We start from the raw sequence: 130,022 nt of genomic DNA, 5'->3' as shown, positions 1-130,022 counted from the left end.
TCACAGGAAATACCGAAGACCAGTGGTTACAGGAATCTCACAGTGCTGGTACATATCTGGGAGTCCTCACTGGAGAGACGTCAGTCAGAGGCACAAATCATGAGTGATTTGTATCATGCAGTTTTATCCCAGGACTTATCAGCTCTTCCATGTGCTCTGGGGAAGAGTGGACAGTCTCTGCTTTTTAAAGAGGATTCACAGACCAGGACTTTAACTGCAAAAACACCCTTGAAAAAGCACATAATTCAGTCTTTCATGTAAGACCGTCACACAAGACTGATCCATAGCACTGTAGTTATAAGGGAGAACTTGCTTTGCTAAAAGTTTATGTTTAAGCAGGTCCCAGCACTGGATTGGCATGTTCCTCATCTCCTTCCCAGACAGTTCTGGTACATTTCTCAAGGCTTAAGCAATGAGTGGTTTTGAGTCTCTAAGAACTAGATTCTGAAAAGTACATGCAAAGTTTTCACACATGCTCCACCCTGACTTCTGAGCATTTAGGAAAACCCTTCCTATGTTCAAAGATGACCAAACCCAATAGTGCAGGTTTGAATGCCCATAAAAGGCAGAAATTCATACTTCAAGAACTTAGAATGTGTTCTAAGAAGACAGAAGATGTGTTCAAAGAAAACAGACCTGCTCTGAGGCTTGAATTGATTCCACAGATATAGGAACTGATCCCAGTAGGTAGATTACTTTTAGGGATAACATGGGTCATTTTGACCATATAAAGAATTGGTCTAAGGTAAAAACTAACTCCTTTACATATCTACCATGTGGGAGATCATGTCAGCTTGTTGGCAAATTAGAGCCAACACCAGTGACTTGAGACATGGATTTAATGACAGTCTATAACAATGACACTGCAAATTATGTCCATAAATTATTCTCATGTTTTCGCTTTTTACTTGACTAAACAAGTGTCACAGGCTATGGATCAAATTTTGTCCTCATGATTACCAGAAATGCTCTCCCACTCCAGACCTCAAAGGAGGAGACCTGTGCTCATAGGTATTGCTTTCAAGCTATTCATGCCTCACCTTAAATACAGAAAGTGCTACACAAGTAAAGAAAGTGCTCCACAGATAAAGACAAAATGCGGAACACCCTATGCAGACAACTCTGAGTTGGTTTCAGGAGGAGTTACAATCAGGCTTCCATGCAGAAGGCAGCTAGTAAGTGTTCCTATGAACATGAAATGGATAATTAAAATAAAACCAATTAGAAAATACAGCAAAATGCACTCTGGTCAAAGAGTGAGAATGGCAGAAATATCTATGCTATTGAAACAGAAGTAAAATCTTTTTCAAACAACAACAATAAAAAAATAAAATAAAGAGCAGTTATGTGATTTGCAGGGTCAGCTCTGTTAATTTATAGCCAGGCCATGGTGCACTGAGTACCCTTTTTGTATTTCTCTAAACACATACTATCATACAGATGCAGCGTCCTGTGTCACATACGCCCAATAATTAAACAACATGGACAACTCCTGTAGTTGTTTGCTACGACCTATTAAAAAGTAACAAAACCCAGCAGGTTTTAGGCTTAATACAAGGTGGGGAAAAACAAGGACTGTATTTTCCCCTTTGGTTAAGGCGAACAAAAGTGGCCATGTATCTTAACACCTGGGAAAAGTCAGGGCATGCACAGCTGGCCGCGAGCTGGTCACACATTCCTGAGGTTACAATTACGGCCAGTGTTCTCAAACCAGGCTCACTGACAAGCAGTTGCAGATGGCCTAAAAGCTTATGTATGGAAATAGCTTTACTCAGCAAAATCTTAGAAAAATAACGTATCAATAGGAACACTTGTATCTGTAGATGTAGCACTTTCTCAGAGATGTTTTCTTCAGTTAGCCCACAGGTCATGTCATACAAACCGAAAACAGGAAAACTTTTGTGTTGCACATCATACGCATCATTTTGTACCAGCATATCACTTTCCCCACGAGTAGAGTCCCAGTGCAGTTAAAGTGGGGAAACTCTATCAGCATGTTCGGTTCTGTTCCCAGATTTGCCAACAGCCAGCCACATGGCCAGCCCTCTTCAACACTCCAGTGTGATGAGGGGACAAAGGGGCATCACAGGACTCATTTGTGTGAAAAACTTCATGCTTCAGACACTTGGATGAACAGCTACCAACAGTGTAAAGCATGATTTTATAATCTCTCTAAGTGATGGGAAAAAAAAATGTACTCATGTTTTCCCTTTTCACTATTGACATTTAAAAAAAAAAAACAAAAAACAAAAACACCTACACGAAAACTTCTCTTAGGCTCACCGAAACAATCAGAATTCCAACATGGTAAAAACTGAATAATGACCTCGTTAGATATGAGAATAGAAGGTTTTAGTTATTTGCAAAACAATCCTGGCAAGATATTTCTTTAAGGGTGGTGTGATCCCATGACTGGGTGACATATTTTATGAAGCTGAAAGCATGGACACTTAATACAAAAGAAATTACAATAGTTAAAATACAGGAGGAAAAATACATTTAAGTGCAACATCTAATATGGTTTTAATTAGCAGATTTCAAACTCCTGAGTGTTTGGGAAAATCTATACTAGAAATCATATAACAAAAATTATTAGACTTCACACCAAACATGGCCAGAGTCAGTGATCAGGGAGGAAAACCAACCAAAATTTGAACTAGAGCACTGATGTCTATTTGCACCATTCAGTAAAAACTTTTTTGTAAGAAAAGAACTTCTATCTTTTCCAAACCAAAATATGCAAAAGTTGCACCAAAGTGTGATTACAAATATCTTAAGTGCAGATTTTTTTCAATTATAAAAACAGAGTAGAAGAACAAATATACAAGAGTTTGTGCCTGCTATTCCCTGAGCAAGAGCCCTTCTACTGTGATTAGTACAGGTCAATAGATGAGCAAGACTAACAGGTTTTCATTTACTATTTGCTATGAAACTCATAACTTCAACTGACTTTGTGCATGTTTCTCAGATATCCCATACACCTTGAAGTCAACAAATCAGAGATTAGATTACAAATCACTCAATGTAAACTTCTACTGGTATTTTTGTCCCAAACCAACTGAGAGTAGACAGAGCTTCTGGCTGTCCATTGCATTGGGCCTTGCACTGTACTCCTTGAGTCAGTGACATCTCCCTCTGTGAAGATCAGGGACAGATCTCTTGTACAGCAGTAACCACAAAGTTCTCTTAAACCTATTAACATTTGCACACAACACAAACTCATTATTAAAAAGATTTGTAAATAAAATAATAAATGCAATACCAAATATTGTAGGTTTCTATTCGTGAAAATGCCCAAGTCTCTTAAAAGAGAATTAGTTGTGAGGTAAACCTGCATATTCCCTTCTGTATATTGATCTTTTCAAAGATTATTTTATTTAGCTTGTAACTACCAGCACAAATGCTGATTCTAAATATATCTGCTGAACTCTAAATGACTTCTGTTTATAGAAATAGGACATAACAAGCTATTAAATCTTCCTTACAACAAACCTCTATGCCAAAATACTTGCTCCAGATTTTTCAGTTACAGTTAAAAGACAGACTGACAACCAGAAGACCGGTAAGACCATTATTGCAGCATATTTTACCATTTAAGCCTTTCCTTAGATGGATTTGATTTCAGTCTTGTTAGTTTTGCATCCATATAGGTTTAAAAATTAAAAAAAAAATCCAGTTGTACTTGAAACCCTCATTACTTTATATGATTAAAGAATTCAACACAACACTTCGTTGCTATGTGGCACCTGAATAAACTCAGAAGAAACAGGACACAACAAAAATGAAAAGCTGCATAACTGCTGATAATTTGGAGTAATACACTCAGAAATTATACAGTCCTGAGGTCTCCACAAGAAGTTCACAATTAGAGAAGAATGAACTGCACACACCCATTAACCATCTGATTCATGTTCATCACAGTAAAAATACAGCAGTGTAAGCTGAATTGCAGAATTGGGGTTCCCCCCCTGTAAACTCTGCATCCAATTCAAGGCTGATTGAACTATTTCTTCAGTTTCTATAATCTACAAGTGGTTGGTCCACTTTCAGGTGGTGTGTTTTCAGGTTCTACAGTAAAGCTCACTAAGAATATAAAATAGTATTTTTCTGAAAGGTCAGTATCCATTTAATTGCTATTATAGTCGATGCATAATCACATTTACTTATCTGCAGACACAGATCAAAACCGAAGTTTCAAGGCCACACTTCCTAAAGGAGTTGGCAGCATTTTCAGTTGCTCAAAGGTCATTGTAAATAAAGCATAGAAGTATGGCTCTCCTAAATGGCAGGCAAATTTGGAGAAGGGCATTTTGAAGCTGAATGTGAAGCTTTATGAAAAGGTTCTGCAACAGAGAAGGCTACCTTGTGGGAGAAGTAACTACATGAATTTCTCTGATGAGGGAACAGTTTTCTGCAGTTTCACTTGTCTTAGTAATTATTAACAGGTTCCTGTTCTAAATCATGCACACCTAAGGTGTCAGGGAATGTCAGGAATGTTAACCCACTAAATAATAGTCCAACTCTGCCTGCTTAAGAACAGCATATTCCTTTGAAATAATCTATTTACTGCTAGTCTGTTTTGCCCAACTCTAACAAGAATCACACCTCGATTCCCTCCTCACAGCTGGAGTTATTTGCCTGTCAAAAACTGTTTTATATGAAAAATTCAAATTATTTCAAAAATTATTTCCCTTCTCTTGAAGTGAGATGACAGGACTCTTGTAAAGATACTTAATGAATACGAGCAGGTTTCTCCCTCCCCTCCTTTTTAAAACACTCTCTTACCTTTCATTGTGAACATCTCTCATTTATCTAACATAAGAAGTAGCAGGCTAAGAAGAACAAAAAAAAGACATAACCTCTTTATTATTTTATATCATATTAGATAGTTTTACCTGACTAAGCATCTTTAAAATCCTCCACAAACCGGCTGCCTGATATTAGAATTAAGACAGGATCTCAGTTCTATCAGTGCAATTTTGTTACTGCATTGACCTGACAAGTGAACACTCACATATAAATGCTTTATAAAGCACTCCTCTGTCAAAATGCTTGGCCCTTGTGAATATTGTAATTTATCAGGCGTTTCAAGAGCTGAAGCAAAGAATATTGGTGATCTAAAATATCTAAAAAATGTAATGATTCAATTAATGCTGAGTTACTCCATGCATGAATGAACAATTTGACCTGGGCTTGAATACAGTATTTTAATAATGCAGCTGCCATATTCACTGGTCTCTACATTTCCTGAAAACTAATCTGCCAAACCAGTTATCCAGTATTAATCTTCTGTGCTTCCGTTCCTGGAGTGTGAGTCAGTAATGCTCCAGAATCGCACGTCACCTCACTGAAATGCTACATGTATTGTAACCTTTACAGATACTCTAATTGTAAAATCAAGACATAAATGTTTTTCAGTTGAAAAACTACCTTTGAGCATCTGAGTGGCAGGTATAGGTTTCTAGAAAGCTTCAGGTTTGTTTAGGCAGTAATTTTTAAATATCTTGAAATACTAGTTTGGTTTTTTTTTCCCCAAGTACACATGGTATTGTATCTGCAGTTTTGAGATTTTTTTTTCCATGAGGTTGTCAGACTCATAGCTGTTCTTTATTTCAAAACCTTGGTAGTACATCACATTTCTCATAAGAAAATAAGTTAATTAAAACTGTTTTCTCACAAAGGAAATCCTGTGCACTAAACAAGAACCTCCTCTGGAGCACCTGATTGGCACTATCCCAATTATCGTGCTTGACCTAACAGAGCATGTTCTGGCAAAGCTTCACCTGTAACCAACTTCATATGGAGTTCATCTAAAATGAATGTTACCCTGGGCCCTCAAGAGCAATTTTTGTTCTCCCCTTAAAAACATAGCTTGTTTCATTTTGGGGTGAAATTACAAATACAAAAACAACCTCTGAGCAAAGCCAAAGTCAGGGTTGCTTTGCTGAGTAATTCAGTCCAATTATATCATCAATAAAATTACTGATGTGCAAAAAGACAGCCTGGGTTGATGAAAGATTACAATAACTTGGGATAAACATTTACAACTTCAGATAAAAGTGTGATTAAAATAATATGTAAATATTCTTTAACTGCAGATGACAGCAGTATTACAGTTAATATTTAATCATGATATTGGGAAATACTAGGTAGTGGAAGACAGGATTAACATATTGCTTTAAAACATTCCATTACTTTCTGCATCTGTTTACTGATAATAAAAGAAACAGCTGTTCTAAATGTAACATTAACAGGTGTAAACCGTTCATCTGAGATTTTAAAACAATAATTCTCCTCCGTTTCCCCCTTTAGCTATTCTGAAGTGACATTACAAACACCCCTCCTATTAGCTTACACAATTAACTCCTATTTGTTCAACCTCTCTGCATGTCCACAAAACGTATACATTTGGAGTTAGCTTCCTTCTCACTCTGGGCAAAAGGCTCTGTTCTCCTACACTGCACATCCTGAACTAATGCACCAGATGTGTCCCATAAAACGGTTGGTCACACTATTCAGCAGCTTTCCTTTAGCAACTGTTCTATATCAAATTTACTGTAAAAAAAGCATTGTAATTATGAAGTAACACTGTATCAAATTCACAGACCTAATATCTCACTATGTTCAGTTAAACTATGAATGATAATTGAGCTTGAAATTGTATATTTACTTTAAATAAGTCCTCCAATTCATCTGCAACAATGTGTGCTTAATTCGAAGCCATTAACAAAAGATTTAACATTTTCACATTTATACTCTCCATAATTTCAGATATGATACTCCATACTTATGGGGGGGGAGGGAAATAAAAGCAAATTCTAGTAGCTTTCCATTTGCAAAATTAAATGGATGTTCCGTAGGTTTTTTGGAATTGTTAACCCAGCCTGCCAAAATGCTGGGTACAAACCAAACAAAACTCTCAAGAATCCTTCCATATTGCTATTGCAGTCAAATAATTAAATCAGAACTGTAAGTTCATTTAACAAAAGAAATCAAACTCCATTACAAAATAAAAACCTGACCTGCTTTATGTAAGATAAAACAAACGCTGAAGACCAAATATTATAACCCTTTCAAAAACCTGAAAACTTACTCGTTGATGCTTATTTTCATAAAAGTAAAACCAGAATGTTTTTAGGAAAAAAAAAAAAAAGCAAAAAAAAAAAAAAAAAAAAAAGGAATGATCCCTTGAGATCAAGAAATATGTGCTTGTGTAACTAAAGAGAGCTTTGCTTATGAGTATTGATTCTAATGCTAGATATTTTATACAGCCCATACCAGAATATGGAAATAGAGAAGAAGAATCTATTTTAACAAATCAGAAATTACATCATATAGATTTTAGTGTTGTCAAAGACTGCTAAGTGCTCCTGAAATAAGTTAAGTATTCCTCTGGTTTTATTGTTATTCTCTGAACTGCTACTACTCATACTAAAGGGAAAAAATAAACAAACAAAAAATACTCCAAATCCCTTTACACACACCATTTCTCAACTGAGAGGAAACAGAAACTTCATTGTTAAGATTCCTACTACATTCAGAAAAGAAACATATAAGAGATGGTACGTCTATTTTATGTTTATACTCATATTTGTGCCTAAAGAAAAATAATTATTTTTTCCAATGAGAAATTCCTGTATTTTTTAAAGAACATTGATATTCAAAGGTTTCCCATTAAGATAATATGCAATAATATGGGCAAGGCAGACACCTGAGCTGCAAACACACCACCAGAAGTGAACCTGCCCAAACCAGCCACACAAACAACCCTCTGAAAAATGCAAAGCTAGATACAACCAAAAGGTTTTGTAACTTTCATAATGCAATCATGCTTTAGTTGGAAAGCTTCCACTTCTCCCCCAGGGAACACTGCTACCTGCAGAAGGCATATTTTAGGAAAGCAAACGTGCTTCCATGAGAAGTATCGTAAGCAATAACACTTCGGCCTGCTGGTGACACAAAGGGAAGAAGGAATGATGCTCGTCCGTGACCAGATTCAGACCTGCCGATCCCCATTTTAGTCAAAATCGTACAAAACTGAAATGCCAGCAGAGGGCAGCGCAAATACGAGAAGTCCCTGAAATGCCCCAGCCCGGCCCCTCCTGGGCAAGCAGCCGCGTGGGCGCACAGCCTGGGGGACAATGAGGTGACTGCCACGCTCATCGCTGGGACATGCACCCACCACGTCCTGCCCTGCTGCTTCTTCCTCTAAGGAAAGAGGTCAACACCAACAATAATCCAAGTCCACCAAGCATTGCACGTTTCAGGTGTTCCTTTCAAACAGCCCATGGAGCTGGGGACGGACTGACGGTGGGAGTGTCTGCAGGGACAGGCAGCCTCTGTGTGAGTTGATGTGCCTTTCTTTCTGAGAAATGTTACAGCAGGTGCACCACTCGACTTAAGCTTGTAAACTGAGAATTGGGGTACTTCTACTGTTTAATCAAGGAACATAAAAGGGATGCATCACTAGAGGCATCAGTGAGAGCACCTCTAGAAACAGAAAGCAACGTTTCCTTTTGTCCACACTGGATAAAGCAAGAAAAGACCCATCATCTCTAAAGCCGTTTCCTCTCACCTGTTTAACTCACAATTTCAGCTTGCACTCCCAACCACATGTACTGCGGTAGGGAAGACACCCTGACCTACCGCTCTTAAGCCGTGCTACAGCACTCACAGCTAGTACCCAGCCACACAACAATCCATCGGATCCCACTGAGACAAAAATAAACTGTATGTGCACCTACCTAAGGGAGAAATCCACAGCAACTCTCCGAGATGAAGGACACCAAATGCACCCAGGAAAGAAGGAAGCAAGAAGACCCACCTCCCAATTGCCTAACCTGGCACACCTGTACCTACTGAAAATCCTGATGCTAATTTGTTTCCATAGCAAACCCACCGTGGCACCTGTGCATGCTCATTTCCCAATCACTTTTTGTCCTCAATCTAGGGCCTGAATACCCATTAAAACAACTTGTCCTCTGCAATGCTACTATTACATGAAAGCACTTGATGTAGACTCAAGTGTTATCAAAGATACTGGCATTTGCTTCAGTATAATTAGGATACATCTATCTTACCTATCTTTTGGAAAAGAACCAGCAATTACTAATCTCCCTAAATGCTACATGTTATATTCCCAATTGACTAGAATTGGCGCACATAGTAATTTAAGTTCCAGCAAAATTAGACTGGAGATAAATTTGACTTCTCTAGCTTGCCTTTGGCTTTTCTCACTGTAATGGCTACTCTCTAAACTCTCACAGTTTATATTCCAACAAGAATAAAAATAAACAAACTATAACCTTCTGTATCCACCGCATGGCTGGGATCCTGTTTCCCCATCAGAGCCAAGAGTCACGTCTCCTTCCTCTGTCTCCATCCACCTTCTCACTTCCATTCTAAAAATTCACATCTTCTGCACTGAGTGACATTTACAGCCAACAAGTGTCCAGTTTGTCAGTGACATTCTCATCTTGTACCTTGCTTACTCTTGAACTATCCTGCTTGTGCCCTTGCTCTTTATAAAAAGGATAAACTTACTCTAATGGCATAAAGACATAATCACAGAATTACAGAATAGTTTGAGTTGGACCTTTTAAAGGTCACCTAATCCAACCCCCCTGCAGTGAGCAGGAACATCTTCAACTAGATCGGGTTGCTCAGAGCCCCATCCAACCTGACCTTGAATATTTCCAGGGATGAGGCATCCACCATCTCTTTGGGCAATCTCTTCCAGTGTTTCACCACCATCACTGTAAAAAGCTACTTTCTTATATCTAATCTGTATCAACCCTCCTGTTTAAAACCATTACCCCTTGTCCTATTGCAACAGGCCCTGCTAAAAAGACAATCATTACCTTTCAGATTAGAATTTTTATGTTGTCATGTACTGCTGCGATGTGATTTCTTAGTTCACCAGCTCAGCAATCCTTGATAAAGAGATCAGTGACTTACTTTTCAGATTGTACATTTGCTCCTCTGGTCCCATACTCCTGTCCACGAAGCAGCTTGAACTTGGGCCTTTCAGCAACCTTCAACCACTTACCCAGCAGCCACAGAAACACTCTAAAAGTCTTACCACCACATTTTCACAGTGCCAAGATATGCTAATGACTGAAAAGCTGGGGATGGACAGGAATTTTCAGGTGAACTTTCCTGAAACTTTTAAAACATACTCCTCCAGAGACACTGCACCTGCTGTACACAGAAGGCCTAACTTTATGAGAGCTTTATGGAAGTAGGTTCCTACTTAAAATAGAGGAGTAAATATTGTGTTCTGAACCAGTTTCCCACAATCAGTATCTCTCTCTATAGCAGAATAAGCCCTAGTTATGCCACATTCTCCCTGAGTGAGGACAGTTTATGTTTCCCACCCCCAAGCAGTTTGTGTGGTGTTTATCACTGAACCAACACACAGCCACGGCATCTGATTTTAGTGCTAACCTGGGCTCCTGTGACTCTGGATCCTTTCAGGTCACTGGCCAGTTTTTGTTGATCTAATGTTTCTAAAGAGTACTATACTTTTAAGAATAACAACTTTTTAAGTGTATAATTTTTGGAGCTTGGACCCTAGGACTTCAATACTTATTTACAAGAGCTAAGAATCTCCAAACAGAAATACAACACCATAGATGTCTAACTATAATGACTGCATATTCCAATGCCACATTTAAATACTTACAGCTATCCGGAATTCCTTTGAAAATTGACATCTGATGCCCTTAGTACAGTAAACTTTGCCATGTTCTGTTGAAAGCAACTTCTAACCACTTCACATCTAAAAAATTTTGACATGCTGGTATTTTCTAAACCTGCAGCAATAAGAAAAGGGTGAAACCAGTTGTGAACATTTCTTTAATAAACTCTTTCTAAAAATAGTGAGGAGTAGTTTCTCTACAGTATTTATTTCCAATTTACAAGGAGCATTTAAATAAAAAAAGTCTCTAGGAGGTGAACATATGACAATGAAAAGTCATTAAAACAAAAGCTTTGCACAAAACATACTGAAATTAGAGTAATGATCAAAATTAAGCAAGAGAAGTATGACCCTAAACAAAATGTTCCATTTACTAAGTAATTTCCACGGAGCTCTGCTTGTCAACTTCTGGAATATCTGTTAAGTGATGAAAAAAAGGACGACCATGAACACAGCCTTTATTTTCCTTTCCAAGCTGTTGCTTCATCCTGTAAATTGTGTTTTGCACATCTTCTTTTGACAAATGTAAGGGCAGCTGCCGAGCTAAACGGACGGCTTCTCCCTGTGGAAAGGAAAAACAAAAACAAAACCCCAAGAGTTTTAAAGCACCACTTTTTAGCACATTAGCCTGGGGCTACCAGAAAGCAGGAATTAAGCACTCACTGTTTAAAGGTCATTCTTTTCTGCTGATAAATACTCTGAATCCCAAAAACCTAAATGTAACTCCAAACATATCTTACTGGTCAGTTGGTGACATTTCTACAATGGAGCCATGCACAGTCAATCTCCTGGTCCTGTTTGCAATCTTTCTCTTTTGGAGTCCACTTTTGCAAGATGCTTTGTGTTTCTAAAGATCTTGTTTCCTGTTGGCATCATTCATTTCTAGGATCAGCTGAAGATGTTTACCAGTTCAGTTAGTTCTCAAGCTTCAGAACTAACTAACATAACAGTCAGTCAGCTAAACAAATTTTGAAAAATACTATAGTGAAACCTTAGATTTATGTTGTATTTACTACTGTCTATTGCATCCAGTTATCTCACAATACTAGAAAGCAGAAGTGACTGTTAAAGCACACACCCTCAAATAAGTAAGCATCTTCAAAAAGAAGTTGTCAGGTTTTTTGTCTCCTCCTTCAAGATGGGCCTTCCTGACATTGCCTTCTCTTCTGTACTTAAGTCACATGGTTTAGATAAAAATGGATGTGGCATAAAATCTCCCTTCATATTGTACAAGATTGAGCAGCAGTCACAGTGATTTAATCTGAATCTTCCCATTTTGTTTGTCTGAGATTCCCCCCTTCTTCCATATGAGAAAAAGATCACTGTGGAATATTCTGTACCCTGGAAGGCTGCTTCTTTAACCATTACCCTATTCTTTCTTCTGCACTGAACAGTGTGGACTTACAAGACTGTTGGTTGTCAGTACGAGCCTTTGGCAACCACAGAAGTTACTGGTGTTAACCAAATACGAGCATGTGCAGAGGTATATGGGGTTCACTGCATATGAGACTTCACTTTTTGCTTCAAAGTCTTAATTCCAGTGACAGCTTGCTTTTCTGGCAAAAGTAATACCCACTTCTGTCTCTCTGCCCTTTCTCTGAATGAATCATAAGAATTTTTCTTCTTTAACTGGAAAAGGTGCACTTTCCAATTTTCACAGTTATGTCTCACTGAGGTTTACATGAAAATTAAGCTTCAATTAACAGCTACTTTTCATAAACTTTTACCTTATATCATTTTATAACTACCTCATGGATTTATTTACATAAGGGATACATTTTGATGATTATTCTGGATTCAACTGCCTTCTAGGCTTGGTAAAGCAATTCTATGTCAGCCCTGTATTCTAACACAGAGAAATGCCTTTCTAGTCTGAAAACTGCCTGTGTGAAGGACCACTCTGTGAGCATCAGCTTTCAGTATGTATTACATCACACTGGATATGTCTAATGGAAGTACTTTGGTAAGCAATGCACAACCCATAAACCTCAGAGAGGATATGACATTCTCCTTTTCAAAAGTAGCTTCTGTTTAGAACACAGTGACATTAATTAAAACAGAAAGCTGAAAAAAGATCTTGAACCTGTTGAACGAATTATACTGTTAAGTATAGCTGGCTAATACTTAAAAGCAAGTTTCTGTCTTACCTCCAAGTAATTTACCACTTTGAGAGGCCTACATTCATATACTTCCTTTGCATTTCCATTAACTACTGCACTCAGGATTTCTTTCAAATCAGAAATACCATAGTATGGAAGACAATTTGCCATCCCTTCTATTTCCAGATGACTTTCTGTAGCTGAAACACCTGAAAATACAAAAACAAAGCAGTAATTCATGCACTGCTTAAACTTCTATTCTGGAGCAATTAATAGAAAATTAAACTGATGCAAAGCCACTTAGTAAACTAGTCTCACAAATTCAATACAATTAGAAAACTTTATTTGCTCCTACCTTGGAATGAAAAGTATTTATTTGTACAATGTTTCATTATGATGATGTGTGCTTATTCACATCACAAATGTCTCAGCTTACACTAATTCAAATCCTAGCTGGCACTGTTTAATGCTTAAAACATTTTGTAGCATTCCCAGTCTTGAGCACAGCTTTAATTAAAGCTTCTGAGACTTTAATTAAACATATATGAAATTAAAGTAGAGAAAAGCAATAAAACACAATTTAGTTTGAAAAACACTGAAACAGAATATTGGTACTATTTCCTATGTAATTGGTTTAAACATCTGTAGAGTTCAAATGTTATCATAACACATTCAGCTTCAACTGAAATAAAAAGCAGGTTTTTCTCCTACCACAGCTGAGGAAAAACCCAAGCCCTAAAGGCTCTGTGACTGACTTCACACAATTATTCATATGGTATCACTGCTGCAGCAGGTACCACTCTGAGTGGGAATGATGAATGAAACATTTAAACAGCCTTCCTAACAAAGTATCTATTCAAGCTTTGAGTATTAAGGGATTTCACTTCACTTTCTTTTTCACATGACTTGCAAAAAAATGGAATAAAGTGCTCCTGTACAGCTGAATATTCTCCCACTCCCAATCAGGAGCAAGTTCTCTGGTGGTCCTTCAGATCCCTCCTCTTATTCACACTGGGTGCACCAATCTCAACCCAACCTTCACAGCCACCTTCCCTTTTCCACTACTGTGAGTCTAAAAAGTAAAAAATTTCACAAGGAGGGCACAGAAAAAGATAATTCATAATGAAAATAAATCCACTCTTGTGTAATGGCCCCAGGTGGGATAAATTACATTCAGCCCAAGTCACAAATGGTTTCTGTAAAGTCAAAAGAGCTGGAAACAAATAGATTGATCCCAGCTGGATTAAACTAACAAACTGTGATAAGGGATAATTCCTGTTCCTAATCCAAACAACAATGTGAAATATTTCAGAAGTGAAAGTATACATGTGACATAAGTCACCACAAGGTACTTTTATTAGCTAGTAGAACAAGGCTGTTATCTATGCCCAGGCACTGGTTTTTTGACAGTCATTAAATAAGAGCAGAGATGAACAGGAAGGCTGTGCAGGTTGAAACTTTTCTTTCGTATGGGTGTGCCACCAGGTAAATAATGTTGTTGGGACTTTCTAAGCTTCGTGGCACGAGATACCTTGACCAGAGTGGGAATTCAATACAGTGAACAACCCCCCAACCCTCCAAAAAAATCATAGAACCTTCTTACAGCTACATATTTAACAGTGCTTTAAATCTGAAACTTTGTTTTTCACCCAGCCTTGAGTTACTTCTCGTTCCCAAGCTGCCTTTCTCTAACCATGGCCAGCAAGCATAGACTTACTTTTATGCACTGCTGTAAACCTGGAATCAGATTCAGCTTAAAGCAAAATGTTAAATTATCTGAAAGGTCAGCAGTTATTAAAGGTGAGATAAGATGATGTACTATGCCAATATTTCCCCACGGGAAAGCCTGCCAGTAAGAGATAGGAGGAAAAGATAAAGTCTTTTTAATTTGCTTCAACTCTTTTCATTTTTGTCTCATTTTTGCTTTAATGAAGGATTAGATTTGAGGAATTGCTCCAGACCATTTGATTATGTTACTTTCTCTCTAAAATTAGAACTCGGTCTACTTGACAGCCTTTCAATAATTACCTCTCTATATGCTACCAAACGTAAGACAGAAAATTTTGTGAAGTTTCAAGTGTTTAGATTTTTGGGTTAAAACCTTGTATTTCCAGTGCTTCCTTTTAAAATTTTATGACAGTGAGGTTCTGGATTTGCAAAACATTTCCTATACATACTCCTCAGTTTCACCAACAGCCATTGTTCCATCTGCAAATTTTGACAGCCAGATTTGGCTTCACCATTCTGCTCATTAATCTGAAAGGCAAAGGGGGCTTTAAGGAGTTTAACATAAGAACAAACAATACAAATCCCAGCTAAGGGAAGTTGTCTTTTTGGTATTTCTGTTTGTGTACCATTCTCCTTTTCTGCTTACAGTCTTTAAACTGCAAAGTAGCCCACTGCATGCTGATTAACAAGTATTTATCTGCAAGCCTTTGCAGGAACTCTGATATTGGCAACATTTGATGATATAAGCAGATGTCCAAGCCTCCATGTAAATTTTTGACAAAATATACATTAAGATTTCTGAGTATTCAAACAGCAGTCCTCAAGCAGTTTCCATGGCAGTTTCTATGAAATACTTTGCAACTTCCAAAGAACATATTTCCATGAACAAATAAACTAGCTTTGAAATGACTAAAAATGTGGATTTCTCATTGCCACAAATTTCCCCTTTCTCTTTCCAAACAAAGCATTTACAATCATCTTTGGATAATTCCTTCTGGATGGCCAGGAAAAACTGTTCCCTTCCAGCTGCCACCTAGATTAGGTGACACTATAACACTGTCTATCTTCCAGTCTATGGTCAAAATCAAACTGAAATTAAGTAGCAGCATGGTTTTCCACTGGTGGGTTACAAGAGCTGAGGCAGCTTTTATTACCAAGAATGATTGGTTATTTACCTTTTATTGCTCTTTGAAGGCTCATAAGCACATTCTTTGTACCTGCAGATGCTGGCTACTCATACTCTATCAGGCAGACAGTTCTACCCTAAAATCCTGCCCCAGAGCATGGCCCAAGGCCCACCATTGTTACAAAAGCAGGTAAGGTGTTCCTTGCTCTTGGTTTCTCTCCAGCCAAGAATTTACAACTCCAGGACTTTCACCAGGGCAGATGGACAGATGTGCAGTGAAGGTACATATAACAAACACATATTAAGAAGAACTGGACAGAAAGTAATGCCTCTTAATGCTTCAAATGCTTCTCTGCACGTAGAGGTCACTGTGAGCAAACAAATGCCTGGCAGATCCCACAACACTGAGCATTAAGTAATTTGCTTTATCAAGTAAAAGCAAACAGACTGCTCTCTCAAAGGTAGCATCGCTTGAAGGCTCAGTAAGGCCAGAACATGAGGGTGTGGGAGGGCAGTGGAAGACAGACTGGAGCTCAGCATCACAGCTTTGCAAATTACAACAACTGGCACATTCCACAAAGAAATCACTGATTTTGCCTAACTGACATACTGACAGAGAGAAGCGTTGTCTGGGCTATTTCACAACATGTTTTTCACCGTCAGCCATCCAGAGAAAAATCTAGTTGAAAACTCCTTAGACTGCTGAGCAATTAATATAAAGAGAAATGGAGAGACAATACAAAAGATCTTAGTCTACCAAAACCATGAAGAAGATAGGGCACTTCTAAAATCTAGGATACTTGGAACAACTTTGGCTGCAATCATATATGGTCTCTGAACAATGTGGAGTAAATGTAAATTACCTTTCTGTCTAATAACAAGAACACATTAAAAGGGCAGACTTATCCTCAAATAAACTAATAGGCAAGTAAGGCCTGGAAGTGCCACACTCTTGTAAAAATAAATATCCAAAGGTGCAATTGTGAAAAAGGAAAACACTGCTTGAAGTTCAAACAGTTTTCCCACCAAAATGACAGCACAAGAACAAAACTCCATGTGGAACTGAGTTCTTTCCAGAAAAAAAAGTGTAATTAGACCTTTCAAAAACCCACTAGGAATAGTGCATCTGGTGCCACGTGGTGCCGTGAGGTTCAGAGCAAGGTATGTCTGTGGTGGGCCTGTGAGGAAGACTCCTGGAAAGTCACTGGAATAACTAACAAACCTCAGAATCACCCCTCTAGCTAAAAGGTCTTGGCCATTCAAGTGTACAGCTGGATTTCTATGAATGAAAAGCACTGTGAGGGAATAGGATTCAATTTTTGAGTATTAATCCCAAGACCTGCCAAATTTAGTTCAAGACTAATGAATTACAATTCTTTTATCCTGTGACTGATGTTGCTCCTTACAGACAAGACATCCAAATAAGGAAAACCCAACATTATGTGGGTGGGGTTTTTTTTCAAGTAAGCAACCCTCAGAATCAAAATCCTTATAAAAAGCCCCTCTGTGCTGAGAGTTGCCGAAAAGTAGGAATTTGCAAAGAATTATCTTCAACAAAGATCAGTGGAGATGCAAGCCCAATGCAACATGGGAATTACCAAAGTCACCTTCCAAATTAAGGTAGCTGCTCAGATTTTCTTGCTATTAAATAAACAGTCAGTTCTGTAAAACACCCCAAAACCAAAAGGAAATAAGGAATGAATATATGGTCTTATATTTCAGCCATTATTTTAATCTAGAAAACTGTCCTAGTGAGGTGCCAAATACCAAAGCAAGGGGTCTGGCATTCCAAATGAGTATCTGAGTATTATGAGTAATTTAATAGTGATAATGGGCAGCAGCTGTCTGGGTCCTTCTCTTCCTTGGGAGAATATGTGTGGAAATTTAAACAAATAACCAGTGTTTATTATTTTGCAAGAGGAAATTATCAGAAATACCACTTTCCCATTTGGATTCAAAGGTAAAGAACAGATCCTTTGCCTGTGACATAAAAGAGGATCTCTCAGAAAAAGGAAACTTTCTACTACAGAAAATGAAACTTTTTGCCCAGGATGTAAAAGGAGCCATGCACCAGTGGCTATTAATAAGAAATCAACCAGCAGTCAGAAAGGAACATTAATGTGACCATGTCAGGGCTGAAGCCCTAAAGGAAAGTACTGACCTTCAAACATACAAGGGACCCTGACAGCAAGAAAGAATTGACAGGTCCGTTGAGAAACAGCAAATACTAGGGCTGATCCAATTAATCAAAAATTTGGGACAAAATGACTTACAAAGGTATATGCACAGAGAACGGGGTTTCAGTGTGCTCCTATGGATGCTGCCAAGGTGAAACTCTCCAGCTGCCATGGGTTAAGTGCACATTTTTATTCTGGACACCCCTCCATAGCAAGCTGTGACTTAATCATTCACCATGCAAAATAGGAACCCCTGGCCCCCAAAATTAACAATATATCCTGAAGAAACAAAATCTTTCTGAAGCAACTTTTAGTTCAACAACATCTGAATGCCCTGCTTTTAGGATGCGTCTGAATTTCAAAAAAAACCACAAAAATAAACACTGAATTCAGGCAGCAAAAAAAAAAAAAAATATAATGCTTCTATAAGGATAGTGAAAAATGTTTTTTGAGACAAACTTGTTCTTTCAAAGTTGAGAAATCCTACAGAATACTCAGGTCTAAGCGGGACAAATCACTCCTGTCTGCAGGCCACTTTCTGTAAGGATTATACAACAAGAATCTATGAACTAAAAAACCTCATATTGTTTAGTGGAATTCCCAAAGAATGACACATATGGAATGTTAATAATTAATACCTGTTTCTAAAAATCAGCTTTAATAAGTATTTGTAGAAGATAGTGTATTTCAGGGACAAAATTAAGAAAATTAAAAAGAGGGACTGATGAAGCATTAATAAAAATCCTTGAGTCAGCTGGAAAAAAAGCTGGGAGAAATTCCATTAGTTTGCTGGTATTTCTACCTTCATCTGCAGTGGTATGGTCTTTTAATAAAAGAGGCTGTAAATGCTATAATGTCATCAGCAGAAGCTTATAAACATGACTGACAAGACTCAGACGTTATTAACCTTTCGCTTGAGTAGTTAAAATAGAAGACTGGGACAAAGAACTGAATTAGATTCCCATTCTTCACTGGGCTATCTGTACAGTACTGATGAAGTCCATGACCATGGTTCATCAACCTGTACAGTGCATACAAAGCACTTTTACTTTTGCTAACTGTAAACCAAACAAGAGCAGTTTCCTCACAAGACTTCCTTAAGTTTACATCTTAGGAACACAGGAGTGGAAGACAGTTACTAATTCCCAGTTACTGTGTCAAGTTCCTTGCTATTACAGTGCACAATTTTGCTCCTAAACTAATCAAGTTGTCTTAAAAGTAGATTCCCATTTGCGCTGGTTTTGGCCAAGACAGTCAATTTTGTTCACAGCAGCCAGTGTGGGGCTGTGCTTTAGATTTGTGCTGGAAACAGTGTTGGTAAAACAGGGATATTTTTGGTATTGCTGAACAAGGCCTGTGCAGTCAAGCCCTCTTTGCTCCTCGCCCCACACCACCAGCAAGAGGGTTGGCAGTGCACGGGGATTTGGTAGGGAACACAGCCAGCCTGCTGACTCCAACTGACTGTAGGGATATCCCACAGCATATGGCATCACACTCGGCACAGAAGGTTGGGGGAAGAAGGACGAGGGGGACATTCAGTGTGATGCTGTTTGTCTTCGCAAATCACTGTTACCTGTGACAGAGCTCAGCTTCCCTGGTGGTGATTGAACACCCATGGGAGGCAGTGAATTAATTCCTTGGCTTGTTTCACTTCTGTAACACAACTTTACTTTACCTGTTTCACTGTCTTTACAGCTCAACCCACGGGTTTGCTCACTTTTACCCCTCCAGTTCTCTCCCCCATCCCACTGTGGGGGCAGTGAGTGAGTGGCTGTGTGGGACTGAGCTGCAGGCTGGGGTTACACCATGAAATATCTCCAGTAGCACCAGACCAGTCAACAACCCTCCTCTGCTGTTGCCTAAAAACTCTCTTCAGATCTTCACATTCAATTTATTCATGCCTGGTTTACATTAATTAGATTTTGAGTAAATTTACTGTATTAGGAGGTAAAAAAAAGCATGTGAGCAAAAATGCTAAGCCACAATCCCTCTCTCCCATATTTGTCTAGGGACACATCACAGACCTCCTCAGCTTCTGATTTGCTAGACTGAATAAAACTTGTAAGACCTGCCTCTTACAGTACACACTTTATTTCCCTAATCATTCACTCTAGGATTATTATCATGAACACCTCTTCCACAAAGGTTTTGCTATTATGTAGAGATTCAGTCAGTCAGAAAGAAGTTTCCTTGGTTTTGCCATGCATGATTCAGTAAGGAAAACAGCTCAGGCTCTGTTCTTCCCAAGAGCCAGCCTCTGAGTGAAGAAGTTGGTCTACATCCCTTTTTTGTACCTATCCTTAAAAGATCCCATATGTTACAGTACATCTGTCATCACTGTACATATGTGGGGATCTGTAACACACGAAGCTATAGCATTTCTAACAGCTCTTATGGTGAATCTTCTCTGTGAGCTGTCAGCTAGGTACCACCCCTTTTCTTGGAATTCTGCTGGAGAATTTGTCATCTGCAGAACCAACACTGGGTGGGTTGCCCTGGGGTTTCCAACATCATCCCTATAAATCGTTCTTCAGGAAAATGCATAAATATTTGAGCTCTCTTGCTAAGGTTAAAGGATCTTACATGAAACACATTTATTTTCTGATCAATGTAGAGGTATTGAAAAGTATGCCCCCTCAAAAACAAGCCCAGATTAAACTCCATGGAAATGTGTGGTGATCCTGAGACCACCTCTCCTTGCTGGCCCCTCTGGGTTCTGTGTCATAACCCCAACAAGAAAGTACATCATTAACCAGATCCAGCTCCTCACTGGACCTCCCCAACTGCTCAACAGCAGAGGAATGGTCAGCTGAAGATGAAGCTTCTGCAAGTAACACCATAGAAGAAGATGCCAGGACTAAGGAATTCTCATCAGTTTAATCAAAATTGTCAGAACGCTAATTAAGGATATGGGCATCGAGCACTTTGAGAAAAGAATTAAAAACAAAAGGGAGGAAATGCAGGATTTAAAAGCATTCTTTGAAATTCTATTAAAACTTTCAGTTCAGTTACCCATTACTCAATGTTCTGTATAGAAGATTACATTCTTTGCCAGGGAATAAAATCTAAATGTTAAGGAAAGCAGGATGCTAGTGCTTGAAAAGACAAAGTGATGTACAATAACATGATCTAAACTAACAATAACTTAAATCATTATAGCATAAGAAACAATCTCAAATATGACTAAAAGATTTTAAAACCATCATACCTTCCATCACTTTTATCTGAAATCCATTTGCTACAAGCCTTGGATCTGATAAATAACCTGATCCATGGAAACTCTGGTAATTCTTCTGCATTTTATAAAGAGCAGCCATGTACTGAGATCCACCAATAAGACTGGAAAAAAAAAATCCCCAAAGTGTTAAAACCAAAATCTTTAATGTGAAAATTAATACTGTGCAAAAAATCCACAGAAAAAGGTAGCAAGTGATAAGGAGGGATCAAGACTTTTTAAAGTATTTTGAAGAAGCAATTTGTTTATAGAAACAAAATCAGAACTATTCACATACCTTAGTGAGTGACCAAGCCTAGGCATACAGTAATAATAATTATATTATCAGCCATTTCCTAACCCCAAAGTCTGTTCCTACAGATAAATGAATGCACAAATAATCATAGAATTAGCAAAGAGGGCCTTGCCAGAGTTTACTGTGAATAATTACCAAATGATACTTCAAATAACATACAACTTTTTGCTCCGTATATATTTGTACAATACCTGTCCGATAACACAATTGGATTGTCCAGTTTCTCTACTGGCAGCTTATGGTTCATAAGTAACCTTTTACATAGCAGGGCTTCTTCCAATCTATATGGATTCAGCAACTTCAGCTTTTTTTCAGTAGCAAATATCCAGACATCAGGACAACTCTGCCGACGGATGAGGAAAAGCTCTTGTTCTCCTGAAACATTTTTCTCCCGTTTCTGAAGGTGACGTCTACAGGAACTCAGAGAAAAAGGCACTGTCACAATTTTCATGGGCTGTTCAAGTTTCCCCTTCTTTTCAATCTGATCATGGAATATCTTGTCAAGCTTCTGCTGGTCAGCTGCAGAACTCTTTAGCTTGGGTTTCTGTTTTCCTGTCTCCTTTGCTGGCCGGTGCCCTGGCTGGGCACTGACTTTCTTGACCTCTCTGTTGTACCGTTCCAGGTCCTTCGCGGCTTTTAGTTCATAACTTAAAAGAGAAAACAAACCAGTAGCAGAATCAGATTAAAAGCCCAAACCCCAACTAACTCCTAACACCCTGAACCGGAAGGCATTTCAACAGCCAGGAACAACGTCCATGGTTCCTTCAAGTATGCTCACCAATATGCTTTCCACCCTGACAGGGATGGAAGGCCATCAGGGACTATGCCTGTATTACATTACACTCTGAAGACAAGCTGGAAATTTTCCTTCATAATGACAGCCAGCAAAACCTGCATTACTGACAGGGGAGGTGCAGACTGCATCATATAAAGATCTACATAAAGCAAGCTGCTTTTCGCCTCACTCCCCTGTTGCAATCAAATATATAGTTTTAGGAGGAGTTTTGTGTCACAGGCACATCCAGCTCAATCCACAGAGTCACTCAAGCTCCTAGAGCTCCACAGACATCCAGGGGACTCCACGTGGCCAGGCAGGAGTTTGGAGCTTGAATAATTTCACAAGCCTCAGGCTTTACTGAATAAAAGTATCAATTGATTTCAAATGGCCTAAAATTAACCACATAAAGTGTAAGAATACAGAATATGTACAATTATCACAGAAGTCTGTGACTAACAAACCTACAGATTTTTCAAAAAGCACTCAATAACAAACTACTCCTAAATGCTGACTAAATGGTTAAAACCTTATTACATATTAAGCCTCTACAACATGAATGGATTCTTAATGAGTTTATAAATGTCAGGGAGATAGCTAAACTTTTATAGATGCCAAGTTTCTGCTTGTCTACAGCATATGAATCTTACTTTTTTGAAAGAAAAAGATGTGATTTGCTGAACTTCTTTTTGCCCTTATTTGATATTCTGAATTCTAGAAGGGAATTCAAACCAGTCTGATCTTAATTAAAAAAAGAAAAAGTAGTGCCATCATATATAAGTATTGGAAATAAGTATTTTAGCTGGTCATACCTATTTATTGCTACTTGCTAGAACAGTTTGATTCAATTATGTGTATGCATGCTGGAAAACTAAGGTCAACAAAAGGGTCACCATTTGCAATTAATTATGATGTGCTAGCATTCACATATGGTACCAATATTTAGTTAACTAAAAAAGTCAGCTTAAATAGTTTCTTGCAATAAATCATGTCCTAGAAAATATGGAGCAAACATTAAGATAAAAAACATCTGCTCCTTTTAAAATGAATGGATGAAATCACTTGAACAGGTTTTTTTTTAAATCTCAAATTCATTTATAGCTTTCACTAGATCAATAAATACTTTTATTTTGAATAGACTCAATTGTAGTGCAGGAAAATATTTAACTGTAGGAGAACTGAGTTTTCAGTGATACACTGATAATCCAAAATGAAAGTACTTCCAAACAAACTCCAACTTGCCTGTCATTTTAGGTTACCATAAAAATTCCAGCCTTACAAACTCTGATTGTGAGGGTCTTGCAAATTCATGCACATCAGTGATTTGCTCAGAATCGAGGAAAAACTGCAGGTTTACAAACTATGAGGGAACACCTTTACGTTTTTCAAAATCCTTCCATAAAGGTAAGTAAAATCAACAAGTGCTACAAGAATAGCTTCTCCATTGCTTTGTGAATTAAGACTGTAAATTCAGGATCCTTTTCTGAAGCTAAAAACCTAAAGCCAAGGAAATTTGCAAAACAGGGTGTAAGGATAGAGTGGAAGACTAGAATGAAGTCTAGTTTCAAAGGTAGGTTTGCTTTTAACAAAAAGAAGGGATCCACAATATGTTCTTTTCCCTTTGCATCTCAAACCCAAACAAAATATTGAGCATATAACAAAACCCTTTTAATATAAAGTGCCTCAGACCTTATAAGACAAATAATCTGAATTTGAGCATTTGGAGCAAACTGACAGCAAAGACCACGCTACCTAAAGCAGTATTTCTCCCAAGGCACAAATATACTCATGAAGAATTACTGCAGAGTGCTGACAAGGCGATTTGTTAGTCCCATGATAAAGTGTGTGTAGCTTTGAACTTTTCCCACACCTTCAGGGTAACTACTCCTGCCACTGTTATGGCATTTGGAGGGATTTCTCCCACTCCTACCTGAGCCTGATGTGCAAGAAACATTAAGGCCAGCTGTATTAAGTAAGAGCAGAGCGAGTGCAAGAAATTAAATCCTGGCTTTGCAAAGGAGGGGGATATGTGATGCTGCCAACATGGACATGCATGGGAGCTTTCCTCTTCTATTATAACCTAAAGACCATAACATTTTACATTCCGGTTGTGTAATAAATGTTGGCTTGTTTTGAAAAGGCCATCCTGTGTCACTATGAGACATCTGTTGCTAGTACTATTCCCAAAAGGCATTTAAATTAATTTAGACCTGCTGGAGGGGCCACAGAGAGAAACAGAGATGCTGAAACCATGCACAAAAGGCATGACTTTATCACAGAAGGATGGAGGGCTGGAGCCCAGGAAATGTGGTGTTGTGCCAGCCAGGATGCATGAAGTTGGAGGTACCGTGTGCTCGGCAGAGCACTGGCATTTGGGCTGCCCTGATGTATAGACATTTGCTGTTACCTCTAGGTGGCCCAATTTATCCAGAGTACCTGGCAGGCAAGACTAATGTTCTCTGCCACAAGTCCTCCTGGATTGCTGCTTTGCAGGAAAAGTTGTCTGCCTGTCTCTTCCTATTTGATATTCCCCAAGGCAATTTTGAGAGATTAAAAGTGGAAAGAAGCTGAAAGAATCAAAGCTGAAACGGACGGATACAACTCGTGGTAAATTTTTCATCTGCTTCAACAATCATTGCATTCAATCTTATGTGTAAGGAAAACATACACAGAGAGACTAAACTACATTCAGTCCTACAGATAAGGAAAACTTCATTACCAGAGAGGTTTCCTTCCTGAACTAATGCAGAGTTAATCTGTAGGCACACTCTTTAACATAACAGTTGTACCAGGAAAGCAACCATGAAATCCCAAAAGCTAAAGCAGAGCAAATGAAAATTTTCTGAAACAGCTGGCAGAACCTTTTGTTTCTTTTCATTAAAAGCATGAATATAATTGGAGTAGATTTCTACTATTAAATTAATATTTCTGCTTTTGCAGAGATGGACAAAATACGTCGTCGCATGTACGGTTTTATGACCATGGTCTGTTACTTGCTTAGTAAGCTTTAAATTAAGTAAATCAGAAGCCAGATAAAAAGGTTTTACTGAGTTCTGATATGGTTGGTATTCAGAACAAAGCAGATGTTTTCAAAGAAAGTCAAGAAGTCAAGGAAAAAGTTATATAACAGTAATTCAACAGATACAGCTTCTGTTTCTTAACATTCTCCTAATCAAATCTCTCACTGGTGTTAAAATTACACTCGTTTAGCTAGTACAGTTTCCTTTTTAATAATGGTCTTTAATTCCCTTCTCCTTCCTGCCACAATATGAAGAAAACATATTTTCACACCACTTCCAATGAGTTTGTTCTTCAGAATCAAATCTTCATCTCCCAAACTTTCTGCTACAAATCATGATACACGTTCAAATCATTACATGCAAAACTACGGAAGAATAACTTCTATTTTTCCTCATTTGTGTGATGCCCTACAGTGTTTTACAGTTTATAAAGTTACAAACAAAATGTTGAAGGCTTTGTGTTTTTTTTTTTTTAATATCTTATAATGTCTCAAAATCTGTTATTAATTCATCTTTTACCATAATGTAAGTTCCATATACAGGACAACATTACCTAATACTTTAACTAACCCAACCTCAACCCCAAATTAGCCTAAAATATTTCCCTTTCCTGTAGAAGGTTTTCAAAAACTCAGTGACAATTTTGTTTTCGAAAAACTATAGAGTTTAACTATTCACACTGTAATGTAGAAAGAGACTTGGTCTTGTTTGAAACAGATTAAAATGCAAATTGGACTGTACTCTCTGAACCAGCACTAGAATAGCTGTTTAGGGGAAAAGGTAATTCCTTCTGTCATTTGACTAGTTTTTACAAATACAATTCTGAGGCAGCCTGGGTTGGGAGTACTAAAGATCCTAAAAAAGAATTCTCACTTTATAGCAATAAAGTTAGAAAACCTCCGGAGGAATTATACATATATATATATATATATATTCGTCACTGTGCTGGTTTTCAAGGACAGATCATCAGGAGTGACAAAGGCAGCCCTCAGAAAACAGAAGTTTGCAGGATTTACACAGTATACTTTACTGCCTGCTATCTCTAAATAACCACTCAGCAAAACTGTCCCTACCCAACTGGTGCACGGCAGAGTGGTAAAATGAGTAATTCAAATCAGCAGTGAACAACTGCACACAGCGAAAGACGACAACTCACAACACTGATGCTGATCTTAAAAAGTCAAAAATCTTTTTCTGTTCTGTTTTTTCATAAATAACTGGAAATTTATAATTTTTTAATTCACTGTGACTCTTTGGTAGCTCCCGTTTATAGAAAGTCACAGCCTGAACACTTACTTCTTTCTTTCCTCTTCACTCAAATTCTTCCACTGCTCTTCAATCTTCAGCAGAATGTCTGCCATGCTGGTCTTTGGATTATCATTTATCAATTTTGGACGACATTCATGAGTGAAAATTTCAAATGCAGACTTCGCTTTCTTTATTATCCTGCTATTAATTAAGTCATAAGCTGTCACATGTCCGAATTTTTCACTTATCACATTTTTTTTCTTTACGCTTTGATTTGAGATCTGTGGATCATTGCTTTGTTCAGCGGTGCATTCTTTTTGTTTACTGATTGTTCCTCCAACTTCAGGAATCAAAATCTTAACAGGTTCCAGTTTGTCTCCTAGACTGTCTTTAAACGCCCTTCCCATACTCCAGCTATCAGCAGAGATTTCAGGTAAGTCTTTAGGGACTGAGGCTTCCTCATTTTTGTCTAGTTGGTCAGTGTTATCAAAACTCAAAAGATGCTCATCGTTGGCTTTTTTAGACTTGGGGTCCGGAGGAACACTGTTCCTTTGAATATCAGTCATATTTTGTCCATTCTGTTCCTCCTGACACAATGAATTTAAGGAACTGCCTGGCAAGGCATCACTCTTAGAAACCTCTCTCTTGTCCAGGCGACTGTGTACGTTATCACCACAAGAAGTCTGATGATTTAAGCAGATCTCTGTGTTTTTTACTGCTTGACAGTTTTGCACATCACTGTTAAGTGAAAGGAATGAAGTATGAGCGTGTAGCTCATCGTTTCCAGATGGTCCCATTTCATTACCAACCACATCTGTTTGTTCTGTTCTATGAACAAACATGTCTGCTGAGGTAACATCTGTTTTATTATTTTCACTAGGGACTGTAGCAGGTAGTGGCCCGTACAGTGATTTCAACACATTTTCAACTGCAAGTAAGACAGATTCCTGGGAAAAAAAAAGAAAAAAGAAACAAAACAGAAAATACACGTGAGTGCACCTGAAAATGTAAGTGACAGATGCTGAGAATATGGAACAATATTAAAAAAGTGATTTTATTCAGATTATTTTTCAGACAAATCTGGATAGATTACTGCATTTCAGTAGTTCACACATGCTCAGAAAGACCCAACTGGATACCTCTAGGCCCAAATATTTTGTGATGGGTATTCTACTTCACTAGTTTACTCTGATATCACAAAATCACTTAATTGCTTTCTTTACAACAGGGTAATGACTGATTAAATCACTATCAGGTCTAATTAATATGGAGTTGGAAGCCTATAGTCAAAACAGGTGCACCAACAACATCCCATTCCATGCAAGTGTGTTTGTGTAGGTGCTTCTATTGTACATGTTTCCAAGACAGCTTTTCACCAAATGATCGAAATTAAGAAGAAAAAAACCACCCAAAACCGTACAAAATAGAAATAAATTATTAAAAAAAAAAAAAAAGAAAAAGGAAAAAATAAAACTCAATCCTTTTTTCAAATGGCAAAGGAGAACTAGATCAAATGTGAGAATGCTGTGTTAATTTTCATACAAGTGGCACTTAACAGGCAGTACATTTTACAAGGTTAACATAGACAAATACAAAAGGTTTTTGTGAACAGGGTTAACATACTGGTGTGACTACCTACATTAACTTCGAATAAGCACCTTATTACCAATGTAGTCTTTCTAATTTCTGTGGCACTTAATTGATGTCATCAATGAACTATACATATAATGGCAAAACAGTGGTTTGATGGGAAATCAGCTCCCCTCCTGCCCACCACCCCTCAATGTATGTGGTGTTTACATAGTGATTACTTAGTGTAGATATGAAGTGTGAGATTTATGTAGGGACACTTATCATGATTCTACTTAGCTTCCCTCACTATAAAGGCATCTGAAAACAAAGTGCTACACAGATATATCTGACAGCACAAGAAGCTGAAATCAACTTGGAAATTAATTTTGAATAATCGTTCACTTAGCCTGTTCAGAACTTTTTTATAAAGATGGTCCTGTGACAAAGGCAAGCTATCAAGTAACTAAAAAAAACCAAAACAAAAAAACCCCGGAGGCACTGTTTACTTTCCAACTTTTTTGTAGTCCCCAAAGCCCTTGTTACGCTTAAATAAGTAAAAAGGTTGACAACTAAAAAACAGGGTAAACCCTTAGTTACCTTATAATGCAGCAAAACTTGAGTTTTATCAGGCGTTACGTTCACATCCACAGCAGAGGCAGGTACAGTAATATTCAAAAAGAAAACAGGATATAAACGAGTACAGTCCTTGTGTGTCATCATACTGTAGTATTGTCGAATTAACTACAGATTGAATTAATACAGAGATGTCAGTAAAGGCAATAAAATAGACAAAAAGGCACAGAAACAAAATCTGACATTACAAAAGCCTAACTGGTTTGTTGGTTTTGTTGGTTTTTTGAAGTTAAAGGAATGCTAAAAAGGTTATATACATGTATGCCAGAAAAATCACCAAAAGGGCAGTTACTGGTGGTTTCCATTTCTTCACAGACAAACTGAAAAAAAAAACCAAAAAGGAACAATTCCAAGATACTAATGGAGGTTCTGAATGAATGCATTGATTGCACCTGGAAGAAAAGATATGGTGTGCCCAATGGATGCAAATGGGATGCAATGCAATGGATGGATGGCAATTTTGATGTTTCTTTCCTCAATCACAACAAATACTGCTAGTTGTTTTTTAAAGAAAATCAACTTATACAGCACACAATCACACTGCTGTCTCTTTCACTCCAAATAAAGTCTGTTTGAGAAAGTAGCACTTGGAATACAGACCTGCTCTTTTCCCAAAACAAGACCAATTTGTTCCTTTTATTAATTCAGTTGTAAATTTACAGCTTTTCTCAAACTCTTCTTGTTCTTTCTATTTTCTCTATAATCCTCCTAAAAACTCCTCCAAAAGACTACAAAAATATTCAGTTGTTTCAGAATTTTGGTGCTGTTAACTATAAGGACCAAATAAAAGATCTTTGCATTCCCCTCTAGTATCTTGGATCCCTCCTCCCACAAGACATACGTAGTGGAGAAAAGAATATGTTAACAAGACAAAAAAACCCTGAAGGTGTAAAAATTGATTAAAATTTAATTTTTCATTCCTAAATATTGTCTAAATAACATTAAATTTATTGAAATATTGCTGAATCCCACCTTGAATCCAAGCTTCTGTGGTCTGGTTAAAGAAACCCTCTCTGTCATGGGATTCAAGCTGAGCTTTGAGCTCCCAGAAGAAACAAGCACATCATACACCGTGTGGAGATGGATTAGCCGCCTTTGGCTCTCAACATACTAACACAGGTTCAGAGTTCACACCTACAAAGCCAACTGAAAATAACTTCATTGTCTCCACCTTAAAAGCTACACAGCCACTTTGGCATGAATGTGATTTTCTTTCCTGGCAATGGCAAGGATTAGGACAGCAAGGCTGCTCCAAGTGAAATACTGCAAGGTTCAGTAGTGACAGAAACCCAAGAGTATCAAATTCTGCCTACACAATGCTTAGCTGTAGCCAATGCTGCTGCACTATCACTTTCATTTCTACCCAGTGCATATACAAATTTAAAGGGAAAGTATGGGTGTTTGCTTGACAAGCCCACAACAGAAGTGGACAAAATAAAAACTTTACAGAAGAATTCTCTTACAGGAAACTGCACAAAGTTCCCTTATGGGAAATTGCACAGATGATTTCTGCAGGCTAATACAAAGAAAGAATCAACTGTTCTGGTCTCTTGCATAGAGCATCTGAAATAATCTTTCTTTTAAACAGCCAAAAATGTAATGTCCAGCTCTGTGATGGGGACTGCAGCAAATGGAATAGAAATGAGGGACCAGCAGCATCAGATTTGTGGAAGGGGGTTCTGTTGTAGATGCCAATACATTCACCTGTAGCTCTCTATTTTATGTGGGAAAAAGGTTGTAGACTGCCTATGTGTCTCTGTCCTCCAAGAAATCACATTTCTGTTCCTTGAATTAAAAGCTATAGATTACCTTCAGTATTTCCTTCTGAAGAACTGGACGATTATTTATAAAAATGAAACTCCTTTCTGAACTTGAAAGACTTGTCAAAGAACTGTCTGACTCAGCTTTTGGGAGAAATCCAGAAAGATTTATCTGCAATGATAAAACAAATACAGTGCAAAAGTCTTTTAGAGAAACCAAAAAGGCTCTTTGAGAGGTGAGATCTTAAAATGCAATTGTACAGGAGTCCAAGCCATTCAAATGCATGCACTTCTTGAAAGCTACAATATAAAAAAATAAACATCCTCAAAGAAAAAAAAAAAGGAGGCTGAGAAAGATGGGTTTGTATTTATTTTCCTCAACCAACTGACTAGGGAATTTCCCATCTGGACAGCCAGCTGCAGCAGGAAGCATCCTGCAGCTGAGAGAGCCAGGCCAGCAGCTTTAGGTTTGCTGGCTGTGGGGTTGCCAACGTAACCCCTGCACAAGCTAAAGGCACACATTGCCCAACCTGGCCCAGGCAGCAGTGAAACCAGACAGGGAAAGCCCAAAACACAATCCCCCTCCTTTCTACACACAGGGCACCTTAAATAGCCTGTCACAGGGCATTTATTCAGGCCACCTAAATTTACCTACACCACCTGTATCCGAATCATCTGACTCTCAAGAGTGCTGAGCACCCACGATTCACAGGCTGCAGCACAACCTGTGAGCACACAGCACTGCCAGGGAACCTTGGAAACAACACATGATTTGTGTACCTAACTTGAACTCTGAGTTTTAAGATTTTTCTGTCCAGATACTTTAACAGGTTTTTTAGGTCAAAATAACTTGTGCTGCCTGTCCCATCACTTCCCCCTCTCCCTCACCATGCAACTCTGGAACTCTTGGATCAATTTCAAATGAATCTGATAAAGAAGCAAAAATCCCAAAGATACCATAGTTCCACAATTCCTGTGATAACTGACAGCTGTTTGGAGAGGACAGCCTCAAGATAATGACCTTACTAAGGAAAAGGCAATTGCAACTTTTCAAAAGCCAGGATCCATCAGCGTGCAAAGAGTGACATGCAGGCCAGCCCTCACTCTGCCCCACACATCACTCCATTGCCACCTGCCCAAACTGATAGTGAAGGACCACTGGGGCATCACGAGGATGGAGATTTTTTTGGAGATATGGGGAAAGTCTGGAGAATGTTCTGGTAGCACAGATACGAGACCTCATTAGCTCTGCTTTTGGCAGCACCCCTTGTATTTACTAAAATCCAAATTATCATGCTTTTGAAACGGAATTTAAACTCCCTGGGATTTGGCCTGTCCTTCCCATTTATCTACGTCACAGCAGCTCTCTGCTCATGTGCTCCCTTTATTCCCTGTTGACCTTGTCCCAAGCATTCTGTGCTAAAGCTGGCATGTTCTGGTCAGCAACGTCACGCAGAACCAAACACCGCTGGTCAAGCTGAAGAGGTCTCAAGTATCTGTTGGGTGATTATCAGAAAACAACACGCAGCACTTCAAGATTTTATTCTGCAGCTTTAGCACATCCTCCCTGAATGCTCCCCCTCCACGCTTCAAGGCTCCTTTTCTTTCTAATTCACAAATATTTGTACAAGTCTTTCACTTGGAACAATATTTTTATATACAGAAAACATTAAAGCAAAACTGAAAATCTCTGAATAACTCATTTAAGAAGGTGCCAGATTTAGAAATGGCTGACTGCTGTTACTATTTAAAGCCATGCAGAGTTATCAGTATGGTTGTTAAAAGTTATGCACAATTTATAAAACTTGTCTCATTAGAATGTTCAATTAAAAAAAATTTACATAATAATCAAAATATATCTGTGATGAGTGGACAGCAAAATGCCTTTCTTTAATTTTTATTTTTTTCCCTGTGGCACATGCATTTGCTAAACTTAACCTTTACAGAAAAAGAAGATACTAGGAAAATTTCCTGTGTGAAAGTTTTCAGCCCAGATAAATCTATCCATTTACAAGACAGGGGATCTGGAAATCATAAATGTTGTTTTGTACATGTAAAAAGTTGTGCCAATTCTTTATTTAGTTTTCTTTTTATTTTACAAGTAGCTCTGGAGTTTGCATGCTTTGGAGTCAACTTGAAATGTGTTCTTGTTTCATTCAGTGCTCATAATAGAAAACTTTTGAAGACCAGTCTTTAAAATCCCTGGATCACTTGTTAGAGAAGTTTTAACTCTGCAGTAAGGTACAGCAAAATTAGTTTTGTTTTCAGAGCAAACTTTGCAACAAAGGAATATGAAGCTACATAATGAACAAGTAGGACTTAAAAGAATGAAAGAGCTGCCCTCTGGTCTGTCTACTGAATGAGGCATGGATCTAAATGGGAAGGAAAGCTATGCCTTGTCCTTAAACACCTATTCCAGTACCTGCATACAAGGGAGAAAAAAACGGTTACACAGGCAACTTAATTCTATCACTCTATAGTGTTTGTCTGCTTAATCTAGAAACGTCCACAGTTTCTGAACATCAATTTGTGCATGAGCATTATGCATGGATCACTTATACACCTATAAATGATGCACGTGGTATTTTACACACTATTTAGAGACAGAGGGAGAGATGGAATGTTCCTCCACTTCTATTCAAGGAATATGGATGCCTCATGATATAGCAGGGAAGTAATGTGAGAACCTGAGTGCCTCCTTCAAGCTAGTCCCTTCTAAATACCCCCATGTCTTCCCTTTGGAGCCCCCTGCACTTGCCCTGCTGCATTCAGGTAGGAACAGCTCTGGATGTTCTGTTCAGATATAAGCAACTAAAACTTTGTCAACTACAAAAAGTGTCTTCTTCTTCCTCATTTCACTGCATTTTTGCTGCGAGCATTTTAACAAACTCAAGATTTAAGTCTGAATAATGCTATTAAACCGTAAACCAAATGTGTAGTCAGACTTATTGAAGTCTGAATAATGCTGTTAAGCACCACGCTGAATGCAGCGTTGCTAAGTTGTGTTTAACAGCCCTCGTGACTTCACAGTGATTCATCTCATCTATGTGACTGGTCAAGATTTATTACTACAAGATACAGAAAAATGCAACTTAGAAGGTTCCATAGTAGCAAGACTCCCCCTTATAAAAGTGTCTTCAACAAAAATGGAAGGAGACTAAAAAATTTTTGAAAACATTAGACAAAGGAGAGTATCATGGGGAATTCCCTCATTTTCAACAGGGGCAAAGGAAGCCAAGTGCACTGAATTTTCTGGAAACCAGCAAGTTATTTACTTCAAATTCATGTTTGGTGGAAATTTTGCAAACTTGCCTTCTAAGTATGTTTTTCTTTTGCTGCTCAGGTTCCTCTCACTGAAATTGAGGGGATATTCTTTAGAGCGCAAGGCTAAGAGGCCACGAAGATGAGAACGATCTAAAAGCTTAGATATTAATCAGTGTACAGCCTTCCTGTGGGCCAGGAATCCCAGCTTGGACAGCTCTGAGCAATCAGCAATTCTGCATTTGTCATCACAACTGTTTTTACTGCCATTTGATCAGTGCCACATGAGTCCTGATGGGATGATTCTTGGAGTGGATTTTCAATCACCAAACCAATTAATTTTACGGAGAGGACAGTAATAGAAGCAAATGCATTAATCAGATGTCAATCTGGGGACACATCCTCTTTTTCAGCCTCCTTCTATTTGAATATTGACTTAGCTCTCTTCATCGACAGGCTTTAAGTTAATTTGGGAGAAGGAAGTTTAAACTCACCTCAGGATATTCACAGCAGTGCTGAAAAGGTACCATACTGCCCATAATGGCTGTTCCCAGAACTGACATACAGGCCATTTTGTGATCTGACACCCTGGTCTTCTGCCAAATAACTGCCTGAAACAAATGGCACAGAGTCAAATTTTTGACATTATATTTGCTGAACTCAAGTCATGTCTATGAACATGCATATGCAACTGCACACACACTGTATATGTAACATTCTGTACTTTGACCCTCTGAAAATCACAACTTTCAGCGTTAACTGACTCAGTACAGTACTTTTTGGCACGTCTTCTCATATTGTATTACTTATTTAGACTCAAAACAATTGGAAAACTAAACAAACCTTGTATTTATGGATGTTACGTGGCTAATCTGGACTTCTGTACCTGAAGCAATTGTTAAACACAAATGAATACAAACACAACTTCTCCTCTTCCATACACAGCAGTAGGCTTTGTGGTTTTTTCTGAGCCCATAAATTGAGGGTTCATGATGTGTCTCTAACATGGTGCTCAACATGTGAAGTTGGGCACTGCAATGCCTGTGTTACTCACTCTACCTATTTTGGTAGAGATCAGGCTATTAGCTGTCCATTCATAGTGCTCACCTGGATACTCTAGGTCTATGACAAGCCTGCTATTCAGAAAGGAAAGCATTTATTTGTCTAATGAAAACTTTGTAATAGAAGGACGAAGGAACAACTGCTCTATTTGCTACATATCTTGGAATACTATTGCAAAGACTTGAAAAGTTCAATAAGGCAAAATGCACTTGAACTTGCAACAGAAGTTACCTGTCAAGTCCACTTATGGATACAAAAAGTATTAGCTACTTTAGAAGGTGAAATTTTGTCTCTCACTAATGACAAGTCCTATACCACACAGTCACAAATCTGCTGATTCAACATTAAAAAACAATTTCATTAGTTGATTTTCTGCTTCTGTGCAACAGACTGTTACATTCAGGTCCCCTTTACTTTTGCCACTGTTAGATGCCTGAGTGCATTTCAATATGCAACCTTCACACACAAAAGAAAAAAAAAACATTCAGCAAGTTGCATTTTAAATCAGATGTTACAGTGCTGCTAAAATTTATGGTTTCAGTAGGTGCTAGGTGTCCAATGAATTCAAAATGAGTTCACAGTACTCTGATACAGGATGTTAACCAAAAGTGTGGTGGGAGAAAAAAATACACAAGCACCCATCTCAAGAAATGCAATACATAGCCTTAAAATTCCACCTGTCCCATGGGATATTTGCTGGCCTTCAGGGTTGAATTCCACAGAAGAACATAGTGTTCCTGTAAAATGATACTCCCCTCCTACAGGACAGGTGGAATTGTGAAGCTTTGAGACTGCTGAGCCTAAACTATTCCCCAAATCTTTAACTTTCCATTTCCACATACACTCTGCAGCATTTGCAAAGTGGGGCTCTGCAGTCCTGCCTGAATCAAGTGTAGCTCTGAGACACCAGCCTGGCAGCCCCTTGCACATGCTGACAGCTTGGTCATCCTACAGCGAGCCTGAACCCCTTAAAACACAAAGCACAATTTACGTCAGGGAGGGCAGTGAATAGACAAGGGGCAGAAGGAGAAGGGAGCAGGCAGAGGCACGGGCTGGGTGTCCACAGCTCTGGCAGGGAGTCCCCACTGTGCTCCAGCAGCAGAGAGGGAAAGGACAGCCCGGGGCTGCCCAAGGCACGCTGCCTCTCAGCCTCTCTCCTCTACACCTGCTCTAAGTCTCCTCAAAGATATTTTGGAGTGATGAAAGAATCTGTCCTCTTCTTTAGAGCTCCTCTTATAAAACATATCCTGTACTGCTTCTATTTTAAAATTGATTACTTAAAATGGAAACACAAAGTGCCAAGCGATTTTTTTCTTTACTGGATATATTTTAAATGAAGCGCATGTGACCAAACTGAGAAAGACACTTGTTATATGACTAATATAAACATCATGCTGTTTATTTTAGGTTATGCTAATGTGAGGCTGCAGGTACAGATATAAATCTTAGCTGCTGATTAATGCAAGGTTATTACACTGCTTGACCTGCTAAATGGCTGATACTCAGAACTGTGAAAAGATCACTTGAGTAAGGTGGAAAATGAGAACTTATTAAATGTAAACTTGCTAAAAGTAGATACTGTAATAAGTTCAGACTGGCTTTTCAACTAGTCATATATTTATCAGATACTAATACTCAGTCCTACACATAATTTTAGAAAATAGTTACCACTGTAGATTAAATTAAAGCTTACATACTAAAGAAGCCAGGCAATTTCCAATTTCTATATTCCTAATTTCTATATTATATGAACACTGAATACAGTGTGTACTCATTTTTAGCCCTGACTGCACATTATGGAGCAATAACACAGGAAGAGCTAGTAATTTAAAGAGAATTATTTTTGTAGAGTCTCCAGATGTAACAACAGGCATTAAAAAATTCACAAAGAAACAATGCCAGTTCCACTTATTTTAGAAAGTGCCTGTTTCTGTGAGGTTCCTGCAATACCCTATTTTTTTAACCTTACTTATACCCTTTAGTTTAGCTAAAAATACACCCCCCACACACCCCCCAAATTTTTTTTCTAGGTCATATAAAGCGGGTGTTGAGGATGAGCCAAGGAAGAATCTGACTCCAGTCAGTATGATGATGCTGCAGAAACAGCCCACTCAAAGATATATTATTACACATGGCCCATCTTGGGTTTTGTAGAGCTAGCCAAATATATCCCACCTCTCTCCTTGTTTCATTGAAGGGGATTGCACGATCTGGATATTACAAAATGTCATAAATCTACTGCACACATACAGAAGATACATAGGTCTGTGTGTACCTATTTCTCTCCACCCCAGGCAGCCCTAGGACATAAGCACACATTTCAACCTACATGATTCTATGACTCCATGCACACATGGAGTGGGTATCCACTGGTTCAGGATGCATATATAGAGCCCAGAAGGATTCCTTGAAAAATGTGTCATGAGTGGAGAAAGATTCCCCCTCTTCCCACTGGGGTCCCTGGTATTACGGCACTCAGGAGAATTAAGAGCTGCTCAGTATTTTTCTCCTCAAAGACACCAAGGAATGACAGAGAAAAAAATGCAGCTACTCCACATCCCTAACTATCCTTCATATTTAGAACTTCTACCAGCAGCTACAGTGATTTTCAATCACAGACAAAAGGAAAATCTTAATTAGAGCTGGGGACTGGATGCTGTTTCCAGCTGCACCTACTTAAGTACAACTATGACACTACAAGTTAAACCAACTCATCCCATTATTACTACTTAATGGCAGTAAGTTAACAAAGTAGACTTCTACTATCCAGAAACCATATATATTCTTAAGTTGCTTTGTGACAGTCATATCCTGTAAAATTTGAAGGTGTAGAAGTCTAGGTGAGCAAGCAGTTGCACATGAACTGCAGGCTGGTAATGTAACTTGGGTTAGCTCTGTAAAAGAGAACTGTATTCCACAGTCTCTCTAATTTTGTTTTTCATGCTTCCCAAACCCTGTTACCCTGGCACCTCACTGCAGATAGTTAACTCTTTGGGCCAGTACATTCCTCAGCCTTCTTGACTTCAAACCTAATAGCTTATTAGGTTTCAAATGAAAGCATCGCTGCCTACCTGTTGAGAGTAAATGAACAGGAACAAAGCCAGGCAGCAATATTTCAAGTTTGAATTCAGCCCAAGGGAAACCAAAAGACATCACACAGCAGTCCATGTACAATGCCTATAATCATTTTAGCTTAATGATGCACAGACACCTAGCTCCCAGGGCTGGTAAATTCTCTGCTGTAAAAGAAAACGTATCGGTTTTCTAAACCTAAGATCAAGAATAGATCAAGTCTTAACCACATGGTTTACAACCCCAGTTTTAAAACCAGTGGTAAGTTACCTCACCAAAAGACAGCCCTTACGTAAAACCTCTCTTGAAAACAGAAATCATAACCATTTTTCAATTTAGCTTGCAGAACAATTATGCAGCTAATCAGAATTACCTTCCCCATACATTTTATACTTGCCCCTAAGGAATCAGTTGTCCCCTCCATTTTGTAAGTGATGGTGGTACAACTATCAGTGAAGATATGCAGTAGAGAAACTCAAGACACCACTTTTCCACTCATCAGATGCAGCTGACATACCTGTCTATCCCATGGGCATCAGATATTACAGCTATCAAGGGGATTTGTTGAAAGACAGTCATGTTCCACAGCTCTGCTTATCCTCCAGATTTCAGTGTATTCCCTACTCAGATTTCTCTTTCGTGATATGAGAGCACCTTCTCCATGAAAAGGCTTTCCTGAGCATGACAGAGTGGAGAAATGCTCAGATTTGAGAGCTGAGAGGTAAGTTAGGAGAGAAGCTAACAGATACTACAAGGAGCCAAGGATCTTCATCTGGTAACACCTGTCTTTAAAGTCTTTCAAGAATTAGAGACTATGGAGAGTTACAAGTTTTTGACTGTTTTAACCACATATGTTCAGCTGTGGGCGTTCAGAGAAGCTGATCTCCTCTTATGACCAGGTGACTCACCTACTGGATGATGGAAAGGCTGTGGATGTTGTGTACCCAGACTTCAGTAAAGCCCTGGACACTGTCTCCCACAGCATCCTCCTGGACAAACTGGCAGTCCATGGCTAGGACAGGTGTACTCTTAGTGGGGTAAAAAACTGTCAGAATGGCTGAACCCAGAGAACAGAGGGGGTGAACAGAGTTAAATCCAGTTGGCAGTCGATCCCCAGTGGTCCCCAGGGATCAGTATTGGGGCCAGCCCTGCTTAATATCTCTATCAATGATCTGAATGTAGAGATCAAGTGCACCCTCAGTCAATTTGCAGGCGACACCAAGTTGGGTGGGAGTGTTGATCTGCAGAGGATTCTGGACAGGCTGGCTGGATGGGCCAAGGCCAATTGTGTGAGGTTCAACACAGGCAAAGTGCTGGGTCCTGCACTTGGGACACAACAACTCCCTGCAGCGCTACAGGCTGGGGAAGAAAAGGCTGTGGGAAAGAGCCTGAAGTTGCTGGTTGACAGCAGCTGAACATGTGCCAGCAGCGTACCCAGGTGGCCAATTAGGCCAATGGCATCTTGCCTTGCAGCAGGAATGATGTGGCCAGCAGGTCCAGGGAAGTGATTGTCCCTCTGTAGTCAGCACTGGTGAGGCACCTCAAGTGCTGTGTCCAGTTCTGGGCCCCTCACTGCAAGAAAGACATTGAGGTGCTGGAGCATGTCCAGAGAAGGACAAAGAACATGGTGGAGAGTCTGGAGCACAAGAGTGATGAGGAGCAGCTGAGAGAGCTGGAGGTGTTTGTCCTGGAGAAAAGGAGGCTCAGGGGTGACCTTATCACTCTCTACAAGGTATCACTATCTACAAGGTACCACTCTCACACGGAGGTCGGCCTCTCCTCCCAGGCAACCAGAGACAGGGCAAGGTGAAACGGCCTCAAGTTGCACCAGGGGAGGTTCAGGTTGGATATTAGGAAAAATACTTTCACTGAAAGGGTGTTTGAGTGTTGGAACAAGCTCCCCTAGGAAGTGATGGAATCACCATCACTGAAGTGTTCAAACACTGAGTAGACATGGCACCTCACAATATAGTTTAGTGGGCATGGTGGTTTTTGGTCAAAGGTTGGACTTGATGATCTTGGAGATCCTTTCCAACCTAAATGATTCTATTGAAAGGTTTTTCACCCAGAAGGTGGTTGGGCACTGGGAAAGGTTCCTCAGGGAAATGGTCACAACACCAAGCCTGAGAGAGTTCAAGAAGCATTTGGACAATGCTCTCAGGTATGTGGAGGGACTCTTGGCACTCTGCTGTGCAGGACCAGGAGTTGAACGTGATGGTCCTTGTGGGTCCTATCTAACTCAGGATATTCTAAGATTCTATTAAAACCCATTTCCATACCAGGAGGAAAAAAAAACCAAAAACAACCTCCCAAACAATTAAACTGCTGCCAAAAAAGAGTTTCCAATCCGAATATGTCATTCAGAGGATGTACAACATCACAGTGAATTCCATTTAAATAATGGGAGGTTTAAAAGCCTTTTGTAAAATAGTAGTTAACAAAAATAACATATGTAACTGTGACTAAGTACATTGCTAAGGAAGAGGGAAAAATTCCCATGCAGTTTTGGAAACATCCTTTTCCCGCTAACCTTTTTTTAAGCGTACAGAGTGAGTGCAAAAGCTTTGCAAAAGCTAAAGGCACATCTCGGATTCTGCAACACACACTGCATATGTGAAACAGTAATTGTTTTGAGATTTCAGACATATACTGGGCTGTCATTTGAAAAAAGTGATGGATGAGAAACTGGAAACCTCAAGGAATTAGTAATAGGATATAAAGCATTTCACCTCTAGGTCACCAGTTCAAATTCAACCAGGTTGGTAGTGACCAAAAGTAGTTACCATCTGGCAGCTGTTCTCTGGCTGATGTAAACTGAGTTGAGGGTCTCAGCGCATTTCCTAGTGGACAGGTGTCCTCAGCACAAAAAACCACCATAATTAACTCTCTGTTTGGCTTTCTCAGCCAAGCCACTAAACAACAAATAGAAGTAAAGACTGAGCTGTATTCCAGGTCAGCATGAAAACTTGTTGGCTGCAGAACACTGCAGATTCTTAATCATAATTCCTCTTTATATTTTAAGACACGCAAATTAGGGAGGGACTTAATTTATCATCATTAAATGGAGTGGCTTTTCCAACTCAAGACAGAGCTCATGTGCTGCTATTTCTGCACAGTACAGATTTATTTTCAACATGCAGCCAAAGCAGAGTTTGGAATCGCAATGAACGAGCGAGAAGTATACTGACATTATTAAAAATGGTAAATTTACCCTAACACACTCACTCTGTCTCAAAAATCCACACTTATTACAGAGAACAAAGACACAATAAAAAACATTGGGTTTGGATTATTTGAAACAAACTACTGGTTAAGATTATGCAACTTTGTAAATAAGAGGAGACTTACTGCAAATTAAACAATGAAGATAGCATCTTCTAAGTCAACACCACCAACAAAAAGTTTGGGGGAAAAATACCATCCCCAGTTATTTATATGAGTTTTTAAATGGACCGTGCATCACAAAGTTCTGACTCCTGCCTCTTTCAAGAAACAAACAATATACAGTTCCAGGCAGAACGATGTGTGACCAAGGCTTCAAAGTGTTATGCATGAAAAACACTGGGAAAAAAATATTCCCTTATGCAGAGTTTTCCTCAACAGGAACTGGAAAATTTACTGAGCCTACTTACAGCCGATCTGTACTTTGCACAAGATATGGGACCAGCTGGGTATGGTATGACCTGCTGATGGGCACCATCTAAACCACCTGCTGCCATATTTTTTTCGCAACAGCCCTGGAACTACTAAAAGCTGTGTTTTACCACCTCAAGTAAAACACAGCCAGAGCTCATGGGTGGCTGGAACACGGCATTTCGGGCTGAAGGGTTTGACGCAGTTTAAGCAGTAGCTGACTTCGAAATGTTCTTAGCACGCCTTCAGATAACATTAACTTTAAATAAACTTGCTGAATACTCATGTAAATTATTTCCATTTGGCTGTCTCATTATTCAATATGCTTTCAAGGAACATGGTGATGAAAGAAGAAAAATACCTCTTTCTAACATAACCATACTGGCAAGAGGATCAACATTATCAGTATTCAAAGAATGTCTTGGCAGGATAAACCTTCATAAAAAGAAGGAGCACTAGCTAATCCAAGTTGTCAAAATAGCAATAGTACTTCAAGGGTTGATCTGCAAAGTGATTCATTATTTATTGCTATTGCAAACAAAACATTCTGAGCAGAAAGAACAACCAATTCCTATCTCGGAAACCCACTGATGGAGAGTACACAATAAATGAACTCTAGGAGGACTGATACAACAATATCTATTTTCTCACTTGCTAAAAAACAACACAAAGGCTGGAAGACCATTGTCTGATTTCTTTTCTGTGAAGAATCACACTTAATGGTAATATTTTCCAAACTAAACACAGATATGAAAACAGAACAAGGACACCTTCCACTACACCAGGTTGCTCAAAGCTCCATCCAATCTTCCATGCTCCTTTAACTTCATATAAAATACAAGACTTTAAAAACTGGGGGGATTTGGGTTTGGTTTTGGGTTTTTTGGGTGGTTTTTTTGTTTGTTTCTTTGGGGGGGTGTGTTTTTGGTTTTGTTTTTTTGGTGTGGCTTTTTTTTTTTTAAGCACTGGGTTTGTAATTTATTGAGAAGATTTCTTTGAAACGCACTTTCATTTACACCTTTTTCACTTACTACCCTTTCTAGTCTTTCAACCCATGTTTCCTTCTGTCGTAGCTAATCTGTATCTTCTTGCTCTTTAAGTCTCAGAACCTGATCATACTCCCAAAGTGTATCTTCTTCCACTGCAACAGAAAGCATTGGCTCAGCCTCAAGAATTTGTGATTCTAAGAACTCCTCTGAATAACTGCATATACAATTTGTCTTTTAAATGAATATGTAATGTATGAGATACACGAAAAATTAACAACCATTCTAAGAAGTTGATTCTTTCTCCTGGTAGATTTTAGACAAAAATATAATGGACACCACCAAAAAAAAAAAAAAAGAAGTCACCCAACAACCCTATTCAACAGAGTATTATTGTAGCACAGATGTGCTGTGGAATCAGTATAGAAAAAACACCTTCTGATTGGAACTAATAACTGTAATGACAATAACAGTTAGCATCTAAAGGAAAAGATAAAGAATATTCATGTTCTGTGATAAGCTAAAACGAATGCACATTGACCTACTGCAACCTGCTATACATTGGAAATTCAGAATTTCAAATTTCCTAAAAGATATGACACAACAGGTAACTTTTTATTTTACAAAGAATGAAAACATCAGTAGAACAACAGGAATTTGCATTCAAATTTTTTAATGTTCAGTTCAGTTTTTAAGTTTCAGACTATTTTAAAGCATCTCAACAGAGACAGACCACACTTTCTGTCTGACTTCTTAAGCCTTTGATTTTCCCATCTCAGCAACAGCTACTGAGCGACCTCTTGTGATGAAACATTTGAGCACTTTTGCACTTGCCTACCTTTTCTTTCTAAATAAATTAAATGAACAAAAGTGCAAAATGAAGAGTCAAAAAATCAGCCCCATCTCTGCCATTACAATGAATGATACTGCCTGAACTGGGTATTGAGGAATGTACTTCTCAAGCCAATAGGACAGGCAGTCAAAACCAAAGTGCAATGGCAACTGTCACACCACTCTTCACATCATTTTTGCAGTAAGTATTGTGAAAAAGACAAGTGATCACCTTTTTGTACATCATTGTCATTGCATTAAAATAAGCAGAGAAAAAAAACCAACAAGATATGTAATAGTCTATTCAAAGGTGATGAAATCAAAATACTATAAAAAAATCATTTGCAACTTTCGAGAGAGGGCAAAACCAAACCACCAACAAAGACAAAATTAGTTTTATTAACCAACACTTAAGACCAATATTGTGAACCACTGCTAGATATGCCAAGGAGCTCAGCACAATATGAGAAGCAGACACCCCTGGAGATCTCTGGTTTCAAACTCTCAGTGCTCCCTATGAAATAAGGCTGCAAGTAGCTACACTTCCTCGCCTTTGAAATACTAATTCTGTAGCCAGCCAAAAGGCTGGCTTTTGTTTTTCACAGTAACTGCACAGCGATATTTAGAAATACACACATAAATATAATCATAGTATGTTAAACAACTCCAGAAAAGGAAGGGTAACCTGTTTTCATTTCAGGAAGGCACACAATGCCATTTCCCACTGAAAAGGAACTGAAGGGAGAATGTTTGGCTGATAACTGATCAAAACTGTTCAGAGAACAGGCTGCATTTCAACAAATAACATTATTTTAGAATAGAAATAGAATTGCTGAAGGATCTGGCCATGAGATGTCACTCTCTGCTTTGTGGCAGCTTGGAAATTGATAAGCACAACTTTCTTCTCTGAGGTGTCAAAAGCCAGAGTGCAGCCAATGAAGTTCACTATGTTAAATCTGGATCAGGTAAAGGCAACTGCTCAACACGCCATTTCTGGGGCTGTGTGTCTAATTTCAGTAGCTGTGCCACACAATTACCATTCAGTATGCTGTGAAATCAAAATAACCTCCAAGTAGCCTCTGAATTAGTTCCCCCACATCTAAATAAAGAACAACTAGCTCAACTAAAGCTCTTTGTTATAAGATATGTTACTGTTCTTATACCCAGGTACCAAATTGTCTTGAATTTTTTAGCCCTTTTAAATAAAATCATTGTTATGTATTGAGCTCTTATGACAAGCTACCTGTATGAGCTATGGTGTCCATCCAGGTAATTGGCTTTGGCTAACCTCTGATCAGCCCCCATGGTCTAGGAGGGTCTTGCTTCCTCGTTTGCAAAAGACCACCACCATCTTTACTAACCACCAGCATGTAAAAATAATTTTTATACTTCACATATCTAGCCAGGCACCTCTTGGAAGTAATCAAAAATATCTGAGCCTGAGTTTTAGAAGCTTAAGATCAAAATCTGTAGCCATTATAAATCCACAACTGTAGCCATTATAAATCCACAACTATGAATGGAAAAAATAAGTGGAAGTCCACAACAAAGCTATGATGCAAGAAAATTCCCAGGAATTAAAGATTTTATGTAAATGCAAGATGAACTGCATAAATTCATCAGAAACTCATCCTTAAGACACCTGATAGAGGAAAAACTCATTATTACCTTATTATGTATTAATGTTACTCTCAGGTCCGGCTTTATGATACCATATGCTGTCAGTAGATCTTGGACTTTTTTTAGTTCTTCCTTACATTTTCTGCTCGTTGAGTAAAACTGTTTTCTTACAGGAAGATTCTTGAACAAATTTAGGACTGTTACTGTGGTACCTGCAAGCAGGTGATAAAGAAATAAGTAGAAATTACACTGAAAGCACATCACGGGATATGGAGAAAACTTTATTTTTACTTAGAGACCCAGTTGTATGCTGCTGCATAAATAACAAACTCAAGTAATGCTAAATTAGGTTATTACTATGACAAGAAATATACCAAATTATCAGTTATCCTACTGAAAAAGGTATCTATAGACCTCAAGAGCTTAGAATTAAGACTGCAGCATTAAGTTTTCTTTCTCACACCCTGACAATTGCGAGACTCGGCCCTGAATAAAGCTGAAGACTCAGTGCATATGAAGTTAGCTTTCATTAGTAAAATGATTTCAGACTAGAATCTAATCACACATATCTGGAGGCAAAAGAACACTGTTCTTCATAAAGGGCCTTCACAAGCATTTGCTTTAGGGTATTTTTCTGAAGAGCCTCTGCTCAAGGTACAGTACACGGAGGGAGGAGGAACATTCACCTACCAACACAATCACATGAATTCCGATCCCACAAGGATATTGCAAAGTGTTAAATATATGTCACAGAATGCAGTCAATCATTCAGCAATTTTGACAAAAGAAAAGGCAATGCAAAATGTAGTATTTTCCACATCTAAATCTTAAAAAGAATCCCTAGTTAAAATTATCTACACACCCTTACTGCAGGTTACAAAGAACTATGATTTTGCCTGGTCCTACAAGCAGGTTGCTCCCAGCAATTCCTTTGTACAGCAGCAGGGCAAGTCTTCCTCCTGTAAGCAAGGATTTTGCTACATACAAAAACATAAGTTTTGTAGTTTGGTCCTGAACAAACCTTTCATACAGACCTGGAGCACTGAATTTTTATAGCTTTTATTTCCACTGTCAGCTTAAAGTGAGTCAAAGAAGGAGAAACTAGTTTATAATTACTATCTAGAACACCTTCCATATTATTTCTTACAATATGACAACACATTCTCAGCTGACAGACATAAGGCAAGAAGTGTTTACAGCTGCAAAGATTTCATACTTGGCCTTCAAGTACAGAACAGGTATTTCAACATCAGAGAAACACAAAATACTCCTGTTACAGTGCAACACCAGAGCAGTGATATCCTACCTTGTCCTAGATGGGAAGGCTTTTTAGAAGTTATGTGCCCGTTGCTATTCAAAGCATACTGAGTGCTGATGTCATCATCAGCTGTCTTGGTTGTGACCAAAACCTGAAGAGAGTGATTTTAAAAAAATGCTGTTAATCAGGGATAGACAAAGTTCAGAATGAGCTTAGACAAGCTTTGCTACCACTCTCACCACTGTGTTACGTTAGTCACCATGATTACATTTAATTAGTTTATAAATTTTTTCTACTACAGGTGTTTCTTACAGGCACAGAAACATTCTGCATTATTTATTATTCACATTTCCATCCATTTAACTAAACCAATACACAAAGAATAGCAATTCCTACTTCCTGCAACACACACTGATCTGTCTTCTATTCTAACACAGGTTAAATAAACAACTAAATCAATCGACAATTTGGCATTTTTAACCTCTGTGAGAGAGAAGGCAGCCTATGACAACTTCTTAAATTTATGCGAGATTCAACAAACTTAATGACTACTCTCAAACGAACAGTGTATTATCTTTCCACACCCAAACATATCTGTCAATCACTCACTGCATGTTTTGTAAGCTATTAAGGTAATACACAGATGGTTTTAGCAAGAGCAGTTGTAAACCAGAGTTCAGGCACCAACATATTGAACAGCAGAACCACTGCACTTGAACCGCCTGAAAAACAAAGCTTATCATATGTACAGTGCTTCGGGGTATTTTGGGTTATTTTAGTGTCTCACATGAACCATTTAGAGTCAAGTCATGCCTCTAGAGAGAAACACAGTAATTGGTTAACTAGAAATGACAATATTACAGACCTACTTAAAGGCCAATAGTAAACACCTCCAAACTGAAACTTCAGGGGGCAGTTTGGGTAGGCAGAATGCAAAGAATGCCAGGAGTGTTTAATTAACATAATTACTGATACAAGGATTGAAGTAATACCTATTAAAGCACTTTATACACTCAGGCCACCTCCCATCTCTTATGAAATATACCATAGAGCTGATGAGAAGCTCAGAACAGATGGCATTCTGCTCTGACAATTTATTGGAAGGAACCAATGATTGAGGTCTGTCATCATCTATCAAAATACCAACACTTTTCAAAGCATCTTTGGAAATCTCTATCCAAACACACAACCCACTTCTGCTTAGTGCACTGTGAATGTAGCCCAAGGCAGCAAGGAGTCAAGCTTTAACATCATTTCTCCTGACCTCAACAGCTGATGGTTCCAATCAGACACAGAGATCAGTATCTTCTTGTAGGATCTAGGATCTTTGGCAGACTCAAGGAATCCAAAACTTGACCTTGGTGCAGTATGAATGCAGAAAGGTAGAGCACAACAGAACTGCCAGATGCTGTGCCTTTAACAGCCTGAACCCTTTTCAGATGGTTTTGAACAAACTTACTTTCAGCCAACAAGTTAAATCATAAGTATTAGTACAGTACCAATCCTCTTAACACAAACACATGGATCAGACTCAGACAGGCCAAGTAGCAGGTTCCTGTTTACTCATAGGGACAAAGTTTGTGCAATTGCAGTCACATACATGTCAAAGAGCAATAAGGAGCCCAGCAAGATCCCATGACTGCTGATCACCCAGATAAGAAGGCAGAAATGGTTACTGGAATGGTAGCTATGTGGGCCATCAGTTCCCTCAAATTATTTCTCCTGGCCACCACCTGCTGCTCCTCACTTTGATTTACCCTAATTCAAATAGCAAATTCAGCCATGCTCTTTGACATTATATTCCCTGATACAAAAGAAAAGAAAATACGACGCAATCTATCTCTGACCTGTTTTGACTGAGGAAAATAAACAGAGCACTGCTGTGACCAGTGTGACAGAAGGGCAGGACTGACACCCACAAGAAATTCCTATGATATGGCTTCTGGGGCTGGGCGGAAAGGCAGCATACACATGCCAAATGGTTTGGAGAGCATATCCCTGGCAGGCTGCTGGAACATTTCAAGTCATTGCACTGATATTTTAATAAAACATACACAGACAAAAGAAATCATAACTCAGAGACTAGATACATTTATAGCATCTGCTCACCTCTGATATGCTGCAAATTGATCCCAAAGCTTCCCCACGGAAACCATACGTTGACAATCTTTCAAGGTCCTCAGAAGAGTTTATTTTTGAGGTGTAGTGTTTAATGGCCATAACTGCAACATCCTCAACCTTGATTCCACTGCCATTGTCTCTTACTTCTATTTTGCTAAACCCATAATTGTCCTGAAAAGAGAACAAAACACAGTGGAGCACTAAAGCAATCAAATTAATTAAGACACAAGTTTGAAGCAGGCAAGGTTACACCTTCCAGCCATCCACATGGAAGCAAGAGTTTTGCTTAGTGGGAGGAACTGAGAAAACATTAAACACCTCTGTTTAAGCTAAAAAAAAAGAAAAATACAACAGGTAGGATAATAGTGATGGTTTCTCTAATTAAATAATGTAATTCATATCTTGTGTTTTGGAAACATCACATTAACATAAATACAGTAAAATTAAAACAGAAATTAAGTAAAGATTTTTTAAAACTATGATGAAATTTGCAAAACCTCAAAAGCTCAAAAAGAGACCTATAGTTGGAAAGCTAAACACTTTTTCATCTCCTTTCACCTCTTTCACTTACTTGGTATCAATTTTTCTGAAATCACTCTAATGCAGCCCTGCACTCACTAAAGTCAATGAGCCCTCACTTAGAACCGTTTTCAATTTCAATCTTGATTTATGCAATTTTGTTACTTCAGTAGATTTCCAGGTTCTATGTTCTGTCTCAATACACAGAAACAAAATTCTAATGGGGGTCAAGGCATGAATGGCAACAATAATAAGCTTGTAAAGAGATATAATACTTTATAGAAAGAAGCAAAGGTTCCTAGAGGCCCTTTAAAAGAGCTTTCAAGGAAGCAAAGCTCAATCGTTGTGATTTACCTTTACATATATGCAATAGATATTTTAATGAATTCCAATTTAGTCATTTCAAGAAGCACCAGCAAGGCCAGGGTAAAACTCTGAAATCCCAGATATTCACAACAGCTAAATGAAAGATGGAATTTGGGTTCTATAACATCTCCAACAGGTGCAGCAAAAAAAATGCTTCCTCCCAGCTACATTATAATGTGCACATGTGCATCGCACCCGAAAGAACCACAAGGCAGGAGGAGAAAGTAATTAGAGCTGCAGGATCACCAACTAAACTGTTACAGAAGTACGACTGGCTCTTTGAAATCAAGATTATGATGCAACACATAGAAAAATGTGCTGTCATGTGTAATACATGTAGGCAGCCTTAAAACTGGTATTGCTTAGAAGAATGGTGGCTTAATGGACAGAGCACGCAATAGTTGATCACTGAAAGCTGACTGATTAAACAGAACAAACTTTGCTGTCTCATCTGGGCCTACACTGGAAAACAGTTCTGAAAAAACATAATGTACTCCCAAGGTTACCTCCTGAAGTAAAAAAAAGATGCAATTAAAAGCAAAAGGAAGGTATCTAAAGATATTATCTGTATTCACAACAGTCTGTTTTAGAAACATCAAAAGCCTCTGAGATGAGCACAGAACCATATATATTTAACTAAGTGATACACAACAGAAATGTGGGTACATTTCACTTGCCGTATTAATGAACAGTGCAAAAGCTGTCTTCAGGTGAAAAAACAATGCTTTTGCTCATCTTTGAGTCAACCTCCTACTGGGAAGCAGAAACGAACCTAAGCAGCACACCTCAACTGAACATAAAAACACAAAGAGATACAGGCAGGAAGCCTTCTACCCTGCTGCTCTATGTGCTAGGGAAGGATTTGAGAATTTTACAATGAGCCACTATTTTCCATTCTAATTTTTACTGCCACACCACTTACCCGCTTAGGAAAAGTGAGATTTATCTTCAACCAAAATGTTACATGAACAATCCTCTATTTCTTTTCTTGCACACATTTTACATAAATATTACAGTGCTCAAACTCCATATTCTGCAACACCTTCCTCATGACCTAAATACTACTGAGGTTGTGATCCCGTAAGACATTTAAGTTGCTCTGCCAGATTACTGATGTCATACAGTATGATTCAATGTTGATACACAGTGCAAAGACACTCAATAACATCACCTATGGGAGTTTGGTCAATCAAGAAGGCAACAACAACAAAACACCAGCCAAAGCTTCCCACTACAGCTGACTACTGCCACGGTTTCTACCTGAGAACCATTCCACCTGCAAGTTAACTCCTGCCTGTCTGTCTCAAAAAAAGTCATTCCTACATTTGTTCAGGCAAATTGGGTGACAAGACCGAAGGAATCAACTAGCCCTCCTAATCCATCTGAAAAAGGTTAAATCAATGAAAATGCTGCAGTTTCGCAAAAGCCATCAAGCTGTAAAATCGAATTTCAAAGTTTCCCTTCTCTGTTATGACTTTGAACTAATCCAGAGTTAACACTGTCATTGACCTCTATTACATGATCAGAATTATTTAAATTTCATGTGAAAGAATACCAGGAAAAAAATCCATTGTTTCCCAGTATTACTGTCTAGAGTTGTACAGAGTGCAAGTTTTTACTTCTCCCCTAGCACCCATAGAAGAACAATCAGCAAATCTCTCACTCACTGACAACCTGTGTAAAGCCAGGTTTGTTTCTTTAGAACTACAGTGATTTGGACTGGGCTGGACTGACAAAGAATGTAACTATGCAGATGACTCAGGCACTGAAAATTGTTGAAAACGTTCTTTTTAATTGATTTGGGACTTATCACTATGAAAACAGGTGATTGCTGCGCCGTGAAAGCCACGCTGATTAGAGAGAGGCTTTCTCCTCCAGCTATCTGCATATCTGTAATAACACACCAGGACAAGAGACAGGGCTTGTTTTAACCATTCTAGAAGGCTCCAAAACCTTCTCTGTTGACTTTTTGCCATTATTGATCAGCTCACAGGATCTGATCCCAACACCCTTACCCCTATAACTGTGCACACACTACTCACTTTGGGCCTACTCCTGAGCAAGATACTATGCAGTCTAAATATTGAGAAGACAGAGGTCATGACACACCAAAGCGAAGACAGAGTAACTTCAGCTCACTTAAGGCAGTAACAAAGGAGCCTGTCCCTCAGCATCTGCGGGAAACCATTCTCAGATGGAAAACACTCGAGACTCATCAAGAAAAAGTAGCAGAGACATGGACAAAGAAACAAGCAGGAATTGAATTGCCCTCCTAATGAAAAGCACTTGTCAATGCTTTTCATCAATTGCTAATTCATTAATGCTTAATTCAATAATATCTTATACAATTATTTGCACCAAAGGAAACTGGATGCAGTTCTGGATACGTCCATTTATCCAGGATGTTACAACACTTTTCTTTTACGAAGCAGGAGACACTGCTACTATACAGCTGTTGACAAAACACAGCAAAAACAGAGATATGACAGCAAGAATAGCCAATCAGTTGGTCATTTTGCCCCATTTGGGAGAAAAACCCACAAATTCTTTACTATAAGTAATATTTTGTTTTGTCAGAAACTATCCTTCAGTGACATGCCAACTTTTTTTAACAACTTATAAAAAGAAAGTGTTAGAAGTAGCCAGAGCTAACCATGCTAATTTAGGGACCATGGGGTAATTTACGTTACAAAAAACTCTAGCAAGGCCATCAATCTTTTCCACTGTTTCCATTTTCACCTTCCTTAAAATATTTTGTAATGAGCATTAAATATGTCAGTCCAGCAGTAAACTTAAGCTCAACACCTTTTAAAACTAGCTATTAGTCATAAAAAGTAAATTTTAAGTAGGAAAAGGAATATTAAGGAAGTTGACAGGTTTTCCCCTAAGATACACTCAGAAGCAGAAATATGCCCTACTGTTTCAGCAGGGCCTCAAAAACATTAACGGAAACTAATTTTGGACCATTTTTACTTGAGGTAAAAATATATATTTATAACTACTATTAATACCTAGCTATTCCCGAAATCACATTAGCCTAAAAAATACATTCGCAGTGGGACAACTTTCCTTGCATCTTACTTTACATCCAACTCTTTGTAAGAGAAAGAAAGAGGATTTACCAGTTTAACATCAATACTTGTGGAATTGGCATCCAAGGAATTTTCTATCAGCTCCTTCACCACACTGACAACTGAAGTAATCACCTGAGAACTTGAAAGGAGACGAATAGTTTCTCCTGGCAGCTGCTTCATAGTGGAATAAGATTCAGAGAAGCTGCGTAGAAAATAACAGAAACAGAGTGTAAAAGGAAGACTACAAATACACATTTCTAAGTAACCATTTCACAGCAACTTGTAAATGTTGACAAAGCACAACATTATGGCTGGAGAGTAAAATTTTCAAGTTATAGTAAGTCCCAGCTTCCTCTGCAGTCAGTAAGTGTCAGGAAAGAAGTGGGCAAGCAACACAGTGGTGCTGAGGGAAAAGTCATATCCAATGGCAATGTGATCTACTGGCAAAAATGAAAACCAAACCAAAAACTTCTTAATTACAACCCTGCCTCTCTGATCTGATGTACTGTGTGTCCTCAGGCAGGTCAGTTTATTTCTGTGTCACTCTATCTCTCACATTATCAACCAGTGGCGATTTCTTTTTTTAATTATTTGAAACACAAAGGGTTATAAAATTCTTGCTGTATTACAGAGACACTAACATAAAGAGATCATAAGTGGGTCTGTGAATTTTTGTATATATTTCTGTTTAAGCACCCAAATCAACAGTTAACCAAGCCTGAGGAAAAACATTTTGTTGATCCTTGTAACCTGGCATAAAGAACTCAGTCAGTTTTTCATGCAGATGAGAAAGGGGTGGGGGGAAGATCATTGCTAGACAGCTCTTTGAACCTCAAGAATGGTCCAAACAGGCTTCATCTCTCCTCTGGGTTATGTTATGTAATGGTATTTACACTGTTATCCTGGCAGTCCTGGCTTCCCCATCGATTCAGTCCAAGGTATATGCTGAAGAACACAGACTGCACACTCAGTACCCATCCCAAGGATATGAGCACACATAGGAGGAATGGAACATACCCAGATTTCCTCCTGACACAGTCAGGACACGGTGAGGGATTGCAGCCAACACCCCTGAGCACCACTACCCTGCAGGGTAGATGCAAGTAATGCAATAATTACAGGACACTTCTCTGCCTCGACATCCTTCTAAAGACTGATGCTCTTCAAACATAAAAGACAAAGCAAAAATGTGGTTACTTAGAGAGGAAAAAAACTCAAACCAGTGTTATGAAGAGGAAACACCATTAAAACCTTTCTAAGAAAAGCTACAAAGAGGTTTTCTCTTTACACTGTTATTTACATTGCAAAAAAAAAAAAAATTACAACATTTCAGATGTTGTAAAAAGATGTAACAAATTGTTCTTCCCCAAACTGGAAAAGGAGCATGAGAAAACGTGTTGTTGAAGATGGACCAATATTAATCATGTACATGTGTTCAGAGAGGCAGGTTTTGAGGCAGGTTCCCTTACACATTCACACATTGTTCAGGACTCCTGTGTCAAAGTGCTTCACGATTTACTCATGGCAAGTGCCAGATGGGAGTTGGATATCTCCATGAAAAGACATCGACTAAGACATGGGAGGGTGTTAAGACAGAAACGCTGCAGATCCCAATGTCAAAATTTCCATTAGGTGTGCCTGATGCAGTCAGTATGAGGAGTGCAACCTGCTCCAGTGACCCCTCCCTTTTCCGGGCCCAAATCGAGGGATGCAGCGCTGGGCACATCTCGGGAACAGCTGTTGGGAGGGAGGGACCACTGGAACCTTCCCACCCACGGGAATGCATCCAACCTCTGATGACTTTTAGCTAAAAGACACACATTTCAGCTCAAGCCACACCGACCAGGCACGTTACGACTGTGCTCCGTGGGCAGGCTCCATATTTTCTGTGTGTGGGCCTCATCACTGATGCAGCCCTTGCACCCCGTTGCACCGAGCGCGACACCCCAGCGACAGCCGCGGTGCTGCACCCCCTCAGGAGAACCGGGAACAAAACCTCCATAAACTCCACGGCTCCCACCCCGCAGACGTCTGGAGCTGCACCCAGACCCCACCTCCCCACATAGCCGCCTTTCTCAGGGGTCCAGCAACTGAGGCAATTCTCTTGTTTATGGCGGGGAGGGGGGTGGGGGGAAGGCAACAAACTGCAGAGAACCCACTCGGTCTCTTGAGTTTACCCCAAAACACACGAGCCATCCGCAGTTCCAGGTTCTCGCTGCGAGAGGCGGGGCCGCTCCCACCCGGCGCTCGCTGCTCTCAGGGCCTGGCGTGGCCTCTGCCCAGGCCCGGCCCGGCCCCTGCCCAGGCCCGGCTCAGGCTCCGGGGAGGCGGCGGAGCTTCCCCACCGTCCCGGGCGGCCCCGCGGCTGCGCCACCTGCGCGCCCGCCCCGCTGCTGCTGCTGTGGGCGGTGCGGGCGGCCCAGCCCGGCCCCTGCGCTGCCCCCGGCCCGCCCTGCCCAGGGCACCGCAAGGTCTACCTGCTCCCGGCGCCCCGCGCTCCGCTCCGGTTCCGCGGGGCTGCGGAGAGGTGGGACCGCCCGGGGGGCGGAGGGACTGACGGGCGGCCGGGGCCGCGGAGAAGGCCACGGGCACGGCCGGGCCGGGGCAGCGGCAGCGGCGGGGCCGGGAGGGGAGCGTTGGCAGGGAAAACAGCCGAGCTGCCCCTCGGATCGGGCGGGAACGGTGAGGGGAAACGGGAAGGGACGGTGGGTCACGCCGGGATGTCTCTCTAGGTACGAGCTCGGCGGACGCTGCATCCCCAGGAGGGAGGAACGGCCTCGCGTCGCCCACCCCAGGTAACGTGTCCCTGCACGGTTTGAATGCCCTGCGACAGGGATTGATTCATGTCGGCACAGCCCCGGCTCGCTTTCGGCTTCATCGCGTCTGGGTTTTTTTTCTACCGCGTTTCATACGGCAAAATACTAGGGTATTTTGTGTTTATTTTATACTCTGTACAGTACTAAGCCAGTTTGTCAGGAACAAACTTCCTACCAAAAGCAAGCTGCTTTTGCTGGTTGTGCGGTGCTTTTGTAGTCTGATTCGGATGAATGTTAAAAAATATCTCTTTCCCAGTTCCATAAATGAATATACATAGTCCCACAGATCACGTGAGGATGAAGTAAGTAATGGTTTGTTGTGTTTTTTTTAATTATCATTACAAATTTTACTACAACAGGATGAGAGTGTCACCATCCCTAAGTTCTGTCAATTTTTTTACTAAATCAGCATATGAAATTGTTCTGTGTATCTCTGCATGTGTCTGTTGCTTAGAAGCTTTTGAACCCGTACTCCACATTTGAAAGATAGAAATGTCTGTCTGAAAAATAACAGATGGGTGAGGGAGGAAAATCTGAAATCTGCACTCTACTGCAAGAAAAATAGGCATGAATTAGTCTTTGGTTGTTCTTTCTAGCAGTAGATGGCTGGGCAACTGGTATATGCAGAATTCTTTACTAACCATTACATGAACAAGAAATAGGAGGAAAATTGATATGAAAAGTGGAGAAGAACTCTGAATATTGTCATGGATGGAGAAACTAATTCAGAAGATAAAAGTTATGAGCTTGGTTTCTTGCAGGTTTGCAACTTCAGCCTCTAATAGCACAGCTTACTAATTTTTTTAAATGTTCCTTCTGTAACAGGCTTTTAAGTTTTATTTGTTTCCTCTTTTTTTGAACAAACAGTTCCTAACTACCCCTTTGCATTGACTTCTGTACGAACCATAGTTTGAAGATCTTGAGGTACATCTTGGTTTATGCACTGTGTTCTTTTCCAGATCTGCTTATTTAAAACAGCCTTTTCCCACATTTGAAAATGGCCTATGTTAAGTTCTCTGTAACAGTAGTCTCAGTCTTCAAAAAGATCTGTTTTATAGGGAAAAAATGAATGTAGGAGTTGCCCACAGCGAGGTAAATCCAAACACACGGGTGATGAACAGTCGTGGAATGTGGCTGACATACGCGCTCGGAGTCGGCATGCTGCACATTGTCCTGCTCAGCATTCCCTTCTTTAGTGTCCCCGTTGCCTGGACCTTAACAAATGTGATTCACAACCTGGTAAGTAACCACTCGTGCAACGGAATTTGAAAAGTTGTTCATGGGTGTTCATTTTCAGTAGCAAGGGAAGAGGAAAATAGCCAGTCTGTGTGGATAATAAAATCCTGCTGGCCAAAACAGCACCTCTGTTTGGCTTATCCACAGATGATTAGCTGTTTGGGGATGGAGGAGTGATACATGATCACTTTTGATTCAGGCATGAATGACGTGAAATATTCCTTCCATAGTTATGTATTCTTTTAAAAGGCATTTAATTAAGCTAGAAGATTGCAAACATAAAGTCATTATGCCAACCAACTTTTACAGTGTTCTGTGTATTATTAGAGAGCTGTGCTGAATCCACAAAACATCACATTTTTAACTCTTGAGTATTATCTGTTGATTTTTCTACATAAATCTGTTACTATTCCAAAATGTTTACTTTCAGCACCTTACCTCTTTTCTTGGACAGAAATATTTGTGTTCTGTTTCTTCTAGCTTTGATTTCTGGCCAAGCCAGGAAAATCGTAGCTCAGAATGACTTCAGCATACAAGGTTATAACTATATAACTCTATAAGACAAATCTTGTTTGACAGCTACTTTGACCCAAGCCCAGAAACCATTTGTTATTCAGTGGATCGGGATTTGCATGATGACTTTTGTATGCAAAAGATTTTGGAACCTGACGACCTTAAGAATCTTTCTGCTCCTCTCTCCATTTTATTATAATCACTTAAAGTAATGCAACTATGTATATTGGTCCTCAGTGCTTAGAGAAAAGAGGGCCATAATCCAGCAATTTACATCATACTTGAGGATTGCTAACTCAGCTTTCTCAGATTAACAGTAGAGAAGTCTTGACAAAAAGATAGTTCCTTCCTCATTTACAAAAATAGTAGTTCACTGTAAAGACTGAGGATGGATAAATATCCTCTTGAATCATGAAAAAAATTAATTTTTACTTGAGCTTTTTGAAGACAGCTTTAAAACTGGTGGTGGAATTTTGTCATTAGAGCATTTTGTATGTTATCTGTGACAGTATCAGACATGTCAGACACCTGAGATGTTGGCAGAGACAAATATTACTAAATATTTCCAACATGCCTTACTGAATTCATTGCAAGTAGCTGTAATGACAGTGGGGATGAAAGCATGCACTGACAAGTAGTTTTGTAGTGGAACATTAGAAGATAAGTATAAATTGCACTTTTTGGATATTTCAGCATTTAAATGGCACTTCTTTCGGAAACAAATCCTTGAATGGTTTGACAAAGAAAAAAAATCTTGCATTTCCACTAATGGAAAACTCTTAGCTTACCTTGAAAGCACTTTTGGTGGTCCTTTCTGCAAGTACTATCATGAAATAAAATGTGTGGTGAGCATTTGGACCTGTCCTAAAAGTCTCTTTTAGGTTATTAAAATGGAGATGCTGCAAACATCATGAATTCAAAAATTAATAAACAAATCAATTGTCTTAGGTTCATAGGCTTCTGTTCTGGAGGCAGACTCTACCTCACTGCTCATTAAACACTGTGGTAATATAAATCAGCCGCCTCAAACTTGTTACAGTGCTTGTTACAATTCTGTTGATTTAATGTAATGTTTGCCATCTAATGTAGAGGACAAGGGAGTGGATCAGATGTTGCACAGACTTTGGCTTTAACTCTGACTGTACCACTCACTGCACAGTCTTGGGTAAATCCCCTCTTGTCTTTTCCTTGCTCCTTGATAATTTTCTATTACAGGCCAGCAGCTCTTCTGGGTGAGAATTCACTTATACTCTTTTTTTTACAGTGTGTTGAACAATGTAACAGTTATAAAAAAATATAGCTAAAAGTGCCTCTGTATTCACTTTTTATTTTCCCCAGGGAATGTATGTGTTTTTGCATGCAGTAAAGGGAACTCCTTTTGAAACACCTGATCAGGGGAAAGCTAGGCTACTAACACACTGGGAACAACTGGATTATGGAGTACAGTTCACATCTTCAAGAAAGTTCTTCACAATCTCTCCTATAATTCTGTGAGTTCAAAACTGTATTATGGATGAATTGAATCATAAAACCACGGTTTCAAAAGCTGCAACATAATAGGTTGCAATTTACATTCTGAAAGCATTTTCTCTCTTTTCTTGCTTGCTTGTTTGGTAATTTATTTCTACATCACAGAGGTAGGGAGTACATATTTATAGGCCATGTGATCAAAAATCTTTCTTCATGCTGCTTTTGACACTCCATATATTGAAGTCAAAGTTTGTAAACAAAGTTTGTAAATGGGGCAGGTTTTAAAGATTAGAAATGTTGTGAGGAAAACTTACTGGTAACTCTTGAAGATCTTTTAGAGATTGTGAAGTCATAAATATTGAAAATCTTAACCAATTGCCTTTGCAACAGCATTTATTAACCATTTTGCAACTTCTGAGTTTGGAGGAGTGTGTCAGTCCTCACTGCATGGGTCCAGTGTCAGTTTGGCTTTGTACCTACTGTCTTCTGTTTACGCTAGTTCTGTAAATGGCTTAGAAATCCTACACGCCTGTCTCTGTTGACAAAAGTAGGGTTGAGTAACTAAAGGAAATCAGATACGTATTTAATGTCCAACTCTAAAAGTCTTCCTGGTTTTCCCTAAAGAAAGTTGTCCACTTGCATGGCAGAGTTAGGGGGGGAGGAGGCACAATCCTGCATAATGTTTAGAAAGTCGGTCCATAAAGGATAAAACCTGAAAAAATGTATGTAATGCCTCAAAAAAAATTTTCAAAAATTTTCAAAAAGCTGCCCACTTTGCAGCAGTAGTTTTGTATTCAGAACACTAGTGTATGGTTCTCCTGATGCACTAATAGTATATAAGTAGCTGAATAACATCTCTGTTTTGCTGTGGAAAAAACCCCAGACCCCAACAATCTGATTGCCTCATTTCTGTCATGAGGATGAAATTAGAGGCTCAAAGCATAAAGAAGTTGGTGGTGAATTGGGTTTTCTGAGGCACATTTCCTTATTCTAGATGAACAGGTTGTGAATTAGCTTTAAAGAAAAATGTGCTGGAAACATCTGCCAAATGGGAAGTGCTTTAAAATCACGCCAGTCACAGGTGTGTTCAGTATAAATAATTTTTGCACTGGAAAATGTCGAATGCTTTGTCACTGAGTTTGCTAGGGCAGCAGAACTGCAAATATTTTGATAGCAGATCTTAACACTATTTCAAATCTGGATCATAAATCAGACTTGTAGCTTCAGAAGTCAGACTCAAACTCAAATGGGCGGGGAGAAGTGGTAGAGGAAAATACTCGTGGTGAGTTGCTTTTCAACACCTTGAGAAGTATGGGGAGACCTAGACCATAATTTTGCTGTAGATATTCTAGAACCTCAGGTGAGATATTTAATACAGGAATAGATCAGTAAAATCTTACTGATTACTAAAGCACTTTTTTCAACTCTGCTTCGTTCGTTTAGTTTTTAGACCAGGGTGCCATCAGCTAAGCTTGCTCCATTTTCTCCTGCAGGTACTTCCTGACGAGTTTCTACACCAAGTATGATCCGACACACTTTATCCTGAACACAGCCTCTCTCCTGACTGTGCTCATCCCCAAGCTGCCACAGCTGCACGGTGTTCGGATCTTTGGCATCAATAAATACTAAGGAGAAGTTTCCACTCTGGCCGCCCCTGACATGGCTCCTGCTGCTCCCCGGGTGAAGGAAACGAGTAGTCTGCTGTGCCCAGTATCTCATCATAGTCAGTGAGAGATGCCTTTACATCTGAGATACAATTCCTGCTTCCTGCAGCATTGTCCGGGATAAAAATCGAGTTTATAAGAAGTTGCCTTCAAATACTTCAATGTGAATTGGAAACCTGTAGAAGAGAGATTTCCACTAAGAGCTGGGCAGGCCCAGCTCTAAAGCCTAATCCCCACTAAGACTGTACGTGTGGCTGACGCAAGTGATTTGTAAAGGAAGGTGCAAGTAACAGCTGAAATGGAGAGTGGTGTTTCACAAATGCCCATTATCCATAATGCAGATGGTAACTTTACATATAAATCCAGGATCCTCAACGCCAGGGACTGGTGAGGCTGCATTCTTAGGTTAAGTGAAAGTAGCTAGTTCCTGCTGTATGGATTGTAGGTGGTTGTGCTTGTTATTGCATTGTAAAAGTTTGTCTCACAGTAAGTACTGTGACAGTGAGCATAAACTGATGGTGTAATTCCTGCTTTCTCTGTTCTTGTGATTTATTTTTTTTTTTGTCACAATGACCAAAAAAACTCCTTAACTGCCAGCTCAGGGGATTTCCACATCAACTTGATAGCTCGGTTTATGTACGCTTTGGAAAATTGCCGCTGTTGTGTTTATTTCATTTTGCTTACCAGGACACTGAGCTTTCTATGTGTAAAAGGGACATCCTGAAAAATGGGAATTTCTTTTTAGGTGTGGACTTTTGACTATTTTCTCTGATACTGGCTGATGGGGTTTTTTTCAGTAGCTGAGAGGCCTGTGATGGGGTCAGGAAAGGGTTACTGGTGGTGTAGGAGAAGCAGCTCTGTTACAACTGTGTCAGAGCATATAAGGGAAACTGGGTGGGTTGTCAGAATAGAAGCTGAACTAGAAGTATGTGATTAGGCAAATCACATGGACTAACTGTATGCTTTTGCAGAAAAAGATAACTTGCATGTCTTGGAAATGTGCAGGAATGCTGTGTTTTAGAGGTAACGTGCAGTACGGGGTTTTCTTGTATATAATCAGCTCTGGAATTACAGTGAAGAAGGTACATCTACAGCTCTGAGCACTTATTTCTCTGTCTTGGGAAAAGGATGAATTTTGAAGTCTGCCGTTTGTCTGTCAGCCAAAACTGGCTCAGATGTAACAGAAGACTCCCATTTAAGACTTGATTTACATTTTGGTTGCAGTGACAGCCAGTGAGCTGGAAAAAAAAATTAAATATAAAAATAAAAAAAGACAAGCCCACAGTGGCGTACTTCTTTTTTTGCTAAGGAAATTTTCTGGTTGTTTATCGATAAAGGTACTGTTAAAAAAAGAAATGGCAACGAGTTATGAATTTTCTTTAGCAACTTTGTAGCGAGTTCTTTGCGTTATTTGTACAGGAAGTGGTAACCGATTTTTAAGCAGTGGCCATCCCAAAGCTGTGCTGCCTTCTACAGTCACTGCCATGTGTACAAGTGGCAGGGACTTTCAGACACGGACCGACCTCAGGGACCGCAGGTCAAGGGGCGGGGATGGCTCCGGGAGGCCGGACAAAATCGTTGGATTGAGGAATTGCAGCTCGGCGGCTGCGCCGGGCCCGGGAAGCGCCGCCCCGTGACCCGGCGGGGCGGAGCCGAGCGCCGGGAAGGGTGGGGGGGCGGCGGTGGCGACAGGTCGCGACAGGGGCTAGCGCAGGTGCGCCGTGACACGGGCGGAGCGGCCCTGGAGGTGCCGCTGGGCGGGAGGAGCATCTGCCGGGGATCGGGGCGAGCCCGTGACCCTGGATCGGCGGGCATACCGAGCGGGGCTGCTGCGGGGACTGGGTCCCGCCCGCGGGGCTGCCAGAGGCACCGCACACAGCCAGCCTGGTGAGGAACTCTACCCTCTGTAAGGTAAAACAAGACGTGAGCTCACAGATATTTTTTTCTTGGTATCTTAAATATGATGTGTGGCCATTCGTAACTGTAAAAGTAACACCACCTCTTCAGAAAATCAGAGCAGCACACATGCTTGAAAACCCTCCAGTAATAATAAACCGTACAGTTCTCTTCTAGACATAACCACCAGGTAGATTTTTAACAATGAACAGCGTTGCCAAAAGCCTTTTGAAATCGGTTAAACACGGCCGAGCTGCGTGGCTGAGAAGCAGCTCATCTCACCCTGGAAAACAGCGTTCTCGGAGGCTGGTTTTGGGAATAGAGACGAGCTGTGACGACACGGGCGCTGCTGTGGTAGATGATGCTGGCTGTGTCCTGGGAGAAGCCCTGCACTGTCAGAAGGAAGTCCATTTACAGTAAGACTTCTCTGAAGGCTTTTGCCTTAATAACTTTTATTGTTATTATTACTTGTAGTATCATCCATATAAGTCTTCCCTGCTCCATAAAAATCAGTAAGAGGTGGGTGGGTGGGAAGACATATCCCTTGGGCCACAATATGTACTGCTTAAGGGGAAAGAAAGAAATGTTGTGCATTTCAAAAGTTTCTTCCAGTATTTTCTTCTCTAGCTTGAATTAAAGATGAAATCATAATTACTGTTAAAACCACCAAATGTCTCAATGTTTTTAAGTGAAAATAAATATAAGCATTGGTGGCTAAGAACGTGAAATAGTAAGTGAGGCGTTATGAATATTGTATTACAGACCTTGCTTTGGAACAGTGTTGAGATGCATTTCAGAAGTAGCTGTACCAAAAAGGGCAGGTTACATCCTTTTCTGACCTCCTGGTGATAATTTATCTCTCTTCAGTGCCTTTTACACTAAACAAGGTATTTGAGAATGCACCAAGGAAAACAGGCTGGATATGGCAAGGTTAAGAGGTGCCTGAAAACTATTTTTATGCCATTCTATCTGTTATGAAATACCAATGGATTGTAATTCTTTGGTTTTACTAGAACAGGTGGAATAATTCCTGTGGTGGCACAGCAGCTTCACAGAGAAAACATCGAGCAAGTGGTAGAAGAGGCGCTTCGTGTCAGTGGCATTTCTGTACCTGAGCTTGCAGCTGTTGCAACTACAGTGAAACCTGGACTTGCTCTAAGCCTTGGGGTGGGGCTGAAGTACAGCCTGGCCTTGGTGAACAGGCACCAGAAGCCATTCATACCCATCCATCACATGGAGGCTCACGCGCTGACCGTCAGGCTCACACATCACCTGGAATTTCCCTTCTTAGTTCTTTTGGTCTCTGGAGGCCACTGTCTCTTGGCAGTAGCACAAGGAGTGTCAGATTTCCTTCTGCTTGGACAGTCCATAGATATTGCACCAGGTGACATGCTGGATAAGGTAGTATTTCCTTACATAAGTGAACCTAGTTTTTTCTTCTTTTTACTGCATTTGTACTACATAATGGTAGTATTATCATCAGCCCAAGGACAGTAATTCAGTATAATGTGAACTTTACTTAATAGGGTTTTTCTCTATTTTGAACAGACACAAGGGTCTGTTAAAAATGTACATATAACATCAATTGTAACAGATGTACACTGATTATATTTTTAGTAATAGGCAGCCTAGCAACCGAAACTGGTGTTGGAAGTTCATTGACGCCAATTATACAAACAAGTTGTATGAATTTGAGAAGACTGACAATGCTATTTTAAAGGATACTGTCAGGTTTAAAACAATACATATTAAAACATTTCATACTAGTTTTATTGCTTACAGTTTGAAAAGCATGGTTTGGCTTTCAGAATCTTAAGTTTTCTGGGTCACTTACAGTTTTGTTCTCAGACACAGACTTTTAAATGGTATTTGTGCACACTAAGTAAAAAATTGGGAGAGTCAGAAAGGGGACTGTCTAAAGTTGAAACCAACTTTGTTCCTGTGTATCTGGTAGTACAGTATGGCCATCTGTGTGTGTTTCCTGTAGCTGAAAAATGGGAGTAATTAATGTGTCCTGCAAAATTTGTTGATCCTCACGTTTGCCCAAATTGTTTTAGAATTGCATTTCTAAATACTTCAGGAAAAAAAAATCCAGCTGATGTTACGTCTTGTGCTTGCTATGCCCTGTTTGTAGGTTCACACTGGATTGGTTTTTGTGGCATCCAGATTTATTCCATGGACTCCTATACAGTGGTGCAGTTACAGGAGGAACTGATTTCAAGTCTGTTGTTTATTATCTCCTCAGGTGGCAAGAAGACTGTCTTTAAGAAAGCACCCAGAGTGCCACAGCATGGCTGGGGGGCAGGCGATAGAGCACTTGGCTCAGACTGGAAACCAGGAACAGGTCGTGTTCCGACTGCCCATGAAACAGTATCGCAACTGCAACTTCTCTTTTTCCGGACTCCTGAACCTTGTCAATAATGCCATTGCACAAAAAGAAAAAGAAGAAGGTATTTTTAAACAGTCAGGTGTAAACCACGTTTTTGATGGCCCACACTCAGGAAAACCTGTTTGACCATACATTGTTGCAGGTATTCAGGAAGGTGAGATCCTGTCCTGCGTTAAGGATGTTGCTGCTGCTGTCCAGCACGCAGTGGCTGTTCACATCATGCAGCGCACCTGTCGGGCCATGCTGTTCTGCACGAAAAATAGCATCTTACCACAAAAAAACGCAACCTTGGTGGGTATGCTTCTTCTTCCTTTTTCTGTTTGACTATATAACATCATTTGAAGATGCAGATGCCTTATTGTACTTTCTGCCTTGACAGGTGAGGAAGATCTCAGTATGCATTTCGTTGTTAAAATACCAAGATTGAAGTAATAGTGATATAAATATTTACAATATTTATAGTTGTAATGTAGACTATAATATAGTCTTTCATAGTTGAGTTTTAAGCTAGGAGGGTATTTCTTACCATCTGATTTAACCTCCCATGACAACTTAGGCCACACAGTTTGACCTTGTGCTCCACAATAATGATGGCTGTTCTAGCTCCATTGGAACCATAGACTGGTTTGGGTTGGAAGGGACCTTTAAGATCATGTAGTTCCAACCTTCCTTCCACTAGACTGCCATGCTTTTATTCAGGAATGTCTTTTAGCATAAAAAGCTCACTTAGGATACTCTCTTCTGATATGTTTTAATCTTTAAATGCATTATTTATTGCTGTCTTCAGAACTGATAACCTCTTTTTTAAACAGGATGCTAGTTGAATGTCACCCATCAGTACTTTTGAGTTAATGCCTTTTTTTGTCACTGCTGTCAGGTTGTATCAGGAGGAGTTGCAAGTAACCAGTATATCCGAAAAGGTTTACAGAATTTGGCAGATGCAAATGATTTTGCTTTATTGTGTCCTCCTCCAAGACTGTGCACTGATAACGGTGTTATGATTGCATGGTAAGAGTTGTTTCTCTTTGTTATGTGCTTATATAATGTTCTTTAAAAGCTGACATCAGAGTCAAGAACTTCTGTTCGTGGCGACTGAACCATGTGCCATGTTCAGAGAGTTATGACAAATATTTTATGTAATTGCTTTCTTGCTCAGGAATGGCATTGAAAGGCTACATGCAGGACTTGGTGTTCTCCACAGGACCGATGACATTCGCTACGAACCCAAGTAAGTGACTGCTTGCTGAGAAGAGTCTTTGCAACACTTCTAAAAGTTGCTGTTCAACATATTTGCAAAATACAAATGATCATTTATGTTTGGTTTGGCTCAAAAACTTAAATTACCACACATCATAACAGTTCTGAGTGTTTTCCTACTGCCACTGTGGTACAGAAAGACTGGAGCCAGTTAAGCTGCAATACTCTCCCTTAGCTTCTCAGTCACCACAGGCATAAGTCAACATGCTCCAAGTCCAACTGTGTATTCATAATGAGCAATCAATTAAAAAAAGAATTTAACATTTATCATCTGATAATACCTTTTTTTTTTTAAATGATAATACTGATTTTTTTAATGACCAGTTAGGTAACACTTGCTCTATGGATTTAAATAGATCTTAGGTTTAAGGCCAAACAAAATTCTAGTATTTCAAAAGTACCAGCTGGTCTTAAACTTGGGCTTTTTCTCAGGTTTTTTTCCCTTTCCACTTTCTGGAAAACAGACTTGGACGGTCTCAATACAAAAAAAAAAAAAAGTATTATAATTTAAACATTAAAAATTATAAAATACTCTTCTTCAAAAATAACTTGCTGTATATATATCAGTGAATAAAATACTAAGTTTCACTTGCTGTAGAAAATACGTTATTTAAGATTATCATAGAAAAAGATACCTGTAAATTTGCAGTGCATTTTGCATTCATCAGTTGCATGTAAATGGAGTTTAGTTGCTTTGCAACTAAAATCAGAATCTAACATCATCCCCAAAAGATGGCTTTGAAACCACAACTGTTTCCTGAGTTTGGAATCACTAGAAATGCAGATATTTCTTCAGTGTAAAGCTGTTTCTAAGTACAGCTTCAGACAGACCATTTTAATGGTCACACAATCTTACAGTGCAGGGAACGTGCAAAAATACGATGACTCTAATTGTAAAAAGGGTCTGTGAAGCTGTACATCTGTGTGATATGGAAATGATATTATTTCTTTTTAACATACATAATTTTATTTTCTAGAGCTCCCCTTGGAATTGATATTTCAAAAAGAGTTGAAGAAGATTCCATCAAGGTGCCAAAATTAAAACAGATACGATGGTTGGCATCTTAAAGAGTAACTTACTCGGTAAATGCAAATATAAATTGTTCAATAAAAACTGGTGCAGTGCTGTTATGTTTACTGACAGTACTTAGTTTACTAGTGTTGAAAATCACCTGTCAGAGAAACAAATGCTGTGTCCTATCACCATAGTGATTCCAGTTACTATTCCACAACTAAGCGTTGTTGGTATTAAAACAACTAAAAAAAAAATTCAAAAGTGCACTTTGTAATAAACACAAACTTACACAAATGAAAATACCTCCACTGTTTACACTTCATAACTTATAATTTCGTATAATATATATGATAATGTATCAATATATAATTTATATAAAGTTCATAATTGACACTACACATTAAAAAAAACCCCTAACTTCCATGATTAAAGAGAACAGTTGAGTGCACAGATATTCAAACAGATCTCAATATGTTTGCTGTGCCAGTGCAACTGAATTTCAGCAGTACCTAATTTTCTGCTGCTGGTGTAAGAAGCCTGTTCTTCATTACACAGAATTAAAACTTTGGGGTATAGAGATAGTGTCTTTTGGATTTCTTTTTTTTTTTTTTTTTTTACAAAGAAGTTCAGTAAAGCTAATCACAATGCAATCTTTCCATACACAATTAAAAAGACAAGCTAACTCAAGCTTCTCTTCAGAGGAAGTCCATTCATATTTCTATTTCCCCATGATTGCATCCACATACTCACCCAGAGTGCCTTTTTTTTTTCCCAAGGGAGACCTTTTTTTGATTTGTTTAAAAAGAGATCTTCCTTGAAGGACACAATTAGAAGCAAAAGTGGCAGAGCTAAAGCTAAAATGAGAGACAGCAAGCTAGGGAGTCAGCAATGGACTAAGAAGAGCCTGGAGGGAACTTCCCAGTTTCTCTGGGAACATAAGGAGTGCCAGGCTGGAACTGCCAACCAACCCATTCCTGCAGAACTGGCCTAAGACAGGGAGGTTGTACAGGATGGCCCCTAAACACCCAGGGTGTGTGTGTGATGTCTGTTTTCTGATGTCTGATGATACCTGGATGGCAGATCTCCCAAGAGCTGACAAGACCCCAGACCCTCAGCTCTTTTTGGCTCTGGCAACCCAGGCCAGCTCCTCACCATGCCCTCCCTTCCAGAACCATAACCCAAACCTTCTTCTAAAGCACAGCTGCAGGATTAGCCCTGTTCTACCACAAAGCAATGCACTGAATTCAATATATGTGACAAACTGGACAGATTCAATGTGCTTTTGGCAACACTGACATCAGGAAGGGTGGGAAAGCCAACTTCTGGCTATCTTATCTTCCCCAAAGCCCAGTATTCCCTTCCCTCCAGGGATGCATTCATAGAGAGTCTCTACTAAAAGTACACATCTACATGTATTACCTTGATGATTAATAGTAGGAATGTCCAAGTGTGTAAAAAACCCAGACCAAGCATTCTAAGAAAACTCCAAAGATTTACTGCATTTGCAAACGGACCAGATATATCTCAAGATGTACTTCTATAATTCACCTACTGAAAATAACTTCAGCCTGCTGCATGTGTCAGATGCTTTTTCCCTGTGGCTCTCCAGTTTTGCAATCCGAGATCCGAACTGTACGGCCCTTTTTGGCAGAACAGTGGAGGCTGTGAGGCCCAACTCCTTGGCTGCAAGGCGCAGGATCAGTTTCTCACCCATTCCTCGAGGGAGAGTCAAGTCAGCTTTTTCTGAGACAGGCAGAGAATTGAGGAATGAAACAACATCTTCATCAAGAAAAGGAAACCTGAAAGAAAGGTACACGTGGGGAAAGACCCTTTAAAAATTTCATACGAATGGTTTTGGTTTTCCCCTTTACCACATGCAAAGATTTCAGAGTCTGTATCAATTCCTAATCATAGATGCACCTTAAATCTTAGTGTCACAATATTGAGACAGTTCTCCAAAGCAGTTACACTGTCCTGGGGAAAGAAACCCCATAATGTTTACACTCAGAAGCCTGGAAGTTTTCAAAAGTCAAGCAAAGAGAACAGTAAAAACAAGGATCAGAAATGGTGGGTTTACACAGAAGAAAAATTACAAAAACCATCAGAAACTACAACGGAAGAGCAATACAAATCTTTAAGTAACACTTCTCAAGGTAACTCCTAAGTATTTAAAAATACTTTGTGAAGCTACACTGTAACTTCGAAACAAATATATTTAAACAACAAATTCTGACCATTCTGAATTCCAAGCATTCATACCTAATCCTATGCATGATTAACAGCATTGCCTGTCCACCACTGCAACTGCTCTTGTGCCACACTGAAAATGTGCAACTAAGAACAGATTTGGAAAAACACTGGCACTAAGATCACAGGAGAAACCCTTTCATGCACCTGAGTGGCCTCTGCTACTTGACAACAACTAAGGAATTTTTTGCAAGTTGGTGGTAGCATGGAGGAAGTAAACACAAATAAAAGGATTTTCTAACTATTCGGACTTAACACCAGGAAACGCAGTGGATATTGTCATGGAGTTACTGCATGGACAAGAATACACAGCTTTTACATTATGTTGTCATTCTCCTCTCATAACCCTAACCCTAACCCAAAGTCAATCACCAGATGACCACACCAGAACACCTCAAAGTTGTGCACAAGACTGTTCCACTTAAAATGATAAAATGTACTTGATTTTTCCTATTTCATCTGTTGCTGCTTCTTAAAACCTCTAGATGGAAGTCAAGTTACTAAATTTCCTAAAGGAACTCTTCCACAGTACTACAGACTAGTTTTTAAAAAACAAAACCAAAAAACTCCACAACACAATACATGTTAACAAAATTGCAACAGAACTAGAGAACAAAACACCCAGAAGTTTCAATTAAGCTTTTTGTTGGAGTGTTAAAAACTGCATCTAACCTGCAAAACCAGTTTTGCTTCATGTTAAAACAATAATACCTGGCTTCTTTTCCGTGATCACCGATAATCCTGTCATCTCTACCCAGATTTCTGGAAGAAATGCGACCTAACTCCATTTCAAGTTCTTTGTTCAGACCCTCTAAGCCATATTTTTTGAAGCAAACACGATGTCGAGAATACCCAGCAAGCTGTTCATCCGCTCCAATTCCGGTAAGCACAACCTAAGGAAACAAAATACAACAAATCTTGGTATCCGTGTGAGTTAATATGTAACAGATCTTAAATGTTTAACTACCCCTTTAGGATATTAATTTTAACACACATCCTATAAAGGTGTTACTTAACACAATGGGATCTGCATTCCACATTTACTAAGTCTGAAACAGTTTCCAATAAAGTCACTGGAAACTTGCAATAGGCTCACAATCAGACTTAAAAGTACACACAAACGTTTCTACTGATGCAAGGAAAAAACATCAAAATAATGTCCTATGCACCCCAAATACACTGGTATCTTTGAAGAATGTCTTTGTTAGTGTCTATTAGAATAAACAGCATTCGTTAAACACCAGCCTTTGTAAAAAAAATTTGTTTCCAAAGATTATGTCGTATATTCTAAATAGTTATCTGAATGTACATCCAGATTAATTTACCAGCTACTGGGTTAGTACAATGCATTACACAAAATTAAAATGGCTCATAATGTTCTGTCTGCAGTAAGTCCAGAAACAACTGCTACATCTGGCCCTCTGCTGTGCCTTCAACAGCAATTCACTATAAAAGTGGAAGTCTTTTAACAAACAGTCAAGTGTGTTTTACTAATCTGATACCAGTCAGTGCCCAACTAATTTTTAGCCAACACAGCAGTACGTAGCTGATGTGAAAATGACACTTTTGCTTTATGTCTTATTAAGTCATGGCCCATTTCAACATATTCTGGGCCTAAGATGAATTTGTATGTTTTGCAAATCTGAGATGCAGATCCTTAATTAGATCTGCCAACTATATCAACTGTGTCCTACAGTAGTGGTTTTTAAGCAAACTATTGCATTTGTTGGGGTTTCTGTTGTTGGTGGATTTCTTATGATTTTAGGATCTAGCAATTATTAGAAAAGTAACAGGAGCCCCAAAAAGCAAAGGTGGCAGTTGGCTTGTAAATTCCTGAAATTAAACCGTTCATTCTTCCTTATGAAAACCATCAGAAATAGGGAAGTGAGAAATCAGAATCAAATTCCCAAGAAAATCACCTAGTTACTAAAAATATTTTACTTAATACTACATACATGAAGATAAGTTACAAAAAGGAAAGAGCTAAGTTTTGTATTTCTGTCAGACTCTAATTACAAAAGATGCCAAGATCTTTTCTGCCTGTGCTATTTGCTATTTGTTACATCAAGAGCATCCTAAGTAAGATATTTTGACAAGTGGTGGGATGCTGGCACAAAACAATATTACTTAATAACTCACTAACATTTATCACTAAATTTGTTAACACAGTTTGGACTGAATAGCTGTTACCCACTATTGGAACTGAAACACTGAAAATTACAGATGATGGTTATTATTTTTTTCCTAGTCATGTTGTTGCTTATCCAAGTTCACTGGAAAGCCCTACACGTTACATGACAAAAGAACTGAATGCGATTTTTAACTCTAGAATTACAAAAATATTATAATTACAGAACTGTTCTACAGTCTGTCACTGAATTTCAGAAACCTTATGAATAGCAAAGATCCCACCTGATTTCTGAATCAACAGAACTGGTTTTACATTCATAAGTTTTATAAATATATGTTTTACAAACATAAGGCAGAAAATAAACAAACAAAAAAAATCAGTACCTTTGCAGAACTTTTATATGGTTTCAGTTCTCCTGGGTTACTAATAAAACCCTCCCCTCTGGAAGCAAACCACATTGCACAGCCAATGCTGTCATCCAAGACTGTGTCCAGTGGATAGATTAGGTGATTAATGCGCTGTTCCCTCATCTTTTTCAATTCCTCTAGTGTAACATTAATTTCCACAAAGTTCCAGGTTCTTGAAGGGTTAATGGCTTCTAATTCCTTCAGTCCTGCCCTACCAGTGATTCTGTCAGGAACATCAAAGCAAGATGAATGAGCACCACTTTTAGCATCAATATCTTGGCAGGTTTCTTGAGGAGAAAGCAAATCAAGCTGCACTTCATGGCTGGTATGTCTTTGAGAGGTACCCTTGTGCTTAGCTTGTTCTTTCATCATGAAAGCTACATTGAGAAGATCAATTGGCTCCTCCAAAGGCACGTGTTTATCAGCAAGGGCTGCAATAACCATAGAATCAATGCCACCAGAAAAGAGCACTGCAACATGTGCTTTCTTACGAGACATGCTTGGAACTTCTCTGATTTCCTGATCTTGGTCTCTGAAGAGACATAAAACTCGTCTCTTGACTGCTTCACTTAAAACATCAATAAACTGACACACTAATTTTTTCTTGTGTTCCTCTGCGAGAAATCCTTGGAGGGTTTCTACAGAAACCCCATGGATAATGTTGCTACTATTAGTGCCTGCACATTCACCTGAAGCTTCAGCAATTGCTGTATTTAAGGGGATAACTGGTGCTCTGAGGCATAGCTTTGATTCATTCACCCCAAGATGTATGTGGCTTGGTAAATCTTTTGACACTTGATCAAGAACATTAATGAATGTTTCTTCTGCTGCTTTCTCCGTGTAGCAGTACTTCCATGGAAATAATGTTAAAGACAACGATTTAGTCGTTGCACAAGCTTTGAGATCAATTTTGAAAATTCCGGATGCTGGGACTTCTTGCCATTGGTTGCTTAGTTCAGAATAACCACTTACAGATGTGAGACAGAAAGCACTGTCAGCCTCATGACTGAACTGCCAAAGCAAACTACGACGGCCAAAATAATCTCTACCAAACCACAAACTGTGTCTAGATGCTTGGTAATAAATGAAAGACCAGGGACCCCTCAGTGATGAAAAGAGTGACAGAATGTCCTCTTCACTCCTGCATAATGTAAGATGATGAAACATTACTTGAGTGTCATTCTCCAGATCTCCTACATGCACTCCATTGAAAACTTCTCCATTCCAAAGGAAAACATTGTTATTGGCATCTTCTAGAGGCTGAAGAGTCACCAGTCCCCTCAAGTGAAGTACATGGCCAGAAAACAGACATTTGTAGGAGAGATCTGACACAGTTTTTATCAACTGTTGGCTACTGTCTGGTCCTCTTCTTCCAAGACGGTGGAGTGTGTCTTCGCTAAGGAAATCAGGAATAGAATGTTGGCCACGCAAAGTAACAACACAACAAATACCACACATTATGACACTGAATTCACAGGAACTATTTCTTCATTTTAGCTTTTTCTGCATTTTCCATCTCCTGGTGTGCCTTCTTTAATTCATCTAATGTATCTGTGTAAGAGAGTATTATACAAATAGTCAATTTCATAAACAGAAAAGTTTATATCTAAGAAATAAGTCATTCCAGCCACTTGTTCAATGAGATACTAATTAACCAAAGTGCTATGTTTGTATTCTATGGAGCCCCTGGTGGTCTAGTGGTAAGGGCGTTGCGCTGTCACTGCGGAGACCTGGGTTCGATTCCCGGTCAGGGCCACTCCCGGGCTGATGGAGCTCGTTAACCCTTTAAAAGGCAATCCATCTACGTCCTAAGGACCTCGCTGCCACCGTCCAAGCTCGCTTGGCCCCGGCAGATGAACCTTAGGATTAAAGGGTGGCCTCAGTTCCGCGCACACTGTGTCTCACCTAAAAAATCCAATGCGCAGGCTGGAAGGTGTAAAGACCTTCCCCGGATCTTCGCTCGAGAAGACTGGCCATTAAATGTTTGTATTCTGTAATTACTATAGCTCACTGTAGCTTATTCCTCTTTATTACACAAAGATTATAATTTTTTTTCTCCCAAAGAAAACCACATTACTATAGGCCAACTATTGCCTATACAATCAGTATGACTTATATATTTGTAGTAAGAAAAGGGGATTGTTGATTAAAATGTCAACACTATTAACCCAAATCAAAGAAAGTTGCAATTTTTCAATCCAGAAAATAAAATGTATACTTCTAAGTTTGCAAATTTCTAATGTTTCTTTCACCATCACCTTTATTATCCATTCTCCTATCTTCATAATCCCACAGACCCATTCTTTCAACTAAAGATTTCTAGCTTAATCTCCAATTTTAACTTGTTATTTTCCTTCTCCTCCTATCCTGTGCAATTTTTAATTTTTTTTAAGGGACACAGTGCTATACAGCTGCCCAAAGGGCGCTGATAATAATGACTCCTCTGTGGAGCAGATGTTCTCCCTCTTTATCTTCAGCACTTGCTCTTTTATCACATCCATAAACCAAGTGAAAACATTTTGACATTTATCCATTCCAGAAAAACAAGCAGGTGTCTGAAGTTTATTTTGTATTTGACATCTAGCTGTCAGTTTTGCATTTTAATACACAGCTTTTAAATAGGCAAGCATTTGATTTACACTGTAAACTTACTTTTGCATTGAGACAGCGTTTCTGTTCGGTCCACAAGGAAGAATATGTTGCTATTGGGTTGCTGCTTATAAACCTTCTGCAAAACAAAAACCAGGCTGTATTAAGTCACAACAACAGACTCTGAACCACACTGCAGCAGAAGCTGCTGTGGGTCTATCAAGACTTCACTTTAATGCCAGAAGGACAAGTTTTGCCCTAACAACACCAACATTCTAATGTTGTATCATCAGAAACATTTAATGATCAACCCATGACTATTCTGCATTTCTCTTTTCTAATTTAAACACATGCACAAAAAAAGTAAGAATACCTCATAAAGTCTTCTGATAAACTCAAACATCTCACTGAAATAACTCAGATAAAGCATAAAAAGGCAAAAGACCCACACAGCATGCTGTGTTAACACTGCACAAGGGTACATAATCACATCATTTGCAGGACAAGTTATTCTGAGAACAGCAGACCACATGTGTATTAAAATCTGTATTAAAACAAATTCGCGGAGACCCGGGTTCGATTCCCGGTCAGGGCCACTCCCGGGCAGGTGGGGCTCGTTAGCCCTTAAAGGCAACCCATCTACGTCCTAAGGACCTCGCTGCCACCGTCCAAGCTCGCTTGGCCCCGGCAGATGAACCTTAGGATTAAAGGGTGGGCTCAGTTCCGCGCACACTGTGTCTCACCTAAAAAATCCAATGCGCAGGCTGGAAGGTGTAAAGACCTTCCCCGGATCTTCGCTCGCGAAGACTGGCCATTATTATTATTATTAAAACAAATTAAAGACAGCATGCTCTGATTTTGTTTCCCCTCTTGTCTCTGTGCTTATTTCTCCTCTAAAATGAAATAGTCAAAAGCAAACTTGTGAATACTTACCCTGTTCTTCTTCAAATTAGAAAGCTCATCTACTACAACCTTCTGCTCTTTAATCTGAAAGGTGAAAGATGCACTTTAATTATTAAAAATGAACTACCATGTTATAATCCTAGTGGTGAACATTCTTACTGGTATTTTGAGGCAGCTACATGCATATATAGCTGCTGTTCTCCAAATGAACCACTGAAGACAGAGTAAATATAAAAATTAAATACTTAAAGTAACCGCTCTAGAAACAGGTTATCTTGCATGCATTGGTATTTCTCCTCCCCCCAAAAGCCATCATCACTGGGAAGCCAGAGTACCTCTAGCATATTTTTCTCCCCCAGAAGAAAAGAATACATATACACAACTAATACAACATCAAATAATTTCAGAAAACAAATTTAGCATAATATCAAGAATACACTTTATAATCACAGGTATGCTCCAGATTCAAAATTTAATTAATGAAAATCCAAATACACTAAAACTGTATTAAGAGCCTTTCTACTGCTCTGGATTTTTGCATTAATCCCACTTCCTTAGTGCTGCACTGACAGAGGTGGCAGGTTTTCCCATTTTCTTTTACGACAGCTCTGAATGGTAAAAAGCAATAAGAAGGACTGTCATAAAAGCCTAAAACTGGAACAAAATCTGGTCAGAGGACACAATGTTTTTGTTAGAACCAAACAATATGGTTTGGTTTGTTTTTTTCCTTTGTGTCTCCTGGAATTGGTGCCACAGTGGGAAGCTGCTGCAGAGGGAGGTTAGCCAAACTGAATGTGGCACACTGAAAGTACAACTTCTCCAGCAGCTACATCAGTGTCTTTATATCTACAATACCAACAGGCAAAACAGCACTGCCATCTTTAGCTAAGGACTAAACCATCAACCTGCAGCTCTGTTATGTCCCAGCTTTGCAGCTTCCCAGGCAATCAAAACCACCACTGGCTCTATACATCATGACCATACAGAAGTCATTTTTTCACAGAATCATAGAATGTTAAGAGGTTGGAATGGACATTAAAGACCTCCTACTGGCAGGGACACTAGGCCAGGTTGCTCAGAGCCCTATCCAACAATGGTTTTGAACACTACCAGGGTTGTGGCATCTACAACCTCCGTGGGCAGCCTGTGCCAGTGTCTCACCACCTTCACAGTAAAGAATTTCTTCCTAATATCTAACCTAGAGTTTCCCTCTTTCCATTTGTATCCATTACTTCTTGTCCTATCACTACAGTTCCCGATGATGAGTCCCCTCTGGCTTCCCTGTAGGCCCCTTCGGATACTGGAAGGTTGCAATGAGTTTTTTAGTTCCACGGGGGCTTGATAGATTCCATATTGGGCACCAGGGAAGAGGGATTGAATTCATGAGGAGCACCAACCTCTGTGTCTGGAATCCCTTGGGACTTTTTGGACAGATAAGGATGAAGCTGGGACTAGAGAGAAGCCATATAAGGTATGAGAAGCAGCTGAAGGCACTTGGTCTGTTCAGCCTGAAGGAGACAGAGGGAAGACCTCACTGCAGTTACAACTTTCTCGGGAGGGGAAGAGGAGGGGCAGACCCTGATCTCTGAGGTGACCAGTAACAGGACCCGAGAGCATGGCCTGAAGTTGTGTCAGGGGAGATTTAGATTGGTATTAGAAAGAGGTTCTTCCCCTAGAGGGTGGCTGGGCACTGAACAGGCCCCCAGGGCAGTGGTCACAGCACGAAGCCTGACAGAGCTCAGGAAGTGTTTGGATGATATTCTCGGGCACATGGTGTGACTCTCGGGGATGGTCCTGTGCAGGGCCAGGAGCTGGACTCTGATGATCTTTGTGGGACCCCTCCAACACCCGAGATTCTGTGATTCTATGAGAAAACCCTAGCTGCGCCTCACCTGACACTTCAATTTCAGCTCGGAGCAATGAGACCCAAAGTGACAACCTGAGAAGCTTCCAGCGAGGCGACAAGGGCTGGTTACCCGCGGGGCGCTCCCAGGGCCCGGCACAGAATCCGGGGCACAGAATTCCCGGCGGCCCCCGCCCTCCCCTCCCTCACGCCGCTCGCCTCCGGGGCGGCCGGCCCGGCCCGCGCAGGACGGGGCTCACCCGCCGGCTCAGCTCCTCCATCTGGCGCAGCGCCGCGCTCTCCCCGTCCTCCTGCCGCGGCGGGCGGCCCGACATCCCCCCAGAGGAGCAGCGGGCGCTCACACCCGGTGACACACCTACAGCGGCGACAGCCCCACGCGCTCCTAAGCCCCGCGGCCGCGGCCGGTCGCGACAGAGCGCGTGCGCCGCGCAGAGCACCAATCAGCGGGCGCGCCCGAGCACGCGCCCCGGCGCGCGCCGCTGGCGGGATCCCTGAGGGGCCTCGCGCCCCCTTCCCCCCGCAACGAGGTGTCCCCTCGGTCGGGACAGAAACCCACGGGAATCGCGTCACATCGGGACAGGGCCGAATGTGGGAAAGATGTCTGGAATGAGGCTCGGAAACTGCGCCCCTTGTGGAGCGTGAGGGAACACCCGGAAAAGGAAAGGAACGCCCCGGTGTGGTATGACCACCGAGAGAGCTGCTCTCGGCTCTCAAACACCTTTAGGCGGTTTGCTTAAAGGTATTCCAGGGGAGATATGAACGATATATTATTTACAGATATTAGCTTCATATGTTTTATTATGTTCATCATTAGTATATGTTTCTACAAGGAAGACTGAGAAGGGCTTTTTACATGGGTGTGTAGTGACAGGACAAGGGGAATGGCTTCAAACCGACAGAGGGCAGGTTTTGAGTGGATATTACGAGGAAATTCTTCCCTGTGAGGGTGCTGAGGCCCTGGCACAGGTTGCCCAGAGAAGCTGTGAATGCCCCATCCCTGGAAGTGTTCAAGGCCAGGTTGGACGGGGCTTGGAGCAACCTGGCATAGGGGGAGGTGTCCCTGCCCATGGCAGGGGGATTGGAACGAGATGATCTTTAAAGTCCCTTCCAACCCAAATCAGACGCATGATTTGATTATTGTATAAGATGGATGTTTCAGGCCATCCACCTGGGATGGTCTTAACCTTTCTCTGTCTCTTCCACTCTACTGTAGATATACCACAGTGATGCCTCTCTCTTCTTGTCTTTGTAAACACATCATGGGACAAGTTTAAGTGATAGGGTGACAATAGCAGGGCAATGAGTTATCATGATTCATTATCCTAAATAAACTTAGGTTGAGAAATGGTATCAGGAGCCAATTACTGTGACCAGAAGGTTTTGAAAATATCTACCCATAGCACCAATGAGGAGTAAAAAAAATAAGAAACTGACTTACTTATGAAAAGAATTACATGTTCTAATCACTAAGTTAATTGGTGAATGAATGCATATCTCAGGAAATTAGAAGTCTGCTAATTTTCACACAGATTGTAGAGTTGTTAAAATCAGGGGATATCACTGGGGAGTTTTGGGTAAGACTTTATCAAGGTGGCTAATGCAGGAACATTACAGTTGGGGGTTTTGTCTCATTTTTATCCCTTTTTTTTAAACGTTGTATAATTATTCTAAACACTCAAGAATAATTCCAAAATTACAGACTACTACCGACAGCTCAGTTATAGGATTTTATGAGATATCTATCCCAAGTCCTGTGCTAAGACTGCAGTGCAAATATAGTTCAAATCTTGATCAATTATTTGAAAATATTTGCTACTTTCATAAGTGATGTAGGAGTGTTGGCTTTTGCTGCTTTGTGGCTCACATAAGCATATGTATTATATATTTGATAATTCTTAGAACGTATGGCAAGACTATACCTTATTTTGGTGGTATCCATGAGCTCGGTTGGAATGCCTGTGATGTTGATTGGAATTTTTGACAGCAAAGAATAAAGATTTTGGCTCCTAGTAGAAGCATGAAAAAAGACAATTTGCCTATAAGAATATTTGACAACATGGTAACTTGCAAATGCTACACTTATTTGTTTATTTGCCTGTAACAGAAAGAGAAACTGAGGCTACATCTTCAGAAAAGGTCAGTCTTGCTCTTCCCTCCACCTGCAACCGCACACTTGTGCCTCCAGCCTTGCATCACCATGGCTGTGTATGAGACTGTGTGGTGGGACAGGTCAGGGAGCTGATCCTTTTTTTCTCTGCAGTGCACCAGTGCTTGTGTGATTCTGGCACTCCCAAAAAGCAGAAGAACTGAAGCTGCTGGGAAATTGTTGTCCCGGGGCTGGAGTGGTTCTGAGGCTTGTCCTTCAAATTCTGGAAGAAATAACACATATCTGGGTCACACAAAACAGTTCTGGTGATATTGCTCAATGTGCTTTGTGGTTTGTCACTCTTATTCTGTTGAGTAACTTGTTTAATCTGAGTAACTCCCAACCCTCTGCTGCCCGAGTGTTTTATTTGTTGTTGATATGTTACAAAGGTTGATGATCAAGTAACCCAGTAGTCAAAGTATAATTTCTGTAATGATTATCTTTTTTATGTTCCGTAATAAATGCAGTTAATGTTTATTAATCAAAAATCCACCACTCAGTTTTATTGGTTTGTTCAGAAGAGTGGTGATTGTGTTCTTGCGGCATAATAGCAAATGTGGAATGTTTTCAACTTCTGGTTTTACCACAGATTGGTGATTCTTCTACTGATATGGAATGGGCTTTTGATAAGTCTTTTTTAAAGTGAATGGATTCCTGCAGCAAGATCACTCCTGAAATTACAGTCATACTGGATCCATGCCTGGTTAATCTGCTTGTGTCTGTGCTCTTGTGCCAGCTCTGGTGTTCTGAACTATTTTTATTAGCATAAAACTACTTGTTTTGAAATTAATGATGCCTGACGCAATGTTAATAAAGGACCAAGGAATATTTCAGTCTTTTAAAGGCCTCACCTTTTCAGCACCTGGCATCTTTAAAAATATACAAAATAGCACAAATTACCCAACAAGCAGTGGAAGCAGTTACAAATCAGTCACCGATGCCAGAAAGTATTTGAAGGTGCTGTCCCCTGTTAGCAAACACATGGCCAAAACAGTGTCCCCAAATAACCAAGCTCAAGCTCTGAAAGGCTGCTGTTACAAGCACGCTGAAAATGTGAGGCCATCCTTCTGAAAACCCCACGAGCCTTGAAGACCTGTTTCCAGGCTGTGGTCTGTACATTTGTGTCAGATGAGTTCACAGACGTGAGAGGTCCAGGGTAGGCCTGATGTTGCCTTTGAGGCTCAGCAGTGCCAGGTTCCCAGTCTTTGCTGCGGGCCAGAAATCCATGCGTACTCAGTCCTGTACCCCAGCTCGTGCTTGGTAACATGTTAAACCACAGTAACCTGGTTGTGTGTTCAAATTTGAGTCGTTCACTGGGCTTGCCTGTAAGTGACTGTAACCCGAGGAAACCTGCCGAGCTTTACAAGAACCACTCACAGAGCTCCCTGGAACGCAGCAGTACCAGGACAATTGTAGATCTAAGGTTGGCCACAAGAGAGCAAGCCAGAACTGTGCTGGCTGCTCAGAGACAGTCCGAGAACAATGGAGCCAAGGATGTAACACAGGTGGATGAGGTCGCTGGAAGAGGAAAGCACAGTCAAAGGCTATTTGAATTTGTGTAGGTTTTTGCCTGTTTTGAAACATTTTCAGTTCTGATCCTGGGTTGTTTTGTATCCAGACATTGTTACATGAGAATCCCTGTGAGCAGGTTCTGAGATGTAACATCAATCTCTGTTAATTTCTCAGCTGAACCTATATTTTTATAATTTCCTAACTCATACTGGTCTAAGAAAACTTGAATTGTTGAAATTAGTTGGGTTTACTTTATGGTAATCTTTCTGCTAATTTGTCTGAGACATTAGGATTTGGGGGGAGATAGGTTAATTTACACAGCCAGGGATTTGGATCTATTTGCTGGAATCTGGGTAAAGTTGTGGTTTGTTTCCTTAGGTTAAGTATCTAGATTTTCAATTGCTCAAGAAACCTTGCAAACCCTATAATCATTCTACTTTAAAAGTCCTGTCACTGCAAGTAAAACAAGAAGTCTGAGCACTTTTAGGAGCTTGAAGTACAATAATTTTTTTTGACATTTAGTTCTGATACACTGTTGAAGCAATCTGAGAACTCCTTTGTACAAGACTTCTGCACAGGTCACAAGCATAAAATTCTTAATTTTCTGATTTAAAGCAGAATTTCATCACTTTCACATGGATGATCTTAAGGCTGTTGTCAAAATAGCTGAGAACTATCATCAGTCTCTCATTAGTTTTTACAATCTGATTGCATTCCTTAAAGCTTCTAAAAGTGCTGAACCAAAAAACTTGTCTGTAAAATACTCCCATCAGTCTTTCATCTGATGAGGAGAGGATTTAAAAATAGACTTTTCCAAGTCCACTCTGTGTTCTTCAATGTAAATCTGAAGGTGAATACAAGAGCCTTTCTCCAGGTCTTATGTTGCTGTAGTTGAGAAGAGTTTGACCTTTAATTTTCATAATTTTTTCTCCCTTAGGGCAGAACAACCTGTGCACTTTGTTAGAATGTAAAAGAGCATTAAGTTCACGCCATTGGTAGTTTCACTTAGAAAGGTAGAACTAAAAGTTTGGTTTTGTCTCATTTACAAACTCCCTTTTTCTATAGAGACTTCATAACCTGGCAGGGCAGTCCCTCACAGGCTTTTGAGCCCACACACACATTTACTGTAGTAACAGTCTAGTTTGAATATGGGATCTGATTTCCAGATACACATTTTGAGCAGTGAATGTTCAGGGGTCTTAAAAAATCAAGTACTCTGTCTTACAACAACGAATGCTTTGTTTGCAGTGTGAAGATGGAAGCCTGGTGCCTGGATACTGGAAGCTCTTCTGTTGATGCCACCAAAGAGCAGGGGTATGAGAGGCTTAGAACTGCTTAGAGATACTGGATAGATTGATGCCTCCTTTACATTACTCTGGATTGGTCATCTTTATACAAATCAGATCAGTGCTAGGAAGAAGAGGAAAAGAGAACGGCACCAAAAACACTCTGAGTGAAGATCAGCCTGCCCAGTAAGTTGTCTGTTTGGAAGCTGAGCTAGGAAGCCTGGAGAAGACTAGAGATAATTATGTGCTTGCTTCTCTTTCCTGTTGGGAGTACCTCCCTGACAATAAGCACTGTGTTTATACTGTGTGCAACTGATATTTTCTTGAAGATAAAGCACAGAGATTAGATTGCTTTGAAGGAGGAGGCAGGCCTGAGCAGGATGGGCTGAAGGTACAGAAGTAGCAGCCTGTTGTGTTATTAAAGTATGGGTCTCCTGGAATCAGGGACTTAGTCATTTCAGCTGACACAGTTACAGTCCCAAAAACCATGTTCCATAGATACCAAATGGACTGGCCTAAGTATACTTGTTCACCATCCTTTTATGGTGAATATGATATTTAGGGCTTTAAGGGTTCAGAGAACTCAAAATGCCTGTCTGAGATAGATGAGTACAGAGAGGAAATCTGGGTGAGCTCTGACAGAAAAGCTCACAGAAAAGATTTCATAAAACATTTATTTTCGGTCATCACAGAACAAAACCATTTCTGTTTGCCATGTTGACATAAAGCCTGAGGAAAGGCAACATTCACTGGTCACAAGTTGCTGTGCCTTAAGTTTTATGATGAATGTCATTGTATTTGAAGTCTAAACATCACTGGAATTTACCTGCTCTCCCCAGCTATCCTCCTGTGAACACCATCACTGATCCTATACACTTTCCTACTTTTAACACTTTTACTTTTGGGAGTAGTTACAGCTGTTAGAACTAAGGAAGAAGGATGTAGTACAAAAGGGTGGGCTAAAACTGCTGGGAGGTGTAAGAACCTCATGTTTTAGACAGCATAAGAGCCCTCAAAAGGTTTCCTTCTCTTCCAAGGCAGAACCACCAGAAACATAGAAAGTAGCAGTGTAATTGTTCATAGGCTTTGAATGTTTATCTTATCTTTTATCTCGTACAGTTACTGAAAATGCACTAATCTGTCTACATTCCTAGTATTCACAGTGCTGATTTTTTAAAATGTTAATTCATCATTTGCAGCAAGAATAACCACAAGGGAGGGAGAGGTATCATTGCATAATTCCTGGCATGTATTTTAATTGTTGAATATCTAGCAAAACATTGCCCATGGCTCTGAATTTACCAGTAGCTTAGGTAATAGAATAAAGGTCTTTCTGCCAGTGACATAGAGTATCATATGTGACAGAGGCAGCCTAGATAAATCATACAATTTTATAACGTTGAACATTCTAGTGACATCCTTTTTGTCAATATTCTGACATTTCTCTAAAGAAAGGTACTGATATTCAGCACTTCTGAAATCAGGACAGTATAGCAGCTATCTGGAAAACAAAACAACCCAAAACTAACATCAGATGCCTGTAAGTTAATGTCTTAGCCTACACACAATGTAGGTTCAGTTAACACTGTTAAAGCAAAATTTTAAAACTTTTTACAAAGAACATGAGACTATCAGGGTAACTTGACAGACCTAAACTCAGAAGTAGTGACCTTGGTTAGCAACTGAAGTCAGAAATAAGAATACTGAATTTAGAATAAACAACCTTTGCCAAATTTTCCTTAGGAGTCTCACTAGGTTGAAGTGACACTTCTGTCAGCATCAGTGTACATGGCATAAAGGAGGAAAGTTTAGAGTGGCCAGTAGTAGCATATGATACTAAACTATGGAGCCACTCTGGGTAAAATTGCAAGCAACGTGAACAATATGTGATCACATTTGATTCCCTCCAGACCAGAACAAAAGTAGAGGCAGGGCAGTGAATTGTAATGAAGAAACATACAATCCAGTCCAAAAGGATGAAAGTTCTCTCTACAAAAGGGAAAACAGGCAACAGTTTTTCATTTCCTTTGTATCTTCGTAGCCTTCTCTGCTGGTTTAAATCCTCGATGAAATGCTGAAAAATGATTATCAAGGAGATAATTAATTGATCAAAATCCTCTTATGAACAGTGTTCAGAGCTCAAAAGACAAAATTTAAAGCAACCCTTAGACATAGAGAATGATTAAGATTTGACTGCAGGGGTTCTTGACCACTCCGTACCAGTAGGAAAAAACCTGACATTCAAGCCCCTGAGCAGTAGTGTCAGAGGTTGTGTTTATTGGTGAGCAGAGTTTAAGTGATAAATCTGTCACATCTGTTATAGAATTTATACAGTAACTAGCACAATTAAAGCAGAGCAGACAGGTTTGGCCAACACCTGCTGAAACAGCCTCAGAGCCCTTGCAGTTATTAGATTTACTCTATTAGTTATACAGCTACTGCAGAAACTACATTAAGATATCTGATTAAAAACTATATCAACTAGAAGGAGTTCAAAAGCAGAGGAAAACAATTATTGCTCTTTCTTGGTTTTCATTTTACTTTTTATCTGAAGTATTCAATTGACGTTTAATCCTCTATTAATTAAGTCCACTATATACAGCCCAACATGGATTGTCTTCTACTGAAATGGATGTAACAGTTCTCATGAGTACATAGAGCTACTGAAAATATTTTTGGCTAAGAAAGGAAAGCTCTATCATTTAGTTACTGTGCATGTAACTTACACTTGCTTGTTTATTGTGTTTATTAAGTGTTGCCAGGAGACATTGCCAGGCTTATTTTCAGTAACGCCCTATACTCCTGCAGACTGTATGCTTCCTCCTTTAGTGCTCTAGCTTTATTTTTTTTTAATGAAAGAGTTAACAGCTAACCCTTTGGAGAATAAAATATCTATTTGAATGCCTGAAAAATTGGAAAATTTTGTTCATATGTGACATTGGGAAATGAAATGCATTTCTTGTTCTGAGTAAGGATTGTAAAAAGGATTTTTTTTTTTTTGTTATTGTAGTTGGTGTTTTGAACTGTAATTCAAGTCACTATCATCTTATTATATAAAAACCTGGACATGTGGTCTGCATCCTTCTTGTTGAAATGAACAGTAGTCCACAAAGCCAAAATCTGCTGCCTTCCTCTTGTAGATAACTTGAATTGAATGACTGTTGATTGCAAAGCAAGAGGAGCTGGTGGAGAACTTTTTGGGTGACTGCATTCTTCTTGTAGGGAATATAAGCAGCACAGTCCTGAAAATCTTGCTGCTGGAGGATTTTCATTAGCTCTAATGGAACTTAATGTCTCATTGTATAAATTTAAGTGTGTGCAAGTTTGTGTGAGAGTAGAGAAATACAAATTTATGTATATGCACATAAGCGTACTGTATTAGATAATAATCCTAGAGATTCTGTTTATTGTTGGTAACATTTCATTATCTTGTAGAATTCCATGGTTTTTAACTATGTATCTGTCAAATAAAGACAAATAAGGAAGTTAGGTGATACTAAGCACTTAAAAACCCATACAAACAAACAAACAAAAAAAACACTTCAGGAGAACAGGAGGAATTTAAATAGTTTTATAGCTTAAGAGATGCTGCTCTTACTCCACTTCTGATCTGTGTTGCCTACTGATACACAATTTTCTCTTAAACTTGATACCTCTGAGGATGCCAGATGCTGTTTTGAAAAGGGTTTTTAAATCATTGTGGGTACCTCAACTAATGTTTTTTCAAATTTGCAGAAGTCATTAAAACGCAAACTCAGGTGAATTAAAACACTCGTACGAACAGAACAGCAAAGGGGGCAGTTTCCGTACAACATGTAATGAATCAATCCTAAACATGCATCTGGGATCACTGCAGTTTTCTATTTTCTTTCAGGCACTACTCCATTCCAAAACCATGCAGAATGTCTTAGTATTTACAGTGGTCAGCATATTCAGTGTTCAGTGTATACCTCAATATATTATCTTGATAACGTACTCCATGTTATTCAAGCTGCTTTTAGATTTTCAAAACTGAAGGTATTTTTGTTTGACAAGGCTGCGTGGTGCACACAGCTGATGAAGAAAGCTGAAGATTTTACTCTAGTTATTGGACAGTTGAGTTTTTAGCCACTGGAAAGTTGTGAGTGTCATATTCTGATGCTGAGGACAAAGCTGATTACTGATTATACGGGTTTTGTGTTCTGACATGCAGATAGGGAAGTGATTTGAGGGAGTGGGGGAAGAGAAGGTTTATAGTATTGAGCCTCTTCCCAGCAAAGCTTCCCAGGTTGCACCATCTCCTCTGCTGACATTGCTAGCCCCATGCAGAACACAAATGAGGAAATACTTGCTACATGATTGGCAAGATGATTGCTAACAGTGTTGACAGTAATTATCTGTCTGATCTAACACTTCACTGGGACTGTATGTTGGATGTGTGGGAGAATTTATTTACAAGTGTATCAGACCTGGAAAAATAGTTGAATGAGAAATCCAAACAGTAGGGATTGGTGCCTCTTTTAAATTTAGTTTTATAACAGAAGAAGAACTGATGGGTGGTGGGGTTGTAATCTATTTAGAACTGAAAATATTCATGTTGCACATGGTGGGTGAAATGCAATGCCACAGAAATACCTAGTTTTAAAATGCTGATTTTTTTTTTAATGGACTAATTTTCTGAGCACTAATGATATTTTTTTGTCACAGTAGAATAAGTAGAACCAAATCTCATGCTTCATTAGGTGTCAGAAAGGAATTGATTCAGGCCCCTCAGTCTCCTTCTGTACCGGTGTGTGCAAAAGCAACAGTGAGTTGCACATCTACTGAAATCTGCTCTGTGGTACTGGCTGCTGTAGAGCAAGGCCAAAATCTCAGGCACTTGGATGAATGCAATGGATCAAATTCTGCAGGATCAAAAGTTCATTTTAAGAAATCAACAGCAACAACACAACAGCACTGTCTTGTGCTAGCTGTGAAGTATTAAAACAATTTCACAAATGCCAGTGCAATCAGACTCATCTTGTATCAAAAGATAGGCAACTGGCAATGCTAAGCTTTGGTTATCATCTTCAATTTTGAGGCTTCCACTGTGCTAATTGGCATGATTAATTAAAGATAACTGAATTGCCTGAAGTTCTCTGCATTTTTATTTCATCATTAGAACATTTTTGTTTGTTTTTCCACTGAAGCATTTGCTACAATTTTTACTGAAAGATACAACTAAAAGGAATTCTCCTTAATTAATACAATTAATTTTTAATAATTTTCTAACTAGTTAATCTTTGAAAGTAAGACTTTAGTACAGATGTAGACAGTAAATAGGTCTTTTTGCAAGGATTTGTTTATTAAATATCTGTCCAATTCTGATTAGCAGAATAGATGACATTTGTTTTCAAATGACCTCATCCATAGGAAAATGATTTATCAGCATTTGACTATTTAATACTTTATAGTTTCCTTCTCATCAAACAGACTGTACTGTGTGTTTGGATCAAGTAGTTCTTACTGCCTGTAGAGCATCTTCTCTAATAGCATCCAATAGCAGATGAATTCTTTCTGGTAAACTCAGCAGTTGAGACTGAGGATATTTTTAATTGTTCCATGTGTTATTGTCATTTTATGTTAAATTGTACTTTTAGTTCTTATTTGAAAGTCATTAAGCAGGCTTCCTGCTTGACTTTAGTGCCTTTGCTTCATGTGTTTATTTCCTTGTTGTTTAATTATAAAATAAAACTTTACCTCTGAGAATATTCATAAATCCTCACCCACTCTGCATAAGGTATGAAGTAATCTCCATTTCCTGGCCTAAATTATTGCATAACACTGCAGTGCACAGCGGTGGAACAGCTGCAACATCCTGACTGAAAATTCTGCACTGTGTCTGAGGAGGGAGGGTGGTGCAATCAGGCCAATATTCTGCCCTTGAGAGCACTGCAGCATCCACAGAATTATCGAAAAAATGCCAACTTCAGACAGGAAGGATAATTAATTGGAGGAACTTTCCTGGGTTACCCAGCCAGGTGTAGGGTGTACATTATGAAAGGCTCTTACTAGGCAGTAGCTTTATCTAGCAAGCTGTTTTCCTGCAAATAGAGATTTGTTGAAAGACCGGAGTGCCACACCTCTGTGCATAGGTGTGGGAAGAACATTTATCACTGCTTTGTTTGGGCCCAAATGACGTTGCTGATTTTTAATTTGCTGAGGTGCTTGGCAGCGTGGCCTCTGCCTCAGAAGGCACATTGGCACACCTCAATATGAATACAAATCCGTATCATGGAGTATCTGGCTGTCCTTTTCTGTCTCCCTAACTATTTTACTTCTTCCATTGCTGTTGCTCTTATTTTGGCTCCCTGCAGTTCTCAGGGTGCAAAATATACAACCAGTTACTCCAGTTACTGGCAGTTACTGTTTTGCTGATTATTTTGGCAGGAATGCTTGTACAGCTGCTTCTTGTCCTTCATAAAACATCCCTGGGGACTGAAGTCCTTGTTCTGGTGACAGTGAGAATGTTTTCAGATTGTGCTGAAGTCAAGGTGAATGCTCCTAAAATCACTACACTTCAGCCTTTTAGCCTACAGAATTTAAATATACCAACTGTGAGACTGTTCATAACATGACACGGCCATCAGCTAATGCTTTATGATCCCCTGAACAAAGGGGGGGGGTTAAGTTTATAGCACAGTATCATCTTCCTTGGGTTTTATTTTCATTATAATGCCACAGCAATTCCAAGGTGCCACTATCCATAAGGATGAAGCAGGAACAGATAGAGGAGATATCTGGCAACTGGAAGCATTAATTAATTTCTCAGATGAGATAAAAGAAGATGCAGATGAGAACAGTGGAGCTGTGGAGCAGGTTGTCCAGGGAGGTTTGCAGTCTCCAGCCTTGGAGGTTTTCAAGGCCTAACTGGATAAACCCTTGAGTAACCTGATCTCATTGCTGACCTTGCTTGGAGCAGGAGATTAGACAAGAGACCTTCTGACCTCTTTTCCAACATGAATTGTCCTAGTATTCAAATCTTTGACATCAAAAAAACCTTGAAGTTGTCTAACAACTCACAAGGCCCATAAAACCTGCCACAATGTGGCCTGATGTTCGCCTGCAACATCTTCCTTTAATCAGTGTCCCTTCTTTCCAGTGAGCCTGCTCACATCTGCTGCTGTTAGATGACCTGTATCTGTGGGGAATGCTGCCTAAACCCCATTTCCCATATTCACTGATTTGCCACAGACTACAATACAGACATTGTACTTAGCAGTTGTCCCAAAGGCTGCAACAGAACTTCCACTGAACTTGTGTGAAGGAATACTGTAGAGAGAACAAGGACAGTATATACCAATATTCATTGTATTTGCAGGAAGGCTTATTTTCTTGTGCATGTTCAGATATTGAAGTTAATTTCCTTCTTTCATGCTGACAATACTACTGTCTGTGATCAATTAATCTGTTTTCCTATCTTTCATATTTTCATCACACTATTTGCAATAGGAAAAAATTTCTGATCTGGCCAGTCAAGCCACTTTACTCCACTTTACTCCAGTTCTTTAATTTCCCTTTTTTTCCTAACACCTAAAAGAAATTAATTGTATCTTGCATTTCAGATTTTACCTTTACACATCTTACTTTCCCTCATCCCCTCTGTTCAGCAGATAAGCCTTTGCTCCTGCAGCTCCGTGCTTTGCTGTACCACTGCACAGTCCCTGCTCTAACGGCTTCCCTTTATCTCTCAACTCGTGTGCAGATTGCTCACCAAAAAGCTGCTGCACATCAGAAAGCACATGGCAAGCACAGTGGGAAGGTGCAGTGGGAAGAGGGCTATGAAGGGAAAGTGATGTCTGTCTGAACTTAGCACCTCTTTGCTCACTGCATGAGGATCTTCTTTCCTTGGGAGAACTACAGTATGGTCAGACACACTGGGTATTACATGGTCATTAGTTTTCAGTGTGACAAGCTCTAGTGCTATTAGCCAGTTTTTTATAAATAAACGAATGAATAAATAAGTATAAAAATGGTGTTTGAAGTACCCAAAACTTAGATTTGTCCAACTGCTTTGTTTCCAGTACTGTGGACAGTGTGGAAACATATGTTTTGGATGTTAACAGTAGGACTTCTCCTCACAAAGAACAAATCATGACACATGAAGCCTGTAGAGTTAAACTTCATGCAGGATGCATGTGGGGAAACTAATAAAACAATTTGTTGAATGCTGTCTCCATTTTCAGGTTTTCAGAATAGCTGACTGACATTCATGAATTTAACCTCTTAGTGACATGTTAATTGTAACACATAAAATATTCCTCATTCTATAATAATAATAATAATGGCCAGTCTTCGCGAGCGAAGATCCGGGGAAGGTCTTTACACCTTCCAGCCTGCGCATTGGATTTTTTTTAGGTGAGACACAGTGTGCGCGGAACTGAGCCCACCCTTTAATCCTAAGGTTCATCTACCGGGGCCAAGCGAGCTCGGACGGTGGCAGCGAGGTCCTCAGGACGTAGATGGGTTGCCTTTTTAAGGGCTGACGAGCCCCACCTGCCCAGGAGTGGCCCTGACCGGGAATCGAACCCGGGTCTCCACGATGACAGCGCCACACCCTTACCGCTAGACCACCAGGGGCTCCTCATTCTATAGATGAGGATATAAAATCAGACATGACTGCATATCATAGCCCTGTGAATTTACTGTGCAGGACACTATTCATCCACAAATTTTAGGAGACTTTAGGAAATATCTCTCTTTTCAAAGCACATGAAACTAAGACAAAATATGCACTTTATTAGAAAGACATAAAAAAAAACCCATGACAGAACAAATAATTGAGTCTGGCTGGTAGATTCTCACTCTACAACCATCGAGCTGCTGGTAAAGGAAAATGTGACATACTACTGGTATGTTTTCCCTGGAGTTAGTAGCATGTGAAGCATTACTGATAGGTATGGCAGCATGAAGCTCAACATGGGCTGCCTGGAGCATGTACCTCATTTTCTAGCCAGGCTGTGTAGCTTCTGCTCAACTCACTGCTGCCAGAAGTGGATTGGTGTGAGAGACTGCATTGGAGGTGACCCCTACATCAGGGACAGAGCCCCAGGCAGGAGGAATCCAAGATTACTGGTTAGGAAGCTGCTCTGTCATTTCATTTTGGTATCAGCAGGGAGAAAGCAGTGAATTATCAGTGGTTCCATCCAACTTTCAGTTAAGCCACTCAAGCCACAAAAACATTGTTGTTTTTCTTTCATATTTCGATGTGAATATTTGGATGTAATGACACCTCTTGCAACTTCTCAAGTGATGTTATATGTGGTGTTTTTGAAATTGGAGGTGCAGTCTGTTTGGTTTTAAATTAGCTGTTATTTTGTTTGTTAAATAATTACATCTTGCTGTCTTTTTTTTACAAAACCTATGTGTGTGCTTGGTTGTGTTCCCATTTGAACATCTTGCAGAGATGATAAATTGTTTTTCACTGGCTTGTCCTAAACTACAAATGTATTAAGCCATAAAAGCAAAATTTGTCCCAGAATGTAATAATATTTTGATCTTTCAGCAAATTTTCTAGTTCTCCTTAGAATGAAAATCCAGTTTACTCACTTAGTATGTACAGTAGAAGCAGAAGTGGACCAATCACTTCATTGGTGTGGCATACCTGGTATTTCATGTACCAATTCACACTGAATAGCCATCTTTTCTATTGCTGTAATAGATCATGGTAATTCAGTGGCAATAACTGATCAAACACAGCAAATATTAATTGGCAACACACTAAAAATTATTTATAAAATCATTTGTTTGAATAGTTTAAAAGTAAACATTATTTCAGAATGGCTACTGAGCTTTCTCAATTGAGCTTTCTTCTGTTACACATTACCAAATTAGGTCAAGTTATTGTGATTTCATAGATAGTTGAATCTATAAAGCCTGACACACAAAACTTTAAATAGACTCATATTAAAGACAGGCATATTGAGTTGGATAGAAATTACAGTTTGTTTATGGCACCCATAAAACACTAATGGCCTAACAGCTAAGACTGTTTTGCCAACCTGAAAGACTTCAGCCTAGAGCAGAGGAATCATTAGGGAAGGTCATTTTGCGGTGATTTTTATAAATATATTTTAATAATACAAAATGTTAAGAAGCACCCACCATCAACATTTACTTTGGTGCTAAGGTAGAAAAATGGACCTTAAAAATGGTCCCAACTTCAGAGAGCTGATGACCAGTGCTAAATGTATTTGTCACTTTTTTATAACTTGCCAGCTGTTATTATTTGTACTTGAAAAAGTGTTTATCAGATGTTTCTGTAGATGCACGATAACAGACAGCCCTCTATACACCATTTAATCTTGGAATCTAATCTGACAATCAGTTGGGCACATGATTAACTTTAGATGATAAACAGTTGTACACATATGATTTGCTTGAATCAAACATTAGTTAAACACAGAGTGTAACAGGTAGAGAAGAGAGTAGATGACAATAGCAAATGGCAATTTTCTGCGTGCTTTCTGTAAGTATAGACTGGTTTTGCTGAAAATGAATGAGCAAGTCAGTTCCATGACCTCCTGCTGTGAATTTGGCCTTTCATCTTCAAAGCACTTTCCAAACCTTTATTAATTATCTTTACAACAGTCCGTAAGGCTAATAGATAAATACCAACCTGCTTATAAGAAACTGAAGCATAAAGGTGGAGCCACTGGTTGGCAGCCACAGGGTGAGTCAGCACTGAGGGTAAGATCAAAATCCAGAAGGCCTGGCACCCGGGCTGCTGGTCAGTCGCTGCATTCACTCTCTTTCTCAGTCTTGCCTTCCTGTGTGTCCAAGCTTTATTTTTTTTTTTTTAACTTGCTTTCTTCCCATTTGCCTTCTACTTTCTGCAGGCCCCACTGGAGATCAGATCATGTGCTCACTGGCAGGTACAGTTTTGAATTTTCTTTCTTCCTCATCCTTCCCTAAGGAAATGCCCAGCTTTCTTGTCCCATTATCTTTGGCCTGTGCATTTTAGAGAAAGTAAAAAACCTTGAATTGACAGAATCTTCCATTTGTTGATTTGACAGATCAGAGCATAATAATGTAATTTTGCTGATTGAATGGCTGTACTTAACAAATCACAAGAATGAATCTCATGTCTTGAGTGAGTTAATGAAATACTTCTTTTGATGTCTTCCTATAAATCACCGAGTCTAGGCACCTATACAAAAAGTTAAGGATCTGAACTGTTTTATTCCAGTGATTCCCACAGCCCATATCCATGTATTTAGTTATCTAAGGAATGATTGTGAAGACAGGCATGTTCCCTTGGACAATTTGGAATGATTCTCACCTTTCTAGTGAGTAGCTCCTTCACTTACAGCTACGACCTGTTAGTCATTACAACAGCAGAAGCTCATATATTGTAGAACCTAATTTTCTTCTTTCAGAATACCTTCTAAAAATCAGGACAAGTTCCCCATTAAGACTCCATCCAAGGGTTCTCTTGGCTCCAAGGGATCATGTTGGAGGAAGGCTGTGTAAGGTCAAACTCAGGCCATACAAATTGCAACTAAGTCATGGTGTTTCTGTTGGTTAGCTGTGGGGTTTCCCAGTGGAAAATGCTGGACAAAAAGACTGAAGTAGATTTGGGAGAACTGAATGTGGCTCTCAGTCTCCCTGAACCTCAGCTCGTCTCCAGTGTTGCTGTAAAACCTAGTGCAGAAGTGCTGCTGAGTCCAACATAGAAATAGTGCTCTGAAAAAAGCCAAAAACCTGCCATACTAATAAACACATACCATCCTAAAGATCCAGCAGCCTCAGTAAGGTTTTTAGAGAGTAAGAACTTGACCTGTTTTTCTAAATTTAGACATCTATTATCATCTGAGATGACAGAGGGTATCCTGTTTGCCACCCAGTTACACTTCAGAAGAGCCTAGGTCTCTTTACAGGATCTATGTTGTATTTACCATTTGGGTGCTGTAGTTTCACAGAGGTCTCTTGAAATAGATGCCCATGTTTAAGGAGTTTATTTTGACCATATGTAACATGTAGTCACTGTGCAGTTTTTCATCTAAATTAATCAGTCTCGAAACTTGTTATTGACAAAGCATAAACAAAATACTTGTTTTGCAATGGGAGGTACGAAATCGATTGCTGGCAATAAGAACGTGGTCAAAACAGAAAGACTACAGAAGAAAGGAATTCACAAATGAAAAACCTGTGCTCCTCAGGATGGATGTGAATATTGTGTAAATAGACATTAGTTAGAGGTTTAATTGTGACAAAGTTGTCTTTCATAATTATAGGTTAGAACCACTCTTCTGTTTGTTCGCAAGGTTAAATACATCACAACAATGCTTCTGACCATGTCTGACACCCGGAATTGCACCTTCACTTAAGAAACATCCTCTGCCTGTTTATCCTATATAATTTCCCAACCACTTTGGAGCCCTATACTTAATTGACTTTGGCATGGATTCTCATCCTGAAAACACCTGGAAGCACGTGCATAATTAACGTTTGACTATTTCTACTGAATACAGTAATGGGCAATTATGTGTTTTATAGGACTGAAGACATAATTACTGAGCTGCCCATAGATTTAAAAGACCATTTACTTGAAATTTACCTTGAGAAGCAACTTAAGCCAACCTCTTCTGCAGTGAAGCAAGAGCCCTCCCTCAGCCTCAGTTTAGGTCAGAAAAAAAAAAATCAATGTACTACATTAAGAGACAATTTGAAATCCATTTATCTTGCCATTGTTTTACTTTTTCCATGTGCGAACCCATGCAGGGAAGTTTAAGAATATAGCTAATATACAGTGTACTGGCACCGGTATTTGCAGTAACAGTAATATACAGACTTTGTTAGATTTTTTCCTGCTCGTAGTTGCTTCAAGTTGTTTGAAAATATTTTCTCTTTTTCTTGACACTGCTATGTCAGGAAAGGATTCTTGCTACCTCACATTTGACTCACATGCCAGGCTTCATATGACCAGGGCCCCGTGATGTTGCTAATTTTCCATATCAGTTCCCTTAATTTATTAATGTTTGATCTCCTGATGTGCAACATCTTAGAGATGCGATTGTGTTTATTATATTAACTTAACCTTGATTTAAATTGAATTGACTCATGAGCAATTCTTCTATAACATGTATAACATGTATATATAACCCTTACCCAAATTCAAATCAACATTTTCTTCTCAAACAAACAGGATGAGTTTTTGACCATTTCTTCTTCATATGCACTGACTCTTCTCAGTGGATCTTTAGTGGGATCTGTTTTCTCTTGTTCTATTGCACATCCAAGGAGAATTTGGCTCCATCTTCTATGTATCCTCTGACAGTATTAAGATGTGTCCTGAGCCTTCTCTAGTGTGGACAGGCCCTGCTCCTTCAGCCTCTCCTCTTACATGGTGTGCTCCAGCTCCCTGACCATCTTGGTGGCCCTTTGCTAAACTCTCTCCAGTATTTCAGTGTCCTTCTTGTCCAGAGGAATGGTCACAGTACTCCAGATGCAGTCTCACAGGCGCCAAATGAGGGAAAGAATCAATTCCGTGGACCTCCCAACAATGCTCTTGTTAAAACAGCTCAGGGTTCTCTTGGCCTTCTTTGCTGCAAGGACACACTGCTTCATGTTCATCTGATCCATGCTCAACTTCTTGTCCACCAGGCCTCCCTGATCCACTTCTTGTTTCTAAAGTTTTCAAAGGGCATTTATATTTCCCTAATTAATTAGATGTATCACAATTTAGGCCATTGAGCGTGGTTGTTCCATGAAAAATTGTACTTTAGCCAACTGTCTGGGTTAGGATAACAGATCATTTCATCCATTTGAGAGTGCTAACCATAATAATAGGGTGGAGAAGTATTAGATAACAGCAAGTTATCGGTCATATTTGTGTTTTCTCGTTCGCTGATTTAAGGTACTGAGGAGATCTGTGTTTAAGATATTGGGGGGGGGAAAAAAAGAGCTCTGTAAAAGAAACCTGTAAGCCACATTTGCAGCTCTGATAAAGCAGGGCTTGCACAGAGCTGAAACTGAGGGCTGAGAGCCAAAGGCTCTGAAAAACTTCCAGAAGGCAGAGGAGTTTGTGTGTTGTCCCTGAGCACATTACAGAAATATACTGATGCCAACAGATTCCACAAATCATTTTGGACATTGGAGAGATCTCCCCAGCAGCATCTCTGTAATATGATTCAGGCCAACATGTGTCATTAATGGAACAGAGAGAGTGCTTCCTGTGGTATCACCTTAACTTTCACTTAAGATAAGTTAGAAAATTAGCAAAACTACTAATATGAATGTTCTTATTGGAGATTTTATACAAGAAATTTCAGAGCAAACTTAATTTTTCAGGTTTGGTGTTGGTTTTTTTTTTAAATTTTTAAATTGCTTTTTACTTGCTACCTTTTAAGCAAATAGCCTGAAGATGGACAGAGCTTTCTGTGGGAACAGGTTTACCTGGCTGAAACAATAGTTGATGTTTACTATGTTAGCGAAATCATATAGCATTGGTTATAAGAAGGTATCTGATTGAGTCTGATGGCTAAACTACTCTTTGAAAGCTAAGGCCAGAATTTATGATAATTGAAAGCTAAATAACTGTACAATGATGGCTAATTACTAGATTGTTATGTTGTTGTTATTACTATGAATAATCAATACAGTGCTAACACTGAAGGATTATATTAATGATATTGCAGAAGTAGAAAAGATGGATTATTAATTCTTAATAAGATATGGCAGCCTAGTTAATCACTGTCTAACATCAAATACAGTCAGATGGTAGTGTGAGGCTTTTCTTGTACTCATAACTGTGTGTAAGAATCGTCTCTGCAGGTTTTGCTAAAGATGTATTTGGGTAAGTGTCCTGCCCAGCACAGAGCCCTGCTGTCTGTGGGTGCAGGGCTCCACCTGCAAGATCGATGACTACAAAACTGATGGCTGTTGAGGTGGATGTTGTTTCTATAACTGCAGAACAGTTCCAATTAATGATTTTATTTGCTGACATATATCTTACTTCATCATGTAATTCTAAGTATTTCCTATACTTTATGCTTTGCCTTCCAAAAAATTACTTTCAAGTTGTGGCTAATTTGAACATAAGTGTATATTGGTCTCCAAAGACAAACATGTTTTTATGAAGACTGTTCTGGGAGACACCCAGAAACAGAAAATTGATAGTGCAACTGAAGTTCTTCCTTTCTTCTGCTGTGGGATCACTGATAGTACAGATTGTTCGGTTCAAACTAAGGGCAGGTCAAAAGAAACTTTTATTCCCTGGTCCACTTCTATTCAAAAGAGTTTTTCAACATTATCTTAAATCTAGTACATTTTGGTTGTTTTTTTATTTAATTGAAATCAATGGTAACTAAACATGTGCCTGAAGTAAAAAATGTGGGTTTAAGTATTTTCTTGGCATAGAATCAGAATAAAAACATTGCAGAAAGGTGAACAGGGATGTCAAAATCTGTCTTAGAGAGGTCAGCCATAATCTCCGACAGAAGTTGTTCAAGAGAAGAATGTGTTCTACTTATAAGAGGGTTTCTTCTTTAAGGGATACAAATACCGTCTGACTTGCTTTCACATTTGATTTAATTGCATGTACCAAAATTCCTGGACAATGAATTAAGGAATAAAGACAAAACTCATAGGTATTAGATGGCTGTGGGGAAAGTGACAAATCCCAGTGCTTTCATACTGTTTACTAAAATACACACAGGAAACAAAATACTGTTTATTAACCACTGTTGTATTCTTTAGTAGCAGAACAATGACACCTGGTAGAAGTCAAACTGCAGTAAGTTCTAATGAAGAAAACAAACCAAATGAGCTCAAATTGCAGATAGGCTGTTATCTGGCCCTCCAGACTAATTTCAGTCTCTTCCTCAGCACAGTGTTCCAGTTCAAGTAAATAATTCCTGCCCTGGAGAATAAAAGTGTCATATGATATAGGGGGTTTGCAGAAATGTTACTCCTGATATTTGGGTGCAAACATCCACTTATCCCTAAGTAGATGGGGTGTCTTCTTTTAATTACTTTTTTCTCATTTGGTACAGGATGTTTTCCTTATTTGTGTTTAGGGTACAGTGTTTTCTTATGACTGAGGAAGATTGGACAAAAGTATTCCCTTCTTGCATCAAGTTGTCACACCAAACACATGATTTTAAGCAGTTGTTCAGTAGTTAGGCTGTTGCTCATCAGTTACAAACACCTTAGCTTGAGCATGTGAGCATAGAGCTGGGTCAGCCCCCTGAGCTGGAGTTGTGTATAAGCTAGGTAATTTTCCCCTCTCCAAATAAACCTCTCAGTTCTGGATTTGCTAGAGCTTCTGGGTGGTTTTCTCACAAGAGTTTGTCACAGGAGTCTGGCTCTGGTCCCGAAAATGACTGTTACATGTTAAAATGACTGTGGTCTGTCATCTAGCCCTGAGAGACAGAAGCTGTTGCTTTGAAGTCTGAGCAAAACAAATCCAATAGGAGCATTACACTGTGCATCTTGGAGCGAGTGGGAGGGAGTAGACATTTGCTTAATGATCATTAGTAGATATAGATATTCAAATTACTAACATGTAAGTGAAATGAACAGTTTTGGAGTAAAAAGCATCTCTTTTGAAAGGAAGCAAGAATCCAGAAAAATCTGGGAGACCTTTCTCCATCTCATATCTGCCTGTTTCTCTCTGCAAGAGCATTGCAACCTCTGAGTGTCGTCTGATACGGGGATGGTAGTTCTGAGAGTTGAACATGTGGGGTTATGAGCAACAGAGCCACAGCTTTCTGTGCCTAAGTCATGGCAGGGGTCAGTGAAGCAAAGGCTTTTGTGCTTCACCCTTCAAAAGGCACAGATTATATATATCCTTTCCAGTTTTGCTAGGCCTTGTGTGAGCTACATGAGTAAAAAACCACTTTGCACACCAAGAGGTGCATCTTAATGAAGAGTGGTAACATCATGATAATTAAACTTCATGAAACCTCTCAGCTGGGTGTAAGATCTGAGCGTGCATGAGGTCTCACTATGATTCACACCTCTTTACTTAAACCATGATGACAATTGTGGGTATTATTTTGTAAAATTGCTATTGCTCTACATTCAGTAGCTCTATTACAAGGACAGTGCTTAAAGAAGCTGCCACTGATGTGGGCAGTTGTTTAAAGCCAAAATATATCCTCTCTTACGTTTTAAGACATTTCTTTCCTGGAAGCGTATCTTCGAATATGCTTCACATCATAGTTATACCCTTACCAATAATTAAAACATTTTCAGTTGTTTACATCTTACAGTTGAATTGTTGCCCTTGTTGCTAGACAAATTGAATATACTATAACTTTTTTTGGTTCTAGACAGCTGTCTCATTTTTTAAATATTTTGAGGAATGTCTCTGTTTTTTGAATGAAATTATTTTTTATATTTTAATCATAAACTTAACACTTCTCAAACCTAATTCAGTAGTTATTTTCTTTACTCAAATGTTAACTAGAGAGATGACATTAGCAGTATATTTCTAAGAAAGCTTATGGAATTTATCCACTGAAAAATTTAGGCTAGAAAGACTGTAACATAAATATATGTCTTTTTAATTCCAATCCCACTTTTTGGTCTCCATTTCCACTCTGCCAGTGACCATTAGTCAGGCCTGGTCTCAAATCTGTAGCTGCTATGCTGTCCCAATAGGTATAATGTTGTTGCAAGAATGCTGAGTCAGGGCTATACCAGGTAAAACTGGTAACTCCTCTCGTACAACTTCCAGCTATTAAGCACCTCCCTAAATGCATCAGAAGTCTTCAAGTGTTGTGGTGAAAGGACTCCGGTGAGCCAGTCAACCTGAAAAAAGAGCTGCATCTTAAAAAATATTCACAAGGGCTTCACAAAGCAATCTAATAAAATTTTGATTTAGTGGAGTATTAATAAGAATATTTGGGACTTTTTTAGCAGCAACTTTTTCAGGTGTGAAAATCAAAGTGCTCAAGCTATTGTATTGGGTTTAACATCGGTATTGTAAAAAATGTTCTGTTATGCCCTGTTTGACAGGGAAAGAGACCTGAGCTCACCCTTATTTTAATAAGCATGTGGGGAAAGATCATCAGCAAAGTGGTGGCAAATTCAGGAGAAAAAGTATGGATTTTCCCTACCTGCCAACTCCCCTGCTTTAAGAAGGAGACAAACGCTTCATAAATCCAAAATGGCCTTTTAGCTCTATGTATAGAACCTCTGGACATTTGGCAGAGAAATTGTTAGAAAAAGGTATAATATATATGGCTTTGGATATAAGAAATTCTGGATGGTACCTACAGGTAGCAGGTACCCCATATCATGTGTGCAGTGACTCTGAGACACCTGTGACAAGAAATCCCAGAGAGATATGGCAACCACTGCTTTTTAAATTTCAAAGGATGGTAGCTTTGTTTTCTTTGCCTTTTCTCATACCTTAAATATCACCAAATAAAAAATCATTACCCAGTAGAAAAAATGACAAGAGATGATGATTTCATCTACATAACCAAATGCACATGTATAAAGTTCAGTGAGCATTCAATCAGAAATTATTATTTCAACTCTAATTCATCCACATTGTTCTCTATTAATAAAAATAGGATCTAACCAGCAATACTGTCCTGGGCAGTGTTCCTAGTGTTCATGGGTTGACAGTGAATCTCTGTAGGATCCCGTGGTGCTGCTGTATTAGGAATGGTACCTGACAGACCAGATCAGACCCCACATCCATCTAGTCCAGTAATCAAACCGTACAGTGGCCACAAGTGCCACCACGGACAGGGGTGGAAAAGATGCAAGTCAAGTGTGTTGGTCTGTGTGGACCACGGCCGGCACCTGTCTCCCAGTGCTCCTCCAGACTCTGTGCTGCCTTACTGCTGACATGAGAGTAACAATCCGGCGTTAGACCCGAGTAATTCAAGTGCATCTACTTGATTACACTGCAATTGTCAGTAAAAGTGCAAACACTGACACTAAAAAGACTTAAAACCAACTAAATATCACTTGATTTTGATACACAGTCTTTTTTTTATTTAATATGGGCTAATAATATTTAAAATGGTATGTTTTAGGAAAAATAATTTTCTTTTTAGCTGCTAGTAAAGAAGAATACAGTTTAAGCAGTAAGGCTTGTAGGACAAGCCATCAAGAAAATTTCCTCTGCTTTTAATGTCAATCTGAGGAAAACTTTTCTGCATTTTTTTAAGGAACATACCATAAGAAAAAACACTTAACTCACCTAGGATAACCAAACCCATTGAAACAGCAATTTTAGCCTTCCTCTTTATATGAATTTTAATTTCTGATTTTTTTTCCCCCAAGGTCTATTTTGCATATCCTTTATGCAAAGGATAATCCATGATTCATGCATAGAAAGTCATCTAATTGATGCAAAAAATACTTTGAACAAGATCACAGGAATGGCAACACCAGAACAGATTATTGGTCTGTTGAGTCAGGCATTTGTTTCTGGGATGGCCTATATACTTGGGGGGAAAAAAATCCCAAAATGAAACAGATAAAGACCAAAAAACCAACCCAAAACAAAAGCAATTTTACCCATATAGGAGGCAACTTTGCTGTATTACACAATGAAAAATCATCTGGCAGCCAAGAACAATCATTATGTTTCAACCACACAAGAAAGGATACTTCTTAAATATTTTTGTAGTATCCTGGGGGGGGGGGGGGAAGCTTATTGTACGTTTTGACTGGTTTTTAAGTTTCATAAAAATGCAGTTTTTGGTGGTGGTGGTCTGTACCAAGAGTAGGTCACATAGTGTGCAAAACAAGTATTTATGGTGGGCATTTATGATCCCTGAGCCGCATCAAAGGAGTGAATTCTGCACCATCTTCATTAGAACAGAAGATTATTTCAGTTAAACAGCTTAAATGTTGGTACTTTGCTTAGGTCTTTTTTTTTTTTTTCTTGACAGCTCTGAATTGGGGGCGATCACTGTCATTTGCAGGTGTTTCAACCTCTGGCTTGTGATACTTTGCGCTTCCCTTACAACCCCAGCTTCTTGGCGTAACTGCCTATTGGGGAATGTCACGGTGTTTGAAACGCAGTAAACAACACGGCAGCAGCCGAGAGCCCAGTCAGGGGCAGGGCTCAGGGGCCCGGCGCACAGCAGAAATGCTCTGGGCGCTGTGCCGCTGTCTGAGCGCCGCTGGTGGCCGCAGCGCTCCCCCCGCCGTGAGCGGGGCCGCAAAGCCCCTGCCTGCCTGCCAGTGCTCGCGGAGCTCCGCTCCCGCTCTCTCCCGCTGCCCGGGCACGGCGGCCGGGCCGGGGCCGCCCCCGGGAGGGGCCGGGCGGGGGCGGGGCCGCCGCCGCTACAAAGGGCGGTGCGCGGGGAGGATCTATCCCATAGCTTTCGCTCCTCCGCTCTGGTAGCCGAGAGCTTCGAGCCGGGCGTCGAGCGGCGCTCGGCCCCTCCGTGGCGGAGCGTGCCCCTCCGCCCGCGCCGCATAAGGCCAAGGCTTTCCGACTTCAGCTACAGTGCTGGCTAAGTCGGGGAAGGCAACACGAAGAGAGCCGCGCGTCCCCCCTTGCTGTCGGCAGCGGCGGAGCGGGCAGGCATGGCGCGGGCAGCGGAGCCGCAGGGCGGGCGGCGCGGCGGTCAGTGCGGCCCCTCGGGTCCCGGGCACGGCGGGGGGGGGTGCTCCGGGCCGCGCCGTGTCCCCGTGGCGGCTCCGCTCCGAGCACCGTGTCGGGTCCCCCCCCCTGCACCGAGGTGTGCCCGGTGCGTGCCGAAGTGCGGTGGATGTGCCCGCATCTCCTTTAGCATCTGTTTCTTGTTTCTCGTTTAGGATCTGTGGTTCCCTATTTTACGTCTGCAAAGTTTCTTCTTTATCTTGGGCATGCACTGTCCACTTGGGTAAGTAAAATATTGACCTGGTAGAAGTAGGATTTTATTAATCTAGCTGTGACTTACCCAAATACTTTCCAAAAAATCTTCAGCTAGCACATCATACAAAGACAGAGGTCTAGTTACAACACCTCGCTGTTAAAAGTCTCCTAATGTTTACATGATATGTTGCAGTAGGTTCAGGTATAGTGCAGTACTCACTTTCTGGAGGGTCTGGTTCTGCACCTTTTAATACTTTTAAATAACTGCAGAACCAGTGAGACTCCTTACAGAGGAGCAGAGAGACAGTCCATTGCAGCATGTATCTGAAGGACTTGTATATTAACTAATGGGAAATACTCAATGTTTACAATGGACCCATTACTTCTTCTCCTTAGGAAACTTGATGGTACCACCAGGAGGTTTCTCTTTTTCTTTAAAAACATTTGTCTTCTGAAATGCTTTCCTTCTACACTTAAGTAACTCATTACACCAGCTTTTATTAAGTTGAAGGATATGAAAAAAAACACAAGCACCACCTTAAAATATGTACTGAAAATAGACAATCTGGTTCTATTCTATATAGTAAGATTAAGAGTATTAAGTCTCCATATAATGGCTTGATTACAAAAGAAGTGAAAAATTCTTTCCTAATATTCCTTGCTTTGTCTTTTAGTCCTGCTTTTGGGTTTTTTTGGTGTGTGCATTGAGCAAATGGCTGATCTACAGTTACAACACTGCCTGCCTGACTCTGGCAGCATCTTCCTTTCACTAACCTGAAAGGTCATATTGACATTTCTGTTGGTGGAAGAAGACTTTGAGTGGTATCAAACGCATGTTTAAACAAGTGCAGTATTTTGGCAGTTACTAATATTATTGAAGGAACTGAGTGGTGAGGTGCCTGTTTTGGTTCGCTGCTTTTTAGAGGTCAGGGTTGTTACCTGCAACAGTTTTTGTCAGCCATGCCCACCAACCCTGCTTGCTCCTCTGACGAGTGCTTCGAATCTTGGCAGGAGCATTGCTCTCAGAGTACAGGAGTAAAGGTGACAAAGCAGAGTTTGAGAAAAATGTTGCACACCATAACAAACATTAGACTGCAAGATATCTATTCAGCTGTTTAGCAGTATTAACAGTGTACTCCTGGTAAGGTTCTGGTAGGTTTTGTGCTGAAAATCTTGACTCAAAACCCCCTGGCCAAGCCTGCTGAAACAACCTGCTGAAATAACAGAAATACATCTTATTTTGTATCTTCTAAGCTTTACTGTTCCTGTACTCTGGAGGTTTTTGGTAATAGGAACAATAAACAAATACCTAAACTCCAGAACTCCAAGTAATAGATCATCTCTGTTCTAGAATGGCTCTGCCCACAGTACAAAACCTGAAAGAAATGGAGTTTTAATGTGAGTGAGCTAATTAGGTTTCTGTGTTACTATACCATTCCCATATATTAAAAAAAAGGCTGTAAATGATTAAACATGTAACATCTCAACAAATGTCCAGACTTGAACAAAGTCTAGACTCCGTCGGGCTCTGGCTGAGTAAAGCATTTCAATTGTGCTTGGCCTCAGGGATGTGAGCTCTGCTGAGCTGGAGTCTCAGACCTTATTGTGTTTAATCCACTGCTGTCAATCCCTCGGTAGTAAAGAGGGAACAGGATGGAGCTGGGTTTACCTCATTGTTGCCAGGCCTAATGCTTCCCAGGAGCTCAGCTGGTTGCAACTTCCCAGCCTTATCTGTGCCCCTCAGACCTCAGGAGGCCTGTCAGTAGGTAGTAGCCTGGCTCCTGATTAACTTGGCTTCAGTTCTGAGGTGGGATTGTATACATTCAGTTTGAGATGATTATAAGGATAATTATAATTACAGAAGAGGAAGAGCTGTCTTTAAAAGGGTAGTGAGGCTCAATGGCTCTCTACCTATTTTTTTTGAAATGCCCGCATTTTGAAGTGGGATTAAGTATATATAATCAAGGATTTACCTGATTCCAAGGACAATATTTGCTGTTTAAGTTTCAGTAGAGCCTAGTTTGAAATTATGTACCTACTTCAAACCTCTGTAATTCACTAATATTGTTCTTTTATGACACTCATTGATCATTGCTTACTCTTTATGGCTTTTAAGTCTTGAAAGAAACTCGTGCTTCCAGGCTGGAACAGCTTTGGTTACCCCAAGGATGATCTCTGTGGATTGGCTTGATTAAAATACTCTGCATAAATGCATTGGATAAGGTTGAGCAGTGTTTAAATGAACTATACGTAAAAATCCTGATTTCACTGGAGTCAAAAGAACCTTCCCGTGAGTTTCAACTGAGATTCAATTTCTCAGTCTGACAGTAGTGGCTGGCACTGACTTTCACGTGCTTAGATTTTTTTAAAAATGCCTTTTTCGTCTTCTCAGAATTAGGTAACTGAAATATCTCTCTGTGAAGAAAAACCTAAACTTTTGTGGTGAAATATTCTTGTGAAAATACATTTTTGGCTCACTTTTCTAGCTTAATAAATAGTTATACAGGCTAATCAAAATCTATTTCGTCCACTTGCATATATTTTAAGTGAAATTCTATAAAGTACCACCTCAGGTTAGAGGTTAGATTAAGTGAATGATTGACTTGGGAAATTATATCCCTGTGTATTCATTGCTGGGATGTTTTCTATATATTTCTACTAACTAACCGTGGAATATAAGTGGAACTTATTTAATGATGATTTTAGGTGTATCTTGACTGAAAAATGGTTTATTATATGTGTAAGGGGGCATAAAAGATGATCATGCCTATAGTAACATTTTTCATTGGATTTAGTTAAAAACATACAAAATACCCAGTTTTTCTTTGAACAGGTGAAATTTTTCTTTCCAACTGATTGCAGTATAATTTTTTTTCTGCCTATGGTTAAGGAAACAAATATGAAGGTTTATACATTACAATGTTTACAGAAACCTACTTCAGGGAGCTTGAATAACATTAAAAGGGGTTTTGTGTCTGTACATATTATATTGAAGACTGTAATCAAAATGCAGTTACTTTGACTCTCCAAATAGCATGCTTTTTATGTGTGTCTTGATTGCTGTCGTACATGATAAGTTAGATTTGGCAGGCTTTGCTTTTCAAAAATACTTTTATTTTACACCTCCCCCAGCCCTTGAGAATATTTGAGCTCCTTAGAAATTTGTACTATTTGCTGTATCACCTATCAATTGTTTATTTAAGATAAGGCAGCAGAAGAAAACAGTTTTGTGTTTGGTTTGTAAAAGGCTAATGTTAAGGGGACCCTTATTAAACAACCTGTGTGCCCTAGAATAGTATGAATGATTTCTATTCATCTGCTCTGTTACTGATTACATAAAGCATTTTCTGCTAAAAATAAAGTGAGATGTGACTTTCATCATGTGACAGCAGAAAAACCCCATGTATTCATTAACAAACCTGAAAATGTTTTGAATGGTATGGAAATTACTTCACTTGAACATGTTTAGCAATTTGGGGTCCATTTTTGTACCTGTAGCAAGTGATATCAGAGCATGAAAATGTATTCTAAGGACTAGGTTAAAGTAGCAATAAGTTAAAGAGGCTGAACTAGCAATGAGTTTACAATATAGGTTAAATGAGCTCTGTTCTACCTCTGAGTGATATGCCAATGCTGAACATGAGAATCCTAAAGTTCATTGACTTAAACTTCAGTTAACATTTATCCATGTCTGTCCTGAATTGTATGATGACTTGCTTTCACTTGACTCACTCTTGAGTTTTAAAGCAGCACTTAAGCTTTGATCATCTAAGAGCAAATTGTTGTCTTAAGGTTATTTAAATAATACCAGTAATCAGTAAATGTGTTATTAATATATGATCTGTGCAGGAAAACTTGTGTAAGCTTTATGAGGCTTATTGGATGTGGCTGGTAATAGATTTGGTCCTGTCATACTATGATAGAAAATATCTGGGATTTTTGGATGTGGTGTTACAAGCTGTAATGAGTCACCTGATTAGGACAGATGATCTTAGTGATACTGGGATAAAATCAGTGGTGACAGGATACAGTAATAAAAAAATCCCAAAACAAAAACAACTACCCCCACCCCACCCTTGCATGCGTAACAAACTTTTATTTTAGTGCAGACTTTTTACCAGGGCATTAGCAAAACAGTGAACCTGTGTGCTTGCAGAGTGCAAACAGTAATGCTGCAAATGTGTGTTCTCTGCAGGGGGATCGTATGTGGCATTTTGCTGTGTCCGTGTTCCTGGTTGAACTGTATGGAAACAGCTTACTCCTGACTGCGGTCTATGGACTGGTTGTGGCGGGATCTGTTCTTCTCCTGGGAGCCCTTATTGGAGACTGGGTGGACAAGAACTCGAGGCTCAAAGGTTAGTTGTCTAGAGCAGGTTATTTACTTAAGGATGGATCAAATTAATGTTAAAGATAAAGCTGATTGAGTTAATTCCTCAAGTCACATACGAGAATCATGTTTGCTAATTTCTTTACAAGAAGGGTGGAGTGGAGTTTCAGAGTGGTGATGGTTACACAAAGCTGCTAAGATAGGAGGAAAACAGTTTAAGTGGTGATTATTACTCAGGCTAAACCTGTGTGATATGGAGAGGTGCATGGAAATACAGAAGATTAAACCCACTACTTTTAAAGACCAGGCTCTTTACAGTTTAACACTAACATACACTTGCATTATTTGTTGTCATCTGTCATGATACAAACACCTTTCACTTCAGTGTACACACATGCTGCATTTGCATTATATGTATTTTAAATATGCATGCTCTAGCCTGTTATATAAATAAAATGGCATCAAGTTCTTCACATGATTTTTTACTTTCCAAAAGTTTACAAAATAGCATTCCATCCAGGATAGGTTGCAGATCAGTTTTAGAGGTTTGAGCTAGGCTTTTACTACTGGAATGATAGTATCAGCATTTAAACAGACTTTTTTTGGAAAAGACCTACTTGGACTGTGAATCAAGAGCTACAAAGTTATATCAGACATTAATTTGTTTCTCTAAGACAATGGAAGATTAAAATGCGATATGAAATAGACTTGTTGCTTATATTTTGGAGTAGACTAGAAAAATAAAATTATTTAAGGAAACTGTGCATGTTCCTTAATTATGTCCTCCCTAAGGTTATAGTTAGCTCATTCTTATTTCATAACTATTGTTTTCTGTTTTGATTTAAAACAGTGGCCCAGACATCCTTGATCGTACAGAATGCATCTGTCATCCTGTGTGGTATTATCCTGATGATTATCTTCTTGTTTAAGACACAGCTCTTGACGTTATACCACGGATGGCTTCTTGTGAGTGCTTGAACTTCTTAATAAGAAATTAATTTACAAAGAAACTTTGGGGAGTGTGGGAGATGGATGGATTTTTTTTTTTTCTTTTCTCTAGTCTGTTTAGACATTCCTGGGAGCTAAAACCGGCAAATGAAATTGAGCTTGTTGGATAAACAGAGATGATTGTTTTGTGCCAGGAATTGTAAAGTGGGCTTGATCTTGTTCTGTGTGAATAATAATGCTAAAATGTGTGGATTCAAATGTAAAAGCCTTTTCTGCTTGTGCAGGAGGTGGAGATTTCTCTTCATGAATTTTCTCATGTTGTAACTCTTTCCCCCCCTCTCTAGACGATGTGCTATATCCTGGTTATCACAATAGCAAATATTGCCAATTTGGCCAGCACTGCCACAGCAATCACAATTCAGAGGGACTGGATTGTTGTGGTTGCAGGGGAAGACAGAAGCAAACTGGCAGGTGAAATATGTTACCTTTTTAATACTTTACATGTCTTACTTTCCAAGCTTGGGTTGTTTGGTTGTTTTTTGTTTTTTTTTTGACTAGAGTTTTACAGATAGTAGTGCATCTTTGAGTTCCAGATATTGTAATAAAACATCAAGTAAAGGGGCAGCCTTTATTTTGCTCTTTCTTGCTCTGAGATCAGAAATTACTGTTGTAATTACAATTCACTTAGGCATCCCTAAACTTGTTTTGGTCCTCTTTTTAGACCTGCTACAGATCTGTCAGGAAAACTAGTCTTGCTGAACAAGCCAAGTGTTGCAATACTTTATTTTTAGGTCCCTGGAATGAAACAGAAAACTCTTGCATAACTGGGCTCCTCACGTAGGGATCAAAGAGGTGCATGAGAATGAAGTCCAAAACAGTTCAATAGGTGGATCAGGATATTACTGATATCAGGATATCACTAGGTAACACAGTGCATGCAGACACATTGGAAATCTTGAATGTCTCTAGCATTAGATGTCTAACTCAGAGCTGTGAACACTTCTTCAGTTGTCAAAGGGAAGTAGAGCTTCCAATTCCATCTGATACTTCTGATCTTTGTCCACAGACTTTATCATCTTTCTTTTTGCCTAGAAAATTTTTTTGCTTCCCCCCACCCTTTCTTACACAGTAGCACTGCTACTGTTAGGAGAGAGAATGAGTTCCCATTGGTAGTCATGACACTACTGGGATGTTAGAGTTTGGGAACCTCCCCAAGGATGCGTTGAACCTGCCTCTGCTTTGCTGGGGGTACTCTCGGCCACAAGGCACATCCCACCAAGGGGTGTGTGATGGATCTTTGGCTCTGCTGCTCCTCTGACTGTAATAGTGGGGGAAGCAGCACTTTTGCAGTGAATTTGATCAGACTATATGGGCTCTGAATCAAACCCGTAAGGGGACTTAAGCCTTCTCAATTAGAGGAACTGATACTGAACTGCAAACAACAACCAGAGCAGCTTAACATTACCAAGACATTTATAGCTTACGAACTCTGCAACTAAAGTTAGTCTGACACAGTTGAAATACCTCCAAGCCTAGATAGCATTTCAGCTTCTGGACTGAGATTTTGTATGAAGCTGCTTAAATTGCCCATAAAGTTCAGAGTCCTTTGAGGGATTTGAATCCTGCATTCCAGATTTTTACTTGATGTTTATCTCTAGTTAAGGAATATTACTTACCCATCTTATCCAGGAAAGGCTAATTCTTAGATATATGGAAAGTGCCATACTTTAATTTTCCAGTATACAAATTTCCTCCTGTAGTCTTTTATTCTGACCTTGCTGTCCCTTTCTAGGTCATGCCTTTTGTAGAGCACCAGTACAGGTGAACTTCCTTCATGCATGTGAATCACAGGTAGAAAAATAGCCAGCTGTCTGTAAGAGTCTTAGTTTTAATAGTTCTCGTTAACCTTTCTTCCTGTGTCAGATCTTACTCAGCAGATCATCTCCCCTGTGCCTGTCCTGCATACCACACCTGAGATAAGGTACCACACCTGCAGAGAACTGCCTGGGAGGCAGTCCTGCCTCTTCACTGCTTCATGGTCTCAGGCACAGTTGTGTATTTTGTACTGAAAAATCAGGCAGGAGGTTACTCTAAATTCTCATTCAAAAAGAACCACTGAATTAAGCACCTTGGTTCAACAGATTTATCTAAAAGATCCTTTCCAGGCTGAATGGGGTTGTTTTGCATTTAATCATGATTTAACTTGGAGACTGTTGAAATTCCCCTAATTTAGAATAATGAAGTGCCAGCATTGACTTCACAGCAAATACTGTTGTCCATGTCTGCTCTGTTACCTTTCCTCAAAGAGGAGCCTAAGTTATGCAAGTTAGTGGAGTAGGGAAGTAAAAAATTCCCTTGGCTTTCCTTCTTCATTGCCACTGATTAGTTTTCCTATTCACTCTTACTTTGTACCTTTCCTGAGTGGAAATATTAACCTTCCTCAAATACTCAAAAAAACAAAGCCTAGTTCTTGGAATTTCTAAAGCAAATTCTTATGCAAGTATCTAACTCAACTATTTGACTGAGGGTTAACTAGATTAACACTGAATTGCCTTAGAAATCTAAATAGAATAACATAAATGTTTCTTTGAATGGCAAGGAATAATTCTCTATGGGTTCAGTAAAGCAGCTTCATACTGGTGTACAGTTCCCCTTGCCCTTCAAAAGCTTTAATTTCATAGTAGGACTCTAAAATGGAGCTTGAAATGTACTTCTAAGCAGCCTGAAGCCCTAATGTGTGAAACCGTTCAGGGTCTAGCAACTTCTGGGAGTGCAACAGTGGCACTACTAATTGGGAACTCAGAGGAGCCTGGAGGGTTTAATGACAATAAAGTGGCTAAGACTGAGGAGGGCCAGACATCTCCTACTAGCAAATGGAAGATGCATTTGCTTTAAGAATGCACTGCTTGTTTTGACTGTAAACATCAAAGTGTGGAACAGAAAGGAGTGAGGACTTTGCTCAGTAAGATCTGAGAATGCCTACGACTGCCATCAACCAGGGTGACTCAACAAGGAAAGGTAAAGCCATTTCAAAGGTTTGCTGTTATCATGGTGGTACTGATGTCACCAGTTGTTAGAACTAAGTGAAGGAGACTAAGAAGTATGTGTTGCAGTATTGACAGATAGTTTCAGCAACTACCATCTTGACAAGGAAGAATTCCACCTTATGAGATTCCTGCATGCTAGGTTTGTGTGGTAGAGATAGACCTAGGAGTTCACAATATCACTATTGTGATAGGTGAAGGTGATCTGATCTCAGGACTAGGAGTTTTAGCTGCAGAATTACACTTTCACTGTAAACCCAGCATGCTAAACCTAGAAGACCTCATGCAGGCAAAACTGGCAGGAGTAGGTGTTTGGCTTAAAAAACACCTTGGTTGATGGCAGTAAACTTAATCACTGGAGCACTCTGAAGGTGCCTCTGGTTACTCCTGTTGGAACCACTTACAGTCAGAGCAAGACTACTTAACTCGATATTTGTACATATGCAATCCACTGTTACGTTAGTGAATATTCAAGTGTGTTCTGCAGTTATTTTTTATCATCACATAATTTCTGACAGATATGAATGCCACAATAAGAAGAATTGATCAGTTGACCAATATCTTGGCCCCCATGGCGGTTGGTCAGATAATGACTTTTGGCTCCCCGATGATTGGCTGTGGATTCATTTCTGGCTGGAACCTGATGTCCATGTGTGTGGAATATCTGCTGCTTTGGAAGGTTTATCAGAAAACCCCTACTCTGGCTCTCAAATCTGCCAAAGTTGAAGAATCAGAACTGAAGCAGCTGAACGTAACGAAAGGTACTGAAAACACAAAAGTAACCGTTAGAATTCATGGTATATTAATTGCATCAGTCAAATGAACTTCTCTACAGACACTGTTTTGTTGAGGCTTTAGAGCTTTCTACTCAGAGGTTGGAGGTTTCAAGTTTCGGACATAGATACCAGAGCCTCTAATCTAAGTAACAATACTTAGTGTGGCTGTTTGAGGAACTCCATAAAATACAGCCAAAGAACAAATTCTCTCCTCTTAATTAACCCTTAGGAGTAGGTCTACCCTCTAACTTAGGGCTGATTGTAAGGAATGCTCCTATCCATCTATACCATTGCTAATGATCTGGACAAAGTCCTTGGCTGTGTAGTGTCTAAGGGAAAAACAGCCTCTGTAAGATTGTTTCTTGCTAACTCATTTCTACTTACACATGGTACTAACAGGCTTTCAGGAGGTTGTAGAATAGGTGGTCATATTTCTAGTCTGGCAGGCTTCAACGATTTTTCCATACTGCACAAAATGGTGGAGGAAAAAAAAATCTACTTTGACCTTCAGTTTTCTTTTCTTGGCCAAGCAGAACAACTGGGACTTGCAGTGCAGGTGGCTATGACTTTGGCTATTTCTATGAGCAACTTTAAAATTGGTATTAACATTTCTTCAGGTAGAATGAATATCAGAAATAAAAATTGTTTCAGAAGCAGACTCTTTACTATGAATTATTTGAAGTGTTAGATACTGGAATACCAAATGTATTTTCTCATTTTTAAGGTAGCAATCTGTGCATACTCCTGAAAGCTCATCTTGTGGGCTCCAAAAAAACCAATAGGTTGCAATTTTCAGTTTTATTTAAGAAATATTTTTAAAAACACTGCTCAGGCATCCAGACATTTGTAGAATTTCTATCCATATTACTAATGTAAATACTGCTGTGGGTTTTTGGATTTTTTTATTTTGTTTGTAATCGGTCAAAGTGCCTTTTTCCTATATTACAGTGAAAATGAAATTGTAGAAAAGCCTGTTTTGAGGGTTTAAGTCAAGCTCTGATAACTTTTGCCTCTGGATAGGCTTCAGCCTTAGTTCTTCTACCCTGACATGAGATATTGACAGGTGTTTAAGTATTCCTTTCTCTCTGCAGGTAGTGCATTTAACCATACAAAGCGATGTTAAAATGACAACTAACACTGGCATTTAAGGAAATGATTTCTTTATGAAAATGGAGCATTCAGTCTCAAGTCTAGAAGCAGGCAGTGCTTTCTCCTATCACAGTTCAATTAAATAAGCAGGAGTTTAAATTGATAGGGATAAATTTTACTTGATCTTGCTCTACAGGTGGGATTTAAAGGACACTTTTGAAATTATATAGGTAATTAGGAGAGCTTGGTTGTGGTGTTTAATTGATGCGCTTCTACCAGAAGTGAACATACAGTTGTCTGTTGATTTACACTGTACTTTCCAGGCAGGAGTGTACCTGACAGCTGCCTTTCTGTTTACAGAGAATGACACAAAACCTGCTGAAGGTGTGCAGTTAATTGTTGAGAAAGATGTAACTGGCTTTGAGCCCCAACAGGAGAAGGAAGTCAGCTGTGCCGCCCGCATTGCTGAGCCCTTCATAACGTTCCGTGACGGATGGGTCGCGTACTACAACCAGCCAGTGTTCCTTGCGGGCATGGGCCTTGCATTTCTGTACATGACTGTTCTGGGCTTTGATTGTATCACTACAGGCTATGCATACACTCAGGGTCTGAGTGGCTCTGTGCTAAGCCTCCTCATGGGTGCCTCGGCAGTCACTGGAATCATGGGAACAGTGGCTTTCACTTGGCTTCGTCGCAAGTGCGGCCTCATTCGCACAGGCCTCATTTCTGGAGTTGCTCAGTTTGCTTGTCTGATCTTATGTGTCATCTCTGTATTTATGCCTGGAAGCCCTATGGATTTGACTGTTTCCCCATTTTCCGACATCAGTGCCAGGCTATTTGAAAATGAGCCATTACCTACTATAGCATCTCCAGAACCTGAAATGATTTTGGCAACTGGAATGCCCATCTTGTTAAACGGGTCTACTACTCCTGCTAACGGCGACCCGGAGATGAGTCCTGAGCCCGTGCCTTTAATCTCTGTTAGTCTCCTGTTTGCAGGAGTCATTGCTGCTAGAGTTGGTGAGTATTACATATCTATTAAAATTTTGCTTATTAACTGATTTTCATTTTTAAGATTGCTGTGTTTGTCAACTAAATACAAATTTTAATTTAGAATTTAGGCTATAGTTGAAGTGATATCACATTTCTAAGGCTAATTGATTATACTTCACATAAAAATGAAATAATCACCAGGGCAAAGAATCAAGTACTAATTTCTTGTAGATTTTGTCACTAATGGGAAAAAGTTACATTTGTAGATAAATGTAATTGGTTTTTTGGAATGCTTATCTCAATGATATTCTGTCACAACCAAGGAACAACTAGGAAGGAACCAAGGAACAACAAGGAGCAACCGTCACAACCAACTGGGAAACAGAACTAAATGCATCTGCTGTCAAAACCTTCAAACTTTGCAGTTTAGTAAATTAATCCATTTATTAAATTGTCTAATCTTGGAGTTTAGAATAGAAACTTTGGTTGAGACAGCTTAGTTTTTTGAGGAATCACTGGTTAGTGTAGTAATAGTATTTGCTAACAGCAAAGGCAGTCAAATGCCTAAATGTAATGAACAGGAACTGTCATCTGTAGAATCTTTGTACTTAATTTCTGCAGGTTTTGCTGAATTGAGGAGGAATAAAATACTTGATTCACACGTCTTAGGTTTGTTTGCAAGATAAACTTTTAAAGCTGAATCATTAATGGACTAAAACAGTATGGAAGTTAGTGTCAACTGAAACCATTTTGAATTATGTATTCTGCATAGTTTAAACAGGTTTAATTTTTTTGCAAACATCTTTTACAAAACTCAGTGTTTGTAGCTGGGATGAATACACAGTGAATAGCTGTAAACCAGCTATTTAAACAAGGAAAAGATGAGCAAAACGTTCACAGACATGTTGAAGCAAGATATGACAGGAAGTTAATGTGTCAAGCTGTATGTATTGTTTCAGGAAATAGTAGTAAAAGGAAAGTAAATTGCTCTGGACTGTGAGTGTGAAATCAATTCTAGTCATACAAGCGGATGGATGTCTTGTCCTGTGCATTTTTGGCAGAAGTAAGTGTTTGGAAGGATGAATTGTATTGTGCTAGTGATGAAAGCTTACCATGAGAATCCCAGTTGCATGGATAATTCTTTTTTCTCTCCATAGGCCTTTGGTCCTTTGATTTGAGTGTCACACAGTTACTCCAAGAAAATGTGGTTGAATCTGAAAGAGGCATCATAAACGGTGTCCAAAACTCCATGAATTATCTTCTTGATTTGCTGCACTTCATCATGGTCATCTTGGCCCCAAACCCTGAAGCTTTTGGTTTATTGGTGCTTATTTCTGTGTCTTTTGTTGCAATGGGCCACATAATGTACTTCAGATTTGCCCAAAAAACCTTGGGAAAACAACTGTTTGTTTGTCGCACTCCTGATCCCAAAACGACCCCTGACAGTTCACCACCTGGTAATACATCTACTGTCTGAAAGGATCCACTTCACTTACTAACTTTGCTGCACAGATATCATGGTTAAGCATGTATACTCCCTTTTTATGACCCTGTCTGAGGTGTTTCTGTAGAGTTGAATGCATAACTTGGCTGTCTGGGGAAGCTGTCCCAAGAGAGAAAATTTGTATTACAGTGACTTTGTAAAAAAGGCTTCACTTTTGGCAGAGGACAGCCCAGCTGAATCTTGACAGCTGTTGTATCAAAGGATCCCCAGCAGTAATGTGTCTAGTGTTAGATCTCAAAAATAATGTTGAAGTTCTGTTGCTGACTCCCACAGTGATACTGTTTGGAGGTTATAACTACTCAGTTTGCTCATGAATTCTGAACAGTTCATGTGTTCTCTGAGTAAAATGAGGGATTTTTTTTTTTGGTTTTGGTTTTTTTTTGTTTGTTTGTTGTTTTTTTGGTTTTTTTTTTATTTAGTTGCTTCATAATAACTTGTTATACAGTATTTGGGGGGGGGGGGGTTGGAGTTTTTTTCCCAATATTCCCATACCATAAACAGTTCTGCTCACCTGCCTTCTTGAAATTGTATAAACATCCTTTATAAATGCTGGACTGTGGTGGTCCTTGTGGGTCCCTTCCAACTCAGAATATTCTGTGATCTTTCATGGATTCCTGAAATGGATTCTTAAGTTTTTGATGTTTTCCCAAAACCGTTATAGTATTTTATCTGTTTTGGTTTAACTTTATGGAAACACCTTTACAGGTTTTTTTGCATGTTTCCTTACAAATTAGACAAGTGTTAGGTACAAGATATTGTATTACACTTTTGCTGCACTTCATAGAGTAAAACGGCCTCGTTTAGCAGAAGCTATTGATGTAACATTACAGAGCATGGCTTTTGAATTGCAAATTGCAGGTTTGCTCAGGTTTGTAGCAGAAAGTGCTAAGGTCAGGAGTACTGGTATAGTAAGAAATTCTAGTGCTAACTTAGTTTTTTTGCCTCAGAGTACAAGCAGCTTTAATAAATTTTCCAATATATCAGGCTTTAATAGAGTTTCTGAAAGCAATTGTATTTGAAAATACTTAATATTTTAGGCAAAAGAAGGTGGATTACTTGCGTTTATCTAGTGTGTATATGAGTTTTGACTTTGTTCGAAAATATCGCTAAACCAATGAGATGGTGGACTGTTTGCCCTCTAAAGCAACTTAAGAGCAATGAAAATGATACATCCCTCTGCTCAAGAAGTTCTTGCATTTCTGCTTTTGTTTCTTTACCCTGCATGTGTGCTAACACAGTATTTCCATAGTCATTAGCCCTGTGTGCTCTCCTGTGGAAACTACGCACTTCGCTTTCTCAGTAGAGTTGAACCAGGTGGTGCTCTGAGTTTTCCTATGGCATGGCAGTCTGACTTCTAAACTTAAATATTGGTGAAATGTTTGTTTGCAAAATAAGTAGTATCCAAAAAAATGTCAGCAACTTATGAAAAGTACCCTCTAACTTTTAAGGTTATTTTTTTCTACTTTAGGTACTGTCTTTCACAGTCATAGGTGTTGCCAGACTTCAACCCTGGAATGTGTGTGAACTCCATTGAAATTAAAGGCGTTACACCAGGGCTGAATCTGGGCCATTCATCACAATGTTTTTAACAATTTACATTCTCTATCAAACTAAATAGAATGTAAAGAACCTCTTGTGATCTTTGTCTCAGATACAGTGTTTTGTAAGGGGAGCAAAAGTGAATTAATGGGAATCCAGTGTACAACCAATGGACTTGTAGCCCACAGTTTTCAATACCTGGATGTAACAATTTTTCTCTAGTGGACCAAACCCAGTAATTACTCTATGTTGCTGAAAGTTTCTCAGGGATATTTTCACTAGGTTTATAAGTGTTTATACTTTGACCAAGCATTGGCAGGTTTTTTTTATGTAATAAAGTAAAATGTGTAATTTTAGAGTAGGTTTAAAATTTGTGACTCAATCCTGAGTGTAACTTAAGGAAAAGGGAATTTTGCCATCAGCGGAATTTGTCAGAAGACAAAACAAGCTTATCTAGATTTGTAGAACAAATATGCCCAAAGGATAGCCTATAGGGTATGTGATAAGTACACTAGTAAATAAAACACCTCTGATTTGCCAAATATGTTTTCTCATGTGTATCTAATTGAAATTGGGACCAGATTTTAACATTGAAAATATAAATGAAAGTAGTCCAGATGTCAGTGAATGTCTCTATGCTGCACTTTGATGAACATCTGAATGCCACTGTATATGATTGGAAACAAAGCTGAAAATGCAGCTTTTTCTGGACTGTCTGCAGCCTACAGAACCCAGCGTGCCTAAAACTTAATGCTGTAGCACTAAGCATCAAACATCCCAGAGAGGATGTATTCCTGAAGTTTAGAGAGCTCCAAAAGGGTAAAAAAGAGAGTTGGGAGCATGTAATGTACTTGCCTGTTCCCAAAATGTTTTGTTTTGTGTTTTTTTTTTTTCCAAAGGGCAATTTAGTCATACTTGAATTGAGTAGCAATTTGTTTCATAAATAGTTCCACCAGAGAGTGCAGTCAGGGTCTCAAGCCAAAAACATTACAGTGATATTGAGAGGGGAGTGGACCTTTTGTATTTTGTGCACATGTTAGGATTCCTATATGCAGATCACAGCTAGAAGGCAAGACAATCCTACAGTTAAAAAGTGGATACTAGCTTTAAGAGGAGTAAGGAGGTCTGCATTGGAAACCTGGTATGGATTGGTCTGAGTTGGATGTCAAAAAATGTTTGCTGCTTGAGCACAGCCCATTTGTGTGCAAGTCTAAGATGTACACAGACACCTGTACTTGTTAGTGCTTTGAAGCAATGTGGAGCCTGAAGTCTTACTTAGCAGACTTTCATAAAGTAAGCATTTTTGGCCTTGTATTTATTTATTTTTTTAAAAAAATGTGTCCAAATTGGATGAAAACTGCCCTTTAAAAATGTTCACATTAGAAATTAATCTTACCAGAGTATTTTATTATACAACCTTATGCTGGACATAGTATTGATTTATGTATTGTTAAAGCTAATGAATAAATTTGCATAAAACCTTATTTGTCCTGTATTATTGAGTTTGGGAGGGGTGTTTGGTGTGCTCTCTTTAGCATCGGTCCTGTGGGTGAAGCTTTTCAGTATCGTGGGATGGAACAGCCATGAAGCACAAACAAATAGCACCGAGGAAGCAGCAAATGTCAAATGTAGTCAAAACCTTCCAATGACCCTGTAACTCTTTATTTTTACCACAGTAAGACACAGTGTTTGAAGGTGAAGTTGTGGTGTTGCAGCCTCAGCTCTGGTCCTGCATGGGAGATAGAGCAGTTTTGTGTCTTGGCCTGCAGAGCAACAGAAAGCAAATGATTTTATCTCCCCACTCATCTCTTTCCCATACTGAATTTGAGGTTATGGCCTTCTGTAGCAACAACCTGTAGGGGAGAACCCTAGGCATAGGAATGGTCACAACTAAATGTAGTACTTTAACACTCAAGTGCTTTTCAAAATTAAAACCAGAATATTTCATACAGGACTGCTTCTGATTATGTGTAGTTAGGATATGTTTGCATGATGAATTAATCTTTAGAAGGATACTGTGTTAATACACTAGGATTTCTTGAAACTGATTCATCCTTGAACTAAAGGTTTGCCTAGAAAAATCCTTTATGGTTTGTCCCTGGTTGTGCTACTACCCTTTTTTCCTATGGGAATTAGAATTAGTAGTAGTAATTGTTTGTTCCCATGTGGAAATTAGAGTGTGGTGTGTTAAAACTACAGAGTTCACTCCATTAGGGTAAGTGATGTATCTGTAAGAGTTACCTAAATGTCAGTGTTAAAGTCAGATTACCAAATTTCCTTTTTAGCAATGTTTGCCCCTGTCACTGCCACTTACAAACTAAGACAAGTGTTAGAATATTGACTTGAAAATAAAGTTACATGTAGGTAACTATAGTTTCTGCAGGTACAAAAGTACAAAGAAAAAGAATTGTGACTACTGTGTAGTATGCTAAGTGGATAAACCCCCCCTTTTTTTAACCCTTCACAATTTACCTGTTGATGGTTTCAGTGTTTTCTTTCACTCAGTTGTTCACATTTTGAAAAATTTGGAGTTTTTTAAGCCCCTGTGGAATTCAGTGGCTCAGCAGTCAAAGGTAGAATGATTGGAGATACCTACCACTGTTTGCTTGTTGCACTGCTTTGCTTGCTAGATAGTTGAGATATCAACCCTGCCTGTGGAAGGCAGGGTACTTTGTTATTTTGCTATTGAATATTTAATTGATTTTTGTTTTCAAAAGCATTTTCATAAACTGAGCACTGATAATGGGGCTTGAAAATTCAATCTTGTTCAAAGAAAACGAAGAGTGAACTCAGTCCCTTCAATTGAAACTATTGTCTGTTTCTTTATTGAGAAAACTGTCTCAGAAAAGGAGTAAGTAGGTTCATATCCAGTAGTTTTAAAATACTACAGTCACTGCTGTATTTGCTTCTATGCAGTGTATGGTGTGTATGTCCCAGGTCAACAAACATGAAGTTGTTTAGAGTAAAGATTTTCTGTTAGAGAAGAGAGAGCAACTTTGTAGCTCTTTTAAATCTAGCACTGTGGAAGGGGCAATGCCTTTCCATCCACCTCAAGACTGAGCTATTTTCAGGTTCTCCAGGAATGTATTGTGCTGTACTCTGCATTCATGTCTTTCTCAAGTAGTTAGTACTAGAGAAGCCAGTAGTATTAGAGTAACAGTCCTTTTTGTCTTGCCCTCTGTACTCACACATTCTTTTTCCTGCTTGTGGGTGCTCTTAACTGCATGGTGTAATAGGAATTATTTTATTCCTGGAATAAGACTATGCCTTTAGCTTCTGCTTTAAAAACAGGCACTATATTTTGCAACACTGAAGGGCAGAAAAAAACCCGAACAAGGATGTTTGCTTAAAGGCTTGCAAAGAGCATGGACAAAGTGCACACTGTTCAATAATGCTTTTTCAAATACTTCAGCTTGTCCTTGTATGGGTCAATATGTCTTTCTAGTTAAACTTTATTGTTTTTGGTCACAAGAGAAGCATGCAGCTATGTGCTTTCCACTCTTAGTCTAGGTATAGAGTGATGGAGCAATCTGTTTTCACACATGCAGAGTGAAGAGTTCTTAATCCTTTGTATATGCATGGGAAGTTACTTATGTTTAGAAAATCTGAGTCTCCTCCTTTGGCGGGTAAGGGATTGTACAGTAGGTGCTGCTATTAGAAGTTCAGTAGATACCTAAGAATGTGTTAAAGCTGTAAGTTTGACTCAGAAAGTACCCCCGCTTTGTGCATGGTAAGCCATTGTCTGCTTCAATCAGGGCAAAGACAGTACACAGGAAATCTGCATCCCAGTGACCCCGTGCCAGAGGCTGAAAATAAGCTCCTCCTTGAGCAGCGGGACTAACAAAGCGTGCTGGTCTCTATCTGCGTGTCCTTGGTCTGTACACATCACCAGCTGCGATAACTGCAGCTCCCACCCCTGTCTTGTGTAATCCTGCCCCTTCCAGGAGGTGGTCCTGCAGTGCTCCCCCCTCACCTGTTGCATTAGCAGAGCAAAGAGCACATGCTCTGCCTGGTCCTCTGGAGCCACACGTGTGCTCTGGGCTCGGGGACAGATGGGCCACTTGACAGGACAAACAGCACCCGGGTGGTGTGCTCATGCCAAAGGCACTTCCCCTGGGGAAGGAAAACAGTTTCAGGCTTCTCCTTTACCCACCTGCTGAGGTCAAACTTTGAGACCTTTCTCTTCCATCGTATTTAGATGGAATTAAGCAAGTGGTTCAAAAGCAGTTTGTCAGGAAGTGGTGGAGGTGACAGAGAACGGTGTGATTGTGCAAGTCCCATGTCCTTAGAAAGAAAAAAGAGTAAAAACATGTCATATTTGTAATGTGATGTGGGATACGGCTGTATGTATTGCCAACAGCATCATAACTAACTGATGAAATGGCCCAGAAAAAAATAAGATAAAATCCAGTGCAGACAAGTGCAAAGCACTACATTTAGGCACAACCAACTCAATCCTCAAATAGTGAGTCAGGAATGCTTATCCGTTTTAGTAGAAAATAGTTGTAAGCATAAAGTACAACAAAAGTTTAATGTAAGTAACATATAAATAAATGGGAACAGGACTATACCATGTATGATTCATGAATTGAATCACACAGCCTGGAGGTCTCTTTGGAATTGAAAAAAAACCTTGAATCCTGTGTCCCATTTTTCCTTGTATTTGTTTTCAATGGCAGTCCTAACTGGAGAGAAACCAGAACAGTACAACAGTTGTAATCAGAGCTCTAGGAAATATGAAACCTGCTCTAGGGAACCCTGCTTAACCAGGGAGGTGGGATTAGATGACCTCCAACCTTACCCATTCTGTAATTCTGTGGAGTGAGAAGAGTGAAAGATTTTGGGTCATTTAGAGACAGAGCTGATGTGCTGATGATACCTGAGTATGTAAAAAGGGATGGGAATAATGTCTAATCTTGCTTGAGAAGCAAGTCGGTGAAGTCATATTACAGCATACTTGAAACTGCAAATTGTGGAGTTTCTAATCCTGAATTTTCAAGTGCTGATATAATTTTTTCCTTTGCTGTTTTTCTCCAATTGCATGTAATGTATTTCTGAGGTTCTTTCACTTCAGTATTTCCCCTAGAACCATTGCTGAGAGAGTGGACTGGTTTGCACTGACTTCACACCAGCCAACTACCCCTTAGTTGCCCTCCTGAGATCTGTCCAACAGTTGGCTTGACCATCAATAAATACACCTTTTCATTTAATGTCTTAATGTTTGATTTCAGTTTATAAGCAACCTCTGAATTCGCTATTAAAAGTGGTTCTGCAGGATTAATAAAATGTTCAGGCATCTTTTGTAAGAATTAAAGGGTTTTTTCCTGAGTACTGTCAAAATTCAGAATTGCTACAGATTTCACAGAGCATTGATACAGCAGATCTTCAAAGGGGCACTGATGAAGATGGAACTGAAACATGCTGTTGAAAGAACAAAATGGTTAGTGAGAGAATATTTATGCTTAAAAAGTACAAGTAAAGCAGCTTCAGCACCTTTTTATCTAAGGATTCTTTTTCGGTAGGACACCGAAAGTGAAGAAAACACACATTACTCACCTTAACATTTTCAATACAGTTCAAACCATTTCAGATGTTTTATCTTGAACTAAAGGACTTGATGCCTCTCGATTATTGTTTGTGTAATTTCAGAGAGAATCTTCTTTAACTAAACAAGGTCTTCTGAATTATTTAATATGACAAGGAATTTTAGATTTTTCTTTCAACGGTACAACAATACAAATACTCCTGTTTTCATTAAGCAGAGTTGCCAAAACTGTTTTCCAAAATGTAATATTCCTGTGCAGAGCCTGCCTGCATTGTGTGTGTACACATCCTATCAAGTCTTCATCTTTGAGCTCCTTTAGCTCTCAGTAGCCTGCTGATTGAAGTAAGAACTATAGACCTTAACTAGGAGAATTTGGACAGAATATTTTCTGAGGCCGTTGCTATAAAGGCATAATTTGGTTCTGTTGAAAGAGTAAATGCAATGTCTGAATTCCTTTATTTCTGGGAACTCCCTTCCCCTGGCTGACCACATCAGACCTGACAGGGAGTTACACAAATATGTGCTCTGTCCAGCTGAGAAGGAGGGAGGAGCAGCTGTCCGTGTTAGAAATATTTGTTCAGGTGCTACTGGAGTAAGGCCAGTCAAAGTCACTGTTTACAGTATGAAGTGTGCTGCTGTCCATTTATTTTCTAAAGATAACCAAACAAGATAAAGAATCCATTCTTTGGGACAGTTTTGACTTCATTTGCTTGACTGCAATGTACTGACATCCTGTCATCCTGTACTGACCTTGGCATTGCCCAGCCGTGCCTGAAAGGAGCAAACTTGTGGCACAGCTGGGGGCCAAAGAAACTCCAAACAGCCCATCCATGCTGGGAGCTTCCTTGGGGGATGTCTGAGCACAGCCACAGCTGCTGTGCAGAAACCCCCTGCAAGTTTCATTAGCATAAACTCAAGGTATGAACTGAATGGATGGCACAAACTCTCCCACAACCCCCCAGTGGGGTAATTAGAACACAACCAGTCCCTGGAGAGAAACACTCAAAATACCACTAGAAGTGCTAAATGCCCATGGAATGAATGTAAAAAAAATTGTTTCTCCTGGGAGAAAAGTTTTGTATGAGAACACGTCCTGAATGTCTTTTGAAAAGCTTCTTCCCCCTTGGATTATCAAGACTATCAAGAAACTTACTTATTTTTAAGACAGAATGTTTCTCTTATTGTATGTCTTATTATAAAGCAACAGCCATATTTGTCTTGCACACTTCAAGGATCTTTAACTATACTTTTGCTGCCTTTACTGTCCCAGTAGGACAGTAGCCTTTCCAAGGATTTTCAATTGTCAAAGAAGTAGACTCATGCTTTGGCACTTTTGTTTTCATCTGTGTTGTTTGCTCTAATTAGTTCCTAAAGCTGGCAGATATTATGAGGCTCTGTGCAAAATCCACAGTAGATACAAAATAACATACCTCTCATCACCTTTAATTCCTTCTCTTGAATCTGTGTCATCAGGCTCATCTTAGCCAAAAGAGGGAAAAGAAACTCTTCTCCCACTGTTTGTTTCTTCTATTTCTTTAATTTTGTGTGCCTGTGTGGAAACAAGGAGGAACGGACTTTCTGAGTAGAGGAATCAAACCTGAGGATATCTAGTCTTTGGATTCAGAGCAAAAGCAGCCTGATTAGACAATAAGTGATTTTTTAATTTTTCTTAAGACAAATGCTTAGGTATATCCTCCTATCCAGTTCTTTGCTAAGACTAGATTTTCAGTAACAAAATTGTAACTTGACTTATTTACTTGGATTATTAACTTGGCTATAGAGGTACGTAGGGTTTCATTTTATCTGCTTAGCTGTGATAAAATCTCCATGTTGTCTTATCTAAGTGGAACAGAACAAACAGAAGAGAACAGGGCTGGTAGCTGGATGTTCAGCAGAAAGCTGTAACTTTAGGCTGACTTTGTACTTCTTTCCCATATTGTACCTGCTGTCCACTTGGCATTCCCCACTTGGCCAAGAGGGCATAGGTTAGATGTCGGAGGATGCAGCAAGGCCACGGTGCCTAGCAGCATGGAAAAGAATGTAAATAAGAGGTGAACATCCAATCATACGTGAAGGCTAGTGGTAAATATAGATAATAGAGCTAAGAATAGTGTTAGCATGTAAGATTCTACAGAAGGAGACGGTGTGTGAGTGCAGCTGTGTGAAGAACAAGATGTAATATTCTGGATGAAGCGAATAAAGCTGAATTTAGGCCATCATCATAGAATGCCCAGTTTTGTTTACTTGGTTGTCCTCACAAACAACAACAGTTAGATGAGTATCAGAGCATGGAAACAGAAGTGCTAGATGTGTGAGTAACTTCGGAGCTTTCTGGCAAATTCAATGTGACAAAGAAGCTGAAGCACAGGTCAACATTCCCCTCCACCCTGGCCACATATCCCTACATCCACAGAGCTCCAAACCATGGGAGTGGCATCTGTGTGTTCAGGATAAGAACTTATTTCTGGGTCTGTACATTTCCCATGCATCATTTATTTGCTGAAGATAATTTTGTACACATTGACAAATTTCACAGCAGAAAAGAGGGATCAAGAGGGTACCCAGTCGGTGGCACTCAACAGGGTCCTCAGTGGTTTTTGTGGACTGTCCTTGTGGCCTTGTGCCACATGGCAACTTTCGCTTTTTTAGTTCATTGAAGGTATGCAGCATTTCTTGGGATCATACTTAGGCTTTATTTGAGGTCATTCTGTGCAGACTTCCATACACTATTAGAAATTCCAGGAAGCTTCACTGTTGGAGAGGACACTGAATTACCAAAGATATATATTCAGAGAGTGATTCCTCTAGGACCATTTTGGTTTTCTAAGTCGCTTCATTAAAAGGCAGAGTCAGTAACAAAAAATTACAGTTCTAATCCTCCTCGTTGACACTTCTGAATAGGAGGATATCACTATGTTATCCTGCTTCTTGTTAGATACATTAAAACCAATTCAGTCATTACATATTGGTGCCTGTGACAACTGTTACTGAGGAACAGTTTAAGCAGTAAAATCGTGAGGAATATTTCACCTCAGTGTTATTGACTGCAATTCCTACAATGCATTTTTATTCAGCTAACATCTAGGAATGACCCTGTTACTAAAAAGGGAAAGGCCAGTTTCTCAAGAGCAGCCTGAGGAAGTGATACAAGGCACTATTAGACGTGCTTGAGGATGACTCAGCATCTCTGATCTTGCATCATGCTAAACAAATTATACCAGAAGTTTGGCTATGATCATAAAACAACAAGATGGGGAAAATAAAACACTTCTGGAGGCCTTAAGTACAAACACTGGTTGGAAGTGAAAAAGCCAGTTCTGACCTGGGTTTCACAGAGCAGCAAAGTAAAGCTGACAGCAAGAGAGGCAGTTTCTCAAGAGAGGCATGAGAGAAAGCAGTTTCTGTAAAGGAGTATTTGTCTAGTTTGTTGAAGAGCATATTGGAGAGCTCAGACCAGGATGATAAAAGTGTATCCAATGTTAAGGAATTGGGAAGTACATCAGCCCATCAGGAGTGTGTGACACAGAACACGCTGCAGAATAAGGGTCATTGGTTTCACGGGATTACGTCTCTTCTACTCATTTAAGTCCCTGCATTCTTCAGGCCTTTATTTTATTCGATGGACATTCCCTTACTCTGAAGCATTGCTTTTCCCACTACAATTAACTGCCTCTAGATCCTACTGCTGCCTCTGAAGTCACCTGAAGTGAGACAATTCTGTACCATCCTGCTGCTACTGACTGAAGGGTAATTACTGCAGGTTGTGTCTCAGGCTCATTGTCTGCAGGGAACCATTTCTGCGTTCTGATCATCTCCACTGTTTGCTGTTGAAATCTAAAAAATTGGGATCATGAAGCAAAACGTACTTGTGGATTTCAGGGAAAAGAACAGCCTATCAGGCAGAGAATGAGAGGAATTATCTAATTAGAGCTGTGTGGAGGAGTTCACTGAATTACTCACGAACTTGTGAGAAATACATAGCACAAAGGTAACTGTGGTTATCATCTGCCGAGGGCTCATTCTTTATAGCAGAAATATATAGCACAAAGTACCTATAACCCCTATGCAGTGTGAATACAGCAGCTTTGCTAAAGTAGCAAATGAACTCAACATGTCTGAGTTCAGACCCCATAAAGGAAACCTTGGAAATACCACCCTCTGCTTTCTGAGTGAGCTGCTCTCCACAGAGACTGCAGAGCTGGACTGCCCACGCCTCCTGCCTAGAGATTAGTTTGCTTTTCAAGGATGGATTTTATTTGCAAAAACAAAAAAAAATTACATAATGATATGTAAGTCACAGATAAAATGCAAGACCTGCAACTTCAAGTGGCTGTGTCACCACAAACATTATTCTTACCTCTTCTGTAATAAAAAGGGTGTGAGAATGTTTCTTTATGAGATACCTAAGTTCATGTAAAGGTTACAGAGCAGTTGATTAACACTTTCTGTTCTTCTAAAGAACAGCAATGTGTTTTAAATGGTCAGGTACTACATGGATGGCAGGCAGCCACTGTGGAGAGGTGAAGTCAGCCAGAGGGGTGGGAAGTAACACTCCCAAACTGAGCAGAGAACATTGCAGTAATATTTAATCCCTTCTCAGGCTTCTCTCCACAATTTTGCATCACCCATCCCCTGGCAGCCCTAGTGAGGAGCTGCTCTGTGTGACCTATCCCTAACACTCCCAAGGTGAGGCCAGCAACAGCCATAGTGCACTGGGGACAAAGCAAGAGCCCCTGCACACTGGCACAGGGGCCAGAAAGGGGGTAGAACTTGTGCTGTTGGAAGAGGGATGCCCAGCCATCTCAAGAAGATGTGTCCAAGTTCATCCCAGAAGCCTGCATGGCACCCTCTCTGTTGATAATCCCAGGACTTCAGTCTATGGCTCTGTCGCACCAGGGCAGAAGGAATAAGGGAGAAGGTAACAACGCACCCAGGAGAAACTCAGAGGGCAACTCTTGTCTCTCCTTCCACTTGTGGGATACCAAAGGCCAGGAAACACAGTCATTATAAAGCCTCTTAGACAACATAATTAACTCCAGTTGGACCTTTTGTACTAAGCTGTTTAAAATCTCTCCCTCCTTGTTAAGGGCATTAAGAAATCACCTTTTCCTATACTTCAGAGAGAACTGCCTTCCTCATATTAATCCAATCTTCATTAAATGATCTTTTCTCCCCTTATGTTTAGGACATAACTTACAGATCATCTGTTGAGAGCATCAGTCTCACCAGGGAGGTCTAAAACTGAGAGATGAGTGGTATCTGCTACCTGTCAGTGTACAAAAAGGCAAGTAAAGTTTCTTCTAAGGTGTGTCAAATGCGGAGAGCTCACAGAATGCTTTGAAAATATTTTATGAACTTTCTTGTTTTGTTAACAGCTGGTGTGGTCAAAGGGAGAACTACTGTAGGAGAAAACATATTTGCTATTTTCTTTCTCTCGAGGAGACAGAAAAAGTAGGAGAATGCTTTTTCATGCTTTGTGACCAGCAGGTTTGAACAATAGGGAGCATTAATAGCTTGTATGTGCTTTGCTAGATGGAATGCTATTTTTGGTGTGAGTCTCAGGGCATGACTCAGCAGTTTCTTAGCCAGCAAGTAGTTCAGACCTATCCCAGAGTATTTTAAGACTCATTGTGTCACATGTTACTTAGTAATAGTTTTCCCCTCTTATTTTATCTGTGATTACATCGTACTTCCATTAATGCATCACTCATTAATAATTATGGGTTCACATTAGGTTATACAATACAGTTTATATTGACAGAACCTAGTCAAATGGGTAGAAGATCACTAAAGTTATTCCCCTTGAATAGAATTATCTGTAAGTTTAGTTCTTGTGAGAAAATTAAGTTTGAACTAAAGAGAACTGAAATCCATGAAATATAACCATGACAGGATCAACTCATGTGCTTGTGCCGTGCTATGTTTGTGTCACTTGACACACAGGTAGGAGAATTAGTAATGTTCTTGAGTCTGTTGATATGGGAGAAGCAACCTGTATGCATTTTTGGGACTGGGGTTCTGGTTGCAGTTACTCATTTGACATCGACAAGAGAAGGATATAATGCTCAGGGGCCAGCTGTAAGGCTGGAAACATGAACTTGAGAAAATAATTACAATGAAAAAGGTAGGGTTCAACTGGGGATGTGTGGGAGATGCTCTCCTTTACTCTGCAGTCAGGTGTGCACCTCTGTAAGTGTCATGTGAGGAGTGCTTCCCATGTAGCAGAAATACAGTGTCATGAGGAGCAAAGCAGTGTTCTTGCTGCCTTTGCCATGAGAATCCTGATTAAAAAGGAAACAGAACTCACGTGATGAACACTTCAGCAGTTCATAAATCCCCTTTCTTTATTCACACAGGAACAGTTGGCACAGATCCCCTCTCCCCACTGCCCTGCCATCTCGCTGGGTAGCTGGCTAATAGCATGTGCAGGAGCACCTCCTGCTTCAGCTTCCCTGGGAATAATCCTGATAGGGTGCTGTACTGTGGAAAATCATTTAGCCTCCTTGCTACCGTAGCCTGTTTGTTCCATAAACTCAGCTTTCATGGTTCTCCCCTGGTTTTTGGGCAGAAAACAGAGTAAAGCACATCTGATGCCCCTTGGCCCGTCCACCCCATTTGTTACATGGAGAAGAAAAAAGCCTGTGTGTGCAGCTTCCAGTATCTGTGATATCAAACAGTTTCCTCTGGAGAAAAATTTCATGAGGTTTCCTTGGTAGGGAATGAGAGGTGGAAAGAATCCGACTTGATAGTGCAGTCCTCACTGAAAACGTTCTCGGATTCCTGTTGTTCATGGGGGAGTCAGGCACATAAATGCCTTGGCAGGTTCAGTTCATGATATAATAATAATAATAAAATAATAATGGCCAGTCTTCACGAGTGAAGATCCGGGGAAGGTCTTTACACCTTCCAGCCTGCGCATTGGATTTTTTAGGTGAGACACAGTGTGCGCGGAACTGAGCCCACCCTTTAATCCTAAGGTTCATCTGCCGGGGCCAAGCGAGCTTGGACGGTGGCAGCGAGGTCCTTAGGACGTAGGTGGGTTGCCTTTAAGGGCTAACGAGCCCCATCTGCCCGGGAGTGGCCCTGACCGGGAATCGAACCCGGGTCTCGGCGGTGATAGCGCCGCACCTTTACCACTAGACCACGAGGGGCTCCAGTTCATGATCTAGAACTGAACTAAAGTTTCCATCTTGTCATTAGAAATAGATTTGGTTCAGTGACTGAACTGAAGAAGAAGAGACTTCACCAGTAGGAGAAGAATATCGCAAACAAACACATGGGTCTTGCTCAACCTCAAACATTTGAATGTTCTTGGCAAAAACAACAACAACAACAACAAAATTAACAACAAAAGAACACACTCCAAAATGTATTTGGGGAAATACAAAATACTGAGGTTTATCCAAAGCACGACTGAAAAAGCAGCATTATCTAAACAAAAGTAACTCTGCAAAGCAGAACATTAAAATTTTATTAAATGTCAAACCCCAAACAACTTATTTGGTTTTTTCCCTCAAGTAAAGAGGAAAATCTATTTATTTTGCTTGAAGCTGTCCTGTGATTTAAACCAAATTCCCACCAAAACTTCCTTAATGCTATAGTCCCAGCCTGCTGATTTTTATTTTAGAGGGGTAAAAGATTTATGAAAGTGAGATGGAAAGAATTAGTGGTTATGCCACATCAAGGCACCAGAATAGCAGCAAACCAAAGAATTAACAAAATAAGACTCTTCCAAAAATAAATTAGCTCTCCTTTGGTGAAGGTAACTTAAAAAATGGCTGTTGAAGATTTGGGGGGCTCCTGTGTTCGCTCAGGTGTTCGTGGGCAAGATTAAACACTTTGTGAAATGTAAATATGAGGCGTGTCATGTGAGGTTTTCTCTTGGGCATTTCTGGCAAAGCAGGGCCCTTTAGGTCTAGAGGTGAATAAATACACACTATCAGGCAATATAT

The 130,022-nt window shown here is 39.6% G+C and overlaps 6 protein-coding genes across 11 annotated transcripts; 3 read left to right on the top strand and 3 right to left on the bottom strand.

Annotated features, from left to right (window-relative positions):
• Positions 1-10,847: 10,847 nt before the first annotated feature.
• On the bottom strand, positions 10,848-54,787 carry PMS1 (PMS1 homolog 1, mismatch repair system component). Of its 3 annotated transcripts, XM_050340046.1 has the most exons (14): positions 54,348-54,471; positions 53,188-53,331; positions 52,219-52,372; positions 48,200-48,382; positions 46,139-46,241; positions 44,881-45,044; positions 34,123-34,239; positions 30,417-30,539; positions 28,572-28,715; positions 26,451-27,349; positions 21,551-22,006; positions 21,038-21,168; positions 12,847-13,007; positions 10,848-11,261 (listed from the first exon to the last, which is right to left on the bottom strand). In XM_050340046.1, exons 3-14 carry the CDS (start codon positions 52,348-52,350, stop codon positions 11,073-11,075), a joined length of 2,802 nt encoding a protein of 933 aa, XP_050196003.1. In that variant the 5' UTR covers positions 52,351-52,372; positions 53,188-53,331; positions 54,348-54,471; the 3' UTR covers positions 10,848-11,072. The 3 variants fall into 3 exon arrangements, with proteins under 3 accessions (XP_050196003.1, XP_050196004.1, XP_050196005.1); XM_050340047.1 differs by lacking the exons at positions 53,188-53,331; positions 54,348-54,471 and adding an exon at positions 54,648-54,787; XM_050340048.1 differs by lacking the exon at positions 53,188-53,331 and having other exon boundaries at positions 54,348-54,510.
• ORMDL1 (ORMDL sphingolipid biosynthesis regulator 1) lies at positions 54,603-61,182 on the top strand. Its single transcript, XM_050340080.1, has 5 exons — positions 54,603-54,697; positions 54,903-54,965; positions 56,045-56,225; positions 58,074-58,225; positions 59,699-61,182. The coding sequence occupies exons 3-5, from the start codon at positions 56,052-56,054 to the stop codon at positions 59,832-59,834; spliced, it is 462 nt and encodes a 153-aa protein (XP_050196037.1). The 5' UTR covers positions 54,603-54,697; positions 54,903-54,965; positions 56,045-56,051; the 3' UTR covers positions 59,835-61,182.
• A 434-nt stretch (positions 61,183-61,616) lies between these two features.
• On the top strand, positions 61,617-66,548 carry OSGEPL1 (O-sialoglycoprotein endopeptidase like 1). Of its 2 annotated transcripts, XM_050340072.1 has the most exons (8): positions 61,617-61,780; positions 61,932-62,181; positions 62,784-63,166; positions 64,011-64,215; positions 64,297-64,445; positions 65,032-65,162; positions 65,311-65,382; positions 66,389-66,548. In XM_050340072.1, exons 2-8 carry the CDS (start codon positions 62,124-62,126, stop codon positions 66,477-66,479), a joined length of 1,089 nt encoding a protein of 362 aa, XP_050196029.1. In that variant the 5' UTR covers positions 61,617-61,780; positions 61,932-62,123; the 3' UTR covers positions 66,480-66,548. The 2 variants fall into 2 exon arrangements, with proteins under 2 accessions (XP_050196029.1, XP_050196028.1); XM_050340071.1 differs by having other exon boundaries at positions 61,619-62,181; positions 62,779-63,166.
• Positions 66,549-67,007: 459 nt separating this feature from the next.
• On the bottom strand, positions 67,008-72,669 carry ASNSD1 (asparagine synthetase domain containing 1). Its single transcript, XM_050340055.1, has 3 exons — positions 71,188-72,669; positions 69,385-69,566; positions 67,008-68,225 (listed from the first exon to the last, which is right to left on the bottom strand). Exons 1-3 carry the CDS (start codon positions 72,667-72,669, stop codon positions 67,964-67,966), a joined length of 1,926 nt encoding a protein of 641 aa, XP_050196012.1. The 3' UTR covers positions 67,008-67,963.
• Positions 72,616-76,948, bottom strand: ASDURF (ASNSD1 upstream open reading frame). The gene is made up of 4 exons (XM_050340084.1): positions 76,807-76,948; positions 74,734-74,787; positions 73,864-73,939; positions 72,616-72,762 (listed from the first exon to the last, which is right to left on the bottom strand). The coding sequence occupies exons 1-4, from the start codon at positions 76,879-76,881 to the stop codon at positions 72,692-72,694; spliced, it is 276 nt and encodes a 91-aa protein (XP_050196041.1). The 5' UTR covers positions 76,882-76,948; the 3' UTR covers positions 72,616-72,691.
• Positions 76,949-101,837: 24,889 nt separating this feature from the next.
• On the top strand, positions 101,838-118,009 carry SLC40A1 (solute carrier family 40 member 1). Of its 3 annotated transcripts, none has more exons than XM_050340062.1 (8): positions 101,838-102,074; positions 102,266-102,333; positions 106,501-106,660; positions 107,483-107,598; positions 107,925-108,051; positions 111,143-111,385; positions 112,850-113,509; positions 114,640-118,009. In XM_050340062.1, exons 1-8 carry the CDS (start codon positions 102,035-102,037, stop codon positions 114,957-114,959), a joined length of 1,734 nt encoding a protein of 577 aa, XP_050196019.1. In that variant the 5' UTR covers positions 101,838-102,034; the 3' UTR covers positions 114,960-118,009. The 3 variants fall into 3 exon arrangements, with proteins under 3 accessions (XP_050196019.1, XP_050196021.1, XP_050196020.1); XM_050340064.1 differs by lacking the exon at positions 114,640-118,009 and adding an exon at positions 114,442-114,633; XM_050340063.1 differs by lacking the exon at positions 114,640-118,009 and adding an exon at positions 113,806-114,627.
• Positions 118,010-130,022: the final 12,013 nt, after the last annotated feature.

The sequence above is a fragment of the Myiozetetes cayanensis genome, unplaced genomic scaffold (genome assembly GCF_022539395.1).
Source record: "Myiozetetes cayanensis isolate MyiCay16 unplaced genomic scaffold, myiCay2020 scf9, whole genome shotgun sequence".
NCBI classification, from domain to species: Eukaryota; Metazoa; Chordata; class Aves; order Passeriformes; family Tyrannidae; genus Myiozetetes; species Myiozetetes cayanensis.
Note: the sequence above shows the minus strand (reverse complement) of the source record. Positions and strands in the feature narration are given on the sequence as shown.

Bases quoted from the DNA above. Each gene is read 5' to 3' on its own strand.
- PMS1 (XM_050340047.1), bottom strand. From the start codon at position 52,350: ATGAAGCAGCTGCCAGGAGAAACTATTCGTCTCCTTTCAAGTTCTCAG. The intron at 48,383-52,218 runs GTAAATCCTCTT...TTCTCTTTTCAG, and splicing joins CAAGTATTGATGTTAAACTG to GACAATTATGGGTTTAGCAA. The intron at 27,350-28,571 runs GTAACTAAGGGT...TTTTTTTCCCAG, and splicing joins AAGTTTTGCTGCATTATAAG to GAATCTGTCTTACTTGCAGT.
- ORMDL1 (XM_050340080.1), top strand. From the start codon at position 56,052: ATGAATGTAGGAGTTGCCCACAGCGAGGTAAATCCAAACACACGGGTG. The intron at 56,226-58,073 runs GTAAGTAACCAC...TATTTTCCCCAG, and splicing joins CAAATGTGATTCACAACCTG to GGAATGTATGTGTTTTTGCA. The intron at 58,226-59,698 runs GTGAGTTCAAAA...TTTCTCCTGCAG, and splicing joins ACAATCTCTCCTATAATTCT to GTACTTCCTGACGAGTTTCT.
- OSGEPL1 (XM_050340071.1), top strand. From the start codon at position 61,970: ATGAACAGCGTTGCCAAAAGCCTTTTGAAATCGGTTAAACACGGCCGA. The intron at 65,163-65,310 runs GTAAGAGTTGTT...TTTCTTGCTCAG, and splicing joins AACGGTGTTATGATTGCATG to GAATGGCATTGAAAGGCTAC. The intron at 65,383-66,388 runs GTAAGTGACTGC...TTTATTTTCTAG, and splicing joins GACATTCGCTACGAACCCAA to AGCTCCCCTTGGAATTGATA.
- ASNSD1 (XM_050340055.1), bottom strand. From the start codon at position 72,669: ATGTGTGGTATTTGTTGTGTTGTTACTTTGCGTGGCCAACATTCTATT. The intron at 69,567-71,187 runs GTACTGATTTTT...TTGTTTCCTTAG, and splicing joins CATATAAAAGTTCTGCAAAG to GTTGTGCTTACCGGAATTGG. The intron at 68,226-69,384 runs GTATTATTGTTT...CCTTTCTTTCAG, and splicing joins GATCACGGAAAAGAAGCCAG to GTTTCCTTTTCTTGATGAAG.
- ASDURF (XM_050340084.1), bottom strand. From the start codon at position 76,881: ATGTCGGGCCGCCCGCCGCGGCAGGAGGACGGGGAGAGCGCGGCGCTG. The intron at 74,788-76,806 runs GTGAGCCCCGTC...TTCACCTTTCAG, and splicing joins TGGAGGAGCTGAGCCGGCGG to ATTAAAGAGCAGAAGGTTGT. The intron at 72,763-73,863 runs GTAAGTTTACAG...TCTCTTACACAG, and splicing joins AACGCTGTCTCAATGCAAAA to ATACATTAGATGAATTAAAG.
- SLC40A1 (XM_050340062.1), top strand. From the start codon at position 102,035: ATGGCGCGGGCAGCGGAGCCGCAGGGCGGGCGGCGCGGCG. The intron at 102,334-106,500 runs GTAAGTAAAATA...TGTTCTCTGCAG, and splicing joins GGCATGCACTGTCCACTTGG to GGGGATCGTATGTGGCATTT. The intron at 108,052-111,142 runs GTGAAATATGTT...AATTTCTGACAG, and splicing joins AGACAGAAGCAAACTGGCAG to ATATGAATGCCACAATAAGA.